The sequence below is a fragment of the Cydia strobilella genome, chromosome 8 (assembly GCF_947568885.1).
Source record: "Cydia strobilella chromosome 8, ilCydStro3.1, whole genome shotgun sequence".
Taxonomy (NCBI): Eukaryota; Metazoa; Arthropoda; class Insecta; order Lepidoptera; family Tortricidae; genus Cydia; species Cydia strobilella.
In genome coordinates, this window is record NC_086048.1 from 3,119,133 (window position 1) to 3,263,311 (window position 144,179).

General features: G+C 36.3%; 1 protein-coding gene across 1 annotated transcript; it reads left to right on the forward strand.

The window, feature by feature from the left end:
- The first annotated feature begins 26,819 nt into the window (after positions 1–26,819).
- Positions 26,820–116,070, forward strand: LOC134743467 (acid sphingomyelinase-like phosphodiesterase 3a). Its single transcript, XM_063676910.1, has 10 exons — positions 26,820–26,937; positions 81,764–81,882; positions 85,840–85,905; positions 91,641–91,791; positions 101,609–101,814; positions 104,823–104,989; positions 109,699–109,897; positions 110,520–110,629; positions 113,419–113,591; positions 115,763–116,070. Exons 2-10 carry the CDS (start codon positions 81,813–81,815, stop codon positions 115,968–115,970), a joined length of 1,350 nt encoding a protein of 449 aa, XP_063532980.1. The 5' UTR covers positions 26,820–26,937; positions 81,764–81,812; the 3' UTR covers positions 115,971–116,070.
- The last annotated feature ends 28,109 nt before the right edge of the window (positions 116,071–144,179 follow it).

A 144,179-nucleotide genomic window follows, 5' to 3' on the forward strand; every position in this document is an offset into this window, starting at 1 on the left:
TTATCAATTTAGAGAATTGCTTTTGCGGAAAATACTTTCATATCTATACAGTAATGTAGAGGAAAATTGTGCTTTTATAGTAATTTAAGTATATTTGTAACTAACAAAATATGGATTGTAATATCGTCCGAAATTTTTTTTTTTTATTGTTACAAAATTATCGTTCAAGGCCGCAATGTCTGTAAGTAAAAAAGTTGTATTTTACCTGTTTGAACGTCAATATGAATCCTGGCAAGGTCGCCATATGTCATGCGTCGTTAGGAGTAGTAATTGATACTCAGGAGTGTGGTACAAAACTAACTGATTTATTGAGGATGTGCAGGGTTTATATACTAGTCATCTACGTGCGTTGGCATTTAGATGACATTTAACAATTTAATAAATTGTTATTATTTAAGATCTATAATTGGGAAGTAACTTATTTTTTTTACGTAGCAAGTCTATATGTCATGCCTACACTACAAAGGGAGAAACGAATAGCATAGAAACTAGTCGGCGCAGTCGGTAGGACCCGGCTATTAAGTTCCTTTAATTCTCGTCAGTTTTTCGTAGAATTACCATCATGAACTTAACTGTTATACGTGTTTTAATAATACTAGATTAGCTCCATGAATTACGTGCAAACGTTAATAAAGTGCATTGGGGTAACTTCGGAAGCGGGATAATTTAGAAAATTCTATATTTCTCTTCAACTATCAGCACTTTCTTTTATAACCACAATAAGCAAGATGATTTGATAAGCGGTGCAGTAGCGTAAGTGTTACAAAAATGCATAGTGATTCTGCTTTAGTAGACATTAGCGATTTTCAAAAATATCCCGCTTTCAAAGTTATGCCAAATCACCTTAAAGTAAAATAAAATATACTTTTTTTGGGTGAAAGATGTTATTCTGAAATAAATATTTCACGACTTTTTTAAGAAACACTTTGAATGCAATGTTTTGAATTTGAAAATTCTTCCTCAGGTCAAAATTAAACTCGTCCTCCGCCCACACTTTTCATTCAACCGCAATCAAAGCCACAAAACTTGATAAAGGTGAAACTTATTCATATTTCTAACAAGCACTTTGTTCGAGCCATTTAATATCCATAAAAAGTTATATAAAAAGACTTCCAAGTTCTAACGCTTCACAAAGGGATTACTTTTCAAACGCACGGTAAGCGGCTTTACCTGCTCGGAGATTAGGCGAAATAAAAAAAAGCACGTGGAATTATCTGTTTTGAGACGTCTATAAACGTGTACATATTTTATTGTACACTGTCGTTTTTCTTGTTAGGTGTATTGGGACTTTTTCGAGATATTTTTCATGTTTTTTTTTTGGATATAATATATTATAATTTATTCAATTTACTCGTAGACATTCTTTGTTTTTCCAATTTCAAGAACGCTGGAATATTATGGATCGACTTGGCAACGACAAAGTGTGACAATGCCATTATCAAGTATTTGTTGTTTTGTAGGAATGGCACTCCCATATTCTGTCGCTTGTGAAGTAGGAAATTACAACATGGTAAATTGATATTTTACTGCACTCACTGCTGTTATTATTCCAGTTGAAGGTCGTCGAAACGGATCGAAATTTATGCAACAATTGGTAAAAACACGTAATCGCTCTGTTTCAAAAGTATTGGAATAATTTTGTGTCTCTCAGGAGTTTGACGTAATAACAATATATTGTTAAATAAATAAACAACCAGTTTATGGTATATCTGCATAAGTAAAGTAGGTAACTAGCTTACGGTAGTCACAGAACTGCAACTCATGGCACTTCATTAGCGATTCGCAGCACTCGAAACGTTATTGTTTCGGACACATACGTTACTGTTGAATTTTATTTCATAAATTCACTGGAAGAGCCTAAATTTAGGCTGATTTTAGTCTTATTCCCGACATTACGTCCCCGGATGTGTTCAATGCTTGACTTCAGCGCACACAATATCTAAACTAATGGTAATTCCGTTACTACAGGTCTATAATATACAAGATTGTCTGTCAAGTGTCAAAAGTGCGACGAAAATCGTAATGATGTCAAGTATTATAAACTCAATTATTATTTTGTACCCCTCGCTTTCTAGACAACGGGGTGTTAGGGGTCTGACGCCATAGCGTTTATTAGGGAGGTGGGATATAGAATTAGGGAGAGGACCTCTGATGCTCGCGCGGGTTCGTACCTGGTACAAAGGTTGGCCATCGCTATCCAACGTGGTAAAGCAGCAGGTGTGATGGGCACCTTTTCACCCGGTACAGCTCGCGGAGGTCTTTTTGAATAGAATATTTTAGTTTTGTAGTTTATTGATTAATTTAGATAAGTTCAGACAGACGCACGAGTGATCCTATAAGGGTTCCGTTTTTTCCTTTTGAGGTACCGAGCCCTAAGAATGAAATGGTCTTTTTAGTTACTTCAAACAAAAATAAAATTTAGAAAAATAATATTAAATTTTATCCAAAAAACAGCTGATAGAGCCCTAAAAAAAATTTTATTGTTTTCTGTAATCTACAAAAAATTACGTAACTTTTGAGTCTTATTGTGTTCCTGAATTCAAAATTTCGTGTTCCATGGGATACCCTACCGCGCAGCTCTTCCATTACGTTTATATCTTCAGTTGTGCTAAACTACAGCATAGACAAAACAAATGGTTCCAGTTTTTAGGTTATTTAGTTTAGCACACTCGGGAACATACGGGTTTTAGAGAAGTCCGTTAAAGTTTTAGACACAGTTTTAGAATGCTGTCGCAGTAAGAGCTTAATGTTGACAAATGTTATATAACATGAATATGAATTTCATACGTAATAAACGGTGACATGAGATATACATACAAATTCTCTTTATTGAACAACCTCAAAATAAATGTACAAAGGAAACACACATAATACAAAAAGACAGAGGTAAACAACAGGCGGCCTTATCGTTATCATTTAGAACTGGCACTTAATTTATTTATTCATACTCACAACCAGTGTTGGCCGAACGTTAATTGCAATTAACCATTAACCAGTACAAATTCAACCGTAAACCGTAACGGACGGTTACAGATTAGATAAAGATAAAGATAAAAGACATTTATTCGTGACGATCACAACACAAGTACGAACATGTACAGACAACAACAGCAAGAAAAGAAGAGATCATCAAGTGTGCATCACGAAATGGACCCAACTCAGCATAATGCTAGCTATAAAGCCAGCGCTGGTCTTCCGTAGGGCCCATTCGGTGATGCCACGACAGATAACACACAAAGATACATATTAAAACATTACAAAGATACACATAAAGAATACCTAATTATATACAAACATATTAACCAAACCAAAAAGAAATACATGAAGAGCACAAACAAAAATAAAAAAACAAGTATACAAGAAAAAAAAGAAAAACATTCAAGAAGATTACGGTCCAATTTGTACTGGTTAATGGTTAATTGCATTAACGTTTCGGCCAACACTGCTCACAACATATATGGCATTGACTTCTGGTAAAAATAAGTAAGAAAAGTACCAGATCAAACCAGGAAAAGTCTATAACAGTTGCTTTCAATTTATTGTTTTACTATTAACCCACTTAATAAAACCACTAAAAATAAAATACATATCTATTTTAACATGAAAATGTTTATCAGATTTATCGTGGGGGAGAGTAATTCGCCTATATTAAAAAAAACCGGACAAGCGCGAGTTGGACTCGCCCACCAAAGGTTCTGTACAATTTTTTTTTAATATTTGATGTTATAGCGGCAACAGAAATACATCACATGTGAAAATTTCAACTATGTAGCTATCACAATTCATGAGATACAGCCTGGTGACAGACAGACAGACAGGTGGAGTCTTAGTAATAGGTTCCCGTTTATATCGTCACTACTTTTAAAGCAATCTCGTGTCTCGCACTGCTACTCAAAGTTAAAATGCAGTAACTGTATGCATCCCATACATAGTTACCACATTTTCCTTTTGATTGACAGAACAAGATACGAGTTTTTTTCAAAGTAGTCACGATAGTCACGATATTCAAACCAGCTATAATAACTTTCATTTGACATTATTACGAGTATTTCCCCCGAAACTGTACATACGCAGTTACATACTATTAATATACATAAAATTCACTTGACATTCAGAATGTAACTTCAATTTTGTACCCTAAGGCCCTAAAACAACAGGAGAAAATTGAAAATTGCGAAATTTTCCAGATAGATACGCCTCGCGGAAGTTTTTCAAAACAGGATAGCGAATTAAGTTCTATTGTTTGTTTTTGTAAGACAGAGACAGCAATTTTGACGTAATTGTAGCCGCCGTGCAGGTCAAGATCACGAAGACTCAAATAAAAACCTTCGATTTGAAGTAAACTGATATTATTTAGTCTTCCAATAGGTACTGGTTTACAAGGGGGTTCTTGCACAAACGGTTATAAAGTGTAGAAGTGGTGTGTTGATTGTATGGAGGCTGATGAAAGAGTGATTTAGTGAGTGTTTTAGCGTCGGAGGTAATTAAAATAAAACTTATTTTACGCGATTAAGTCCCGTTGTTGTGAATAATAATGAGTAAAAATCGTGAAAGTTTATATCAGTGTGATCTAGCAAAATTGAACATTAAAAAATTGATCGAACTTAAACTATCGTGAGACATATTCCAAAATATTTAGATCAGTACGGTTTCACTCACTGTTATTTTTAGTCGCTTTTGGCACAACCGCCGCGGACACTCGTGCCTGAGGAAGGATTCCCAAATAATCCGAAACATGTCGCCAAAAACCACTAAAAATAACAGTGAGTGAAACCGTACTGATCTAAATATTCATTAAAAAAGTGGTTTAAATTTAGGTGCCTCTAATTGGCCGCGATACAAATTATGTGGAGCGCTCCTATTGGTGCTTTAGAAAAGCCTCGGAATACTAGCCGAGCCCGACGGCTGCGTTTAGCTACTGCAAGGAATATTTTTTATATAAATTTTTTATATAAATAAAAACATATTTGTAGAAAAATCTACGATCTTTACTAGTCTCTGTTTGATTGACTTAATTAACGACATATTAATTTAATTAATGAGATCTCTTTACATTATCACACCTGGAAAAAACAATCAACTTTTAAATCTCTATTTAGTCCGGTTTTATCCCATGCCTTACCGGGTATCGAACGATTTATTCAAACGTACACTAACATCAAAATGATATCTGAAGAATGTTATGTATTTACAGTGCGTCTCGCTCGCGCCGATACATGTGCGAAACGGTACGAGAGAAACAGCTTATGTTGTTTTGAAATTTAGGACAAATAAAGACAATAGCATTATGATATTTAGGTTTGAAACCAAAGCCCTTAGCTATCCTTTAAACGTATAACACCGACTGGCCCATTTAATACGCTCGCGTTCCCCTAGGATTATGATAAAACTTTAATCCCTTTTGGTCGAATGCTTTGCAAAGTTTGTAATAGGAAAGTTTTGTCTTTCAACCGATTGTACTATCCTCACAATGGACACCCGTATATCATTGTAAAATATAGTATCCAATGAATGATTGGATTTAATTTAGCCAACTCAGTCTGTCCTTGAAATTTTTAGACACGACGGAAAGGGCTCAAGTCACAAAATTTGAAAACACCGGCCTAGTACGAGTCGGTCTTGCGCACGAAGGGTTCGTACTATTACGCAAAAAATGGCAAAAAAATCACGTTTGTTAAGTGGGGCCACTTAAATATTTATTTTATTCTGTTTTTAGTATTTGATGTTATAGCGGCAACAGAAATACATCATCTGTGAAAATTTCAGCTGTGTAGCTGTCACGATTCATGAGATACAGCCTGGTGACAGACGGACAGACAGACAGACAGACGGACAGACAGACAGACAGACAGCGGAGTCTTAGTAATAGGGTCTCGTTTTTACCCTTTGGGTAACCCTAAAAAAGACTAAGGTGGCATTCCATGTCTAATTGTGCCGTTTTTAACCAAAAAGTTACTCATCGTCGGTTGTCAATAAGATGCAACTTCCATAAAGCTTCAATTTGAAATCGACCTTATCAGCAACCGACAATGTGATACCTTTCAGTTGAAAACGTCACTTTGCAATTATAATGCTTATTCTACTGACAAATCTGGCTTGATGACAGAGTATTTCTCTGAATTGTTCGAGCGCCTTCGGTTCGAGACTGCTCTGAGAAGTATTTAGGCACAGACATATGCGTTAGAAAAGAACAACACATTGCGTGACATTATGTCAGAATAGATATTGGTTTTGCCAAACGGTAGAATTTTTCTATATCACATTTATCACCATAAACATCTTTATACTTCTGCAAAAACACGCAATCATTAGTACGCCACACGGTAGTAAGAAATAAATAAGACCGCAATAATATCACCCAATATCTGGCAAAAACTGCGTATTTCTTTCCTTATTCCCTAGCCATGCATCAAATTACAGGTGAAAAGAATTGCAGCGCAATAACTGTGACCGGCTTATTTATAAAGGGGTGCGCGTGACACGCATGCTAACTTCTGTATATTATAATACTTCTGTGTCTCTAGACTTTAGTGGAATAAGAATGGTGTATAAATATGTGAAGTTGAGAGTACTTGTGACGGTATAGTTCTGAGGTGATAGACGCAAACGGTTATAGGAAAACCTATTTTACAACCTTGCGTCTTTACGGTGTAGCATTATTCTACAAGTTTGAAAACTTAAGAATTGCCTCAATAGAGCACAATTCTGATTTAAATTTCTTATTTCGAAACTATTTTGGATTTGACAACTAAGAGATCAAATCCATAACAGTTTCAGAACAAGATATTAAAATCGGAATCACGCTTCTGTTTAGTAGAAGTAACGTAAGTACAAGTTGACGTTTTATATTTAAATTTCGATGTAAAATGAATATCAGATCGATATTTAACTACACGTATGCTACACGGAAAGCAAATCATAAAAAAAAATATGGGCTTTAAAAGTAATTTAAAGCATTTCTTTTTTGATATGTGTTTTAAAACGGAAAACTAAATTTAAACTGAGAAAAACCTTATACTTTTAAATAAAACCTTAAATCGTTACATTTACTTTTTTACATCAACAGTAAAGTTTGCATAGCCTGCTCTATTCTGGATTTCATTCGACTAATTTACAGTCCTATTTTATCTCGTACCTCAACAAGCCTCTCCACGCACTAGCCGCCCGAAAACCGCCGTAAAACACCTGTAAATAATGATGACTCACGTTAGACCGGGCCGTGTCCGGGCCGGAGCTTCCGGCGCTTACTTTTCTATGACATGACAGGTGATCACGTGATCCTTTCCATAGAAAACGAAGCGCCGGAAGCTCCGGCCCGGACACGGCCCGGTCTAATGTGAGTCATCCTTAAACCGGCGCAGAAAAAAAATCTAGCACTTGTAGGTACAAGGAAGCAGCAATTCTTCTTCTTCTTCACGTGCCATCTCCGTCTAGGAGGTCGGCAAGCAGCAATTACAGAATTTAATTTTGTGCCGTGATACACGCCGCCGTAAAAGTTATATTACAGGCAGGTAATATAAAATTGCCGGCTGGAAAGGGAAGGTAAAGCATAAATTTTAAAAATAAGGAATGTGCAATGACCTAGAGAATTCAATTATGGGGTGGTCGTGATTCGAGCATTCTAATGTGAAGAGGCGGCGGGCTAATCAAAGTTTATGTTCCTTCGCCTGCCTCGGGGTAGGGCCGAGTCATCGGACCGCTGTTAGGGTTAACAAAGGCCTTTTTTGATATATGGAATTTAGGGAATAGGTTTTAGGTTTGTTTGTCGTTATTTTTGCGTTCAATTTGTCTAATACCAAATACCTAATACGTAAAAGTATCACATAAACAATTCCTATGATTATTAAGATATTAATTAAGCTCAATTTATCCAGTATTTCTTTCTTTTTGTCCAACATTTCATTGTTTAAATTAGTATTAGATACTTTCTTCCATTAATGTTCTAAAGCAGATCTTTATTAATAACTCTAGAAAAAAAAGAAATCAATCCACAGCGCAGGCTTCGTCAAAGTTGTTACACATAAAAATAGTATCCACAACACGTTTCGTCAAAAATTCCCATCGTCAATTATTTCATTTGAGAGTTCATTTGGATAATGTCCCTATCCTCCCTATCCTATAATTTGGCTATAGTCCCGCCAAGGGTTATTCCATAATATGTCTAAATATAGTGTATTAATTGCATATTATGCAATTAATACACTATATTTAGACAGATTTTCAGGTTTTCAAAACTACCATTTCTAAACAGATAAAACCCCATAATTAAGTATTGCTTACATTAAAATGAATCTAACGTTAAACAAAATCCGACATATATATTTTTAATAAAAAAATAGGTTAAAAAAATGGCTTTTAGGTCGTGTACAAAATAAAATGAAGCTAAACGTCAGTTACAGCAACTTACCCTATTTGATATTTCCGATTTAAACCTTCATTGTAAACCGATAAAGTCAAACCATTTCGGCATCAAGCCTGACTTCATGACGTGCATGCCTTTTCCGGCCTTGGCCATTATGTAACAGTCACTGCTACCCTATGAGGTATTACGTAAGGGCCGGTAATAATTTATAAGACTTCAGACGGCTGGCGTGAGTGTCAATCACAACTCAATCAATAATCATTACTGATTGTTGATAAACTTAGCTTTATACGTGTAGCCTCATCATCATCATTGGCCTTATCGTCGTCTGCAATCGATTTATGGTGTAACACCGGAGAGAAATCTTTTTTGATGGCTGAAAAGACCTATGTGAAACCGACATGGTCTACCGCAAGACTCACAAGAGAAATTTGCGGAAAACGGCGAAACGCCTTGTCGTCGTTTCTGCCTCGTCCATACCTGACGTGTATCCAATGTCCATAGTAGCAGCTATTAAATATGAGGACTGACAACCTAAGACAACACCGCGTGCTTTACCATTGTCATATGTGGCGCTATTTATCATTTTTAGAGTTTCGTACCTAAAATAGAAAAAACGGAACCCTTATATAGGTAGGATCACTTGCGCGCATGTCTGTCTTTCTGTCCATCTGTTACAGCCTATTTGCTCCGAATCTACTAGACCATTTAAGTTTAAATCTGGTACACATATATTATGGAAGCCTGTGATTAAGACTACACGTAGCGTAAATAAATTAATAGTTTACTTTTGGGTTAATTGGGGGTTAATAAAAAAAAAGTTTAGTAAAATTATATCGTGTAACAAAAATAGTGGGGATCCGTTTAAGGGTATATTCGGTAGCTTGTATGTATACTAAATGATCGGGAAACATACACAAAAGAGATCCCGACGATTTTTTTTTATGTAATAGGAAGCAAACGAGCAGACGAGCCGCCTGATGGGAAGCAGTCATCGCCGCCCATGGACATAAGCAACACCAGAGGAGCCACTTATGCGTTGCCCACCTTTGAGAACCCTAAATACCTGCTTCTTGAAGAACCCCATGTCATAGCGCAAGGGAAACACCTCAGAAGGTAGCTCATTCCACAACTTGCATTTAAAACCTCTTTCGAAATTTCCAAGTCGGTTAAACAATAATAGCCCATTTTTTCGCCAGCTCCCTCTTTAGTCTCCCCGAATTTTATGCCAAATCACCTCGTCCAATAGGTACACCGCAAATTACTTCTATTGTCCGACTTAAAATGTACAAGGTGTTCTTAAACGGATTTACATATTAATGCCAGGCCAATTCGAACGTATTCGAATTTGAACGTACATCTAACTGATGTCATTCAGTTGTCATGCTTTTCGCTCGTCCTCCGTATATGTATTGGCGCGGGCAAGTTGCGTAATAACTAAATAATATGATTCATATATATCATTCTGGTGTCATTGGCCTGTTTGTAATAAAACGATGGAACTCGGTTTGCTATAAGTACTTGATTATTTTCATTTAAGGCTTTTGTGGGCATTGTTTGTTAAGTGGTTTTCCAAAGTAGATGTTAAAGTTGCATTTTAGCAATAGACGATAATAGTTATTAGAGCAATAGAACAATTAGGTATAGTTCCGAGTGCTTATTTTGATTTCATTCATTCGAATTGGCCAGTTTGTAATAAAACGATGAAAATCGTTTTACATAAAGTTGATTAATCAAATTTAGTTTAATATGTACTCGATTATTTTCGTTTAAGGCTTTTGTGGGCATTGTTTTTTTTTTTTATACCACGTCGGTGGCAATCAAGCATACGGCCCGCCTGGTGGTAAGCAGTTACCGTAACCTATGGACGCCTGCAACACCGGAATTTTAGCAATAGACGATAATAGTTATTAGAGCAATATAACAATTAGGTATACTTCCGAGTGCTTATTTTGATTTCATTCATTCGAATTGGCCAGTTTGTAATAAAACGATGAAAATCGTTTTACATAAAGTTGATTAATCAAATTTAGTTTAAGATGTACTCGATTATTTTCGTTTAAGGCTTTTGTGGGCATTGTTTGTTAAGTGGTTTTCCAAAGTAGATGTTAAAGTTGCATTTTAGCAATAGACGATAATAGTTATTAGAGCAATGAAGCAATTAGGTATAGTTCCGAGTACTAATTTTGATTAGATACTAAACAAGAAAATGGTTATAATTATTAAAATTCGTAAGATGTGTATAAATAGAACATAGCAAGAAAAAAAAAAACGCTACTTAATACTACTAAGCGTTAAATTATTACCTCGGCAGCGAGAATAATATTTACGTACCTATTCAGTTTGAAAATACAACATGAATGAAAAACATTTACGAACCAAAAACAAACCACATCGTTATTACTAATTATATGCCAACAAAGAAAAACAGTGAGAAAATTTAACACCAGAAACCTAGCTTACCAGCACTGGTTCAGTAAATTTTATCAAACTTTCTTAAAACTAACTCAACTATAGAAGTTTCTTTCTCTACGACCTTTTGTGTTTTTATTGTTTAAAATAGCACAATGTGGTTATATTTAAACTTCGTAATTAACAAGATTTTTGCAGATTGTTCTGTACCAACACAAAGGCTCACAAAGGGAAAGTTTCCAACTACTTGTGAGAAAAGCATAGACTATACCTATCGTGGATTCCGCATTTTGATGTATGGCATTTTTTATTTAATACGAGGATCATTTAAATCTAAGATAATTTATTTTTTAATAACGATATTTTTTTAACACTTCTTTTAAACATTTAAAACTTTCGCGTTTTGAACACATATTAAATCACATTTACAATCGGGTCTATCGCGAATTTATTTTGTTACTTTTATTTAACGACGTTTCGACACAGGTTTCACTGGTCGTGGTCGCGGTTAACAACTGACGTCTCAGCAAAATGTCAAAACAGATTTGTGTAATTACCCGACGAAAAGTCGGTAAATAAAGGTAACAAAATAAATTCGCGTTAGACCCGATTGTAAGTGTGATTTAATACTTCTTTTAAGGCGGTTCCCTGAGCCAGAAGGCGAAAAATCTCCTTACATGATCATGTTTTTCTAAGAAGCGTTGATATAAGTAGACGTGGAAAAAATATATGTAGTTCTTGACTATATTATCTTTCATAACTTAGCTTCCGATACACGAATTATGACACTTCGCTCTATACAATTAATTCCCAAAGTAACCTCTAACTCGGACTTTTAATCCAACTTTAGTCGGTTATTTATTATGTGTTTATAAACAAGAAAAGAAGAAAAAACAATTTTAACTTAAATAGTAATTTCATAGCTTTCGAATTTCGATATTGTAAGGTAACGTTTTTAAAATAAATAAAAATCGACAAAATTCTATCAAAATTGACACTTGGCGTGCAATTTCTTTCCCGTTCTTTCTTGCGAAATGTGACAGTGACAGCGAGCTATAAACCGATGGAACGGCCTTAAAGTCTAGAAGCAGAGTTTTGGTATGATAACGTTTGATATCTTAGCTTAAAATTCAACGGTATATAATACTAGTACAAATTTCTGCAGGTTATTAATTAAGATAGCTGCTATACGCGTCACGTCGCCGACAAAGTAGACCTTAGAGTTTCAATGGACCATCTAGTGAATACAAGATCTGTAGAGAAAAGTCTAAATATACGGTTGTATTCAAAAGTTCCTTGGAGCAGGTTTTCCCGGCAGGTTTATGAATAAAGATTTGCAAGTTCAGAAAACTCTGTACTTTACACCTGAATTTAATTCTAAAGAGCATGAAATAAAACTATGAAAACGGATTATATCTAAAGAGCATATTATTTTAATGAACATTATCCTTGAGTATGCCGAAAAACAGAGAGTCAAATTTCACGCAGATTAAATGAAGAAAACAACAATAACCGGCTCAGTTATGTTTTTCTTAGTTTAGTTCAACAAATAAGATTTGTACTATTTATATGCAATACCTCTTATTTTAAGCTTTATAGCTTAGACAGTAGTATCTCATGTGATACTCTGTCAAAAGCTTTTGACATTAGACTTATATTGACCGGGATATAGACCGCGATTAACTTTTGTATTATTTGTGAGCTCCCGAATAATACAAAAGGTAATCACGGTCTATATCCCGGTCAATATAAGTCTAGTGAAACTAACCGTGAATCATTCAAAACGCTAGCTTTTGACATGTCCAAAAAACTGTCATCACTGGGATATTTTTATCTATACAGGCCATGATGATTTTTTATACCTCATATATTGCTAAAACAGTCGTTTTTCTTAATTGTGGGTCTCTATTGTTTCTCATAGTTTCAAGTCATAATGTATTGTTTGTCCGAATTTTCGTTAGACATTATTTGATATTTCTCAGAAACGCGTAACTTTTCCGGATTGCCATAAAACTAACCTAACCTAACCTGATCTATGACTATTAACATTATTATTATGACTTTCAATAATTATGTCAAACAACGGGATCCCCTAAATATTATTAATACTCTTCGATAATATGTCCCTAATTATTGAAAAAAGAAATTGGTCTATTATAGAAAACATTTTGAATGACTTTAGCCAGGATTGGTATCAATACCTATAATTATCATAATCATCAATCGCCCTTTTTGAAAGGAGTCGTAGCACGGTACGCTTATCACCATGCCTGTCACGTTCTAACAAGTATGTGAGTGCGAAAGTGACGGACTTAGTGATAGAGGAAACCATGCTGCGCGGGCAGGCTTAGTATTTATTTTTTCTATTTATTAAATAAGATACAGTTGTATTCTTAAGTATAATCGAAGCCCCACAAAACTCAACAATGAGTTTGACTGTGAGGTCAACAGTCTCTAGTTATATATCTAAAATAACTTATTATTATTATTATTTATCATTTATTGCAGACAACATTGGTCCATATACATAATAAGCATAACACAATAAGACAACAGTTGCAATTATAATAAGAATTAAAATAAAATTATAAAATTATCATTATTAAAATTAATCTATGTTAAAATTAATAATAAATAAATCTTGACATTTAAATTTAATAGACTGATCATATTAATGGATACTGGTACTAATAATAATAGATTGATTAAATTCTGATTAAAAATAATACTAAAATTAAGATTAAAAATTAATAGTAATTCATTATGCGCAGTCAAAAATAAATTCAAATGTCAACGCTAAAATTAAGTTTAAATATTAACATGCAGACTATGCCAGTGTCCAGCTATCGGACAATCTAGCATGTCTGCCACCAGACTCAGGATGCTGCTGGAGCTCCCACGCACTCGGCGCATAATGGAAGCTGTTCGTTTCCGGATTATGGCTTGGAAGCCATCTATTTGTGAAACCGCAAACATCCCAGAAGCGCTACAGTACCTGGGAAGACCCAGCAGCATCCTCAGTATGTTATTATACAGAACGCGCAAGGCGCTGATTGCCTTCTGAGTATGGTTGACCCACTTATACATAGTAGGTAATAATTACTACAGTGTGTGGTAATGTTTTTTTTACATAGATTTAATACTCATTATTTTCACGTGTTTCATTTGCACGGTGGAATTCGGTGGTTGCGAGCGGCACAGGATCGGTCGGAGTGGCGAGCCTTGGGGGAGGCCTATATCCAGCAGTGGACGTCTATCGGCTGACATGATGGTGATGATGATGATGATTTTCACGTGTTGGCTTTTTTACTACAATTATTATCTGGTTCTCAGACTGGTTCAAAGAAATTTCATAGCTCAGAATCATTTTCTAAAATATTTCTGGTAGGTAGTGCCGAAACCAATATTATAAATGCGAATGCTGTTGCCTCTTATAGTTTAGGGTCCGAGAAGGGACTTAATATAGGTAGTTTTTAGTACTCATCATTATCATCAACATTCCACGCAGACGAAGTCGAGGGCAGAAGCTAGTACGTCTTTATTTTGAGGTCGTTGATGTTTTAACACAATTAAACACTAACAAGAAAAACATAATAATAATGCACTCAAAAATAACGCAGTGTCCGTAAAAAATGCAAACAACTCTTTTCGAGTGAGCGGAACTGCACAAACTTTCTGAATAACGTCGGAAACCATTTTTCTGAATAACAACCCCGTTTTGTTTACCCAAGTCTTGCTGCGAAAAATATGATTAGTTGGTCAAAGATTTTTTGTTCCTAGTGACGTCACTGGGGCAGTAATAAGTTGGGAAACTAATTTTGTTCGAAGTCTTTAGTCCTTTTTATTGAAGCCTAACGTCTGCCACGTAAAAGTTGCTTTAGTCTAGGTTTGAAATGAAGCGAAACTTATTTATTTTATCTATTTTTAGATGTTAGAACTAATGCGAAAGATGATGTCGTACAAATGTTTGCGTAAGTTTATTAATTATATTTACGTAATGTAAGAAGAAACTTAATAAGAAACTCGGAATACATATAAAATACAGTTTTAAAAATAGTACTAGTCTAAGAAAGTTTACTTAAATATTGGCACAAGAATGTAAAATGAAATACTTAGGTGGTTTAGAATGATAGGGAAGTTAGTAATAAAATATTAAACAGGAAAGAGCCATAGAGACATATACATAATACAATTTTAACTTTCATATCCGCTCTTCTTGAATTACGTCGTAAAGGTTCAAAAGGCTGTGGCAGTATTCTACATTGATTTTGAGCTGTTTTAGATTAATTTAAACTATTATTCAACTGTGCGTTGCTACAGAAACTTCCTGCCTCAGATATACTGTGGAATAAACTTGCCCGCGGTATTTTCGATCCAATACGACCTTCATACCTTCAAGAAAAGAGCGTAAGGTAAACTTTCATTATTTGGTGACACGCCTAATTCGGTGATACAAGTTTTGAAGCTTGACACCCAGGAAAGCTAGTGAATTAGGGCCTTTTAAATGGGACCTCACGGCTTCACGGCTTCGGAGGCTTTGCCGTGAGGCCACGAAGCGAAGCGGCATTCGCGTTCGCAACGAGATCGCCCACGTAGGACACTTCTAAAGGTATGAAAGGATCGATTCACCCCGCGCCGCATCGCTTTGCTTCACATTCGCGTATTGTTCGCCTACGTAGTTAATTTTGTGGAGTTAAGAGGCATAAAACAAAAAGCACTTAAACAAAAAAGGTCTCTTAATCGCCTTACTGCTTACGCAGTAATCAGGTCGGTCACGCAACAGACACACGGAATTGTTTTCACGTCCTGTGTGCAAATTATAGTGTTGATTTAGATAAGGGCGACAGGCACCACGTTACTGTAAATCATTGTTATGTGGTTTCTGGTTATTTTTTAACTACCTTGTGCCCACAACTTCTGCGCGAAAAGATGATGATGATTAATAAAAACTATTCTACGTCCTTTTCCGGGACTCAAGATATCTCCTTACCAAATTTCATCTAAAGCGGTTTAGCTGTTTAAAGGGGCCCACTGATTACCGTCCAGTCCGCCGGACGATATCGGCCTGTCAGTTGTTCGGTACTGTCAAATTTTTGTTCTAGCTGACAGGCTGATATCGTCCGGCGGACTGATAATCAGTAGGTCCCTTAAACGTAAAGAGGCAACAGATAGACAGACGAGTAACTTTCGCATTTAACTATATAATATAGGGTCTCTATTATTTCCCATAAAGCTTTAAGTCGTAATGTATTGTTTGTCCACATTTTCGTTAGTCATAATTTGGTTTTTCTCAGAAACGCGTAAGTTTTCGGGATTGCCTTAAAACAAACCTAACCTATATATAGGATAACCTTACGAAAATCCTGAAAAGTTAACGGTTTCAGAATTATGACTAATGATAATCTGTCAATCATTACATTATGAATTTCAATAATAATGTCAAACAAAGGGACCCCTATAATATTACATACATAGTATGGATTATTAAACAAAAATCGTGATAAGACTATATATACTTTTAGACAGAAAATTTATATCTAACTGTATGCACACATAATCACCGACAGCATCCCGACATACGAAATATATTTATTTTATCCATACTAAAAGAAAAACTTTCTCTGACGCTCGGGCAATTTTTTAATTTTCGATAGGCGTTTTCTATCAACACAACAAATTTTATCGATCAGATTTATTTGGGTTCAAATGTCCTACCTATTGCATTAAAGCAAAACAAAAGTCAGAAATGATCTAATAAAAGTCCGACAGTCGTACTTCACTCGCGAAACGCTCCTAACAAAACGATAAGTGAACGTGACGTCAAGGTCACTGAGAGCCCATCTTGAATGTATGGAAAATAAGTAAAATTGCGATTTTGTCGGTGGTTTTTTTTTTTGGTTAATATTTCGGTGAAATATTGCGTTAATGCATATAAATATTTGCTGTACAAACTTTTTTTCGATTAAATGTAAGGAATCGAATGGTATCTTTACTTTATTTCTATTAGGAAGTTAAAAAAAACTTAAAATTTTGATACTTTTAAATCGTGCATTTTTTTATCATTTCCATATATTATTTTAATATCCACATTATTGTGATAAATTGCTCATTTGCTATCTATTTTACTAGATTTTGTTATAAAATTCAACACTTTAGTCATCATCATCCCTATTGTGTATACTCAGTTACGTCATAATTAATGTTAGGAACACGGAGATCCTTAGGCGTGCCGATGTCGCTGGAATGGAGGCCTACCTAATGCGACGACAGCTTCGATGGTGCGGTCATGTCTCCCGCATGTCCCAGGATCGAGTCGCGAAACGCATCTTCTACTGCGAACTGCAAGATGGAAAGCGCAAGCAAGGCGGCCAGTTCTTGCGGTTCAAAGATGTGTTGAAGCGGCATATGAAGAGTGCTCATATAGAGCCAACGACATGGGAGAGCCTAGCCAGTGACCGTCCACGTTGGAGGCATATTGTGCAGACGCAGGTACGTCATAAAATGTATTGTGTTGATCAAATATGGCGTCCGGTGTAATGAAGTGGCAACAATGGCATCTGTCGGTTGAATACCGGAAGTGCGTATGGTTGGCACACATGCCGTGTTGGCACACTGGCCAAAACTTTCCCGTGGAAAGTTTAATCCTATCAAAAACATTACATGTAAAAATATGCAAGTCTCGCAACGCAGTTCTTCTACTACAAAAAAGTTTTGAGATGTAATGTGAAACCAAGTCGGTTATTTTAGTCAGTGCCAGGGGGTGTTAAAACCGTAACAATATTAGATACCTTTATTTTTTTAATACTTATAATGACTTGGCAATGACTTGGCAAGTACCTTAGAATTATGATGACCGTGAGTGACTGTGTCAAGTATAAAGACAAAAAACTGTTAATTATAATACTAGAAACGTTATAACTCCCTAGGGAAAACGCTTTTTCTATAGTTCCCGTTAAGCCTGCGTGCAATTCCACATTTACTGAGCGAGTGTGATGAAAAAGTAATAAACCGTATATGGCAGACTTTCATGCTCACACAAATAACCTTGCTAACCTAAAATGACCTTGCTACCACTTGTAAACATAGCCGTAACCATTACAATACTGCTACAGCACAATAAATTCCCCATATAAGCCGAGCCTAAATGAGGGAGCGGGGGACACGCAGCCGGTTATGAAAAGAGAATTATGGAATAAAAGGCGGTGAGCTGATAGTAAAAGATGTAATGCCCCTTTTCCCCTTTACTACGTGTTTATTTATTATATGTGGCACGTTTGTGTGGTGTTAGATTATTGATAAAATAACGCTTGAGTTTGTGGCGACCACATACATTCGTGTCAAGCCGGTAAACAACAACGGCAATACTCGTGCTGTCATTTTGACGGATAGAGAAAAAAAGCGAGGGAATTATTACACGTGTGGCTTCCGGTTTCGAGCGCCATCTTGATAGTTAGCCTCGTGATTAATTCCTTTGTTTTTTGCTCATTAATATTGTTTAAACGATTAGCTTATTATACAGTAATCTAATGTGGTAGTGTGCAGTGAATGGAGAATTTATCTTGAGGCGCGTTTAACCACCATTTTGGAGTCAACGGCCGGTAGCCCACGTCCTTCTTGTAATGTCCAGCTATCGCTTTGCAAGAGCTAATAAAATTACTGTAGGTACGCTGTCTTGTACTAACCGTACAATTTTAGTAGTATTTAAAGCTTCTAAAACCTTGATACTGTCGAAATAGTTGGACTGAAACCATCATTATAAAAGAATGAATAAATTACGGGTTTATACGTTACATCAATATTGTTAAGAGATTTCCGTACTATGAGTCTAACATACCTCAACTACATAAATTGAAAGTGTATAAATACTCCAAATCAAATTAAAAATCTGAACCGCGGTAAAAGTTTAAAGTATTCAAAAAGAAATTCCTTGCGTTTTAAATACCGCACAAAGACTTTCAATCAAAAAATACAATTTGCCGTTTATTATTTGCCAACAAAAATGCGGAAAAGAGAGTAACAAATTCCTACAAAAGATTCGCCGATGGTATTCCACGGGCATTTTGTGGCATTGTTCATTTGAGCCTTTTCTTTGTAAGCTGACTGGTGCTGTGATCATTGTTATAACGATACTGATCATTGTTATAACGATACTGATCATTGTTATAACGATACTGATCATTGTTATAACGATACTGGACATTTTTATAACGATACTGGACACCGATATTTTTTTAAAGGATGAAACCAATGTCTTATCTTTAAATGACCCTTTTACCTATTTATTACTATTTGAAATCGTCGTACAGGAGCCGTAACCCCGGGTTTGTTTAAGATAATTTAAGGTTTTATTTCCTTATGTTTAGTCACTCGCGCGTCGTGACGCGTTAACATAGTTATGAGCAACCACAAAATGTATGAAATAGTGGTTACGCCAAACTATGTTTATGCGTTTATTTCAAAAACTGTGTACTTTTACAAAAAAAAAGTAAAGAAATATCACGTCTATTGAAACACAAAACATAATGAAAAATGACTCTACTCAATAAACTCACGAAATGTATGAGTTTATTAGTTTTCACGCTCACCAAAAACTTTAAAGTCGATTTACTCAAAACTGTGTTTTTTGAGATAGCATAGATACGTCTGACACGGCAGTGCATTAGTGTGGCGACATTAATGCGGTTAACTTGATAAAATGAGTGACGAATTGAACATATAATCAAATATGTGTTCAAAACGCGAGAGGTTGAAGTGTTAAATTGCCATCCGAACGTCATAATTTACTCCGCAACAGTAACATTACTGCAGGTTGTCAGCCGGATGTCACCTGAAATTGTGTGCAATTTGTATATTTTATTTATATTGTAACACCATTTGCCTCCGAATAGAATATTTTGTACAAAATTTCCTCTCGCCATCGCAAATCATTACACATTTACTAAAACACTTAAATATCAAATCGCCTTTTCTCGCCAGAACTCATCAAGCCCGCTTCCTTTTCGCAAACAAAAGAATGACCCCGAAATTTATATTCCTTCAAAATTGTATACCACAATCACAAATACTTTTGAAGACCCGCGATTTTGCAATGAAATTCGGGGGAAAGTAATTTGTTTCTATTTAATTCTACGTGAGCTGTTTTTTAATAACGGACGTGCCTGAAGAGCACACAAGTTACAAACAAATTTAAGTGGAGCTTAACTTCAGCTGAATGCTTAAGGTTTCGTTTGCGACCACAGCAACATTCCGCCGCATACTTCTGCCGTGAATACGCAGGCTTTACCACTGATAATTTCCTTAATAAAAAAAAAATACGAGTAAGTTAGTTGCCGCATTACTGCCGCGATTAGAACGTTCAATACATCACTAATTTTATCAAGGATATTAACTGGGACAGCGCCCGCGTCCACGTTGCCGCAGTGACATCGCAACAGTTAGTAACGCTGTCACCTTTACTTTTGCAACGTAATGATTCGGATATCAACTGCAGCTGCATTACTGCCGCTATTGTGACGTTCATTCCGTTTATCAAGGAAATTGACAGATACAGCGACAGAAACAACGACGCCGCAAAAGTAATGCACCTGCAGTTGACATTCGATGGCATCAACCCTTGATTGACGTATTTAATGTCTTAATCGCCGCAGTAATGCGGCGGTGAACGTCATCGATTTAATCAGATACAACGGGCTTCATCAACGCCGTACCGGTAATGATGCAACAGTAAGTGCAGCTACAGTTGCTATCGGAATACAACCTTTATAGCTGCAGCGTTGACGCGGGCGATGTCACTGCCAAATTCCTTGATAAACGTTGCTGATCTGATCGAGCGTTGAACAGATTCTGTTATTATGTACCTATATAAACTAATGTCGGGTAGTTTAGTGTTGTTTACCAATATCTCAATTGACATTTGCCGGGACGTCAGTCTTCCGTGACCACAGCTAGTGCAACCTAGTTGAAACGTCGGAAAAAAGGTAAAATAATGAAATTTAATCGCGTTAGACCCGGTCATGACATTAATTATGTGTACAAAACGCGAGAGTTTAAATTGTTACAAGTCAAGTCAAGTCAATATAATCTTTATTCAAATAGGCCTAGCAACAAGCACTTTTAAATTGTTAGATTTTGTTATGGTCTCTTAGTGATACAAGGTTGTATCTGAATTGACTGAAATTGTAGTAATTCAGGGACTGATCTGGAGTCCCCGATAGTTGATTTACCTAGCACTTGTGATCGGATTTTTGTTGAAGTTATAATTTGGGAGTTGTTTGGATTTGTTTTGCTCTTCAAGTAATAATTTTTTCACGTTTACCCTTAACAAGGCCCTAAAGTTAGATTCTGAATTATCTTTTTTACTTTAGTTTGTTTGTAGTTGTTAAGATCTTGAAATCAATGACACTAGTACATTCTGAAATTATAGATAGATAGAATAACTCTTTATTGGCACACCTGAAGCAAAGATACAGCTTAAAGAAAAACAATTGATTAAATATAGAAGCAGATAAAAGGTGTATCTCTAAAGAGCGATCTCTTCCAGACAACCATTGGGAGATGTAGGTAGGCTGTAATTTAAAAAAAAAGTTTGCTATGAGGCCATCTCTAAAATCGATAAAAAATAGTTTTTTCGAAAGAAAACATTGGCATATGATTTGGCGAAATGTATAATGCAGATGATCTTTTTTTAAGAAATTCAGCGTTAGTATCATATATTATTATCGGGTTACCCTCATCTGGCAGAATATTATTTGTCAGAAATACACTTCGCATAACACAGATCGCATAAATAATAATATATACTTGCCATAACAATCATTTCGCATAATATTGGCAGAAAACCCTAACCCAACCCGTTGGGGTTTTCTGCCAAATAACAATATACGAAAAGAAATTCTGCGAAGTAATATTATGCAAAAACCGGCCAAGTGCGAGTCGGACTCGCCCACCGAGGGTTCCGCACTTTTTAGTATTTGTTGTTATAGCGGCAACAGAGATACATCATCTGTGAAAATTTCAACTGTCTAGCTATCACGGTTCATGAGATACAGTCTGGTGACAGACAGACGGACAAACGGACAGCGGAGTCTTAGTAATAGGGTCTCGTTTTTACCCTTTGGGTACGGAACCGTAAAAAGCAGTATGCCAAAAGTATTTCTACCCAGTAATATTATACAATACAAAATTCTAATAAACACATTAGTAAACCATTATTATCTCTTCTCTGTAGATATCTTGTTTAGTATGACTTATATAACCAACTCCCAATGTAAGGTGTGGTATATTGGGGTAACTTCGAAAATGGGGTAATTTTTAAACAAAGAAATATTTTCTAATTAGATGCATTTTTTGTTGTAGCAACAGTAAGCATGATGCCTTGGCATAGATAAGTAATAAGCATAGAGTTTGACGACCAGTCTGGCCTAGTGGGTAGTGACCCTGCCTGTGAAGCTGATGGTCTTGGGTTCGAATCCCGGTAAGGGCATTTATTTGTGTGATGAACACAAAACCAAAACGACTATTATTTTCGTAGACGACATCTAGCGTCAAGTAGTCGAGTTATCAGTAATGCTTCAATTTACATCGTTATTAGGAGAATTGACACAGATCGGATTGATACGGAAAACTAATGTTTTTAAATAGTCCCAAGTATAATATGGTGTTACTTTTTTGGGTGGTAAATGGTTATTAAATTTGCTATCAGATGATACAGACTTAGTAAATCTAGCTTGATATACAACAGAGTTATGACCGAAGAAGTAAAATTTGTGTCAACTCTCCTTGGTCTTCCCTAATTCGAGATATATTTTTCTCATTTTTCTGTAAGGTGAAAACATAATAGTCTAAGTAAACAGGTACGAGAACGCCATAAAAAGTTCCAATCGTCGATAAATAAGATATAATGGCAACGATTCGGTCGCCGATGCCAATTGAATGGTTTCAATCAAACCCTTACATTTGTACGCGATTCGTAACCATTACAAATATAGGCCACGTGACAGACAGAGCCTGATTCACATTTAACAACTTGGTTTTGAACTGGTTTTGATATGACCTTGATGAAATGAAATGAAATGAAATATATTTATTTGCATTAAGTGTGGTAACATTCATGGTCATAATATGTAAAATTAGATCACACACTTAGCTAATAATAAGCATGCAAAAACTTTTTTTTTAATGCCTTAACTATACAGACTAACAACTATAGGTATTTAAAATATTTACAAACATGCCATGATTAAAAAATTAAGTTAATACAACATTATATTACAAATTTCAAACATATTGTTCATGTTAAAGAAATAAGGACAACACATTTTATTCATCGTTATAAGATTCTATAAATTCATTCATTGTATAAAAACATGGTGTGATGTCTTGGTGATTGACGCGCGTCTCACGGACGTTTAGTTTAGATCTCTATGAACAAATTAAATTACTTTATATGTAAATAATTATTTTAATTTGTGTTTTTCAAGTAGACACACTAATTAAACTATAAACCGAAATAAACATCATATACGAAGGAAAGTCCGAATAAATTTATTTATTTTCTATTTAATCCTTAATTTGACGGTAGTTGTGAAATAGGTACCCTTTCATATCATAAAATTCACATAGGGGTACTTAGGTTAACGTGGTGGCTGGTGTTTAAATAAACAATACGAGTATTATGCAATTAATAAACATTTTTAAACTATTACTAGTCGATGAGTATTCCAATCAACGTTTTATATTTACTAAATTCTTATTATTATGCATTGGTCTAACTTTACTTACCTACGTTTTCTGTTTTGATTTTTAATATGATAACATTGCATGTTAAATGTATTTTTTGTACTTCTTTTTTGACATTTGTTTAAACCAAAGATAGATATAACTCCGTAATAGATGGATACAGTCTTAGGAAAAAACGTGCCTCGAAAATCAAGAAAATTTGATTCTCGTTCAGAGGGCGCTACTAGCTTTGGCCTACTGGCGTATAGATGGCGTTGACGGTTTCGTTTGTTATTTAACAATTTTAACGCATATCAGTGAAAGAACATTGGTCAAAATCATGAAAATAATTAATGCAAATAAAAAAAATCATTTATCCATATTTAAATACATTATATCGTATTTTTATAAATATTTATTTTTAGTTTTAAAGTGTGTCGACAGATGGCAGTGAATTTAATGGGGTTACAAAATTTACTATGACAGTACCGCTCTAGTATAAGTTACTCTATGTTTAAACACATTCAGTGCCATAGTCTGGTGATCTATTCGTAGTCGCTGTTTTTCATATACATTACGAGCTTTAGCATGTTATCGGCTACGCTCGTAGCGCGTAGCACGCGCTGGCACTGAATGTGTTAATATAATTGACGCACACCTAGACTGAATTAATGTTTAATATTTAACTGCTCCTAGAATTAAGCGTAAATAATTCTGCATGCCATTACCGTAAAATGGGGTGAGTAGGAGCAAAACTGACATTCAAACCTCGATAACATTTTATTTTTACGTAGTCCCTCGTAATTGGGGTGAGATGGGTTTTCATACAAAGGTTTTGCAAGATTTTCGGATCGATTTTTTTTTATTATGAGTATTACTATAGATCCATTTTAAATTGGAATACATTATTTTTGTAGCAGTAGCCTTAAAAACCCATCTTCAAACCCCCTTTTCATCCTTCTCTCCCAATTTGGATAACCCAACTCTCCCCGCTAACCCTACTCACCCCATTTTACAGTATGTAGCAGAATGTATTCGGAATGATGTATTTACCCTTTTTGTACCTTTTGACCTGCATTCTAACAAATAAATGTATTTCAAATAAATGGAATAATTTATACTGTCATTTGTTATTATGAAATTAATAAATTAAATTAAACTAAAAGAACTCCCAGTAAAATATTTGAACAAAGCATAATTTTGTTATCTTCAGCCAGTAAATAGTAGATTGTTAACCAAGGGACGAAAGGCACTCATTTCTGCCGAGGTATTTTGGCGCTCGAATGCAGTGAGAGCGCCAATAGTCCGAGGCAGAAATGATGCCTTTCACCCGAGTTAAACACTCTACTTTTCATTTCGAATACGAGGAAAGTAAAATGCATGCATTTTTTTTAAAACATGACTAAGTATACATTTTTATAGTATTTCTTGAGGGTACTTTCAATTAACAATTCAGACAAAAGTATCGTTATTTATGGAATGGAGAGTCAAATATCAAAATGAAAAATTTATTACAAATCCATTTAAACTCAAATTTCAATTGCGTATCGTAAAAAAATTAAAAAAGTCGTACTTCGAACGTAAAATGCTCTAGTGCAGACACGTATCATTTTCTGCGCACCTTTTAGAACAACAATGACCCTCTTTCAGAGCATGAGAAATGAAAAGATTGTTACGCTACAAACATTGTTTTGATGCTACGACGGCTCGTAGCTACGAGTACCTAACGCTGTAGCACTTGCTAAGACGAGCGTAGCATATCTTTCTCGTATGATATTTTATTTCAATTAAGCTTCAATATCAAGTTTATTAAAAAAACACGTAATTATTACATACGTAATAAACTTTTACAAAATAAATTCAGATAATTTTTCAGCAGTAATACAGCTTTATGCTAATAACAATATTTTGATAATTTTTTTCTGACTATCAAATATTATCATTTGATATTACGAGTAGGTATGTATAACGGGACATAAATAAACTCTCCTAATCAATAAACATAACGTCAAGAGGTGTTTTGTACACACCGTGTTTTTTTCCGTTAATTTCAAAGATGCATTCCTGAACTTAAATTTAGTAACTTTCTCAATGACCTATTCTAAATAACTCCATTTGATTACCTGTCATGTCATAGAAAAGTAAGCGCCGGAAGCTCCGGCCCGGGCACGGCCCGGTCTAACGTGAGTCATCCTTTATTCACCGATGAGAATTTAAAAACGTGAGAACTAAATTAAGATTCTAAGAGAAACCTAAGAATCCCGCTATCATAAAACTGATCTTGAGTGCCGAAAATAGCTTTTCCTACGAGCGTGTACACTTGCCTTAGGGCCTATTTACATGTTGATTAGTGTTTAGTATGAGTTTATACATTTTCTACTGAGTCTCATCTGTCATTTTCATTCACCTACAAGCCTTTTGAACAGTGCGTATCAATTATCAAATAATATCAAATGGTATTTATCTTAAACCAGCCATAAGCCAGAATCAAGAGGTAATCAATCAAAACTTTATTTATATCTTCTCCCACAAGCATTCGAATATTCAATGGATATTTTAACCAGCCATAAACCATCTTAACCAAAAGGTGTTTTACAATAAGCATTATACGCATCACATCCATCACAATACCTAATTAATATTGTCTTCCTATAAACACCTGCCAACCTCTCCATCTCCATTCGCCCACATCTAGCATTCGCCTACAAGCCTATACAACAACGCTTAATCAATAATAAAAACCGGACAAGTTTTTATTATTTACCCCCGCCCACCGAGGGTTCCGTACTTTTTAGTATTTGTTGTTACAGCGGCAACAGAAATACATCATCTGTGAAAATTTCAACTGTCTAGCTATCACAGTTCATGAGATACAGCCTAGTGACAGACAGACGGACAGTAGAAGCTTAATAACAGGGTCCCGTTTTTACCCTACGGGTCATCATCATCATTAATTTAAGAGCCTTGTCGGTGGAGCAATTTCCATGTATCTCTTTCCTGAGCCTTTCGTTTGACCGCCTGATACGTCACGACGTTTATCTTTTCCTTTAGTTGGTCCATGTATGTTCTTCTTGGTCTCCCTCTCTTCCGCCTTCCTTCTACTTTCCCTTCCACAATATTTTTTATGAATTCCCCCCCCTACGGGTACGGAACCGTAATAATAGGGTCCTGTTTTTACTCTAAAAATAGATGTCTAATTATATTTGCGAACAGCCATATAAATCAAAAGGTATTTCACAATAAGCATTAAACACATCACTTCAACAATACCTAATTAATATCGTCCCTGTCCCTATAAACAACCTACCGCTCACACCTGCCAGCATTCGCCCGCAGGCCGCCTTGCGGTGTGGACGCGTCGCAGCGCGCGCGAGTGATACGATCGTGAACGGTGTTGGTTTTATGGTGTACAAGATTTGACTTTACGCAGATGGAATACGTAATTCGTGAGTTCCCTTTGCCTTTAATGTTGTTTTTTGATTAAGGTGATGATTGGAAGGAATACAAATGTGGTTGCGCGAAGTGGATTCTGTTTGAGGTTTTGATGTTTTAATAGGGTTTTGTATAAACCCATTAAATTCGTATGAAAAAGGTCTAAGGTAGTAAATTATCACATGCTTTGAAATGTAATAAAAATGTTGTTTATGCGGCAACCCTAATAATTTATCCTTAGCAATAAAGAATTATTATTTTCGCTGTGAATGTATTTCAAATAAAGCACATTATAAAGACAAAAAATACATATTGATAAGTAAATTAAATTGGTTTTATCAAAATTATCTTAATCCACGTCTTCAAACCTCTTGAAAAGTAAATTACTTAATTAATGAAATAGTCAAATCAATTCTTTTGTTAGAAGCTTTCATAAATTGAAGATTTTTCTCAGAAAGTGGTTCTAAATTGAACAATACTCTGAATAGAAGTGAAGCCTATTGAATGATAAAATTCATCTAAACGCTCAGGCAACAATACTCCTGAAATCTTTTACAAAATCCTAGATGCCTTTTAGCAAAATACACCTAGCTACCCACTTCATGTGCTGATTATGTATTTTAAGATATGTATATACTTCGCATAATATTTACTTACTGATTCTTTATTTTTATGAAAATGGAGTTTATAGTTATAGTGTTGTTAGGTGGGCTGGTAAGGACCAGCCCCAGAAATTGAAGCGTACCTTAATGGAATAATTATTGTTTACCTTTGTCATTTCGTTGACATTAGTTATCGGCGTTAGACAGAACTTTAAGCTTATGTTACCTTCACACATGAATGAAACGCCCACACTACAACCTACTAGTTTTCATGATTGTTAGTTAAAAACACTTATCCCGAAACAATTTTCCGCAAAATGATTTCAACAACAAAATACACCTAATATTAACCTAAATTCAAATTCTTCAAAAGCTCAAGCATTGTTGAGGTTTGTAACTTCAAAGAGGTAACCTCTATCCCTCGTAAGCGGGCGGAAAGTTCTTTTTGTTGCCAAGTGAAAAGTAAAGTGGACGTAACTTTGTCAGTTTGAAGGTTGGCCACTGAACTAATGGTGCGCGTCGTCCTTTATTGCGTTTTTCTCACGGGATTTTGAAATGTTTTATCAGGCGAATTGAAATGGGAAAAGTTCTGTTTTGCGGCTTATTTTTGTTTCATGTGTTTTAGTTACATAATATATCCTTTTTAAATCCCAAATACATGACAAAGTTATTTAGCAAAGTATAAATAGCACTGAAAATCGCTATGAACTATCACATATTAGAGTTTTGAAAGATTCACGGTTAGTTTCACTAGACTTATATTGACCGGGATATAGACCGTGATTACCTTTTGTATTATTTGTGAGCTTCCGATATTTCGACGCAGTTACATGCATCATGTTCACGGGTGTATCGGGAGCTCACAAATAATACAAAAGGTAATAATAGGTAGGTAGGTAGGTCTATATCCCAGTCAATATAAGTCTAGTATCACATATGAATTGATAAATCGACACAGTATTTTGCGTTCTGAAACTGTATCAAAATAACTTACCAAGTAGTATAGTTAGTACTACATACAACAAATTCTTAGAAAGAAAAAATGTTTTCCCATTATTCTGTCGAGGTCGAGTACAAATAAAACATGTATAACAATCTTATACATCAATTATTTCTACAGTTCGTGTTCAAGAGTATCTTTCAGACAATTCAGACTAATTGTTCTACATAGAGTGGCATATCTCTTTTTGTTAACTTATTAGATAATGGTAGGTACTTTTGACATTTATCCGTTACTTTTGATGCCGAATCATGATTACGACTTACGACTTGCTAATTTAAAGCTCGAAAATCATTTATTGGACGAGAAGTACATTTCTACAACAAAATTCCTATCGTATAATAAATTGGCCAGATTATAAATTTAAGAAAATTATCAAACGTAAATTAATAGATAAATCGTACTATAGTAAATAAATAAATAAATAAATAATAATAAATAAATATTATAGGACATTCTTACACAGATTGACTAAGTCCCAACGGCAAGCCCAAGGAGGCTTGAGTTATAGGTACTCAGACAACGATATATATAATATATAAATACTTAAATAGATATAAAACACCCATGACTCAGGAACAAATATCTGTGCTCATCACACAAATAAATGCGATGGATTCCAACCCTGGACCATCGGCTTTACAAGCTGGGTCACTACCCACTAGGCCAGACCGGTCGTCATAGTGTCAGATAGTGTCAGATTATTTGGAAGAAAAAGATGTATGGGATAATTGTATCATCATCATCATCCTGCCCTTTTCCCAACTTCATTTGAGGTCCGGCCTTCTTGTGCATCTGCGCCAGGACAATCTGTCCCGTGTTGTCAGTGGTGGGATGTTTTGCGTCTTCAGGTCTCTTTTGACAGTGGACCACCAGGAAGCCGGAGGTCTACCCGATGCTCTTAAAATAATAATTGGATAATTGTATTTTTATATATTTTATATTTATATTTTTTATTCATTAAATATATACAACAAACTTTTCACTATTTCTAATTATACATTTTAATTTAAGCCAGCATTTAAAGACATATTAGTGTGCAGTAACAGCCCAAAAAGACCGGGGCCTGTGCTAGGGCTAGTTACAATATATGTGACACAATTTTTAGAGAGCGATCGGATTTTGGATAAACAATTTTCTTATAATATAAAGTTTACTTAATTCAATTAAAAAAGCTTAATTAAATAAACATGCATTACTGGTATTTTTTATTTTGATGTACGTATTTAATATACGTATATTGGGTTTTTATAATTAAGGTTTTTATAATTAATTATCCGTCAAGTATTTAAAAATGTACGGACATAAGGGTATCTTTGTATACCTACATGGTGAAATAAAATTGAAATGTTCTGTAAAAAAACCTCCACCTCTGAACACTATTTTGCAACTATGCCAAAATATCAGGAACTCGCTAAAACAAATTGATGTGGTAAATGCTCCGCCTTCATAAGTATTTATAACGCAAACCAACCTATCTTAAAATCATATAGGTACTTAAATATCGTGCCCTTTATAAAGGCAATTTCCAAGGCACTTAGTACACAATATATGTTTATTTTCACTCACATTTCCCTCCAATTCTTCGTTAGGAGTGATTTTTCGCTAGACAACGAGCAAATAAGTATGTGTAAAATATGTCACGGGGCTTAGGCGGCACCTCTGGAAATGCGAGTGTTATTCCCATGGCTTACTAAGCACAAGGAATCTAAAAATCAGCGAGTGGAATAAATGAAACATTGAAAGTCGGAAGCCTCCGTCCGGTCCCGGACCGTTCTAGCGTTCGATCATCCTTTAGGATCTTCTTCTTCAGGTGCCTCTCCAACTCATCATCATCATAACTTTATTCATAACAATATTACATTGTGTTTGAAATCTTAAAACTAACATGCACACAAAAAATATTACAAAACACAGCCACCATAGCCACCAATTAAAAAATAATTAATAATACTTAATCAAATAAAAATAAAAAGTAGAAGTTTCCAAAATTATATAATCAATTGAAAATAATAAAGAAAAATGTCAACAAGTAAAAAGTAAAAAAATATATAAAATAATATCATTAAAAATGTCAGTATAAGACAAATTAATTAAGAAAATAATGTCAACGTGAAAAGTACCTAAATTAAAAATAACAGTAGTTTCGAAAGTTATTATTTAAAAAAACTAGTTAAATTTAGCAGTCAGCTCCGCATATTTTTGTTTGTCCTTGGCGAGGCGAGAGAGTTCAGCCATCCTTTTAATCCCGGTCCATTCTCGGATGTTACGCTCGGATCCTTTAGGATGAACAGACATATGTGACGTTTTCAATCAAAAGGTACCACATTGTCACTTACAATAAAGACCAAAATTGCTTTTATCTTTATACGAAAAGCCCGTCAGAGCCTCCTTATGGCAAGCGACAATGTGGTACCTTTTGCTTGAAAACGACACATATTAAATATATTAATAACGGGTCACTCACGTATCATCACTCACTCGTGTCGAGCATTTTTCGACTTAAAATACGCGAGTGACCCGTTATTAATATATTTAACTAGCTTTTGCCCGCGACTTCGTCTGCTTGGACTTAGTAACCGCAGCTAGAGTAAGAATAGCGCCTGGAAAAATTCTCATAGCAATCTAAATTTGTGCATATTATGCACACAAATTAGCAGGCACTTCGTTAATTATCTCAATTCTACCCCGCTTTTTACTTTCTTAAGGGATGATTTTCGGGATAAAAACTATTCTATGTCAACCTATCTCTATGCCAAATTTCATCTAAATCGGTTCAGCGGTTTAAGCGTGAAGAGGAAACACACAGACAGAAAGACAGACAGACAGACAGACTTTCGCATTTATAATATTAGTATGGATTAGTATGGATTAGTATGGATAGTATGGATATGAATTTCACTGGTTTGGTTGTTAGGTGTCTGGCTTACCTAAGCTACGTAAGTCATGGGAATAGGTACGCGGCATAGAATATGTCACACGCACCCGGGATTTTATACCTTCAGGAGTGTTGAGTGTCAACCTGGAAGATATTTTGTAAATAAGGCTGCAGAATAAATAATTGGGTTTGTTGAGCGACTTCAAATGTGAGAGAGAGAGTACATATCATCACTTCAACTTTACCAGCAAATATCCCAATGCTGGGCACAAGCTTTACCTCTTTACAATATGACCTCGGTCTCTTTAAAACAAGAGTGAATAGGCTGTTACTGAATCGGTGAGCTCCATCTTAGGCCCTGTCTTCACTTTCCATCAGGTGTGACTAGGGCCAATCGCTGATCAGTTTATATAAAAAAGTGACGATTTTTATTTTGGTGACGATTTTTTTTTTCGTCAGATATTGACAAAATTTAGTGGATAAAGTTCACCATTTTATACAATATAATGGCAATTTCACTATAATTAGGTACTAAGAAGTCTTCATCTGAGTTACGAACGAAAACGAATGGTAAAAACCAACGGTTTTTTTTATGTGTTTTGTGTTTGTAATTATTGCGCTCAGAATAAAAAGCTCTTTGAAACAGCTCAATTTTAACAAAAAAAAATAGCCGACAAAATTAAAATCAATCCATAAGGTTTTTAATTGGGATTGGGAATATTAAAATCACTAAAATTCGTTTACAAATGTTTTCTTTCACTGAAGTACAACTGATACACGAAACAAATCTTGTAAAGAAGGCTATTTTGTATGTATAACTAGTCTTAAAATGTGTATTTTTTGTTAAATATCTCTGTATGTAGGTAGTTTTGCACATTGTAATTTTTACAGAGGTGAATATATTTTTTTCAGTTACCCGTTGACCACACACAAAACGTCGGGATTTATTCTAAATTCATTATATGCGATAAAATTCGTTTACATAGTTTTATTTTCACGAACTAGTAGTCAAGGCCATTGCATTTAATTTATTTTTGAGCCCCTTTTACTTATTTTAAATTAGATAAAGACAATACTCTGAAGCAGAATATGTTCTTTCTAGGACGAACTTAGTTATTAAACTATGGCGTTATTCATAAACGCGTTACTGACCTGAATTAGCTATGAATCGTTTGTCTTTATCTGTCAGTTACTGACCTAAATTAGCTATGAATCGTTTGTCTTTATCTGTCATTTTAACTTATGTATTTGTAAGAAAGGGATAAAACATAATTTCACGAACTAGTAGTCAAGGTAATCCATTGCATTTAATTTACTTTTGAGCCCCTTTTAATTATTTTAAATTAGATAAAGACAATACTCTGAAGCAGAATATGTTCTTTCGAGGACGAACTTAGTTATTAAATTATGGCGTTATTCATAAACGCGTTACTGACCTGAATTAGCTATGAATCGTTTGTCTTTATCTGTCATTTTGACTTATGTATTTGTAAGAAAGGGATAAAACATAATTTCACGAACTAGTAGTCAAGGTAATCCATTGCATTTAATTTACTTTTGAGCCCCTTTTAATTATTTTAAATTAGATAAAGACAATACTCTGAAGCAGAATATGTTCTTTCGAGGACGAACTTAGTTATCAACTTATGGCGTTATTCATAAACGCGTTACTGACCTGAATTAGCTATGAATCGTTTGTCTTTATCTGTCATTTTAACTTATGTATTTGTAAGAAAGGGATAAAACATAATTTTACTAAATCAGGCCCGTAAAGTTTTATGAATAAAGGAGTTATTAGCTACATCATCTTAACTAAAATTTCACTTAGTTACAAACTTGAAATGATCTAACAGTACCTTAAACTTCACAATAATCTTAAGTGTTTTGGAAAGGGTTGTTTAATACCTACTAAATTACTTTTTGAGGAAATTGCTTGTCCCAAGTAGTCATTTGTTTAATTAAAATCAGCTCTGATAATTTGTAAGTTGGGAGAAAATGTTCTATCAAGCCTTTTTTAAAGGTGTTATTTTTATCGTATGACTTTATAGAAAAAAAAAACAATAAAAACCACAATATACACATAAGTAAGCACATTTAATAAACTTAAACTTAAGTGTTATTGCGATTTTTTCTTAAGACTAACTTTGACTTATGACTAAATTGTTATTAAAAGTAGTCTTTCCATTTTTAATGTCGCCTAGTTAAGCACACAACAACAACAACACAACACAACAACACACAACAACATTTTAACAACATTTTTATGGGCCCCAGGCCTGAAATAAACGAATATTTAATTTAATTTTAATTTAAGCATCCGTCTAAGTAAATACAGTTTTAACATTACAAATAAGAACATGAAGGCCGGTAAAAAAATCTGCTTACTTAATCCGTGAAGTTGGTTCAAGCGCTTTTGAAAAGTGCTTGGACCAACTTGCAAGTGAAAAGTAAGCTATTAACTATTAAGTAGTGAGGGCTAGCTAGACTTGCCTCGTCTATATTCTACAACTTTTTTCAAAACCTCTTTGGTACCTTCGGATTGGGTAAGTTATTTTCATATTTTTTTTCTACTAAAAAATATTATTAGCTTTACGGGAGATATCTGAAAACTTTGTTGTTGAGGTAGATTCAGAGCTGTTAAAAAACTTTTCTGGGTTGTAAGGAAAAAATACAATCTTTTAGCACTACAAATATACATATACGAATGGGCATATATTATATGCCCATTTGTAAAACATAAGTATTGTGAACCTTTTAATTATAATGTTTCTTTGTTAGGCCAGTATTTTAGCTTTAAGAATAAAGGGTTCTATAATAATGCACAGTTCACGAGTCTGTTGGCTCAACATCTTCCTTGAGACTTTATGAAGACGAACCAAGAATATTTACTATAATGTTTACGCTTATTAACATTCATAAACAATGTTTATGCAAGGGATTCTGTTTACGCGTATTTAAGCTGCTAGAGGGTAAATATAGCCAGGTGCGGTAGGTATGAAGTTTTCGAATTAAATTTTCGTCTTTATTGGTGTAAGGTATTTATGTGCACAGAAATGTAACTAAACTATAATTATGTAGCCTAAGGTGAGGTGAGCCACGGCCAATAACTCAAATTTTAGATTAAATCTTCTTATAAATAATCGATTTCTTGATCGTAAGCTAGTTACTGTCCAAAAATATTATTTTGATACCCGCTTTTGTAGGTAGGTACTGATGTAGTGCATAATCATTTTCCATCGTGTTTTCACAGAAACGTACCTACGTGTCTTGCTATTTCAGTCAGTCTCGGTACAATAAGTACTGAGATTGACTGAAGTAGCATGACAATTACGAACGTTTTCGATAAAATACGATGGAAAACAATTATACAGTACATATGGTGCTACTTTCTCGCACTAGTGCGTAAAGAGCACTTCGTGCATATGTTGAAAGTTTAAAGGACTATATGTACTGTAAAACGTTGTACGATACACGTGCGAATAGGTAATTCGCAACTCGTGTCGATTTAAAACACTCCCTGCGGTCGTGTTTTAATTTATCGCCACTCGTTTCGAATTTCCTCTTTTCCGCACTTGTATCGTAAATAACTAATGCTCTACATCTGTAAGTACTGTACCTACTTCCTATGCGGGACAAATGTCTATCAAGTTATTATTGAGGCTTTTCCAATTAGTCAAAATTCAATATGGTTAATATAGCTAAGTGTGGCTGTATTGATAAGTGCTTATTGTGAGTTTATATATTTGTCACTAAACGCAAGCAGCAAGTCGCAAATGTCTAAACTTGCAATAAACACTAAACAATGTGTTAGGCCCCAACGTGAAGGCCAGCCACACGTCATCCACAACCACGCTTCATAGTCCGACAAGAAATTGTAGAAAATTATTGAGAGCGCCACTTCCTACGTAACTGTCACATTTTTGACGTAAAATCCTTAAACATGGCAACAATTTAATATGGACTTATACTGACCGGAATATGGACCGTGATTACCTTTTGTATTGTTTTCTAGTGTGAATACGACCGGTGGTAACGTTGGAAGCGAACCCGACGCGCACTAATGAGGGTAGACTGAGCGCGGTCTACACAACTTTGACACCCGCTATCTTCAGTTACCCGTGAACAAGGTGCATGTAACTGTGTCGAAATATCGGGAGCTTGAATCGTTCAAAACTGTTAATTAATATGGTTTTGTTTTAGTTCCATTTTATTTAATTTTTACTATCTTATGTCGCTCTATATATAGAATAGAATAGAATATAATAGAAATAATTTATTCGTTAGCACACACAAATAGAAAGTTATACAGAACAGAGAAACATAAAGAAAAAGTGCCACGAAATGGTCTCACCTCAGCATGTTGCTGGCGACTTCCAGCGCTGACCTTCCGGTGAGACCATCCGGTGAAACAATCACGACAAGTAACAAGAAAAACAACAAATATTGATCTTATGTTTGTGTTTTCCCATTGAGGCTGGATTAATAATATAGTTGGATTACTTTCCGATTATCAATCCAGCTCTATGATGGCATTATTGTAGTCTTAGCCAAATTACGCAAGTAGGTAGGGGGATGTCCCGTAACCACGGACGGCATATAGTACCGGTCACACGTCCGGCAACTAACAACACCAGCAGCAATTCATGGATAAGTAAAAGTGGCGCGCGGGGACGTGCCAATGCCGAGAAACGGGATGCACATTGCTTATGACGCGCGCAACCGACTGTGGGGGCGTTTTTAGCATTTTTGTAGGGAAGGCGCTGCGAAGTTTCGGGTGAGTGATTCAGCCTAGTGTTTATTTTTAATTAACACTAATCACTCAAATTTTGTAGTCTATAAAAGTTTTTTTAGGTGATTGAAATATATAGTTGAGGTACACAATAAATAATTGTAATGATTTCCTATCCCTTAGTACCGGACACACTAGTAGTCCCGTAACGCCGGACAGTGAGTATGTTTTTTTCGGTTGTATTTTGTACCTACGATGTTCCAGATAGAAGAATGGGCAAGGAAATATAAAAGAGAAGAAAAAAATCTGAAAAGACGGTGTGAAAGAAGTGAATTTTGGATATATAAAAGAAAAGCAAGCTAACAAATAAAGAAAAAAACCGGACAAGAGCGAGTCGGACTCACCCACCGAGGGTTCCGTACTTTTTAGTATTTGTTGTTATAGCGGCAACAGAAATACATCATCTGTAAAAATTTCAACTGTCTAGCTATCACGGTTCGTGAGATACAGCCTGGTGACAGACAGACGGACAGACGGACAGCGGAGTCTTAGTAATAGGATCCCGTTTTTACCCTTTGGGTGCCGAACCCTAAAAAGGTAAAGCTGAGGGAAACCAAATAAACAAGTGAAGAGCGAAGTTAAAGAGGAGGAAAAACAGCAGCCATTGGTTGAAAAAACCCGTGGTATGTTTAGACTATGACCAACACTGGATACAGTCTCCAGGTGCAGGACTACTGGACATTCCAAAATGTTCAGAAGATTATTTTGTACGAAATGTAGTCCGTCCGGTACTAGGTGCCTTTTGCAAAGAATGAGTTTTTTTTTTACTAAAGTTTACTTTTCGTGTTTGAATTAGTTTATGTAGAAGTTGCATTTGTGTTATTTTATTTTGATTCGAAAATTTGTTGACTAAAGTAATTCTTAAATAAAGATATATTTTTTCAACTACGCAAAATCAGACACAGGATGTAACAAAAGCGTGTAAATATATTAAAATATACCACAAAGACTTAAGCCGCTAATTTATAAAAGTTCAAAAGCAACGGAATTTTCGCTAACTGCAATCAATTTAATATCAACAATCCACAACAGTTTAACCCACAATCTAGTAAAACAAATACCATTTCGCGTTCTATTTATGTTTGAGCTTCAATAAAAATCCTATCACAGTGGACAATTGCAAATAGTGGTGACCAAACCTAGTTAGCGTCCAATGAAGTACATACCAGCCCGGGAAATTTAATACTGCCCCGGGCATTGGACAAATTAAATCACGGGGACATGAGAAATGTACGAAATAAAATAAAAATGTGGGAAATATTATTTACGCGAGTTGTACAATCGCTGGCAAATATAAAGGACAAATAGACGTTATTACTAGATATTTTTTATGCTGGAATTTGTCTATATATAAGTAAACATTTTTTAGGGTTCCGTAACTCAAAAGGAAAAAAAAGGAACTTATAGGTTCACTCGTGCGTCTATAATATATTAATAACGGGTCACTCACGTATTTTAAGTCGAAAAACGCTCGACATGTTTCATTCCGTACCGAGGAGTGTCATCAGGAGCTAGCGTTGACGGTGACGGACCGGCGCAGACTGCGGGCCGCAGCCCTCCGCGCCCTGTGACGGCGCGGGCGCCGGTGGCGGCAGGGGGGGCGAGAAACTACCCTCGTTTACGGCATTATTGTCAAATGATGGGTTGCACACAACACTGACTACGTAATTCGCGGATGTATGGATGTCTGAGACTACATACTTTTATGATGTTGTGTTCTGCCGAAACCAAATTTATGCTACGAGGAATGATTGTTTCTACCGAAACTGAACCTTTGGTCGTGTGTAGTTTAATTACTAACGAAAATACAGTTTCGGTGCAAAAAAAACACCGGGTTTTGACCGACACCGAACCTTCGGCGGAATATGATTTTTATGCCATAACCTGCCAAATCCGAAACTGAAAGTAGGGCATTAATGATTACCTAGCGCGTGAATCTATCAATGATATATTGATATGTTATTTCTTTTAGCGCGTTTTGTTTACATCAATATAATTACGACCAGGATGCATGGGCAAGTGATTTTAAAATGAGATCAAATATAAGTAAATTTATTTAGAATTGACCTCCAAAAATAATTTTAGAATTAATTAGACAAATTAGATCGGCTGAAATTACCATATAATTAATTTGAGCAAACTCATAACGAGGGCGTATTTGAACAGTTAAGGTGAGAGTCATTGACCTTTCACAAACGGAATTATCTGCCATTTTCCTTCCTCAAGAGAAAAATAAAAACGGCCTACACACGACATGGCTAACTACATAAAATATTTTAGGGCTTCGTTCCTTAAGATAAACCAAAACCTTAAATAGGAACTTTTTGAGTATATTTTACTTCTACTGCCTAGCATATTGACAATTGCAAATCTTATTATTTATTTATTAAGGAGGTAAAACAGAAACAGTCACAGAAATACAGCGTATTGGTATGTTGGTAATATTACTTAGGTACTCCGTATTAGATAGATACAGCTTAAGGAAAAAACGTGCCTCGGAAATCAATTTTGATTCTCGAACCGATGGCGCCACCACTTTTTACCACTTTTGGCCTATTCTCGAATAGATGGCGTTGACGGCTTCGTTTGTTATTTAACAATTTTAACGCATATCAGTCAAAAAAAATAAAAAAAATGGGTCAAAGTCATATAAAAATAATAAATGGAAATAATTATCCATATGTAAATGCATTTTATGGATTTTTATACATCTTCATTTTTAGTTTAAATCGTGTGCCGATAGATGGCAGTGAATTTACTGTGGCTACAAAATTAACTATGACAGTTCCTCTGTCCTATATAATATATCCTCTTTGCTTAGGTATAGACGTTTCCTTAAGCATATCTCACTATGAACACAAAAAGTTAAACACGACTACTCTACTACCTGTATGAAGATGCATAGCTTTGATGCAAGAAACTTTGCGAAAACTCGTTTCGACTGAAAAATCACAGTTATTCACCCTATTCACTGTATTCATCCGCCTTACGGAAAACCTCCAAAGCCACATTCGGTCGCGAGATGCGCGAAATATTATTCAGCTGTCGTGTATTTCGTTCGTACTTGTCCTACCTCTCTCGTTGTCGTCGTCGTTGTCGTTGTGTTGTTGTTTGTGTGTCGTGTGTTGTGTTTGTTGTTTAGTTGTCAAAGCGGACCCCAGGCTCCCATGAGCCGTGGCAATAATGCCGGGATAACGCGAGGAAGAAGACTTGTCCTACGTATATTTGCGCGAGCGATAAGCATGCTATAGTATGCGGTCTATCTACTGAGCTCGTTCACTTACCTGTACTGACAATGGCATTCTGTTAAACAAAAGCCATTATTTATTTTGTGCCTGAGCGCGTGGCCTTTGTGCATGATCGCGTGGCTATTGTGTGGGAGCCTCAGGCACAAAGGCCACGCGCTCAGGCACAAAAGACATAACATTTTGTTTAACATAATGCCATTGTTAGTACGTAAGTGAACGAGCTCAGTAGAGATAGCGTTAACTATACCTAAATGACATCATTCACACATCATTCTGATGTCAGTGTACGTTCGAACTGGCCTCGGTTTGCTATCCCCTGCGCTAGTAGTTTCAGTAACCAAAATAAAGCAATAAATTACTTATTTCCTACTTAAAGCAAAGCTCGATCAGTATCGATGCATTAAGATACGATGTTTAAAAGAGTAATAATAGTTCTACTAATGCGTTTTAGCTGTCAGCTTACAATTTCGACCTTCGTAAAACATTATGATGATCACTTTTGTATCGATCGCCTCGATTTACAGGCCAATTCGAACGTACACTGATATCAGAATGACATCTAAAGGACGTCATTCAGATATTGTGCATTACACTCGTACTTGTATATTTATTGGCCCAAGCGAGACGCACGATAACTAAATGACATCGTTGAGCATCATTTTGATGGCAGTGTACAGTTCGAATTGGCCTGTTATATTTAAGGTGTGCCTTAAATATAGGACTTAGAGTAACTGAGGCCCAAATTTTCACATCATAAATAAATTTATGATGTGAAAATTTGTTTAACCCTCGTTCCTTGAAACGCTCGCAACGCTCAAGATTCCATTTTTCGAGCCATTCGCTACGCTCGTGGTTCAATTTTGGAATCTTTCGCTTGCTCGGGTATCAATATTAGCACGAGAGGTTAAACAACAACAACAGATAACTATTGTGAATAATTTAAGTTGGAACATTAGTGATTTAGTCATTACCTTAACAAAACAGATCTCAGTCGTTCCCAATACTTTTTTGTGCCGTTTCGATCGTGCTTTTACGATATTGGTAGCAGGAAAACCGGCGAAATCTTATATCAACATATTGCTACGCAGATTCCAAAACAACCCTCCCTTCGTTTTAATTAACTTTCATGCAACAACAAATAACAATCAATGATTTGTATTGTATTGTATGCTACAAATTACTAAATAAGCTCTTACGGACAAGATATTGCATCCTGCACCAAACTAACTGTCTGTTAGGCCCAATGGTTGACTGGTAGAGAATGCCTCAAGGCGTTAAGTGCGCCATTTGTACTCTTTTTGTGTAAATTTGTCCAATAAAGTTTAAATAAATAAATAAATAAATATTGGCAAAAAAATCTGAAAAAAGTTTCGCACCAAGGATTTTTTCCCAGTCCCTGTCACAAAGATAAAAAGCAAACTTATTTCAATGACTTCCTTAAGGATTCTATAAATGGTCAGTACACACGCTGATTGGTGTCTGTTTAATCGGATAATTTGGCAAAGTTAATAAAGGTATTTAGCCTGGCTCGGTAGGAGGCCGTGGGAAATGAGAGAAGAAGTTATATTGGGTCGTTCCTAATTCTATCTTTGTGATGTCGGTCTTTGTGATGAACTTTGTGGATAATAATTAATATATCTGGAGGTTTTCAAAAAAAAATGGTACCTTATTTTTGGGTTATTTAGACTCAGAATAACGAGTACTATTGAACGAGACAAAGAAAAAAATATCCCCAAATATATAATATATTCATACAGTTTTTGCGTGTCAGTTTTGAAACGGTCCATACAAGATGTATGTGAAAATGCGTTATAAAACTGTCATTTTTTGGGGATATATTTTTCGGTAGCAGCAATGCTGCGCTACTGCAGCAGTAACGCTGGCGCTGTCTCGATCCGAATGTTACCATTAACAATTCATTTTACCGTTTACTTATGACGACGTAATTTACAAAAGAGATACCTTTATTAATAGAAATTTCTTACAAGATTAAATTAGAACTTATAAAGCCGTATAATGAAGGTAGAAACCGGAGCAGCCCTCACAGCAGGTGGGTAAAGGCAATAAGTGTAATGAGCCGATTTATGTATGAAGGGGGGAGGGCAAATAATACAGCCTTTTAACATGTACCACCCCTTCGAAGACGGCATTAGACAGCTAATACAAAAAGTGGAAATTGAGGGGAAACTCGAATTTAATAATGTAATATCTCTGGTGTTACATGCGTCCATAGGCTATGGTGACTGCTTATATTAGGCGGGCCGTATGCTTGTTTTTACCACCGACGTGATAGATAAATACATTTGCGCAAAGCTGGGTAAAGTATGAGCGGACATGATAAAAAAGCAGCATGTTCCTAGGTGGCACACCTTTCTATTTTATGACCGTAGTTACTGCTATAATAAAACTTTTAAATGCCTGCCGCAGTAAGTAGAGATTTTTCAATTAGTGGAAAAACATTTGTATGGCATAGCACTGACGGAACCTTTTGCTGTAAAACTCAAACACGCTTTTAAATACGGTATACGAACAGGGAGGAATTTTGGGAACCACAATGCCATTTTTTGATAAAATTTTCTAAAAATAATTATGAAGTAAATAATAATAACCATTGACATATGTACGTTATAAACATCCAATGATAACTTATTGGATCAAAAATAATGTGTGTGTGAGTGTGTGTCTTGTTCTGTTATAATCTAACCAGCAACTATTTATTCTCGTGAATATTCTCTTCTTATTCTTTCAATTTCATAACAAATATGTATAGTGATTATGGTAACAAAATAATTTAGAAAAATAGACCAAACAACATAATTTTCAACACACAACAAACATACCTTATGTTATATGGGGTTTTTGGTGCATCAAATTGCTTCGCCACTCTCGTGGATAAAGACGAAGAAGGTCTTATGAGCTTGTGTGGTGTAAATAAAATTGTATTATAGTGTGTATAAAATTCACAGAGAGGTCGTTATTCATTAGGAATAATATGATGTTTTTCTAACCTACCTGACGTGAATATGATGTTTTCCTGACTTAACCTATCTGTTTATCTCTACTCAAATAATTCCCGCACCGAAAACCCCGATGTATGCTTATATGGTACCTATTGTTACTCAACTGTGATGTTAAAATGGTAATAACTTTTACGGAGGAAAAATATTTTCACTCGCCATTTCAGTATAACCCTGTAGTATGTTGTATATATAGTCCAAGAGCGCTGTAGCAAATTAACTTATAATTTCTCAACTTTTCCGCTCAAACGCCAAGTGATTTATTTACATCACAGAACATACAAATTTTATGTAAACATAACGCAATAAAAAACTTCTGACGAACCGACTTCTCCTTTATTGTGCACAGTAATTTGATTTGTGTAAAGAAACAAACTTGAATATTGAATTTGCGAGGAAACTTGGTACCTACAAGTTTTGTTGATACAAATGATATGTTACATGGCCTGATTACAGAGTGTTGAGACATCTAAGCATACAGGGTAATTTTGTTTTGTCTGTCCATTTTTTATAATCATACACCATGTAAAATAGTGATAAATTGATTGATTGAGTGATATTTTTAGTGATAAATGTAGGTCAAACTGAACAACTTTTACGTTAATTGTACGAAAACGGGACTTAATTGTGTATATAATTACGTTTTAAAATGATATCCGACGTTCCGTGGATGGCATGTCCCCGTAGTCTTGAAATAAGACTGGCTAAATCAACAATTGTAACTTTACTGTGCGAGCTTTTTTAACTACCCACACTTGGTATTGTTTTCCAAAGCCACGGGAGGAAATTCACCGAAAGTAGCACATGATATTTTGGCTACATTTCTCGGAAAATATAGCTTTGTACCAATAAAATATATTGCCGACGTATCGATTAAATTACCTATGTATTCAAGCGACTGTAGTCGTGAAGGAAACAATCAGAAGCTTATAAAGTACAACTTAATGAGCCCCGTCATAAAGACGCGATAATTAGTATAATTCCAATTAATGAGCATATGCAACTCGCATTCACGGCAATTGCCCTACTTACGAACATGCAATCACTCGTAATACCTCAAAGCGAGAAATAACTTGTCAAAGCGTCTAAGTATTTCACCTATAAATCCCCTTTTATATTCAACCTTATATACTTGAGAATAGAGTCAAGTTTGGCGTTAAAGGGTTCCTAAACGGGCCATATTTTCACTGCAATATGTGGCCGGCAACTATTGGTATCCCTCTCTTACTCACATGTTAGAGAAATACACCAATAATTGACGGCCACATATTGCAGTAAAAATAGGGACCGTCTACAGGCTTCTTGAGAACCGTAATTGAAATAAGTCCTATTTAATGGACTACTTACGTGTCACGACCTATGTCGGTAAGACTATATATACGCCACATTTGTAAGCATATTGCCATTGCATTTGATATAGTAAATTACGACGATGAGGAAAATTTTTTTTTCGCGATTTCGTGGTTGGTCCCATAATAAAAGTTGCTCAGTATAATCCCAAAACCTCCCTGTCAACGGGAATGCACTTATTTTTTAGCCACCCTGTATACTTGCAAATGCATTGGAAGCATTTTTGGTGGATGCACATCATTTCAAGCAGATTGAGCTAGCCAAAGCCACAGATAGTGGCACTCCTCAACTGTGCCTTTTCGATTTCAAATTATTTATTTAGCTAATATACACAGATACAATATTGGTAATGTCAGTTGGTGTGGTACAAATTCATGAGTGCATAGTACGCCACAATACGCATGCAAAATATTAATCTTACACTAAAATTATAAGTAGTCTTTCTCCAGAAACTTCCTGTCTCGCTAGCTAAACTGTGGAATGAACTGTCTGAACTGTCTCCCGCGATATTTCCGGACCGATGCGACCTTTAAGAAAAGAACGTACCCCCATCTCAAAAGCTGGCAACGCCGCACTTGCAACGCTTCGGGCTACAGGTAAGTAAGTAAGTAAATATACTTTATTGCACCAAAAAAGAAAAGTCAATAACATATTTACAAAGAACCACAGACAACCTTACTAGGTGACATAATAAATAATGTGATCCTGAAGGTATATTTCACATTAGGTACCGTTGGGCGCGATATCTAGGATAGTAGTTTATTTTTTTAACAACGTATTACCTACTATAAATCCAGGTATTAAGTAATAATTTTCATTTACTTATATCCAAACTTACAAAGGCAAGGCACTTACAAACACATTTTTAATCTACAGCTAAATCCATAAATCAAAATTGATGAAACCTTTGCAATATAGATAAAGAAAGTAGATTTTTTTTTCAATTACGTCTAGTTTATAATATTGTCTTCGGTTACCGCGATAGTTACTCACCCGTTGACCACGAACGCTGTAAAGAGTTCGAAACGTCGGGATGTATTATAAATTCAATATACGCGATATAATCCGTTTTCATAGTTTTATTTCATACGTCTAGTTTATTTTGAGTTAAACTAATGAAGAAATAAAAAGCTTTGATGATGGGTATTTTAGTGAAGCCCAATGCTTTTTTAATCGATAATAGATTACCTATTAAGCGCACAAAAAGTATTTTTTGTTTATTTGATGAAGCGCTTTTTTTTTATTTTTTTTATTTTATTTTATTTATTTGGGGCATCAACAGCAATACAAAAAGTAATACAAATCATAGTGAACAGAAAACATAGCCAATAACAGATGTCCACAAAAGTACAATTAACATGCAATAACTAAGTGGAAACACAAAAAAAGAAGGGAGTAAAAAAGCATTTTATACAAACTAGATATGGCTTGCATAACATGTGTACTTGTGTGTTTTGAGTGATTGTGTGTGCGTGTTCGTGTGTGTGCGTGTTCGTGTGTGTGTGTATGTGACTGTGACTGAGTGTGTAATGGAAGACGGCTATAAGCACAAAAGAAGTAAAAATAGTACCTGAAGTTATTTTTAACCCTTGGAGTTAATGGAAACTAAGAATAATTTTAAATTACCTACACGATATTTTAAAAAACGTGACAGTTACAATAAATAGTTGATTTTGTACCTATTTATACGGTTAAAAAAACAGGCCAAGTGCTAATCGGACTCGCCCACCGAGGGTTCCGTACTTTTTAGTATTTGTTGTTATAGCGGCAACAGAAATACATCATCTGTGAAAATTTCAACTGTCTAGCTATCACGGTTCATGAGATACAGCCTGGTGACAGACAGACGGACAGCGGAGTCTTAGTAATAGGGTCCCGTTTTTACCCTTTGTGTACGGAACCCTAAAAAAGATTGAGTAAGCAAAACAATAGCCAAACGCCTTACCGCCTTCATTTTGAAAGCCCTAAGCCAGTTGCTTTGCTGTATTGAAAAAAAAAACCCAAGTTAAACTTTCTTACATAAATACGTGCTCAAGCCAAAGCTACAAATGAAAAACACTGTTTTTCGAACCCGCGAATAAATAAACAAACCACTCAGTTTACATAACTGCACCGAAGTCTTTGATTAAACTCCGGTTTCATTTATGAGGCACTTTTTAGTTTCGTGTTTTTATTTATAAGCCACTTTGGAGTTTCGTATTTTTACCAACACGTCCAAGTCCTCCAATGACGAAGCTCTGGATTTAATTAACACTTTCTGGGAAGTGGGTCGCCGAAACATTTTAAGGTTTTTATTTTACAATGTTTTTTTACGTGCTGTGACAAATGGGTTTTATCGGTATGGCGTTTGACTTTATAATTACATTTTTCAAAAATGTAGTTAAAAATACTTACTATAGGTAACTAATATAGCTTTTAAGTTAATGTAACTAACCATATATGGACTTATGGGTCTAATAAAGATATATTTAGTGTAAATAATTTAATTTAAGCGTGAGTAGTAAATAAAGAGTTTAAAATAATAGTAGGGATAGTGATCTTACCTGTACAATTGTACATTTCCTATGTAAACTAGTTATAGTCACAAATGTTCGCGTATATCATCCAGTACCATTAATGTTCCATGCTTCAATTGAGACCAAAACGAGTCATAGGTCGTAGGGGTACCTACACCTCTCTGAGCAGAGCCATAAAATGATGGGGCATGTGAGGCATGGAAATTGACTTTTAAAATAATGCATGAAGCTATTTTTGATTCCTTGGGGCTTTGTAAGCGTTTTATAAGTTTATGCTTATGAAGGCAACACCAACGATTCCTTCAATACTTAATAATAAAACTAAAAAAGGTAACTTAGTTTTTTCTTTAGTACTTGTCTGCGAATAGGCTTCAGAAGGTGGGTGTAGAATCAGTGTTTTTTTCTAGTTTAAAAATAGTAGCCAGATAGTGGGAGTTTGATTCCTATTTTACCAAAGGCTGAGAAAAAATAACTAAAACCGTGTAAACGACGTAAATAAACTTCAAAAGTTTATTTGTGAAAAGCTATCTAAGGTAGACAATGTTCATTATTTTCATTGCCAGTAAAAAAATCGCACGTACACTTACTAACGACCATTGCTTATCTTCAGGTTTTGAATGCGCAATACACAACCTACTTTAGATAAGAAAAATAAACGTGACACCTAAGGAACCCACAGGTCATGGTATAAACACAGTAAGACGGGTTATTTTTGTAGGTGGCACACCTTTCTATTTTATGACCGTAGTTACTGCTATAATAAAACTTTTAAATGCCTGCCGCAGTAAGTAGAGATTTTTCAATTAGTGGAAAAACATTTGTATGGCATAGCACTGACGGAACCTTTTGCTGTAAAACTCAAACACGCTTTTAAATACGGTATACGAACAGGGAGGAATTTTGGGAACCACAATGCCATTTTTTGATAAAATTTTCTAAAAATAATTATGAAGTAAATAATAATAACCATTGACATATGTACGTTATAAACATCCAATGATAACTTATTGGATCAAAAATAATGTGTGTGTGAGTGTGTGTCTTGTTCTGTTATAATCTAACCAGCAACTATTTATTCTCGTGAATATTCTCTTCTTATTCTTTCAATTTCATAACAAATATGTATAGTGATTATATTAAAAATAGACCAAACAACATAATTTTCAACACACAACAAACATACCTTATGTTATATGGGGTTTTTGGTGCATCAAATTGCTTCGCCACTCTCGTGGATAAAGACGAAGAAGGTCTTATGAGCTTGTGTGGTGTAAATAAAATTGTATTATAGTGTGTATAAAATTCACAGAGAGGTCGTTATTCATTAGGAATAATATGATGTTTTTCTAACCTACCTGACGTGAATATGATGTTTTCCTGACTTAACCTATCTGTTTATCTCTACTCAAATAATTCCCGCACCGAAAACCCCGATGTATGCTTATGTGGTACCTATTGTTACTCAACTGTGGTGTTAAAATGGTAATAACTTTTACGGAGGAAAAATATTTTCACTCGCCATTTCAGTATAACCCTGTAGTATGTTGTATATATAGTCCAAGAGCGCTGTAGCAAATTAACTTATAATTTCTCAACTTTTCCGCTCAAACGCCAAGTGATTTATTTACATCACAGAACATACAAATTTTATGTAAACATAACGCAATAAAAAACTTCTGACGAACCGACTTCTCCTTTATTGTGCACAGTAATTTGATTTGTGTAAAGAAACAAACTTGAATATTGAATTTGCGAGGAAACTTGGTACCTACAAGTTTTGTTGATACAAATGATATGTTACATGGCCTGATTACAGAGTGTTGAGACATCTAAGCATACAGGGTAATTTTGTTTTGTCTGTCCATTTTTTATAAACATACACCATGTAAAATAGTGATAAATTGATTGATTGAGTGATATTTTTAGTGATAAATGTAGGTCAAACTGAACAACTTTTACGTTAATTGTACGAAAACGGGACTTAATTGTGTATATAATTACGTTTTAAAATGATATCCGACGTTCCGTGGATGGCATGTCCCCGTAGTCTTGAAATAAGACTGGCTAAATCAACAATTGTAACTTTACTGTGCGAGCTTTTTTAACTACCCACACTTGGTATTGTTTTCCAAAGCCACGGGAGGAAATTCACCGAAAGTAGCACATGATATTTTGGCTACATTTCTCGGAAAATATAGCTTTGTACCAATAAAATATATTGCCGACGTATCGATTAAATTACCTATGTATTCAAGCGACTGTAGTCGTGAAGGAAACAATCAGAAGCTTATAAAGTACAACTTAATGAGCCCCGTCATAAAGACGCGATAATTAGTATAATTCCAATTAATGAGCATATGCAACTCGCATTCACGGCAATTGCCCTACTTACGAACATGCAATCACTCGTAATACCTCAAAGCGAGAAATAACTTGTCAAAGCGTCTAAGTATTTCACCTATAAAACCCCTTTTATATTCAACCTTATATACTTGAGAATAGAGTCAAGTTTGGCGTTAAAGGGTTCCTAAACGGGCCATATTTTCACTGCAATATGTGGCCGGCAACTATTGGTATCCCTCTCTTACTCACATGTTAGAGAAATACACCAATAATTGACGGCCACATATTGCAGTAAAAATAGGGACCGTCTACAGGCTTCTTGAGAACCGTAATTGAAATAAGTCCTGTTTAATGGACTACTTACGTGTCACGACCTATGTCGGTAAGACTATATATACGCCACATTTGTAAGCATATTGCCATTGCATTTGATATAGTAAATTACGACGATGAGGAAAATTTTTTTTTCGCGATTTCGTGGTTGGTCCCATAATAAAAGTTGCTCAGTATAATCCCAAAACCTCCCTGTCAACGGGAATGCACTTATTTTTTAGCCACCCTGTATACTTGCAAATGCATTGGAAGCATTTTTGGTGGATGCACATCATTTCAAGCAGATTGAGCTAGCCAAAGCCACAGATAGTGGCACTCCTCAACTGTGCCTTTTCGATTTCAAATTATTTATTTAGCTAATATACACAGATACAATATTGGTAATGTCAGTTGGTGTGGTACAAATTCATGAGTGCATAGTACGCCACAATACGCATGCAAAATATTAATCTTACACTAAAATTATAATTAGTTTTTCTCCAGAATCTTCCTGTCTCGCTAGCTAAACTGTGGAACGAACTGTCTGAACTGTCTCCCGCTATATTTCCGGACCGATGCGACCTTTAAGAAAAGAACGTACCCCCATCTCAAAAGCTGGCAACGCCGCACTTGCAACGCCTCGGGCTACAGGTAAGTAAGTAAGTAAATATACTTTATTGCACCACAAAAGAAAAGTCAATAACATATTAACAAAGTAAATAAAGGTAGCAACAGGCGGTCTTATCGCTGTAAGCGATCTGTTCCAGACAACCTTACTAGGTGTCATAATAAATAATGTGATCCTGAAGGTATATTTCACATTAGGTACCGTTGGGCGTGATATCTAGGATAGTAGTTTATTTTTTTAACAACGTATTACCTACTATAAATCCAGGTATTAAGTAATAATTTTCAGTTACTTAGATCCAAACTTACAAAGGCAAGGCACTTACAAACACATTTTTAATCTACAGCTAAATCCATAAATCAAAATTGATGAAACCTTTGCAATATAGATAACGAAAGTCTAGATTTTTTTTTCAATTACGTCTAGTTTATTTTAAGCCTAAGTAGGTAAACTAATGAAGAAATAAAAAGCTTTAATGATGGGTATTTTAGTGAAGCTCAATGCTTTTTTAATCGATAATAGATTACCTATTAAGCGCACAAAAAGTATTTTTTGTTTATTTGATGAAGCGCTATTTTTTTTTTATTTTATTTGGGGCATCAACAGCAATACAAAAAGTAATACAAATCATAGTGAACATAAAACATAGCCAATAACAGATGTCCACAAAAGTGCAATTAACATGCAATAACTAAGTGGAAACACAAAAAAAGAAGGGAGTAAAAAAGCATTTTATACAAACTAGATATGGCTTGCATAACATGTGTACGTGTGTGTTTTGAGTGATCGTGTGTGTGTGTGTGTGACTGTGACTGAGTGTGTAATGGAAGACGACTATAAGCACAAAAGAAGTAAAAATAGTACCTGAAGTTATTTTTAACCCTTGGAGTTAATGGAAACTAAGAATAATTTTAAATTACCTACACGATATTTTAAAAAACGTGACAGTTACAATAAATAGTTGATTTTGTACCTATTTATATGGTTAAAAAAACAAGCCAAGTGCTAATCGGACTCGCGCACCGAGGGTTCCGTAGTTTTTAGTATTTGTTGTTAAAGCGGCAACAGAAATACATCATCTGTGAAAATTTCAACTGTCTAGCTATCACGGTTCATGAGATACAGCCTGGTGACAGACAGACGGACAGCGGAGTCTTAGTAATACTCCCGTTTTTACCCTTTGGGTACGGAACCCTAAAAAAGATTGAGTAAGCAAAACAATAGCCAAACGCCTTACCGCCTTCATTTTGAAAGCCCTAAGCCAGTTGCTTTGCTGTATTGAAAAAAAAAACCCAAGTTAAACTTTCTTACATAAATACGTGCTCAAGCCAAAGCTACAAATGAAAAACACTGTTTTCCGAACCCGCGAATAAATAAACAAACCACTCAGTTTACATAACTGCACCGAAGTCTTTGATTAAACTCCGGTTTCATTTATGAGGCACTTTTTAGTTTCGTGTTTTTATTTATAAGCCACTTTGGAGTTTCGTATTTTTACCAACACGTCCAAGTCCTCCAATGACGAAGCTCTGGATTTAATTAACACTTTCTGGGAAGTGGGTCGCCGAAACATTTTAAGGTTTTTATTTTACAATGTTTTTTTACGTGCTGTGACAAATGGGTTTTATCGGTATGGCGTTTGACTTTATAATTACATTTTTCAAAAATGTAGTTAAAAATACTTACTATAGGTAACTAATATAGCTTTTAAGTTAATGTAACTAACCATATATGGACTTATGGGTCTGATAAAGATATATTTAATGTAAATAATTTAATTTAAGCGTGAGTAGTGAATGAAGAGTTTAAAATAATAGTAGGGATAGTGATATTGCCTGTACAATTGTACATTTCCTATGTAAACTTGTTATAGTCACAAATGTTCGCGTATATCATCCAGCGCCATTAATGTTCCATGCTTCAATTGAGACCAAGACGAGGTCGTAGGGGTACCTACACCTCTCTGAGCAGAGCCATAAAATGATGGGGCATGTGAGGCATGGAAATTGACTTTTAAAATAATGCATGAAGCTATTTGTGATATTTGTGATTCCTTGGGGCTTTGTAAGCGTTTTATAAGGTTATGCATAAGCATAAGAAGGCAACACCAACGATTCCTTCAATACTTAATAATAAAACTAAAAAAGGTAACTTAGTTTTTTAATTAGTACTTGTCTGCGAATTGGCTTCAGAAGGTGGGTGTAGAATCAGTGTTTTTTTCTAGTTTAAAAATAGTAGCCAGATAGTGGGAGTTTGATTCCTATTTTACCAAAGGCTAAGAAAAAATAACTAAAACCGTGTAAACGACGTAAATAAACTTCAAAAGTTTATTTGTGAAAAGCTATCTAAGGTAGACAATGTTCATTATTTTCATTGCCAGTAAAAAAATCGCACGTACACTTACTAACGACCATTGCTTATCTTCAGGTGTTGAATGCGCAATACACAACCTACTTTAGATAAGAAAAATAAACGTGACACCTAAGGAACCATGGAGGAGGTCATGGTATAAACACAGTAAGACGGGTTATTTTTGTGCCTGCAAAGTTTTCTGATATGGTATTGCATGATGCGTTGTAACCCTTTGAATGTCTCATATTTCCTTTATGACGCAGGGGTTATTACACATCTCACCCCCGGGCTGGGGAAGCCCATTGGGGGTGGTATATGGGACTCGCTCCTCCCGTACATCCTCTGCTAGCCAGAGGAAGGGGAGGAGATTACCCACTAACATCCCATGCGGCGTCACCCTCTTTACCGTTAGGGGAGCGTCATTGGATCGCTCCTACACCTACATACCGATACCTCCCAAGTATACTGAGGGAAGTGACAATTTTGTGATTTTGCGTTTTTTACATATTTATTATGAAAACACCAATATTTACCTTCCACTGAAATTTCATGCTGAAATTCGTATTAGTTTTGGAAATAAAGGGACGTATAAAATGGCAACTAACTACATTTTATATACTAGAACATTTCTGAGGCAAGTCACTTGCACCACTGTACGCGGTACTACAACTGATACAACTCACTGGGTCGATGTGGTAAAAAACTGATAATAACAATTGAAATTATTTCAAATTTGAGTACATATAACATGTTTTGGTAACATCGACCACCTCAATGTAGGTGAGCGCTCATATTATTACATAAATTTAAACCTTAAAACCACCACGATACAGCCGCTATTTAAACAACATTGTTGCTTTGGCTCGCGCTCAGACACGGTAGCCTACAGCTCTCATAAAAGAAACAATGGCTTTTGTTTAACAGATTGGCGTAATAGGTCTTAGGCGCAAAAATCATTTGAGAAAATTCACATTATAAAAACGAGCCACACTTGTCGACCTTGTTTGGTGAATTTAGCGTAACAACTCTGATTTCTTTTCTTGTTGCTACAAAAAAACTGTCGATAAAAACGATTTTTTTCATCAGCGACGGATCATTACCCGAATCCATCTTAGCCGTAATTTATCTTACGAAACTTGAGACTGCGTTTTTTCTGTCTTTAATCTGTATAATGCGTCTTGATGTAAAAGATTAAAAGAGCGAACGACTATTACGAGCATTATCCCCATTTCGTGAAAACGGCGATTGCCGCGGGATTATTCTAGAGCCCACTGTTCCATCTCACCGAAACCGTTAAATCGCCTACTTATTTTAACCAGTATAAATGCGTTTTTTCTGTACGCATATTTGCTACGGTGCTAGGTCACTGATAAACTGAGTTGCTTGGTCTTTCGATTCGCCATTGCTTGACAAGTGGTAGGAATATTGAGACAGGACGTTACGCGAACGACCTCCATCATTGCGGAGGTGAGCCTAATTATTATTGAAGTCCTTATAGTTATTGCGGACCAAGTTTTTGGTGTTTAGTGAAATTCGTTTTGCGTAATGTTACTCTTTATGATGCTGTTGAGGCTTGTTTTTTAAGGCGGATAATAACTAGTGGCAGTTAGTTTCTATTTGAATTGCATAGACAAGTCCTTGCTTTAAAAATTAGAATAGACAGCTTTAAAAATTTAGTATTTAGTTTTATTTAGTAGTTTTTTTTTGTTTGTGTCGTTGGCGTATGTGTCGCCACCAACTCATAGTTTTAAATCAGGTCCCCACTGAAAACCAGCGCCGCGGATTACCGCGGCATTATGCTGAGTGGGGTCCTATTTTAGCGTCCAATGTTTTTTGTCTGTATGTTTCCTTTTATCATATATGTAATCTGTTGTGGCGTTAAATAAATGCATTTTCTTTCTTTCTTTCTTTCTTAATACAATCTACCCATAAGATAATGCGAAGAGTGATGACAGTATTTAAATGTATTATATGCTTTGTGTTGATAAAAAAACGCAAACTGAGAAGAACTTAACGATGCATCTCACGTTCTTAGCGCTGAAAGGGAAGGTAAATCTTCACTTCAATGCCAATTCAAACGTAAAGCCTGACCAGGAATATATGATCACGCGCCATGTTGAGGAATTTCACTGAAACTAATTTTTTCATACTATACTGAACTGTCACCCTATACATTGAGAATAACAGCGCCCTCTTGGCAATGATCATATATTTCTGGTCAGGCTTTACACTGGCATCAGAATGACATTTTAATGATATCATCTAGTTATCATGCGTCTAGCTCGCGCCAATACCCGTACCGACAACTACGAGCGAAATGCACGATAGCTGAATGACATAACTTAGATGCCAGTCTGATATCAGTGTACGTTCGAATTGGTCTGTTCGTCTTGTATTACATTTTAAGGACTTATAGTTAGTTAGTTAGTTTTGCTGGGCATTTTCCGCAAATCGACATCCAAATGTGCCTATTTTGCGTGAAACGAGGTAGCGCTACTCTAGCCACCCCAGCTCCTCCACGAAGCCTAGCAAAGTCTTCAGGTTGCTAGTTGCCTCTTTTAGTGTGCATGGATTACCTAGGTATTTGCTCCTATACACTTCTACCTGTTTACAGTCTAGGAGAATATGTTTTGTTGTTTCTTCTTCTTCCATGCACGCTCTGCACATGGGGCTATCAGTTTTACCCATATTATGTAGGTGTTTGTTTAGTGTGTTATGTCCTGTTATTAATCCTACTATTTTACGTTGGCTTCTTGGTGTTTTCAGTAATATTTTGGTAAGCTTGTGGTTCAGTTCCGGTAGAATTTCTTTGGTTTGCCTGCATGTCTTCAATTCACTCCAGTACTTGTTGTGCAGTTGTCTGTGATGTTGTTCTAGCTGGTTGTGTATGTAGGATATTGGTAGAGGCATAATTGGCTCGGGTCCATATGCCGGTGTTTCTGAACCTTTCCTGGCCAGTTCATCCGCTGCATCGTTTCCTCTTGATCCACTATGCCCCTTTATCCATTGTACTGTTACTTTGTTGCCTTCTTTGCTCACTTCAGTGAGGCTCCGATGGCATTCAAGTATAAGCTCTGAGGTAAGTTTGTCTTATAGTTTTTGAACTTATATTTAACTTATAGTTAAAGGACTTATAGTTTTTGAACGTAGTTTTTATTAGGGTTATGTACCCAAAGGGTACAAAAGGGGCCCCATTACTAAGACTCCGCTATATGTCTGTCTGTCCGTCTGTCACGAGGCTGTATCTCATAAACCGTGATAGCTAGTTGAAATTATCACAGATGCTGTATTTCTGTTGCCGTTATAACAACAAATACTAAAAACAGAACAAAATAAATGTTTAAGTGGGGCTCCCATACAACAGACGTGATTATTTTGCCGTTTTTTGCGTAATTGTACGGAACCCTTAGTGCGCTAGTCCGACTCGCACTTGGCCGGTTTTTTTTATTGGTTCACTTAATCTTTATTATCGGGCACCTAGTTAAATAGTGGTAGATTAGAACGTTGACGGGTTAAACCCTATACTTAAATAGGGATCGTTTAAATTTGCTTCGGGTATGTAATTAGTGAAGAGTCCTTCATCCATGTTAATTTCTAGTTCGTTATCCTGTTAGTTATTTGGGGATTATTTATAATTAAATTACAAGTTGTCCCTACAATTTAAGAGTTAGGTACTTTTGCTAGCCAGGTTTTTAAAATATACCCATATCACATGAAACTAATCTATAAGAATACGTCCATAAATTGTTTATAACATAACTTCCATTTTAATTTTTCATTCAAGGATGATTCACGCAAGAACGGCCCGGGTCCAGGCCGAGACAACTGACACATCGTTTTCTATGACAGGTACCGGTGATTACGTGATGCTTTTTATAAGTGTCGGATGCGTCGGGACCCAGGCCTTTCTGACGTGAGTCATCCTTAACGGCCCGGCCACGACATCGGCAGCGGCAGCGGCGAGCGGCGGCCATAGGTGAGAACGAAAGGTCCGATCGCTGTCTCGCTCCAACCTATGGCCGCCGCTCGCCGCTGCCGCCGCCGCGCGATGTCGTGACCGGGCGGTAATGCTGGGACGACACTAACGGGAAACGCCGGAAAAGCGTTAATTATCGCGGACACTGGGATTATCGCGATTGCGTATCGCATATCTGCGGCGGGAAACGTAGTTGCGTTTCCCGCCGTTTCCCGTTAGTGTGGCCCCCCAATTTGAAGTAAATTTAGGGACCAGAGATTTTCAATAGGTAACTAAATTTTTTAAGTTATGATCTGATATTGTATTGGGCCTCAAAATTAACTTGAACTATAAAGCATGAGGTCTAATTTGTTAGAATCCGTCTAAGCTAACTCTGCATGGCATTTGCAATGACAGTGTCAAATTTCTATGAAAATATGAAGCTTATTTATTTATTTAAACTTTATTGCTCAAAATATATACAACAATATACAAATGGCGGACTTAATGCCATATGGCATTCTCTACCAGTCAACCATAGGACCAAACACTTACAATTGATGCAAGGAAAGAAAAAAAAAACAATGAATTAGAAGAAAAGCAAACTATTATACTCACACACCACACGACACCACACACCACACGACTTAGTTCTCTTAAAGTCGGTGCAAAGTTAGCTTAAATATGTTAATACTAGCTTTTGCCCGCGACTTTGTCTGCGTGGAATCAGTAACAGCAGCTAGAGTAAGTTTAGCGCCTGGAGAAAGTCTAATATCAATCATTCAATTTGAGCATAATATGCACACAAATTATCAGGCAATCCATTAATTATCTCAATTCCACCATGATCTCACCTCGCTTTTCACCCTCTTAAGGGATGATATTCGGGATTAAAACTATCCTATGTAAGGACATAGGATAGATACTTTTACTACCTTTATTTTTAGGATTCCGTACCCAAAGGGTAAAAACGGGACCCTATTACTAAGATCCGCTGTCCGTCTGTCCGTCTGTCTGTCACCAGGCTGTATCTCATGAACCGTAATAGCTAGACAGTTGAAATATTCACAGATGATGTATTTCTATTGCCGCTATAACAACAAATACTAAAAACATAATAATATAAATATTTAAATGGGGCTCCCATACAACAAACGTGATTTATTTGCTGTTTTTTTTTTCGTAATGGTACGGAACCCTTCGTGCGCGAGTCCGATTCACACTTGGCCAGTTTTTTTTTAAATACTTATAATGACTTGGCAATCGCACAGCTACATATTTTACTACACACTTTACACCTTTACACCTTTGTTATTTTGCACTGCCCATTAACTTATTTCTAGCCACTGAATAGCTATCTGAAGGTTGTCTGGAAGAGATCGCTTTTTAGCGATAAGTCCGCCTGTTGTTACCTACTCACTTATGTCCTGTCTTTGTTTGTAACATGTATTTTTCTTTGTAGTGCACAATAAAGTATTTTATTATTTATTATTATTATTATTATGACATAAGGATAATTCGTCAAATATTTGAAATAATCCTAATTGAACATAGCGCTAGCCCTAATGACATACAGTTTGAGCAAAGTAAAGCATTGTGTGCGATTGCCAAGTCATTATATGTATTAAAAAAATAAAGGTAAGTATCTAATATTGTTACGGTTTTTCACCCCCTGGCACTGACTAAAATAACCGACTTGGTATCACATTACATCTCAAAACTTTTTTCTAGTACAAGAACTGGGTTGCGAGACTTGCATCTTTTTACATGTAATGTTTTTGATGAGATTGAGTTTACTACAAGGCTAGGTCGATTTGGGTAAGATTTTCCCATAATTATTTATTTAATAATAATAAATTGTTCAATCACAATCGGCCTCCAGGACCGCGTAATTTCTTCTTCTTAGAACTGACTGAATAATTTCCGCCAGTATCACTTGCACGAGTTTCGACTCTATTTCCAGTTAATAACCTAATTTTACGGCTTCCACAAAACTTCCTCGACATAAATTAATTCATATACTTAATTTATGGCAATTTTACAATTCTGTGGACCTAGCGAAAAAGGGGTACAAGTCTCGCGTAGCTTTGTAAAGAGCCCGAGACTTGTACGCTTATTGATTAGGGCCACACAATTGGTTCATTGAATAAGACACGTGTAACACAAAAACACGTGTTGTGGATTGAGCTCTTTATACGTATATTTATAAATATTAACTTTTAAACTTAGTAGCGGCTCACAAAATACATACACCTGAAAATGATCCTCCAAAACGATAACTAATGCAGGGCCGGGTATCTACAATAAACTACCTGATAGCATTAAAAATATTGAAAATGACCTGACATTCTATAATCAGTTAAAAAAATGGTTGACCACAAAAGCCTTTTATGACATGTCAGAATATAATAATAATGATTTAATCTTAATTTAATTTTATATTTTGTATTTTTATTAATTATTGGAAATTTTAAATGTGTTGATTATTTTTATATTGTATTATTTTACTTTAATTTAATTAATGATTATTTGAATGAATTGATTATATTATGTAAATCCAATTATGACGTGTAATATGAAATATTATTATAAATAAATGAGTATGAGTATGAGTATGAGTATGAGATGTCGATGTCAACTTTAGCCAGTCTTCTCCGAGATCACGAGGACAACGCCGTCCTCGAAACGTCGGAGGTAAATTTAAAACTTATTTTACGCGATTAATTCCCGTGGCTGTAAATAATAATACAAACACCTGTTCTAAAATTTCATTCAAATATACCTACCTAAAAAATAGTTTCTGAGATAAATGACAGGATAGACTGACGGACCAACAGAGGGACGAACTGATAGAACGGACATGACGAAACCACTGTAGGTATAATTCCGGCTTCTTCCATTTTGATTGCGGAACCCGAAAAATCAAGAAAATAAACTTAAATAAATACTTTCCACGAATATTATTCGTGCGATTGCGATTTCGTGGTTGGTCCCATAGTAAAAGTTGCTCAGTATAATCCCAAAACCTGTGGCAACGGGAATGCACTTATTTTTAGCCACCCTGTATATATTTATTGTAGATAATGTAGAGAATGATGATGTGTAAACAAAATGCTGAAAGCACGAACCGCCCATTGATATTCAACATTTAAAACGTCAACATTGACTTTGATTAAAACATACAATTCAGCAATGGCAACAATTAGTACAAATTGCACAAAATTGCGCGCTTTAAATACGTGGGCCGTACCATCGCCCACACTGTGACAGTTATTAAACCTTATTACGAAAGGCATACGGTCTACGGATAGACAGTAAAATGTTTCTGTTCGTACTAAATGTGCGGACAAAGTTGGCGTTTTATTGGGAACTGTAAAAAGTTTATTGCAGGTGCCATTTCGTTTAGCGAGGGCTACGTATTTTCTAATTTTGTACTTGTTTCAAGTAAGCCAAAACATTTATTGTTGGCAGATGAAATTAAGTTTTATTTAAACCCACCGAGGGTTCCGTACTTTTTAGTATTTGTTGATAGCGGCAACAGAAATACATTATCTGTCAAAATTTCAACTCTCTAGCTATCACGGTTCATGAAATACAGCCTGGTGACAGACAGACAGACGGACAGAGGAGTCTTAGTAATAGGGTCCCGTTTTTACCCTTTGGGTACGGAACCCTAAAAAAAAGCATTTAAAACTAGTTTTCATGACACGGATTTTAGTTAAAAAATATGAAAGGAATACAGCTTTTATAGAGTTAGACCAAGATAAGTCTGCAATAATTTTGATAGCACACGCATCATAATTTCATAAAGTTTGGCATTTAAAACTGCGTGTGCTATCAAAATCGTTGCAGACTTATCTTGGTCTAGCTCTATTTGTTTACTGAAATCCATGTCATTTCAAAAATATAAAAAACTAAATGAAAGGTAGGAAATGTCACTATTTTAAAATCCTTTAAATAATGATATAAAGGGGGTGTCATTGTGAAAAATCACTTGTTGCATTTTTTATATTGTTTTGATTACTTATAATTATTATCATATAATTCCTTTTCAGGAGTAGTAGCTGATAATACTGCTTAGAAAACTACCCAACTCCTACTACTGTTATCTTAGTAAGATCTTATCCCAACTTAGGTCTTCCGTATGCGCATGTACACATAGTTAAGACGAAAGTGGAGGACCCGCTCGAAACCGCCTTTGCATACAAACGTAGTCCTCATATTCCTCTCTGGATATTACTCTGGACATTATTGAAAATATTTTGACACAATTAGTTGTATATCAACCACAGCTATGCCCTTAAGTTTCAAATGACGCAGAAGACGCCCAATTTAACAAGCGCCGCAAATATGCATTTTTAAAAGAGAATTACATATTTGCGGCGCTTGCAGTCGAAACCTTTGGGCCATGGTCATCAGACACCAGACAAGTTGTGAAAGAAATTTCAAATAAACTTGTCTGGGTGTCTGGCGATTTTCGAGCGGGCGAATATTTCGCTCAGCGGCTAAGTCTGGCAATCCAGCGGGGAAACGCAGCAAGCGTCCTGGGGACGATGCCCCATGCAACTTTAGGTTTTTAATATCTGTATTATGAAATTTGTATTGTAAATGTTTGTTGTGAAATAAAGTTTCAAATCAAACGTAAGGGCATAGCTGTGGTTATATACATATTATATATATAGTTTTAATGTATATAAGATTGTATTTGATATTTGATATGTGATATATGGATTCCGATTTGTCCGAAATAATGAATTTTTTTTATAAAAAAAAAGCATTTTAAATTTGCTCCTAATTTTTAAAATAATAAAAAAATCGAAAAAACTTACCGTCAAACGTTGGGGCATAGCTATGGTAAACATACATCAAATTATGTAAAAATATTTTCCATAATGTCAATATCCAGAGAGGAAAATAGGGACTACGTTTGTATGGAGAAACTGCCGTCCCATTTCCTCTTAAGTGATCGGATTATCTCTAGAGCGAGCAAACATTCTAACTTCACGTCCTAAGCTGAGGCTTCAAAGGCCCCGTAATTCGCCCTTTATTCCTTTAATTAGTCCTTTATTCGCCCTGTCATTACGCCTCAAACTCGGCTAATAGTTAGTAGTAATCACTTTATTGTACACAACACAGGTTTACCTACGTAAAATTTACAGAAACACAAAGACAGGAAATGTACAAAGGCGAATTTATCCCTAAAAGAGAACTCTTCCAGCTAACCTTAGAGTAGACGAGGGGAAAATTCAAATTAGAAAAACTTGCGGAATGCACAATAACATTTTAAAAGTAAACTATCCAAAATATCCAAAAGTAAATAAAATACATAATTATAAAATAAAATACATACTAAGGTAAATAACTAAATACTAAACATATGTATGTAAATACATAAAAAAATTGCACGTGTCATCAAAAAATTATAGACATCGGTAATTAACCAAATCACGCTTGGTTGAAAAGCCAAAGCTTCTTCAGATTAGCCTTATTAACTTGATGTACTTTTCTTATTTTTTGATATATCCGGTTAATAATTATTTTAGACATTATAAAGAGGATATTCACCGCCGTCAGTCATGTGGTATAAGATTTGGAATAATCCATTCAGTCATTTTCAATTTAGAGCAGGTCAAAGTCAACTCTGGATTGCAAAATTTTTGAACGTTTTCTAATAATTTGTTCGACCAAGTAGTGAAAATGTTACAGTATGTTATATATTTATTATCTACTCACAAGTCCTTTCATGGTATGTTTTAAGGCGGTTCCCTGAGCCAGAAAGCGAAAAATCTCCTTATATGATAATGTTTTCTTAAGAGGTGTTGACATTCGTAGACGTGGAAAAAATATATGTAGTTCTTGACTATATTCTTTTTAACAACATAGCTTCCGATACACGAATTATGACACTTCGCTCGATACAATTAATTCCCAAAGTAACCGCTAACTCGGACTTTTAATCCTACTTTACTCGGTTATTTACTATGTGATACTATAAACAAAAAAAGAAGAAAAAACAACTTTAACTGCCTTTTGTCAGGGGGGTCACGGACAGGATCAGCCACATCTTGAAGCGTGCTTCTATAAAAACATATTTCAAGCCAATGAAGAAGATGTCACAATTCCTGAGGCCTGTAAAATGCAATACCCCTCTACAGATTGCAGGAGTGTACAGGCTGGACTGTGAGTGTGGCCTATCATATGTCGGGCAGACGAAACGGAGCATTTCCACTCGGGTGAAGGAACACATAGCTGATGTCAAGCACCGTCGACCTAGGTCTGCAGTCTGTGAGCATGTCATGGATAAAGCCAATCACTCAATCAAGTTTGATAAGCCTCTGGTTTTTGCCAAGGAGAAGCGTTACATACCCAGAATGCTGCGGGAGGCCATTGAGATTAAGAAATATCCAAACTTTAATAGGGAAGATGGCTTTTCTCTACCACGAGCTTGGGATCCTGTAGTCCATCTGATAAAGGAGCAAGCGAGACATAGACTGTGAGACCTTAGTGTTGGATGATGCTGGACATTCTGATGTTTTGAAAAGATGTGTCCCGCCGAGTTTGTTGCCGGTCCTATATTGGGATACCCTCCTACAATTTAGGAGGGAATTAAATGTAGGGTTGGAGCCGGCGTAGTTTTTATCGCGTATATATATATATATATATATATATATATATATTTACTTGAAAATAATTGTAGTGTATAACTAGCCTTGTGAACCGATTTGGCATGTACAACCAGCCTTAAAGTTTGTAGTCTATGATTGTTCATTGTTTTAGTATGTGGGTATTTTTGCACTTTGTAATTTTTCCTCAGTCACCCGTTGACCACGAACGCTGTAAAGGGTTCGAAACGTCGGGATGTATTATAAATTCAATATACGCGATATAATCCGTTTTCATCGTTTTATTTCAAGAAAAAACAATCTTAACATAAATAGTAATTTCATAGCTTTAGAATTTCGATATTGTAAGGTAACGTTTTTAAAATAAATAAAAACCGACAAAATTCGATAATAATTGACACTTGGCGCGTATGTTCTTTCCCGTTCTTTCTTGCGAAATGTGACAAAGACAGTGGCAAACCGATGGAACGGCCTTAAACAAAGAAAAAAAAGTTTCTACTGCCGACTTTATGACGTCACAGCAACTGCCCCTACCACTTTCGCGCTTGTCATCTCATATATTTGTATTCAGGACATCATACTGAAGGCACTGATACCAAATAAATATACCCATATCCAAGACGACATGAGCGAAAATCGATTTCGAGAAAATTAACGTTTATGTTTTTAACCGCAAAAGGGTCAAATATATGTCATATGTGAATTTGTTTGTCTGCAGCTTCATAGCTTTTAAACGGTGTGCCGATTGCAATTTTCTTCGAGATACTTTTTACCTAATCAGGTGTAAATAATAAATTTAAAAGTGGAAAAATTACTGCCTTGGGTGAGACTTGAACTCACGGCCTCTGGACAGATACTCCAGCGCTCTGCCAACTGAGCCACCAAGACCTCAATCCATAGTCAGCAAATCTTCCCACTATATGGGCCTAGGGGACCGATCGCAGACGTTTCTGCTTGTTAAAAATTAATATAGTAAATAATAGGTTCCAAAAATATTTTTCGTGTTTATGACAACGAAAATAAAGTAAATACCTAGTTTTGTAGGGTTCCGTACCTCAAAAGGAAAAAACGGAACCCTTATAGGATCACTCGTGCGCCTGTCTGTCTGTCTGTCCGTCTGTCCGTCTGTCACAGCCTATTTTCTCCGCAACTACTGGATCTGTTAAGTTGAAATTTGGTATACATATGTAAGTTTGTGACCCAAAAACGGACATGTAACGTAAACAAATTAATTTTAAACACGGGGGCCACTTTTGGGGGGTAAATGAGAAATATTTATCAGTACGGTTTTTTACTCACTATTATTTTTAGTCGCTTTTGGCGACATGTTTCGGATTCTTTGGGAATCCATCCTCAGGCACGAGTGTCCGCGGCGGTTGTACGTCGTGCACTGCCCGCGCCGCATATACGCAATAGTGAGTAAAAAACCGTACTGATAAATATTTTGAAATATGTCTCACGAAAATAAGAAAATTAAAAAATAAACTTTTTCAAACTATATCGTGTTACATATCAAATGAAAGAGCTCATTGTGAGAGTCTCAAATATATTTTTTTATAATTTTATGATAAACAGTTTAGAAGTTATTCAAGAAAATAGGCAAGACCATTCCCCCCCCCGCCCCTTTATCTCCGAAAGTACTGGGTCTAAAATTTTGAAATTATACACAAAATAGATCTTTACCTATAGATTACAGGAAAATGTATTAGAAATGTGCAGTCAAGCGTGAGTCGGATTTAATTACTTAGCTTTTAATCCGGCCCCTACGGGTTTTTTAAAGACATTTCACTCACGTTTCACATAAAAAATACATTGTTTAAATTATGTCATGTACGGAACCCTTGGAACGCGAGTCCGACTCGCACTTAGCCGGTTTTTTTTCTTTAGTTAGGAATTAGTAATGTGCAAATTGCAGAACTTAAATAACATTCTCAAAATAACACTGCTGACAACTGTTTCAGTTAATATTTACGTAACTCATTGATGTCTATTTGATATGTCATAGAAATCAATATGTGTAGAAAAAATATTGAGAACATTTCATAAGAACTTTGCAATTTTATGAATATTCTTTTTGGCACATTGCTATGAGGACTACGCCACACCAACTTTTATCGTTGCTTTATAAGTTACATTCGATCTCAGTTTAGTTTGATATTAGGGACATCTTACACAGATCAACCTAGCCGCAAACTAAGCAAAGCTTATACTATGGGTATATTGCTGTATTGTCAGTTTTATCTGCTAAATGTGCTACATAAATTAAACACTAATTCCAATTATTTATATTTTACCTTAGGCATAACATTTAATCCGAAATTTAATATGAATAGGTACTTAGTTAATTATCTTTTTTTTTTCAATTTCCGGAATTGAAAACCTCAAAGCTCAAATTTCTGTTTTATTTGGACTAGAATTAATAAACGGGACGAACGAAGTCAACTAAATTAATTTAGAGAATATTTCGATTAAACATAAAATTTGGGTGTAAATTTTAATTATTAGGTACGCTTTGTAATTGGGTAAAGTTATTTCTAAAGGCAATCATTATATTGTAATTAATATAAATTGACTTTAATAATACTTATTAATGAATCAGGTTTTTATAAATACACAAGAGTACTTATTATCCGGCTTGTTAAAAATCCATACTTAAATTGTTTTGATATGATTATAACCGCCGTAGAAGTAGTAACAAATAAAGCTTTGAATCAAAAACCTGAATATCGATTCAATACATCACATATCATCGGATTTTGTGGGTGATGTACAGTCGCGATCAGATATATCGGAGAGGCCGAGATGCTCACAAATATCTGTACACGCACTCTAACGCCTTGACAATAGAGGCGTGTTCAGATATTTGTGAGCACCTCGGCCGCTCCGATATATCTGCTAGCGACTGTACAAACCGCGTTATCAATGTTGCTGTTCATTGAAAGTAAGGGTTGGCAATAATACGCAGGCAATTCATATTTCCTCTATGATACGATACGATCATTTTATTGATAAAAAAAAATGTTTTCATGTCATTATGTCTTAATACTAGGTTTCTAAAAGTCTATCATAATATTCATTTTTTTTTAATGATGAATAGGCAGGCGTTTGACCACGATCCAACTCTTGCCTTGAAGAGCCCCAGATTGTACTCATGCGGAAACACAGACGCGGGCATTATTTAAAAATTATTTGGTTTACTAACCAGTTTCTAGTTCATTTTGTCATAAAGATCAATTTTTATTGCTTAATGCACTGGAAAATAAGCGTCCAATGAGTAGTAGACCTCAGCCACTATATTATAATTTATATTTGTATTTTTAATTTAGAATAGCATTGTAATAATTACTATGACGTGTAAAATTTTAATTTTATTAATAAATGATTGTATTGTATTGTATTGTATCATGGGATTCATGGCCGTACTTATAATTTAGAATAAGTTTTAATATAATTTTCATAATAAAAACAATTATAAGGCGAAGTCGTGTACGGGTGGCGAAGATAGGTTATATTCGATTTTTATTTTTACTTTCAGACATATTTACGCCGCTTTTTTATTGTGAATTCAATGGAATCTATTTCGTACTAAAATTATTATTTTTATATTTAAGTTTGGTACCAACGGCGTTATTAGGTTACCAGTCCCTATTTTCAATGAATGGCAACGTTGATAACGGAGTTGAGTGATTAATGTATGTATGTCAATAACGCTTTTGACATTATAGATTATGATTGTAGATAGAAAATACTCGTAATCCCGGTTTTAACTAGATAAATTACTTTTTTTTACCATTATCGTTTTACTTGCAAATCTAGATTTAAAATCTTCCGCACATCACGTGATCTTCGGAAAGCTAACAGAGCTGTCGAATAGTGCCATTTTATGACGTGCGTCGTTAGGGGAACATTGGCCTTCCCGGCCCGCAATCTTTACCAAGCAAGTGTGACATTTTCAACCAAAAGGTACCACATTGTCGCTTGTCAATAAGGTTGATTTCAAATTAAAGCTGTATGGAAATAGCGCCTTATTGACAACCGACAATACCCTTTTGATTGAAAATGGCACAAGTTTTCATTCCCAAATTTAAGTAATTCTATTTAGTTTTGATGAATAGAAGTTGATCTGCAGGCTGGTGTATCTTAAATTGCTTTCTTTGGGATGTTTATAACGAATCTACAAATCCACTATAATACATCATGATATTTTTGATGTAACTGTGAATAAAATTGTAGCTAGACGCAGACTTTTAGTACTTTGAAGCAATATTGCAATAAATTCAATTATTTGTGTTAACAAACCATAATTAAATACAAATGGCTGTTTTACTTGCAAATGTTGAATAATCTTCAGCACATCACGTCGTCTTCGCAAAGCTAACCGTGATGTCAGATGGCGCCATTATGACGTCGTTAGGGGAATATTGGCCTTCCCGGCCTCGATCTTTACTAAGGAAGTTTTTATTTTCACCTGAACCATTACGTTTAATTTTGAGGACTCAGTTATTCGATATATTTAGAATGTAATTAATGAAATTATTTTTTTGTCATTACTGTGGTATCACTATATATTTATTGTATTTTTATTAATTATTAATTAAATACTCGTAGTAAGTTTTACCAAAATTTACGGTTCAACTCACTTGTTTTGGAAAGCCTAGCTAGGGTCTCCTTTTTCAAGCACTAAACCATAATATGACTCACGAGAGACATCGATGTTTATTATATTAGAAATAAAATACACACACACACATACTTTATAAATATTTTTATACTTATGTTTACATTTTATTACATACACAGTTTATAGACACAAATACCAGTAAACTAGGAGTATTCCTACTGCGAACTAACGCCTACGAAGAAAATATTACCTATGTCATTTATTTAAAGAGGCATCCCACAACTATTGTGTGACATTTATAATATCATTCGAAATACGAAAATAGCATCTGAAAAATGTCTTACTTTGATCAAAACATATTCACAGATTCTTTAGATAACAATGAAACCTCATATACATAAAAACTATACATCACATCAAACACCTAAAACTAACTAACAATAATCCTCAAATTTCCAACTTTTCACTAACCCGTAAAAAACGGAATCGAGCGTCCCGTGATTTGAATTCCAAGCGAAGAAGAACATTCTGTTTTACTAATTTGATATAGTTTTCATAATGTTTTGATACGACTTTGAATCAGTCACCGATCAGAGTGAGCCGCTTTCGCTGATTGGCGCTTATAGAATGCAATCAGAATGCGTGTTGTGAAGCATCTCGCTCACACTTGCCTAATGACCAGGCATCGTAAACTCATCCATTGAAATGACATATGACAACCAGTTAGACGTATGAAAACCCTAGTACTTTAATGGATTTCGCTCGCAGTTTACGATGCCTGCTAATGACACAACTCAAGGTCGTATCAAAATTAGATGAAAACCATCATCGTATTTCTCGCGTTGTCCCGGCTTTTTGTCACTTCACGTCGTCACGGGTCCGCTTGGTAACTAACCCTAAAAATCAGCGTATGCGGTAGTTTTTACGCAAGCGACTGCTATCTGATCTTCCAATGCAGACGGGAAGGCCTCTTATTCGGGGTTTACTGATGTTTCGGCGAAAATTACTTGACAAACTTTCAGTTCCCAAACTATTTATCCCATATTTTTAGTTGGGCGAAATTTCGTTTCGCAAATTTACATAATCCAACCTAACCTAACTCAACCTAGTACGTCATTTTCATTTTTCAAGTATGGAGTTGGGAAATGAAATGGTTGCGAAGTAAGGTTATGCCAACGATTGGTTTGCCAAATGAAATTTTGGCGAAAAGTCGGTTGCCAAGTGAAATTTGGCGAAATAAATTTCGCTAAACAGGAAATACACCCTTATTGGGATTTGTCCGGTTTTCTTACAATGTTTTCTTTCTCTGGTAATTTTCAAATTATGCACATATAACAAGTTCTGAAAAACTCAAAAGTACGAGCCGGGGATTGAACCAGCAACCTCCGGATTAAAACTCACACGCGCTTACCGCTAGGCTATCAGACTAGATGAAAACCATATCATATAGTTAAACTAGAATCAGCCTCCAGATTTTATGAAAACTTCGATAGTGACACACTTAAAAAAAGGTTTATAGGGGCGTAAAAAACATATCCTGGTGGTCGTAAAAGTAGTGCGGCCTCTAAACTGGGTGAAATCTTCTCCCAAGTTAACCGTTAAAGTTAAGATTGGTATTTGGCGGTAACCCTGTTTGAGTTCAGGGAGAAAAGTATGAGTGAAAAGAGTGAAAAACAAAGTTTCATCTATTCCAATGTTGCCTTAGGTTACCGCAGATCGTTATTCATGGACTACAACAATTTGAATAGTTTAAGAGATGTACATCTCAACATTTCAAGCACAAACTGTCAAAATCAATGTTCATCCATTCGATCTGATCTTATCTTATCTTATCCCAGCACAGCTGTGACTTTTGACATGCCTCGTGCTCGCTAACGACTTCGCATTTTTACGATTATTTTAAGAGCCTCGAGAGCTTTCTTATTGAAGACAGCGTCACAAGTCAAGAACTTCTAGCGTAATTAATTTTGTATTCAAGAACCGTCTACAAACGATACCACAACCTCCCTAAGGCGCATATTATTATGAAAGAAATGGGTCGAGACAGAAGGTTTTTCAGTAATGTTATACGTATCTATTTTAGCAATTGCCATTCGCTTTTCGGCAAAGGAAAGCTTCATCAGGAAACCGGACTATCCCCAGTGAGACCTAGTATCGTCTCTGGGCTGAAAAGTCACATTGCAGTCGATTTCAAAAAAACTAGTGCCCGAGCCAAATTCTTGGGGGGAAGTGGACCCAAGATCACCAAAGTATTTAAAAATGCTACAAGATAATATACAGGCTGAAATTTTAAGGGCTAGCCATACTCTACGCAGTGACTTTATAGGTCATACTAAACAACTTTTATTATGGGACCAATGCCGAATTTGTCTGTTTCATACGTTCCGGCTGATGTGATGCCAGTGATATGTATGAGACAGGACCGCCAATTTTTTTTTTGCGATTTCGTTATTGGTTTCATAATAAAAATTGTTCAGTATGACCCATAAAGTCACTGCGCAGACTTTGGCTGGTCCGTAAAACTTCAACCTTATGAGTGTGACATTTTGTCGTTTTTTTTTCTGTGCCTAAAGTTAGTGACTTAAGACGCACAGAAGGGTAGATGTAAATTATAAATCAGGCGGACACTGACGCACCTGGGACGCCGGACTTGGCTTCTTTGCATAATGTCCATGTTTATTTTACGACTTTCTTATTATTTTTTATTATATTAGGTATTTGACTGGTTTAACTTTAAAAACTGTAATAGATATCATATATTAAAGAAAAAGTGACGAAGCCCTCCAGTGGTGAAGGCAGTGCAACGTGGCGCGGGGGAGTGGTGGTTTAACTTTTTTAGGAATTTGAAAGTCCGAAAACGAATAACGAAATTTAAAATAATCTTTGCAATAGTACCTAGCAGGAAAGTAGGAAAAAAATATTAACTTAAAATAGTTAAAGCCTAGAAACCTATTCCATAATATCGAGCTATTATGTAGTTCTTAAATATTTATTTATTTATGAAATAAAACTATGAAAACGGATTATAACGGGTGACCCGTTGACCACGAACGCTGTAAAGAGTTCGAAACGTCGGGATGTATTATAAATTCAATATACGCGATATAATCCGTCTTCATAGTTTTATTTCATGAGTAACTATCGCGGTAACCGAAGACAATATTATTTATTTATTTATTATTTATTGAAAACACATTTACATGACATTACAGTATAAAACTAATGCGCCATGAAAGTTAATTACATTTAAATTACAACTAGTACTATGGTATATTTACAACACTAAATTACTACAGTTGAGCACCTATCATCCATCCTCTGAATATGAATGTCTCCATCTCTTTAGCTATCACTACATAGTATAAAACAAAGTCGCTTCCTGCTGTCTGTCTGTCCCTATGTAGGCTTAGATCTTGAAAACTACGCAACGGATTTTGATGCGGTTTTTATTAATAGATAGTGTGATTCAAGACGAAGGTTTATGTGTATAATACATCAGCATTGCACCCGTGCGAAGCCGGGGCGGGGCGCTAGTATACAATAATAGAGTGCAAGAGCGATACTGCAATGTATGTATGTATAAATAACAAATTATGAATTTGATCTGACGTTTCTGGTTGTAGTAATATCACTTTTGACATAGACAGAACATAACAAATCCAGATCAAAATTCATAACCTGTTGTTATTATCTGTTTTGTATAATTTGTATGTGCTAACGAATAAATTATTTCTATTCTATTCTATTAATACGCCTTCTTATCAGACGTGTGTATTACAAAAGCCTTTTCTGCAGTTTCCAGTATTAAATTACTGATACTGGTACTTTTAACTTCAAATTATACATGGCATATGGATATACATGGCACAGCAAGAATAAGCGGGCATCTCGCTCGTTTCTTCCCAGAACGTGCAGAATGTGGAATGAGTTACCTCCTGAGGTATTTCCTTTGCTACGACATGGGATTCTTCAAGAAGCGGGTATTTAGAGTTCTCAAGGGTCGGCAACGCTTAAGTGGCTCCTGTGATGTTGCTTATGTCCGTGGGCGACGATGATTGCTTCCTATCAGGTGGCTCGTCTGCTGCTTTGCTATCACAAAAAAAATATCGGCAAAATCTTGAATTAAATTCTATGTATATTTTAAGGATCATGTGGTAAAATTAAACATTACATGAACCATCATTTTTTACACCATGACGGTGGCAAAACAACGTGAGAACCGCCCGATGTCAAGCAGCCAACGCAGCCGATGGGCGCCTGCAACTCATTATTATTTACATGATAACAAAAAAAAACATAAAAAATAACTTGCAAAAAAGCTTGGTAAACACCAATGACAATCCGAGTAGTCTGAAAAGGTGGCAAATACTGCGGCTAGACCAGAGGTACTAGAAGATAAATTCTATAAAAGTCAAGACAGTATTTAATGGAAAACCTCTCAAAATCCTCAAAAAGACAGAACATCTGATTATGACTAAAACAGCCGATTGCAGATAAAATGAGACTAAAAAATTTATAACGGATTAATTTTGAAAATAACCAATATTTAGTAAACTTGAAGACCTTTATACTTTGGCAATACTTACGATACAACAACGCTAACCCACCCCACTTGTTTATTATTGCTACAGCAGAAAATGACTAGTTTAGTAGATATTAGCGATTTCCGAAATTATACTGCTAGAGAAATTACCCCAAAGCACCTTCATAGGTACTTTTGATTAACTTTTAATATTCACGTGTAAGTGTTTAGAAAACCACTTAAATTATCAATGGAACACGTGGCGTGATAGGGCACGTTCAAGATACCCCTTTAAAGAAATGTGGAGCTTTTCAAATTTAGTCCCTATAACATTGTTCTAAGGTTGTTTTTCTGTGCCGGAAAAAAATTACATTACACGATGAAAAGTACACGCGCTAGGTAATCAAATTTAGTCGCTTTCACATTGCATTAAGGTTGTTAATGTATGTTATTTTATACGGTGAAACAAGCGTGCACACAGGCGGCTAACGATCGCGTTTTATTTGAGAAGCCTCATTGAAACTATTCGAAGAAAAAGAAGATAGAAGTTATTTTCTTAAGTTCTAGTTACTGGCCCACGAATGTTTTTTGGAATAAATGATCTTTGGAGAAATTAATAATAGGCCTTTGTCATCTGTGTCACATGTTTAAAGGATGGAGAAATTACCGTGCAAGAAATGTCAGGATATTAAATTTTTAGGGTTCCGTATTTCATGTGACAGTCATACACAACTCTCAATGAGGCCTATTTGGGATAAGTTACTATTAGATCTATTCGTATGCCATCGTGATAGTGCCCGATTGCTAGTGATCGGTAACAACGGTTTAATTTCATGGCAGTATCACAGAATAAGTTTAGTAATAGTATTATCATACAGAACGGCCACGCACCGCCCCGCCCCGACACGAATGACCTCGCCCCGCGACACCAGATTGACGGCCGTTTGCCGGCCGCTCAGTACTATTTTTAAGCAACTTACTCACACTATGACGCATGACGCGTGTAGAGACGTGCCGTTCACACATAGAAACGCAAGTGATTTTAGATATATAGCGTGTCCGCCCTGTGGCAGTATGGTAGAGTAATAGTAAAGGAAAGTAACTATTTTGAAGGAGACAGTCAATTAAGGTTCAAATAAAGGTTTAACCTTAATCAATAATTTTAGCTGAATTTTACTTTACAGATTCCTTTAAATCAATAACGCTGGCATGAAATTAAAACGTTGTCACTTATCACTACTGATTGCAAGGTAGTGCTTGAATGTGATTCACCATTTTTAATCCATCTACTCCAAATTGGTTGAACATTTTTAGCAGTGCCCGCTAATCGCTTCTCTTTAGCCATAGCCTTATTATTAAAATCGATTATGCCTGCGTTCCGCTTCAACGAATTCAAAAGAAAATGTTCCTCACAAAAATTACTTTCGACTTTGTAAACTCCTAATTAGAAATTATTTGGAAGAAAGTATTCTGTCTAACTAACTTAATTTATAATTTAATTTATGTCATTAACGGGTCTAACGCGATTAAATTTCATTATTTTAATATTGTCTTCGGTTACCGCGATAGTTACTCATGACATAAAACTATGAAAACGGATTAACCCGTTGACCACGAACGCCGTAAAAGGTTCGAAACGTCGGGATGTTATTATAAATTCAATATACGCTAAATAATCAGTTTTCATAGTTTTATTTCATTATTTTCCTTTTTTCCGACGTTTCAGCTAGGTTGCACTAGCTGAAACGTCGTACCAGCAATAATTAATTATTAGTTATAATTTAATTTTAAGGCGATTATGAGAAAGCCGTTAGTGTTATTTTTACAGTGTAGTACACAAAAAAAACGCTGTCTTACAATTTCCATGATATTAGTAGCTTAGTAACTTTTATCTTTGTAGTGAATTCAAAACTGTAAGACTATCACTTGTATGGAATCCTCATACTGTTAGCCTTACCCCGTGTAAAATAAACTATGTTAGTCTTACCCCATCTTACCTTAGTTTGACGACTGCGATTTGGTTGGACGTTTAAAAAGTGCGAAAACAAGTGAAAATGTACCTTTATGTACTTTTTTATATTATAATCGATTTACAATCAAATTAACTGAATTATTTTTCGATGTATCTTTAATTATCGGTATAATGACTACAATCAATTTCAGATGCCAGATTTTTACAATAATAATAAAATAAAAACGTTTGCAAATAGATAATAAAGAAACTAACACTATTCATTAAAATATTTTACTTCAAGGATGTCACATTTTTTTTTAATCAACCAATCATACATTAACATTAATAAGTAGATAAAGCAGCAGTAAATAGACCTATAGTTTTCTTAAATTACATATCAAAAATACATAGCTAATCACTAGCTAATGCACCTTTCAATACAATAAAAATCTCTGATAAATATCTATCTGTGAGCTTGTCTAAATGAAGTTCAAGTAATTAATACATCTAAAAAGAAAAGTAAATTACAAAGTCATCAAAAAATTTGATTATGATTTAAAAATTGCTCGCATGGGTAGCGAGCAATTTTTAAATCGAGCCAAGTATTTAATTTATTATTAGCACCGCACATGTACATTTTTACCCCCAAAAAACCGGGCTATGCCTATAATATTTCCAAAAATTACACCAATGTTTGACGTGTGACATTTTAGTGGCAGCCATAACACAAATATAAACGAAAGAGGGAGGGTAGTAAAACACAGGGTAGCTAGAGAATAATCGTAAAACAAAATGCTCGGTATATTATATTTGCACGTTTCATAAATGAATTTAGGTAAATAATAAGCTACTGTAATGAGGTATACTCGTACTTATTTAGGTAAGGTATTATGAGGTTATAAGGGGCCCACTGACTATCAGTCCGCCGGACGATATCGGCCTGTCAGTTAGAACAAAAATTTGACAGTTCCGAACAACTGACAGGCCGATATCGTCCGGCTGACTGATAGTCAGTGGGCCCCTTTAACTTATAGGTGTCTAGAATTTAGTAAGTAATAAATGGTAATAAATGTTTTTGTTTTTCAAATTACTTAAAAAATAACGTATCATTTGTGTAAACCCCTGTGTTATTTACAATTCTGTAAAAAACAAACTTGGTTAAAATAAGTAGTAATTTTATATTATCTATAACTCGAACGTATAACCGAGTCGCATTTTAATTACTTGGTTAAATACTAGCGATTTATATTCATCATTACTGAGGGCCTACCGCGAACTCGATGCTCGCAAATTGCGGGCATCTTTCTCTGTCACTCTAATTACGCCATAATTGGAGTAAAAAAGAAATATGCCCGTAATTTGCGAACTTCTCTGTTCGGAGTAGGCCCTGTGATTTGTATATATGGTTTTCTATGGACCTATAGAAAAAGTTGCTTGATCTTTGAATTAATCTTGCAAAATATGGCTAAGGTTTGAAATAATACCCCGTATATTCTTTGTTAATAAGTATAATCCTGGTAAAATAGGATAGCCCGAGGAACTAAGGCTGTCTAAACAAAAAAGCTCATTTGCACTCGGACGCACAACAAATGTCAATCTCTCCGCAGCTCGATCGTTAGTCAAGAGGGGCCCTGGAGCAAGTTGTACGAGGACGCGTTAAGGATGATTCACACTAGGACAGTGCTGGTCCAGGCCGAGGCATGACACGTCGTGTTCCATGACGGGTGCTCGATGATCACGTGTTGGTTTTTATAGAAAACGAAGTGTCGGACGCTTTGGTAAGGACCCGTTCTAACATGAGTCCTCAATTATTCGAACCAAACTATTTTTTCATCAGCTTCACGTATACGTTTTAGCCGTTTGTGCCTTGGTAGTCCTATGGATAGAGAAGTATGATATATTATATAAAATGTATGAATACGGGGCTTTGAAGCACAAGCATTGAAGACTTGGTTTGGTTACAGAAACGCAGCGAGGCCTAGAGGCCAGTCTATCTGTCAAAGGTTCTAAATACCATTATATAGGTACAGTAAGCTGCAGAGATAACTGACCTCCTGCATATAAGTTTATATCCAGGGGATCAGTTATATCTGCAGCTTACTGTACATAATAGATATAAAAGACCATATTTGATGGCAATATTTGACGGTTTCTCAGGACTCACATGTCATTACTTTAATTAGAAGAATTAATGTTTAAATATTCATATTGCATGACACAACCTTAACACCAATGTGCATATTGCATGACACAATCTTTACACCATTCATGATAATAATTACTTATTGAACTCAAATTCCCTATCAGTATTCCAGGCTCCTCTCTTAACTCGCCCAAGTACCCATTTGTCCGTCACACTGGCCGCTTTAAGTGGCGGTCGAGTGCTGTTCGGTAGCGCTTTTCTCCGCTTACATACTTTAGACAAACTTGATTAAGGATTATGTAATGTTGCTAGATTAACAAGAAAAAGGAGCAATTTAATGGATATGAGCATGTATCAGTTTAGTATTTTGGAAAGCTTTTTAGGGTATTATGCAAGTTTTTTATTTTATATTTAACATAGTCATAACGGACAAACAGACATACCGGTAAGAAGCAGAAAAACAGACATATAGAAAGAGACACAGAAAGGAAAATAGAACAGACGGGTAGAAAAATGGAAATACAGACATATAACAAAAAAATAGTTTATTTGCCAAAAAGTGTACAAGTTTCTCTTACCCTATGACTGCCACACTAGGCTATGCCTGTCTCATGGAGTCAGATTGAAAAAAAAATACTTATTTGAATTACATTCTTCGCTGAAGGTTTGGTTTTCTAATATGTATTTACTACTAAAAATATTTTAAGTAATATATATATATGGTTTTGGTTAGCAGCAATTCATGATGATATAGAAATTGCTAACCCTAGTTAACACTAGTTCTGAATTAAACACCATCATGACGTATTCATGACTAAACCGCCCGCTCTCTTAACTCGCGCCCGGTTGAGTCGAGTAACTCGCCCAAGTGCCCATTTGACCGTCACACTACCCGCTTCAAGTGGCGGTCGAGTGCTGTCCGGCAGCGCTTCATTCCGCTTACTTAGGCAAGCTCGAGGGCCTAAACATTTACATATAGTTATTCGATTAGGGTTTCCGCAGCGTAGTCAAATTTCAAAGGAAAATAGGCACTTTTAAGTCACACGAACCGAGCCGCCGCTATACAATCCCTAAAAGGGATAGGTTCGCCTTTGTACTGCTTATTCTGTGCCATATTTGTTTCTGTTTTGTACAAGAAGAGTTTATACGATATACATACATACAATCGCAGTCACGCTATCATTTTAAATCGATATTTTGAAATAAAATGAATTAACTTTCAATTCCGTGACACCAAGCTGAGTAAGGACTATTTAGCGCAACCTCATTCTGTGTATATTTCTAGTTTTAGTCTTATGTTATGTTGTGCTAATAAATGCTTTTTCTTTCTTTCTTTCTTTCTAGTATATATCTGTCGACGCGAAGGTGATGTAATTAGTGAATTCAAATTATGGTCGCTTATATGGCATACTTACGATTTATCATAAAAACTTCTAGCCGACTCATGCTAAGTGCAGTAAAGCTGTCGTTTAAGTAGGGTAGAAACGTATTAAATGGCGCCAGGCTGTTTTTATATAGTCCTAGGAGGATATAACCAAACGGAGCCGCGACGTCTGTAATCTGCTGTACAAAAGGTCTGCCAATTTTTGCGGGAGAGGGGAACGGCAAATGTATACGTAACGTCAAAATAACCATGTCAGATAAACGTCAGTCCATACATTGTGTATGACCATTGGCCGACTATTTTCGACAGAGGGGAATGCCTGTTAATGGCTACTCCGTTTGGTTATATCCTCCTAGATATAGTCTCGATGTGTTCCGGAATTTGCACTGTTTTGATATAATTGCCAACGCTGATTGATATCAGCTGATGTTTTTTTTTGTAAACTACAGTCAAGTGGATGGGAAGGCCAGACTCCAAGCTGGCGTCACTCTGTGATTGAAGCTCGTCATGTTCGGACAGTAGCAATAAAGGGACTGCATTACGCCTCGCGTACGTGTTTTCACGTCAAATATCTACGCCTTCGAAATGTACTATTTTTTATCAGACATATGTACGTAAGTTTGACATACGAAACTTCAACTCAGCAATGCAAAGTAACAGACATAATATGCCCCTTTTGCCTTCTCTTCTCCATACGGTTTTAGTTAGCTAGTTTGATAGAGGAATTGTAAGGTCAGTCAATATTAAAAGCTAGTATCAATAAAGGATGATTCACGTTAGACCGGGCCGTGTCCGGGCCGGAGCTTCCGGCGCTTACTTTTCTATGACATGACAGGTGATCACGTGATGCCTTCCATAGAAAACGAAGCGCCGGAAGCTGCGGCCCGGACGCGGCCCGGTCTAAGTCATCCTTAACGTGTAAAATTTAAATCCTGACAGGTTGTATTTTATACAGATAAAAAATATGAACAGTCATTAATATCAATCTATCAAAACTAATTTAATAATAGACCGTAGTATCGCACAACAAATTCCATATTCACACAGATTTTTTAAATGATTGCCACGCCTGTGAAGTTTACTCGTGTTGTCATTCATGATTCATTTATATATTGCTTTATGGATTTACAATAGCTCATATAACTAGAACAGTACGTTTACCAAAAACCCAGTCAGAGTAATGCATAAGTACATACCAACTATAAATTACAAAAAAACGACATGAAATATGTACAACAAACATAAATGTTAGTAAACTTTATTTTGCCGCAAAACGCTATTGTGTGTCATGAGTCCGACTCACACTTGCCCAATTCTATTTAACTTTATCAATACACTGGGAAATTGATCAAAAAGCCATTCCCCTTTTATTGATCTTATCTTTTCTATTTCAATGTTCGAGTTATTTGCGCTCTGATTTGTGTCGTCAATCGTTTCTATGCTTTGAAAATGGTTATGGCTGAATGGAAAGTCACAGCAAAATTATCAATCTATGGCCTCTATCAAAGTATCAACGATTGTCACACAGTCTATAAAACTAAGATCTTGTCAATTTTAAGTCATCAACAAAATATATTATCAGTTTATATCATCGGATCGGGAAACTGACTGAACGACAGTCACGCCAATCGCAATGCACTTACACTTTCTCACTGTTAATCGTAATATGTACACCAACACGCTTATCCGTTTACCTTATTTGATCAGCTTTCGAAATATATAAGATTTCCTACAAAATTACTCAAACCATATAGTAAGTAGATACATAAACCCTTAAATTAGATCCAAAATCTTCTGCTTTTACTTCTATTCTCATTGAATGCTCTCAAAATGTTATCACTGTGGGAAGATTCAACGTTTTCGCAATGTAAGCCATCTTGTGAGCATTTGCAAGGACTTTAAGATAAGAATCTCGGGCAAACAGTAGTGAAAGAAAGGAACAGTAAAGTTACGAAAGTATGAATACATTAAAGGAAAGGAAATCCTTTAGATATTTTTAAATAATATATTTTAGCTTCGTTTTACTTCTAGATGAGTTTTTAATTAATTCACCCATTAATTTTCTGGTCGTACTAATAATGATCTTTGTCATAACTTCAGTTATTAGATATTTCAATTATTAGGTATGTTTGCAGTATTGTCAATATTAGCTTTTCTAACTATATGTAATTTATATTAATAATTGGAATAATAGTTTTTCAAACAATTTACCTACGTACTTGTTTCTTTTGTAACTTGCATTGCAGGATGCACTAAAAGAAAGCATAGGTACAGCGAACTGCAAGAGTGCATATCCAATCAATGTATGAATTCCATTCATAAAGTAGGTATGCACTTTTGCAGCTATGTGTACATCTGATAATCACAAACCTACTGCGGCTTCCCCCTTTGTCAAAAAGGATTTCCCGGAAGAGACGTCCCGTGAAGGGTTCGCACGGGCTATTTATGTTTACTGACGGTAAATTACTTTGTGTTTGTGTCTTTAAGGCGGTTCCCTGAGGCAGAAGGCGAAAAATCTCCTTATATGATCATGTTTTTCCAAGAGGCGTTGATATTCGTAGACGTGGAAAAAATCTATGTAGTTCTAGACTATATTATCTTTAATAACATAGCTTCCGATACACGAATTCGATACAATTAATTCTCAAACTCAGACTTCTTCTTCAATCAAACTTACTCGGTTATTTATTATGTGATACTATAAACAAAAAAAGAAGAAAAAACAATCTTAACTTTAATAGTAATTTCATAGCTTTCGAATTTCGATATTGTAACGTTTTTAAAATCGAAATTCGATTCGATCAAAATAGACACTTGGCGCGCGTGATCTTTCCCGTTCTTTCTTGCGAAATGTGACAGTGATAGCGGCAAACCGATGCGGCCTTTAAGGCTCATGTAAATTATAAAAAACCGGCCAAGTGCGAGTCGGACTCGCGCACCGAGGGGAACCTTTTTAGTATTTGTTGTTATGCGGCAACAGAAATACAACATCTGTGAAAAAACTGTCTAGCTATCACGGTTCATGAGATACAGCCTGGTGACAGACAGACAGAGGGACAGACGGACAGCGGAGTCTTAGTAATAGGGTCCCGTTTTTACCCTTTGGGTACCGAACCCTAGAAACGGGAGCTTACCGATAAATTCTGCCCAAGTTAGGTTAGGTCTTGTAAATGTACCTATATACAAATGTTTGTAAGGTTTTGTACTGACTAGTTGGACCCATCGTGAAAAAAGTCATGCAAATCTGCTAGATACATCTACTAATTTCGATTCTACTAAGTACGAATTGAGTAAAGATATATTTCAAACCAAATGAGCAAGATGTTTCTTTAATTTATTTTCGTTGCATATGTGAGTAATGTTCATAATATACGTCTTATTTGTCAGGATCAGAAATCGAGAAAATTCTATCTTATACATTATTATCTCGTGCAATAGGTACTGTGCTTTTGGAAAGCACCATTCGGTGAAGTTAACTGACTAAAAAAAAACTGCATTTAAAAATTGTTTTGTAAATGTGGTTATTTGTTTACGATTATATTTGAAATATTTATCAGTACGGATTTTACTCACTATTATTTTTAGTCGCTTTTGGCGACATGTTTCGGATTCTTTGGGAATCCATCCTCAGCACGAGTGTCCGCGGCGGTTGTACGTCGTGCACTGCCCGCGCCGCCCGCCTCGTCAGTGCACGACGTACACCCGCCGCGGACACTCGTGCCTGAGGATGGATTCCCAAAGAATCCGAAACATGTCGCCAAAAGCGACTAAAAATAATAGTGAGTAAAAACCGTACTGATAAATATTTTGAAATATGTCTCACGATAGTTTAAGTGCGATTATATTTTCACCTCAGCAGCTCGAACAAGCCTACTTTCGTCACTCCCTGGAGTGAGGAAAGTGCGACTTTCCTCACTCCAGGGAGTGAAACAATGTAGCTTTTTAATTTAGTGAAGGCCATGAACTTCATACTTTTATTACATTTTTTTTGTATGGTATGGTACGGTACGGTACGGTACGCTACGCTACGGTACGGTACGGTATGGTACGGTACGGTACGGTCAGGTCCTGTCCGGTCCGGTCCGGTACGTTACGGTCCGGTCCGGTCAGGTCCGGTCCGTTCCGGTCCGGTCCGGTCCGGTCCGGTCTCGTATCGTATCGTACATATTATAATACTTTTTTATTCTGTGTAATTCGAAATACATTTTAACCTTTAATATGTTCTCACTCTGAGGTGAAAAATTATGTGTGCAACACGAGAGCAAAGTTATTTTACATCTCGTGTTTTTGAGTCCCTCGCTACGCTCAAGATTCTACCTTAGAAGCACTCGCTTCGCTCGTGATTCAATTATAGAATCTTTCGCTTTCTCGGGACTCAAAATAAACACTCGCAAGAAAAACCAACTTTCCTCTCTTGTTGCACAAATAACTATTGTTTACATTGATGCTTTTCAAAATACAGTTTCATCCCTTGTTTTAAACATTTTTGCATAGAGCCTCTTGAAGTAAACGCAATTAATTCCTGTTCAATCGCATATGGAAATGGTGACTTCTCTAGTCAATATACATAATAAAATGACCAATTTTTTTTATTTGTCCGCAGGCAAATGAAGGATGACTGCGTCAGCGTCAGCGTCATGTAACTCAGTAATATGAATCTAACTAACTACGTCGTGTACATCATCGGCCTGTTTTGGCTAACACTGACTGATGCGAAAATTGGTAAGCCTGGATTATATTTTGATGATCAAATCACGATTTTTACACATTATTATTTACGAAAATGGGTCTTAATGGACATTCTATACAATATGCCACTGTGGCTAACGAGCACAAATTTAATATGGAATGAATTATATTCTATACTTTTGGTTGCACTCTGTTCGATGCCTAGGTATTCTATAGAATATCGGATTATACGTCAGATTTCCGGTAGCATAAATATATCCATTATGTTCTAGTAGTAGCAAAGTATTATTTACCAAAACAAGACTTAATCGCGTACATAATAAATTTTAAAATTACCCCCCAAGATCAAGTGCGGGAAGATCGAAAAAGCTAGATGATGGTAATGTCAAATTCAGCAGTCTTCTAAGAGAACACAGGAACAATGCTGTCTTTGAAACGTCGAAGGTAATTTTGAAACTTAATTATACGCTATTAATGACCTTACTACGAGTAAGGCCCAGTACCGATCGACTAAGCTCCGCTTTGCAGGTCTTCTAAATACTTACCTATTTCCGCCCTAAAGGCGAAAATATTTTTTTTTTTTTGCGGGGCGTTTTATTTTATGAGTTCTTTGCCTGATTTATTTTTGTTATTTAGTACATATATATATATACTTACAATGATATGCATAATGCATTCCAAACACGCCTAGGAAGAGTGTATGAACAAAAAGGGATACGTAAAAGGTTGGCGCCTTTTACGTATTCCTGATATTTTACAATGACCACGTGTGAAAATGGCTGCACTGCACATGAGAACCAATATCATACCTAATGTTTCGAAGTGGTTTAGAAATAATTTATTTTTCAAACATGGTAAAATATTTATGAAATGTGGAGGCACTTATCATTTTCATAACCCTTCAAAGTATTGTTGGTGCAATTTAATCTCCGATATTAAGTTTATACTTGCCTATTCAGATATACAGTTACCCCTACCAAAAACCAATTACAAAGGCTCGCTGTACATTTTGACGAATACGAGTAACATTGCCACGTAATTGAATCCATTTGAGTCGTATTTCAGCAGACTTACTGTCTGTGTTGCAGTGCCTCAACAAGGTACTAAATTTACTAATGTAGACAGAAACTCGAATTACCTAAATACCAACTTTATAAACTGCCTTAAAACTTTACTACTTATGATACATTTTATTTCATATAAAAACTTACAAAAAACAAAATCGCATCAAATCATAATATTTCCATACAAAAATAACTGAATCCACAGTTTCAAATTGTAAAATTATTGAGTCGAGGTCGAATTTTTACGAGTAAGGTTATTTTTAAAGGCGGTAGAATAGTTATCTATAAATCTGGAATGTGGACTATTTCTATGCATTTGTAAGTGTGATTTTGGCAGTGCTAGTCTGTTTTAATGGTGCGGTTTAGAGCGTCCATTATCTGTCTGAAAAAGTGTGGATGACCTCTAACGAATATTGCTACCTCCAAGATATATATGGACGTTAATGTAAGCATTTTTAGGGTTCCGTACCTGAAAAGGAAAAAACGGAACCCTTATAAGATCACTCGTGAACGTCGATCGTCTGTCTGTCTGTCTGTCCGTCTGTCACAGCCTATTTTCTCCGAAACTACTGGACCAATTAAGTTGAAATTTGATACACATATGTAAGTTTGGGACCCAAAGATGGATAATAATATGTAACGTAAACAAATTAATTTTAAACACAGGGCCACTTTTGGGGGGTAAATGAGAAAATTAAAAAATAAAGTTTACCAAACTATATTGTGTTACATATCAAATGAAAGAGCTCATTATGAGATTCTCAAATATATTTTTTTTATAATTTTAAGATAAACAGTTTAGATGTTATTCAAGAAAATAGGCAAAAAATTACCATTCCCCCCTTTATCTCCGAAACTACTAGGTCAAAAATTTTGAAAAAAATACACAAAATAGATCTCTACCTATAGATCACCGGAAAACCTATTAGAAATGTGCAGTCAAGCGTGAGTCGGACTTAATTTCTTAGTTTTGATCCGACCCCTACGGGTTTTTTTAAAGACATTTCACATAAAATAGTTATTTGTTATACAAGGGTGCAAAGTTGTATTTTACCCGCGAGTGTGGAATTGAAACACGAGCTAGTGAAAGGATTCTATAGTTGAACCACGAGCGAAGCGAGTGGTTCTAAAATAGAATCCTGAGCGTAGCGAGTGTTTTAACACACGAGAAGTAAAATACATTTGCACCCGTGTGTAACACAAAACTTTTCCCCTCACTATAGCGAGGAAAGTGCAACATCCACAGGCGTTAGATCATCTTCATCACTGGAATCACTTATTTTTTTACGATATTATAACAGAAAACACTGGAAATTCTGATTTTTACGTGAGTCGATGAGAAGTGTTTTAAGTAAAAAAATTGTTGACAATGTTGACATTTCTGTTCTGACGTATGAAATGTCAACGATGCGTTTTGAAATTGCATCGACTCAACTTGTGCGTTCAGAATTATATTTATATAAATAAAAAATCTTACGTTTCTTATGGAAATTTAAGGTTTATGACTTAAAATTATTAAATAAAGCTAAATTTGGTCTTTTTTATTAGATTCTCAAACCATTTATTTAATGATAATTAATATCGAGCGAATAATGGTATTATGAGCGTTTTACGTTTTGTTATCTGTTAAGCTACTTAAACACGCTCCATCCAAGGTCAAATTACTTTCCCCACTAGTGGATAAAATGCGTTTTTCCCCGCTTGTTTTAAAGGATAAAAGACGGCTTTCCGAGCTAGTGAGGGGAAAAATACATTGTTTAAATTGTGTAATGTATGGAACCCTTGGAACGCGAGTCCGACTCGCACTTGGCTGGGGTTTTTTTTAAAGGGGTCTACAGCTTTCTAAACTTTTTCTGCATTATGAACAGATCGTTGGCGTCGGTACATGGCCCCAAAGAATCACTCCGTATCGTAACTACGCATAGGCATAAGCAAAATAAGCCGTGAGGGTAGCCTCATAGTATTAAAATATATAATTATTACATTTCTTTACAGTATTTATGAAAAGCACTTTGTAATGACTCGGCCAAAAGTACAAAAGATGGACTCGATCAACAATGTACATTGATGATTGATAATTATGGCTTATTAGTCATAATTATTGAAGCTTACTTTTAAGTAGTCGATGAATATGAAAATAAGATAGATTCAAGACGCTTAAATTAAAGGGCTTTAATAAGCTAGCAATTTTGTGCACGACACTATCCCAGTGTCAAATTAGTTTTTAGAGTTCCGTACCCAAAACGTAAAAACGGGACCCTATTACTAGGACTCCGCTGTCCGTCCGTCTGTCTGTCTGTCTGCTGTATCTCATGAACCGTGATAGCTAGACAGTTAAAATTTTCATAGATGATGTATTTCTGTTGCCGCTATAACAACAAATACTAAAAACAGAATAAAATAAATATTAAATTGGGGCTCCCATACAACAAACGTGATCTTTTTTGCCGTTTTTTGCTTAATGGTACGGAACCCTTCGTGCGCGAGCCCGACTCGCACTTGGCCGGTTTTTATTTATTCAGATTCACTAATTGGTAATATCTACCTCGTTTGATTATTATTTTTTGTTATTGTTTTTTTTTATAAAAAAAGTAAGAAGTAAAAATCATTATTGTACACAAAGATTTAGGAAGAAACAAAAATTATCTGGTCTTAAAACCAAGAGACAATAATGTACATTTATGCATTAGCAATTAAGGTTGTACCGGTTCCTACACTAGGCGTAGCCTGTCACGTAGGTTTTAATTATTTTATCCTTTTTTTACACGCTTTTGTCAGTAGTATTTTCCCATCTTCTGGCACTATAATTCCGACATATTCTTAGGTTCCGACATATTCGTGTTTCAAAATAAATAAACACACGCCGCTACAAATCCACCTGTGGCACATTATTTCCAATCCGCACTGACCTGAGTTTTGTTCGCAGGCTACTTCTGGCACATCACAGATCTCCATTATGACCCGTTCCACAACTCCCTGGAGCTGCACAGAGGTTTGTTTATATTATAATATGTATATTATTTTATTTATTATCGCCTTGTGGTCGCGCTATACGGAATATACCGGGTGTGTCCTGTAACACGAGCAATTAAAACATAGATTGTACTTAAACGGTGACACCTTTGTCACTTTTGCGTTTCTATGTGTGAACGGCACGCCTGTACACGTGTCATGCCGTCATGCGTCATTGTATAAATTGTTTAAAAATTGAACTGAGCGTTCGCTAAAAACTCGTCAATCTGCTGTCGCGGGGCGAGGTAATTTGAGTCGGGGCGGGGCGGTGCGTGGCCGTTTTGTATTATAATACTTACTTATTCTGTGCTTTTGTTCAATAACTTTAAAAAGTTATGAAGTAGCTACCAGTGTAACCTCAACCTATCCAGGCTTTTCATTTATAACTTGCTAAAAATGGAATATGTCCTTTAGGAATCACAATGGGCAGGAAGAGGATAAGTATAATAAAAGCCGACAATGATATTGGTTTCCCAAAGGTCATGTATGCTCGGTGAGTGCGTAGGATAACCTAATGTGGTAAGATGTTGCGTTACAAAATATCTCTAGGGAGAGCATATAAGGGCAAAGAGGCCGATTCTCACTTTACGATTTGTTGTGGTTTTTATCTTGTTATGACACGACCTCAGTTTGCACGAAGCGCTGATGTATATGACGAGTGCGGTGTTATTAGGCAACTCGTCCACGCTTATTGGTGCGCGTGAGTTTTAACTATAACAATATCAAAACCATAACAAGTTGTTTAATCAGAATCAGCCTCTGTCTGGAAAAGTACATAATAAAGAGAAGGTTAACAACTGTTACGGAATTATGGCCCCGTCCTTAAAGGTTTCATCCTAGACGGTAGTAACATTTGCTAAACGCGTACAAAAGTTGTTTCAACCGTAATTTCATAGTTTATTCTTTTTTTTTATTATAACTTGATCGGCGATTGGCCCTAGTCACACCTGATGGAAATTGAAGACAGGGCCTAAGATGGATCACACCGGTTCAGTAATAGCCTATTCACTCTTGCTTTAAAGAGACCGAGGTCATATTGATCAGGGAATACACAGACGGCGGGAGCGCATTTCATTATTTAGCCGTCCGTACCGTCATGTGTTTTACAACAAAGTTTGATGACACCCGTGATAAAAAGGTACCTTAGTGCGTTACAAAATAAGTAATTAAAAAACCTTACATGGACGCATCTTTGTAGTATACCTAGTCACACACTTTTCAAATAAAAACTAAATGTTTAGTCTATAGAGTTAATCCGCCTTACTCTGTGCCCATACTTAGTCTTAATCCGTCTAAACACACCCATACTTAGTCTTAATCCGTCTAAACAAAAGTATATTCGTCGTTAAAAGCAGAAAACGACGAATGTACTTTTGTGACAGATTAAGATTAAGACTATGTAGAAACTTAAAATAAAATTTCGTCAAAAACTTTACTAACAAACTAGCAACTCACCAACCATGTAATGTTGGTCATTTCACAGACATCATACCGCCATCCTAACTGCGCCCTCTTGAGACTGAGCATTGAATAAATAACCCTAGTTCCTGGAATATAGAACCTTGGAAACAGACTTATCAGTCAACAGAGTTATCACGCAACTTATCTGATGACGGGATAACCACAATACAACAATAGTATCTTTAAGAAATACAACGGTGAATTTCTACTTGTCCCTGTCCCATGAGACCGCCGCCATACATGAGGCGGGGACAAATTGGAATAATTTATATGAAACGCCTATTCCCATCTGGTCCCGGCGGGGAAAAATAAGAATACACCAATACTACAATTACCTATACAATAGCATTTAAAAAACGCGAAAATTATATTGAATTTTTAATAATGTACATGATGCAAATTAAAGATATAGTAAAGAGAGAATAGTGTTATCAGGCCAAAAAAATGCCGTATTTAACTTCTTAAAATAAACTTACAGATATTAACTTTTATTTTATACCTAAGTATTATTATTAAACAAGCCGGACTAAAGCCAGGTTATTCGGGCCCTCCCTATATTACACTGCAAGGGCCTAACACTCTTTGATAGAGAAAGAGTCTTATTGCGATTCCTATAAGAGGAAAGAGAAAATAGTGCCATGCTTTGTCCTTATCACCGACCGGGTGGCATCATAGGTAGGAGGCGATGGTGAAATACCGAAATTTATAAGAGTGAAAGTGAAAAAATCCTATGCTGCCCAAATTTTTTATATGAATAATCTTTCTCTTACCCCCGGTCGCTCTGTGGCGCGTCTATAACTACTTGTATATACTATGTCTATGTTATACTGTAATATTATGGTTTTATTTTCCTAAAGGTACCAAATCATCCCAGAAAACAAATATCTTGGCAATCAATTTTGTTACCCCATAAAATCTTATTTTTCGAGAGCTCTTGACTTGCTCAGTCAACGTGATGTATATAAATTTATTTGTCATTTCTGCGGCTTCATTGATACTCGTAGGTTTCGTGACATTTCTGGCATGTAAGGCATTTCGTCGAAATTGCGGGACAATAGGAAATTATATTTCAAGACGAAAATGGCTTCGTCGGCGGTATGATTGTTATTATGAGAAGTCTAAAATAAAATATATAAAATATTTCGATTTAGGCTTCGAGCTGTTGTTTTGTTTATAAAGTTTTATTACCCTTTAGTTTTTGTTTCTTGTTTTATTTGTTTTATTATGAGTCAATCTTACACAAGTCGACCCCGCCCCACAGTAAGCTCAATAAGGCTTGTATTGTGATTACTAGACGACGGTATAATATTATAATAGATCGATAAATACTTAAAAACATAGACAACATTCAGAATCAGAATTGTTTATTGCACTCATATTAGTATTCTTAAAACTACTTAATACAGTTCCACATGAACCCTGTAAGGGTATAGCAATAATTCATAACTCAGGAATAAAATATGATAGTAAGACATACCGAGTAAAGGGCTTTACCAGGACCTCCTTTTTAGGCAGAGTCACTACCGACTGAATAGGTGGCCGTTAAAGTTCGTTTGACTTAGATATACCTAACATACACAATTATTTAACTACAGAAATAATTACAATATGCACGTATTTTTTTAGTTATAAGTGCCTATGAGTTAGGTTTACGATCACAGCCAGAAAAAAAAACCACAAATTTGTCTCCTTGTCACAAATGCTCGAAAGAAAGTTTTCATAAAAGCTCTTGTTATTTGGGTTTGACATTTGCATTACATTTTAATTTATGCTGCTTTATTCTTAAAGAAAACTATTTCACTCTCAAGATTGAATAATCAGCATTAATTTTATGTTCTGGTTCTGTTATCTTCATTCACACTTTATGCTTTGAGAATTATGAGACTGTAAGAAGCTTTGTAATAATCCCGTCGTCAGGGAATCCAACATGTGCTAATGATTTGTTGGAAATGAACCAAACATAGCATTATTTGGTTGATACGGATACATAATATTATTTTTCATCACACTTGCTCGAATAAGATCTTATTCTAAAAAAAAGCAATAACTCACTTTTATTATGTCACTAATTCATATGAACCAAGTAGGTATAAATGAGTTTTACTTTGAAAATACTGATGTTTATAATTTTTTTTGTTTATGCTTTAAAATATTGAATTTCTTTAATTTAATAGCCGTTTCAAATATTTTTACACAATTTTCAATTGTGGTTGAATGCCGATGGGTATGTATTGTACCTTCGATGCCTAAACTGCCAAAAAATTTCAAAATGGCGGACGAATGTTTGGAATGTCAACGTATTTTAGAATGATTTCGCTTAAAATTTAGTTTTTTTCTTCGCGAGTGAGATGAAAAACATTGTGTGTAACTCCGGAGGTAAGAATATTGTTACTCTCGTACAATATTTACTTACCCCCCAAGTTGCACAATGTACTATTCGTTTCAATGTAAGTTTGTTTAGGTATGCTTACGGCAAATAGGTAATTAATAAATAGGAAAAAAAATTAGTGCCATTTTTTTATATTATAGGAGGCAAATGAGCAGACGAATAACCTGATAGCAAGCAAATTACTGTTGCCCATGGACACCTGCAACATCAGAAGGGTTGCAAATGCTTTGCTGGCCTTTAAGATGGAAGTACTCTTTTCTTGAAGGTCGTATCGGTAGTCGTACATATTTCAATCAGAATTGTAATTGTAATTTATCTTTCTGTCATTTTAGTACAAAACCGATAGCAAAACCGGATGATTTAATAGTAAATTGGCTGATGACACTATCATTTTAGTATCTCTAGTATAAAAAACCGGCCACGTGCGTGGCGGACTCGCGCTCGCAGGGTTCCGTACCATTACGCAAAAAAGCGGCAAAAAATCATGTTTGTCGTATGGAAGCCCCACTTAAATATTTATTTTATTCTGTTTTTAGTATTTGTTGCGGCAACAGAAATACATCGTCTGTGAGAATTTCAACTCTCTAGCTATCAAGGTTCATGAGATACAGGCTGGTGACAGACAGACAGACAGCGGAGTCTTAGTGATAGGGTCCCGTTTTTACCCTTTGGGTACGGAACCCTAAAAAGAGCATAAGCACTGTTCAACAGTATGTTCCCAATTATTTTTATTTTGACAAATACCAACCTCCTAGCTTTAACCAAATTAACTGCTATCAAAGTTTGAAACTGGAAAGTAAACTCGAGGAGAGTGTTGTTTGTGTGTTAAGTGTTGGTTAAACACAAATCTAAAGTTCTAATTTGTCTTTGTTCCTGGGCGGCCCGAATTAACGCCGATAGTGGTCTTATATATACAACGACTATAAATTAGGCTCCAGCATCCTTTGCTTTTGGAAACATATAAAATGTGGAAAGAATGAATGGGCCCTGGAGGGAAAATACCTCAAAACCTAGCTCATTTTGCTTATAGGAAACATTATTTTATTTTTGAAAATAAACAAAACTGCTTTCACAGATTTTTCTTTTTTTTTTTGCTGGATAATGGATATTTTGTAAGACAAACGAGTGTAAGGCCTAATGTTTCTTAGAGAAATATTATCTATAACATTAACTGTATCGAATAGAAGTGTTTTTTTTTTCTTTTTTAATTTTTAATCGTATCGATTCCCGGGTGAAACGAGCTAATTTCAAAACATATTTTAATGCAGTTTTGTTTCTTTTTAAAAATAAAAGAATGTTTCATTTGAGCAAAATGAGCTAACTCAAGATTGTAAGGCACTTTCATTCTTTCCACACTGTAGAATAACTTTTACATTCAATTTTATTGATTGTCAGGTTTATTTTGTGTTATGTGACTTCACTTCTAGACTCATATTCAGATTCAGACTGCACCAGCGTTACTGTGGCAGTATTCCGGCGTGACAATACTTCCGACTGCATTGCACTTCATTGCAGGCACTAATGTAAAATTAAAAAAACGAACAAGTGCGAGGCGGACTCGCCCACCGAGGGTTCCGTACTTTTTAGTATTTGTTGTTGTAGCAGCAACAGAAATACATCATCTGTGAAAATTTCAACATTCTAGCTATCACGGTTCATGAGATACAGCCTGGTGACAGACAGACGGACAGACAGACAGCAGAGTCTTAGTAATAGGATCCCGTTTTTACCCTTTGAGTACAGACTCTAAAAAATTGGCACAAACATTGAATTTGACATTTGCGGCGGCAATAACGCTGGTGGAGCTTAAATCCGAATGTTGCTTTTAGAAATTTACATTTTCTAACTGAATATCTTCTCCCCAGGATGTAGACACCGGGGCAGCGTGGAACACAACCACCGGAACGAGAGACACAGAGACCACTCCTGCGATAGCTCCTGGAACCTGATACAGAGCGCGGCCGCGCTGATGGCCGCGAGACATCCAGACACCTTGGAGTTTGTGCTGTGGACTGGGTAAGAATAAGTTTTTTGTCAAAAAATTTATATTTGATAGAAGCTTTTATCGCTGACTGTACTTTTTTAAATTAGGTTGCGTTGTTTTATCACAGAGTTCATGGTCACCTCCTGTAATTAGATCAGCTCTATTGTACCATAGTGTTGCATTGTCGCCCATCTTAGGTATGTAGGTACAGTCAAGGGAGAGGATAGCAGTAGCCTTGAGGTTAGGGGGTAAGGTGTGTGAGGCGCACCGTTGTATATGCGGTGTAATGGTGGAGGAAAACGGGCATCACGGCTTGAGTTGCCAAAGGTGTGCTGGACGTTTCCCGAGGCACCATTCCATAAATGACATAATACGTCGGCCCATGGTATCGGCGAATATTCCATGTGTTCTGGAGTTTGTCACGCACGGATGGCAAGAGGCCGGACGGGTTAACGTTGGTTCCCTGGCAGAAAGGGCGTTGTCTGTTATAAGATGCAACATGTGTATGTACATATGCTGCGTCTCATTTGAGGCACACTCTTAACGCTGCAGGATCGGCGGCGGAAACGGCTGCAAGGCTCAAACACGCCAAGTACTCCGCCTTGGAGGTGGTGTACGATTTCGTACCGGTTGCTGTGGAGACTGCTGGACCCTGGGGTAATGAGGCTCTGGAGCTTTTTAGGGAGTTGGGCAGGCGTTTAATTGAGAGGGGTAATGATCCCCGTTCTGGATCTTGGCTGGTCCAACAGGTTTCCATCGCCATACAGCGTGGGAATGCTGCAAGCATAATGGGAACTTTTGGGCCGGTCTTGGTGCAGGGTGGGGATGGGCATTAGTTTAGTAAAGGTTAACTGGAAGAGATCCCTCAAAGGGATAAGTTCGCCTTTGTACATCTTATTATTTGTACCATGTCATTTTTAATATGTATATTTGTACAATAAAGAGTTTACTACTACTACTACTACTACTACTAGTTTATGGTTGTTTTTGACGAAGCTTGTTGCAGAAATTATGTTTTGTATTAGTGTTAATGTAGAATAAGGTCAGGACGAGGCTTGTGCGGATTACGTTTGTGTTTTGACGAAGCATGTGGCGGATTACCTTTTTGTATGATTTAATTATTAAATAAATATTTATTTAACAGCCAAGGGTATAAATATATATACATTCCCAAAGTTTCAAAAATATGTGTACGCTCTTACATAACACCTTAGACAATAAAGTCGTGTTTACATATTTTTGAGCCATTTGTCTGGGTCGATATTTTGACTTCGACTGTACCTATGTGAAGTTTCAACTTCAACTGAATCGATTTATGAGAAGTGGGTCTAAAGCTTGCAAGATTTGTCAAGAACATACATACTTTGCAATTAGATAAAAAGTAACATACATATAAATTTAACTTGGTAATAAACTGAAATAGATGTCATATATTAAAGAAAAAGCATGAAGCAAATTAAAACAAATCTTTATTTTTTAATTACATATTTTCTACGAGTTGAAGTTATGTTTTGTTTTGAGCTTGAAACCGTCTATTCGCAACCTGCAAGAACAAACGGTCAAGAAAAAACGGCTCATACTCATACTCATACTCATTTAATCATTGCTTTTGGCTCCCATAGTATTGAATGTGCATTAATTATCAATTCTATTCTATCTCTCTAGAGCCAGACAATAGATTCCAGATGAACCAATCAGCGTAATTAGTGTAGGTACTCCGAGGTCTAGTATAGTGTGAATTTATTCAACTATGCAATTCTGCGGACTATGCCGGTTAATTTAGTTCTTTTACGGATATGCTCATTTCTATCACGTAGATACTCCGAGCATAGCAGAACTCTTTCCATACAATGTGGCAATGGGCAGGCCACATAGCCCGAAGAGTCAATGTTCACCTGCTTTTTGCTATCATAACTAAATAAACAGCTATTTTGCCACTGACGCGGACAAAAAACCAGAAAGGGAGTGGAGTCACGATCCTTAGGGCCACTTGCACCATCCCAGACCAGACCAGACTAACCAGAGGTTAAGCGGTTAAACTCAGTGTCAAATTGTACTGCTAACCATGGTAACACCCGGTTTAACCGGTAAACTCCGGCTTAGTGGAATGGTGCAAGTGTGGCCCTTAGTAAGCAGTAGGTATCGATACTTCTTGGTAATGAGTATTGATACTTCTTGTATATAGCTCAAGCTAATGGACATTGATAGATTACATATAATTGTCAGTTTTAGATACTCGTAGATAAAAGCATTGCTAGGTTTCAAACCTACGTAGGTACATACTAACAAGTTGTCATAAAGAACAGGTACCTACCTACTCTATTAAGATTTCGGGATGTACCTAAATGAGACGGCTATTGACTCACAAAAGTAGTTACAAACTCCTGATTGCTCTTGTCTCACTTCCCCAAGCAGACAAAGGCTAATTTGTAATACTAAAGCTTGTTTACTAAGCAAAGACACCGGCAATATTAGTTGTCTTAGTGTTCAAATGAAATATTTATTAACATCAGCCAAACTTTGGAGAATTAGACCAAACTCGAAACCTTATTAATCAAAGTTGTAGTGTCTTTGAAACTTGGTTCATTGTAAAGTGGTTATTATTTATAAAGGAGTAAGCCTCAATTTCGGAGTTGGGGAGCGGTTGAGCAAAATATTCAGTGAGGAAAAACTTTGAACGTGACCAGGTTGACGTTCCAGTCACTAGCCTTAGTCTCAAGCTTAAACTAACCAGTATAAAAACTCATGATCAGATGAAGTAAGTCTAGTAAGTGCTGCTCTCATCTAATGATTCCCCTGCCTAATGATTGTTAACCATTAGTAGCAGTTAGATGGGAGGACGATTTCCCACCAAAGTGGATAAGAACAGCTCGAAGCAGAGATGACTGGAAAGCTTTAGAGGAGGATTTTGTCGGAAACCTGACCTGACTATATAAAGAAACTAAACATAACTTTAAAAGAGTCAGTGATTAAAGGCTAATTGTATTGTATTGTATAGTAGCATAGAAAGCCATGGAGCGCGCCATGTTTGGCATTAGACTTAAAATCTAAAGAATGTCGAAACTAAGTTGCGAGACATAGGTGATGTCATTACCCAACTTAAATTTAGACGGGACATGTTTCCAGGCAGAGAGATGGTAGGAGGACCAAAATGTTGACGGATTGGTGGCCGCTTTCGGGCAAAAGAAGCGCTTGGCGTCAGATAGACGACATTTGGAAGATCGCATACTTCTGGACGAGATTAGCCCAGGACCGAGATACTTAAGTGGCGTACACGAAGAGAGGCCGCAATAGTTACAGCATACGCAGTGGGCGACAGGAAGCTATAATGATGAACTAGATAATGATGGTCGCACTTGTCTACGTGACAGGGTGATAATGCATCTCTTTTAATTGCGCGGTATTAAAAAGTAAGGGGAGCTTGACGACGTCGATAATTTCGTCCAACATACGCTAATCCATGACATGTATTGTTGGGAGGTTACTAACGGAGAAAAGTATTCGGCTGCTGCGATACAGATTCGGAATCGCCAGTCAAACTCTTGAACTTCTCTTTCAGAAAATTAAAGACTCCTCACTGACCTTAGTTACACATTTCAAGGTCATATGACACTGGTTCTAGCGAGAGCTGAATTCTCTCGCACTCGCTCAACAATAATACTTACATGGCCAGTTGGTTATTATGCATACGGTCCTTGCACAGTCCTCCGCGCTGTAAGGGAGAGAGTAATTTCCTTTTGTACTCCGACAGAGGATCCTTTAGTTAAGTACTTTAGCAGTAAACATGGAAATTCTAATGAGATTATGGTGAATATTACATGCAGATGCGATGTGAAACGTTTTGTGTTTTCATAGTTTTAGGTATGTGTAGGAACTAGGTAGCATTAGTCATTATTAATAATAATAGTTTAGGGCAGCTTATGGCGAGGTGTTGGGGAGTAACGACCACACGGACCCGAGTGCTCCCGAGAGTCGGTCAGGGCAGGGGGGTGTCACTGCGCAGTTTAGGTATATTTGGCCGGCGCACCGCCCGGGCAGGTGTATGGCAGTGGGCTGCCGCTCGGCTGGCACGATAGTCGTGTCACGTGGCGCTCGCGCAAAATAGAAAATACGCAATGGCTTCGAAACCTAAATCGCGATCTAATCTGTATAAAAGATAATGTTCTGTTTACGGATGTCTGAATAAACGGAAGAACAAGGAAGCAGAAAAAAATATTTTTTTAAAATTCCGGACTATATTGACCGACATATTTTCAAAGGAATAAGTACTTCTGTGGCATACCTACTTCCGTGAGAATCAGACATACTATCTCCGGCTAAAAATTTTATGTTTACAGAATCAACGTTTGTAATTCCTACATATTTATCTTAAAAATAATAAATCTGTAGGTATAGGTACAAAAATTTGTCAAGTGACAACCCCGTGCCGACACTCGCAGCTCGGTCATAAAACTGCGGCGCGCAAAGAAGATTCACGGTTCGTGCGCGGTTATAAGGTTCAATTTTGCTTGCAGGCGGCGAGTGTAGGTATAATTTTGTACCTAAATCTGGCTTTTGTGAAGGAGTGAATTTTCTGTACGGTAGTACTATTAGTTATTCTGTGGTCAGTGTCTCCGTCGGTCGGAGTGAATCCCAAGGGGACCCGCAGGACTCTCAGCTCGTTCTGAATCTCTGAGTCATTATGAGATATACAGTCCAGGACTGGAAGTGAAAGATGCATAAGTCGCGAGTTGGCCAGTGGCTGTTAACAGCCACTGGCCAACAGTAAAGAATATAGCGAAAAATAATTTATTATGTTATAATATTATATTGATTTTATATCTATTTTATTATTGTGACATTTAATTTAATTTGATATGAATTGACATTGCTATTAATAGGTATTTTTAGCTATCTGAAAGTTATTTTTATAACTAAGTTTTTTTTTTGTAAATATTTTTGTTTTTTCTTATTTTTGACATTCGACAATACCTAGGTTGGCCCTAGCAATGTATACATTTGTGACAATGTGACATTGTTTTATTTATTTATTTTATTTTAATAACCTACCTACCTACCTATACCTACCCCACACGCTACCTACCTACCTAGGTATAACTAGCCATATTTACATCTTTTTCGTAACCATGTATTGTATGTACATTGACATTTGTATATAATAAGTGACGATCATAATATAAATTCGTATAGATTAAGTTAAAATAATTTATAATGTAATTTAATATTATGAAATAAATAAATCTAAATCTATTCCTTTATTTTATTTCTGGTCTAATGTTGACAATCTTTTATTGTAAGCCTTTTATCCTTTTGTACACAAAACACCTTTTATCCTTTTGTATACATACTGTGTCTTTTTCTTTTAGAAATAAATAATATATACATCTAATGTAATCTAATGTAATACACGCGCGACTGACATTATTTATATGTCATTTTGATGTCTTAAATTAAGTTTGAATTGCCCTCTTTTCCCAACAAGTGTATAACAAAGGTAACCAAAATTAATTTTGGTTAATACTATTTTTATGCAATGTAATATTATGAAATAAATAAATATCATATCATATCATATACACTTTTTAGCGGGGGGATCTAACACCTTTCCTATAGTTTCCTACTTATTAATGAACTGCAAAAACCAGTGTACTTTGCCGTTGACTTTTTAGCTTTAATTTTTCATTAAATACCTAATACATGTATTGGCCCCCCATATGGAGTACCCCAGGCGTACGTACGCTATCCCAAAGATATAATCATCCCCTCCGTCACAGCAAGCTATCGGGATAGGAGAACGTGCCAGCGAGAGGTTCTATTAATGTTTCGCCCGTTAATTTATGAGCATACCTAATTTAGGGGCTGAGATAATATAAGCCAAGATAGGATACGTGTACAAGCATACAGTAATCTGGGCCATTATTTGATTCGGAGTGATGCGGGAATAGAAATCTCAATCAAAACGGTAATACAATTTTTGAAGATGGATTTTCAACGTGAGTCCTCACAGTGTAAACATGTCAGGTCTTTAAAATAATTAGATCGTCTGTTAGAGTTTTCTATACCAAAATCATTAGGGTTATTGGGCGTCGAGGAGGCTGTAACTAACAACTTCGACTTTTTTTGCGAAAGAAAGGGTTACAAAATGTAAATTGGTGTATTTTCTTATGTATTCGTATGGAAAAAATGATTTTCCTGTGTTTTTTTTGGAAAGTATGACAAGCCTTTATTATATTACGATTATTTACTTGTTATTATACACTGTCACTTAATATCATACCACGGCAGTGAAAGACATTTTTGTTACATAAAATGGTTATATCTGTATGGAACTAAATAAGGCGATTCCCAAAATATTTCGTTTCAAAAAGCATTATTTCAACCTTATTCATGTGTGAAAAAATCCCCACAATTTCCGCTATAAACAAAAATGCCGCTTCATTCCCATTCTCTCAAATCCAGGTAGAAACCTCATTTTCCCGCCGGACAAAGCCCGGGAAAAATCCGGTAGCCGTCTCAGCCGGACGGTTCACGTATGCAGCTTAATCTTGCCCGCGTCCGGTTGCCGGAAATCAGAAAGGCACGGAATTGAAAAATGTCAAGTCTTGAAACCCATTACACCGATGTAAATAGCTTTGTTTGGAATAAACACGATACCTCTAATTTCCTGGATTCAATGTTTGGGGATTGAAATAGCACTTAAAGGCTGAATAAGGGAAGGGTGAATAGAGGCGGTGAAGAACAGTTTACTGAAGTAATGTTTGAAGAGGTAAGTGTTTCCTAAGCCTAACTAGATTAACTCATACTGTCAGCATTGAATTATACACGAAAACAGTATGAAGGTATTTCTTAACCATAAAACCACCATAGATAGATAGATAGATTTATTTATTGGTAATGATTATACACATAATGATTTAATATTATTTAAAAGTAGGTGACTCAAGTTATTTAATAAGAGAGAGGCTTAATTGAAAATTTGAACGGCACGCGACGAACCTGCCACCAAAAAACCGCTCCCATCCAATCGAAATTATTCTCTTTTAAAGCCACATTTAAACTATATGAAACTTGGCAGGAACTTTTGTTACGTAACATATGTATATCTATGACAGGTGGTTTTCGTTACCTACTAAAAATTATAAAAAGCGAGTATTTATAAAATTTGTTTGCTTCTATGTTAGCATGTCGTTTTTAATTGAAAGCATAAATTTGATTTCATGGCGGCGGCTAGCCTTTTGTGTCTCATAACAGTCAAAACAAACTGTTCCAGATTGGCATGATATAGCAACATAACGCAATAATCTAAACAATCATTACTGAAAATTCATCAATCAATCTTTACTATTCACATATTTCTGCTAATTCTCAACCTAGGGCGTTTACGACCTTTCTTATTCTGATCAAATAAAAGCAGTGATTTCATTAGTCGGCTTAAGAGCCTAATGCCATAAGAGCTTTTATTGTGATGGTAATGACAACACGCGACAAGTGTATTAGTGGTTCAGTGGCCTCGTGTGAAAGATCAGGGTAACCTTTGAGGGTGGGGTAAGGGCATCCGCTAACTGGCGCAGGTGTACGGAGCGGGTGAGCGGGTTGTACGAAAAATAGTATGAGCAACGCTAACTGGCGCGGACGTGCGGTGGGTACAATGGAACCTGCGTGCGTGCGCCCGCTGCGTGCAGTATTGAAATAGTCCAGGCTTTGGCTTGCATTAAATGCATAGGAATGTCTCAGTAGACCTCATTATTAAAGGAGCTAATCATAGTTCACTGAACTCTTTATCAGCTATTAGGAAATATTTTTAGAAGAAATAACTTCACTACAATATCCTGTTTATTGCACAACCTCAAAAAAAAAACTATAGGTACATAAATACGGGGGATATGAAAGTATTTTCATGCTGCCACTGTTTAAATTTTATCAAAAAATAATACTGTCCAAAGCCTGCATAATCAAATTAATTACATTTGACTGGTGTTTTTACATAAAAAATACAATACAAATACAAAATAAAGACCCAGATCTAAACTTGGACCCGGACTCGGACCCGGACCCAGACCGATCTCGGACCCAAACTTGGACCCGGACAGCCGGATACGGACCCGGACTCGAACCCGAACCCAGAGCCGGACCCGGAAATGCTACTAGAAAAGTGGGTTAGCTTGGGTTTGAACTGCGATCCTCACAGAATGCGAACTGCTATCAGAAAAGTGGGTTAGGTTAGGGTAGAACTGTGACCCTTACAGAAACGAAATGCTACTAGAAAAGTGGGTGGTTTTACCTCCTTTTCTATATAATTAGGCAAAAGATGTTTTTTCATTGTCTGGAATCTAAGAGTCGCATCAACAATAATCTTTCAACGGCATCCCCCATTAAAGTCGGTTTTTATTACCGTTGTTAAATAAATCGAATACTGTTCACACAAATTCTGTACTAATTCTACTACACCCGTAGTTGGGTTGCCAAAATATCTCGAATTCTCAGCACAAAAAGCCAAGTAGAGACCGTCGAGTAAGAGGAAAAAGTGCAATTAGTATAAAAAGAAACTCAGAGACAACGCGCCGCCGGCTGAGTATCGGGTTCGTCACAATGGAATTATTTACTCCCTTCAAGATAGGGTTGCCAAAAATCCAACTAATTTAAATTGCAGTTTTTGGCAAAAATTTACTTTACTCGTATTTGTATCCTTAAACATTTGATCCATGAATTAACTTTGCTTTAGTCGTCTAACTTCTAACAAAACAAAACTCAATGCGACTATGTTTTTTTATCATAGTTCCTATTTCTTGCCCGATGTGACCTAAAAATATCAACATTCTAAGTTAGGTACATAAAAGCTACCTATCGACATAATTTGCCATTCATTTAGGTAATTTTGCTCGTCTCATACTCTAACAGAGTTCCTAAATAGTTCATCGTAGTTACGTTTTAAACTACTTATATGTTTTACAAATTCAATCCACACTTTTAAATTCATACTTTTTTCATAAAAAATTGATAAAAACAGTAAATTTTGTATAAAAACAGTCCGATGTTCGCTAAACTACACTAACAAGCAAGTTTTCCCCGCACGTTTCGCATAAAAAGTATCTAGTTTCGTTTGTGTTTACTTCTTAAAATATTAAAATCTGTTCTGTTTTTAACTTAATTAAGTAACAAAAATTATAACATATAAATAAACTTTGATTTTAACAATATATAACGTTATAGAGACATTTTCCGGAAGACTGTTTTTTTTTTCAGAAATGTCAACACATTGTTCTAATAAAATAATCTTTATCCCACACTCGTCAACCCTACCTTGGAGATAAAGTACGTAACCTTTCCTGAAAATAAACCAATTATATAACAAAAGGAACTCCAATCGAGGAGGCGTGCTGGTTGAGACGACAGTATGCATTAGTGCAATAGGTATTTTTTGTTCATCGTGGGTATTTTTTCTAGAGCAATCTCTCGTTTTAGCGTTTATTTCGGTAGGTATCCTTTGCCACAGCCGATTCGGAGTCTAGGTTATTTTTATGGGGCGATATTTAATTTTATTATCTACTTAGGTAAATACTTATTTTTTAATATTTACTTTGACTACTTTGAGATATCACAAAAATATGAACAAAAATACCATGTGCTATTGTTAAACAAAGTAGCAAAAATTTGAGAGTTATGTATGGACTAAAAAGGTTTATTTCAGTTCACATTATACCAAAATTTTGTTAGATAGTAAATCAGTCGATTTTAAAATTCAAAATCAAAAATCGATAGCAAGCCAGAACCATAAAATGAGTTCACTTTTTATCTAATGTTTCTTTAATCCAATTCAGTACGACATTTTCATCATCCTTTTCTTTCCAGTGATATCCTGTCATCATCCATGGAGCATCTAAAAGAGGAATATAAACTAGAAGCAGTCCGGAACGTGACAGATATCCTGAGCCGCACGTTCAGCAGCCAGTTCGTCTTCCCAGCGCTGGGTCACAACGACCCCCCACCGTCGAGGAAGCTAGTCGACATGTGGATGCAGTGGCTGCCTACTGAAGCGCTCCAGACCTTTGAGACTGGTAACTTACTTAAATACCTACTCCTTTAATGTGTCAAAGCGGACAATGCGAAATAAATATACCGCATCTTTCTAGGAGCCGAGAACTTAATCAATTTAATCATACGCACAACGCATATAACTCGAGTTTTAGTCATCTTTTAGATTTTTAATCTGTCACTATTTACTCGTTTAAAGCCCAGAAAATATCCAACAGTTCAAAGTTTCTTGACGATCAATAGCCCTAATGAACCATGTTTGGAAAAATGCAAAAATTTAGTAAAAAGTTATTTTGTTCCTAATCTACATTACGTATTAAAGGGTAATGGTCGCCATTTAACACGCTGTGATCTTTTAATACGTCAAATATGAATGGTGCAGTGTTGTTATGATGAATTTTGCTCTCTCTACCTGTCTCGTCCGTGAAATACATAAAAGAGGAATACAAACTAGAAGCGGGAGGAACGTAACAGATATCCTGAGTCGCACGTTCAGCAGCCAGTTCGTCTTCCCAGCGCTGGGTCACAACGATCCCCCACCGTCGAGGAAGCTAGTCGATATGTGGATGCAGTGGCTACCTACTGATGCGCTCCAGACCTTTGAGACTGGTAAATAACTAACTCCGCTGGCTCAGCGACCCGAAGTGAGCCTTGGCCTCCGATACGAGTTGGCGCCAACACGCCCTGTTTTGTGCGATCTCCTCCCAGTTTTCTGCTTGCAGGGCGCGTAGATCTTTCTCGACTTGGTCTCTACAGCGGTACTTAGGACGACCTGCTTGGCATCGTCCTATGTGGCGTCCAACGTAGGCCCTTTTGGCTGCCCTATCGCCTGTCATTCATTTTGAGACTGGTAACTTACTTAAATACCTACTCGTTTAATGTGTCGAAGCAGGCAGTACGAAAGAAATATACAATATACCGCATCTTTTTATTTTATATTACTAATATAGAGATCGGAAGTAGCAAGAAAAATATTAGTCCTTATTAGTTCAGAAGGGGAGTAAAGCCAGGAAATAAAAGGGAAACTAACGATAATGCGAAACGCGTGAAACATGCGACGGAAGATTTGTCCACCGCGCGGGTTTTTTTTTCTTCATTTAATTTAATTATTCGGAAAATATACATTTGTTTAAAAAAATTTAGTCAGACTCTCGGCTATACCAGGTTTATTTCTCAGGAATGCTCTAACGTTAATATTTTTTTAATTAGAACAATAGAAAAAAAACCAACAAACTTTATTTACAATAATCAACAACAAAAAGAAACATTAGGTAATTATTGGCAGTGTTTTTGACTATTTGTTCGAAAATGTTCGGCAATGATGACATTTGTCAAAAGTCAGAATTTTATTAGTGTCATAAATAAAAAAAATGTTCCATTTGTTCGGACGAAACGTTTTGCCTCCTCCTTTTTGGTACGGACGGCTAAGACATGAAATGGGCTCCCGCCATCTATATTCCCTGATCAATATGCCCTTGGTCTCTTTAAAACAAGAGTGAATAGGCTGTTACTGAACCAGTGAGCTCCATCTTAGGCCCTGTCTTCACTTTCCATCAGGTGTGACTAGGGCCAATCGCCGATCAGTTTATTAGTTTATATTAAAAAAAATAAAAACAAAGAAAAAGATAATCAAAAAGATCGAAGACGGTTTCATACTATTCTATGAGGAGAGGAGGATGTATTACCTCAGGAGCTACTAACACTTACAGGCTGCTCCAAAGTAAAAAAACGTAGACGAAGTTGAGGGCAGAAGCTAATATTCAATAAAATAACACCATTGTAGTTAATAAAATATGGACGTTATTGATATCTAGAAACGCGGTAGCGTGTCCAGCCAAGTTCAAAGAAAAAGCAACTGGCGACGCAGCAACCGTGTCTAATAACACGAATCATTTCGAGCTAATTTTGACTCCTTCAAAACTTAAACCTACACGGGTTTGTATTGTTTCCCAAAAAGTTTTGTCATAATGTTTAGTTTTGTCTGCATTTTTGTTAGTCATAATTTGTTTGGTTCAGAAACGCGTAACTTTTCAGGATTGCCATAAAACAAACCTAACCTAACCTATCTATACATTCTATACTTTACCTTACGAAAATCCTGAAAAGTTTAGTGTAAAATGAGAGTCAAGTTCAATATTAAGAATATGTAATTGTGTCGTTGTTGACTCGCCGACAAAAGAATTGAGATCTATCCATACAGATCTCAATCATTTTGTCGGCGCGTAAACAACGGCATAATACATATTATTAATATTAAACATGGCTCTCATTTCACATTTATGTTTTGTTGGGATTATTATTACACCCACCTACATGTTAAATCCCGAGCTATCAGGTAGCAATTATTTGATCCCAAAATAGGTCTCAACACAAACAAGCCTATATTGAATGGAAATCTACGCCTAAGGTCACCTACGCCACCTACTTGTAACTGTGTAATTAGGGTAACAATTGTTATTCCGTTCCAGTCGTAGTAGTTTTTAGGGTTCCGTACCCATAGGGTAAAAACGGGACCCTATTACTAAGACTCCGCTGTCTGTCCGTCTGTCTGTCACCAGGCTGTATCTCATGAACTGTGATAGATAGACAGTTGAAATTATCACAGATGATGTATTTCTGTTGCCGCTATAACAACAAATACTAAAAACAGAATAAAATAAATATTTAAGTGGGGCTCCCATACAAAACAAACTTGATTTTTTGCCGCACTCGCACTTGGCCGGTTTTTTTTGTTTTCAATATACTTAACGCCACTTGCACCATCCCACTAACCCGGTGTTAACCGTTAACTCAGTGTCAAATTGTACTGGTAACCATGGTAACTCCAGGTTTAATCGGTTAATTTCGGGTTAGTGAATGGTGGTCACTTGCATCTTGTAAGTTGGCTTTAAAAAAAAAATCTGACTGGGACTGTTTGTATGGAGAAGCGGTCATTCACCATCCTCTTAAAAAGGCTACTACTGATTACTACTCACTACTTTGATTTTGTGAAAGTTATATATTATGTTTAACAAAGTCATATTTGCTTCAGGTGGCTTCTACACAATAGAGCAGTCCCACAGTAAGCTGAGGATTGTGGTGTTAAACAGCGTGCTTTGGGCTGGCGGAGCCGCTCGAACTGACGGCCCACACCGGGGCAGAGCGCAGTGGGAATGGTTAGAGCAAGTGCTCAGCAAGGCTAGGAGGAAAAGTGAGATGGTAAGTCTATTCAGATTAATACCCTTCTTAACAGTGTTCTTTTGAGGCTAGATCAGATGCTTATTATGGTAAGTCGGTTTAATTCAATATGATTATTCAAAATAGCGTACGTTGTCAAAACAGCTCGAACTGATGGCCCACATCGAGGTAGAGTGCAGTGGGAATGGTTAGAATAAGTGCTAAGCAAGGTTAGGAGGAAAAGTGAGATGGTAAGTCTATTCAGGTTAACATCCTTCTGAACAGTGTTCTTTTGAGGATAGATCAGACGCTTATCATGGCTAAGAGAGATGGTAAGTCGGTTTAATTCAATATGATTATTCAAAATAGTATGCGTTGTCAAAACAGCTCGAACCGATGGCCCACATCGGGGTAGAGTGCAGTGGGAATGGTTAGAATAAGTGCTAAGCAAGGTTAGGAGGAAAAGTGAGATGGTAAGTCTATTCAGGTTAACATCCTTCTGAACAGTGTTCTTTTGAGGATAGATCAGACGCTTATCATGGCTAAGAGAGATGGTAAGTCGGTTTAATTCAATATGTATATTCAAAATAGCGTGCGTTGTCAAAACAGCTCAAACTGATGGCCCACATCAGGGTAGTGCAGTGGGAATGGTTAGAATAAAGAATAAGTGCTAAGCAAGGCTAGAAGGAAAAGTGAGATGGTAAGTTGCCATCATTATTTTAACAAGTTCACGGACAGTCCGTGTATAGGGTTGCCATATGGAAGAATTAAATGTCCTGATAAAAATCCTGACATTTCTTGTAACAGAGATTTGGCGTAGCTTGATCTACGCCCCGGCGGCGCGCTGTGCTCTGCGGTGGGTCATTCCTAAAAATCCTGACACTTGCCAAGTCCGACCGCATTTCGGACAAAGGGTCAAAAAACCTGACATGTGGATAGGGTTTCCATACGTCAGGATTCGTCCGGACTCCGGACGAATCCTGACGTATGGAAACCCTATCCGTGTAGAGACATAAATGGAGGGCCTCGTGATATGGCACCACATCTGTAGCCGATGATTTGTACTTTGACAAAACCGCAACCCCGTCCACAGACGCTGAGTTTTCATAGGATTTTAATGAAGTCAAGTATCTTGTGCCGTTTTAGGCACACCAAAAATCTCTATAGTGTCACAATTTACAGCAAAATCTTTAGAGCTACTTACCGACTTTGTGCATCACCAAAAATAGGTAATAACGCATGCTGTGGCACAACAAGGCAAATAACGTTACGGCTATAGACGGGGTAGCGTATCACAAGCCCCTTCAATATATGAAGACGTAATCCCGCCCAATTCCAAAAAAGAACACTTCATTTTCTCCAGGAAAAAAAGAAATTAAGTGTCCTAAATTGAAAACATTGGACAGGACAATAAATTTCCTTAAAAATGCTCGGTTGTACTCTGTCGGCCTAACTCAGATATTCGGGCGATTTACTTCTGTAAGCCTGCACAAATTATTTTAGTAGGTACATATTTATCTTTCGACCTTTCAGTTATCTTTATGTACACAAGTCGAGACGAGACATTTTAGACGTGCCACATTAGTCATGGCCCCAAGGGTCTTAAATAATGTGTGAGTTGCGTGAAAATATATCAAACGCTAGTTACAATGTAGCAGCAATGTAGAGACTTTGTCCTAGTATTTTATATCAAGTTCTCCTTGATGTACTCGTACATATAATATGACACCGTAAGATTGTGCAGTGTGCACCCGTTAGTTGACAATCTAACATGGTAGGTAACCCACGTTAGATTGTCGATGACATAAAGATATAATCAAAAAGAAGGTTTCATACTATTTATGACCTCAGGAGCTACTAACACATACAGGCTGCTCCAAAGTAAAAAATCGTAATTTGTTAATTTCTTCGTAACCGCTACACCGGTTGTTATGATACTTTGTATACTGGTTCTAAATACCCTAATGTATATGTACAATTCGGCTTTGTCCAATGGCTAGGGACATCCTGTATAACGGTAAATTAAAAGCAAAAAATAGCATGTTTGGATTTGTGTGATATATTAATACAATAGATGAAAATTCGTCTCTTTTGCTCCAAGATTTAAAAAAAATGCTAAGAAAATTCATACCAATATTAAACTATTAGTGAAACTATAGATACTCAGCTGACGAGACAAAATCAGTAAAGCGCATTCAATGAAATAAGAATAAATCCCGTTTTTTCTTCGCATTCGCCCCCATTTTAGTGTGCAGCGAGACACTGGAAGAGTTAATGGCTTCTACATTTTTTACAGCCAGTGTATTTTCTTTTAAAAATACTCCCCCATTTCTGTCGTTTACATTAACTTGAATGCTTTCTTTATAATAGTAAAAAGAGTGATTTTGCAAGTGTTTTTACGTATATCAATTTAATATCGTATGTATATCGTACGTAATATATCAATAAATCAAAATGTATTCAAACTAAATCTAACTTTATCCATTTCAATATTATAATAGCCTTAACAATATCGCAATTAATTGTTTTAATGAATTAAGTACTGACATGAAACAATGTAGTGATTAGTGATCTAAGAACCTTTGGAATTTAAGTAAGATAATATTATTTCATAAATATACCATTCTACACAACTGACGAATATTTTGCTAACGCACTTAATTAAAATGATTTTAGGAATGTATCGTAAAGTTGTCTTTTTTATTTATTTTATACATAACAACAATATTTGACGTTCATATAACACCCATTATTTTATACATTTTATAGATTGAGTAATTGAGTAATTGATGTAAATATTGTAAATTATGTACTTAACGGAAATAAATAATTATCTCGTCTTTCACACGCTATATATCAAAAATCACTCGCGTTTCTGTGTGTTAACGGCACGTCCGTACACGCGTCATGCGTCATAGTATGAGTAAGTTGCTTAAAAATAGTACTGAGAGCACGCCAGAAGTCCGCCAGATTTCTGTCGCGGGGCGAGGTAATTCGAGTCGGGGCGGGGCGGTTCGTGGCCGTTCTGTATGATAATTACTTATTCTGTGGTCTAGTGGTCAGGAAGTTAGCCGCGTAAGCTGAAGACGCGGGTTCGATTCCCGCCTCGGCCACCGGTGGACTTGGTCACTTTTTCTTTATTGTATGTTGTCTATTTCAGTTTATAACTATAATTTATATATAATCAAAAAATATTTCATAAAATAATTTGATTTCGTCTTTGACATGTAAAGTGGAAAATTGATGCCTATTTTGTTATAAAAAGACGATAAAGAAATGTTTCACATTTTATTTGCAATTTGTTTTACGATAGGTATAAAGGGCTATTGAATTATGTTTTATGATATTTTATTAGTTGTGAAAATAAAGATGAGCCTAGTGTCCCACTGCTGGGCAAAGGCCTCCCTCCCCCCTTTCCACGTATCGGGGTCTTGACCCGTCTCCCACCAGTTTCTTCGTTGAAAGTTATATTTACTTAATTATATGTTACATACGTAGTTATTAATTAATATCCATAAACGACAAAAAGTAGCCTAACTAAGATTTAATTTCGCTTATTCGGTCGTTGAAATTAGAATATATTAACGTAATGTTACATTTATATGTTCTTCTAAGAACTGGTATATTAAATTAAGTTCAGAGCTAGTAGTTACACCTCCGATTCTAAGTAAAACAATTTTGTGTTAAGTAGGTACCAACAACGTTCATTTAGTTTACTCAAATGTAAGATTAAATCTTCATCAGCTCAGAGTATCTCTGTGATTGTACAAACGCTTAAGCTGTATATAGTATGTATGTATGTATGTATGTATGTATGTATGTAAGCACTTTATTGTACATAAGACAGATTACAAACACAATAAAAAAACATAAATATATACAATGTACAAAGGCGGACTTATCCCCATAAGGGATCTCGTTTAAGGGATATAGTTTATTAATTTTAATGTTTTCAAACTCAATGCTGTATTTAATTTGATAGTTTGTACAATGATGTGACGATGTGGGAGAATCATCCTAGACACTGACAAAAATATGGGAGTTTCATTACATTGTTCAAGCGCCATCTAAATGAGTTTTTAATTATTTTAACCTAGTTATATGTAGTAAATAGTTATGAAATAAAACTATGAAAACGGATTATATCGCGTATATTGAATTTATATCATCCCGACGTTTCGAACCCTTAATAAATCCATAATCCGATATAATCATAGTTTTATTTCATGAGTAATTTAAATCGCGGTAACCGAAGACAATAGTTATATTTTGTTTTACAAGGGGGCAAATTCGTTGGTAATAAATAGGTACAGTAAGCTGCGAAATTGCATGGAGAAATTATGAATGAATTCATAAAGTCGTCATGCACTTTTACGGCTGATGGTACATCAAATCTCATAAATACTTAGTAGTAATAGTAGTAGTAAACTCTTTATTGTACAAATATACATATTAAAAAATTACATGCTACAAATAATAAGATGTACAAAGGCGAACTTATCCCTTTGAGGGATCTCTTCCAGTTAACCTTTGAGTAGATGAGAGGAGAAAGTGAAAAGAGGGTGACAAATGTAGCAAAATGTACAACAAGGTACCAGAAAGATAAAGGATATAAATACATACAAAATTAATAGGATAATAGGTGTATAGTAATTAGTTCTTCAAGACACTTAGAAACATAGACATTTCCTTCCTCTTTTACTATTAATAACTGCCAATAGTATTCAGACCTACGTGCGTTTTTGTCGTAGGTGTACATAGTAGCACACGCCGGCCCTGGCGTGGAAGAACGTCACGGCGCCGGCAGCGCCTCAGCGGCTGGAGGGGGCGAGTTGACTCCTCAAGCGAACGCCAGGCTTATACACCTCATCAGGGCATTCAGTGACGTCATTGTGGGGCAGTTCTATGGCCATAGACATACTGATACCTTCAGACTAGTGTATAGTGAAGGTAAGTTTATTTGTTGCTTGTTTTCAACAGTACCTAACTAAGAGATGGCGTATCCTCATCAAGACCACAATTATCATAACGCTTGGTGGTGAGTTGACTCCTCAAGCGAACGCCAGACTCATACACCTTATCAGGGCATTCAGTGACGTCATTGTGGGGCAGTTCTATGGCCCTAGACATACGGATACCTTCAGACTAGTGTATAGTGAAGGAGAGTTGTTAATTTGTCAGCTTAAAGGGGAAAATGTGTTTTTTCGTTTGTTTAGAAATAGGTACGCAAGGAAGAATGAGTCAGAGTAATTATCATTGTACATTCAGCTTCAGAAGTGTTTATTTTTGAATGGAATTTATTCATAAAGTGAGTATGTACTTTTGCAGCTCGCTGTTGTACCTCGCAGTACACGCACGCACGCAGTACAGAAAAAGACCGCAATCTGGCAATCTCGATTACAACATTGTAACATAAATGTCCTATTCTAACCACCACAACTTGAATAGTGTTTATCTTTACTATCCTTGAAATTCCCCAGTCCAGATAAACAATTCTCATTTTTATTGCTGAAGCTTTCCGCGTATAAAATTGAATAGCCAGGGGTAATAATGTTGTGTTTATTTTATTTAGGTCGACCAGTGTCTTGGGCATTCCTCGCGCCGTCGGTGACCCCGAGGGGCGCCGGCAGCATATCCAATCCCGGCTTGAGACTGTACAAATTTGACTCCAACAACGGAAAGGTAAAAAGGACGCTTGGCTATATTTGTACTAAACAATTAGTTTGGCAAAAAATAAGGCCTGTCGCAGATCGAAATACTATGTTATACCTACTCGTGTCGATTGATCGGCCCTAATTATGACAAATCCTTCAAATCTCTTGTGGTGGGCTTAATTTAAAAAAATATTGCAGAGATATGCTACTCTACATAAAAAATGGCTGTCATAAAAACCAACATTCGAATCGAGTAGTACCTATACTAAGTATTTTGAAATATTGTTTATATTAAAAGTTCAAATCATTCTAACAAAATAATAATGATAAATCGGTAGGTCAAATTTGCTAGACTTATATTGACCGGGATATAGACCGTGATTACCTTTTGTATTGATTATGAGCTCCCGATAAACAATACAAAAGCTAATCACGGTCTATATCCCTGTCAATATAAGTCTAGTGAAACTAACCGTGAATCATTCAAAACTCTTAATCAAATTTGCCATTATTCCACGTATATTTATGCCTTGCTTCATCATATTTGCTTGTCGTACCGACGCCGATACATAACAATATCTCCATAATTAAAATAAGCATGATTGTTCAATTTTAGTCTCAATAAATCAAAACTTCGTCTTTGGAAAATATTTACTATGAACTGAACTTCTACTTAATTGTTGAGCGACAAAGTTTGTCGTCTATTAAAGGGAGCTGTCCAAACTTCGATCCAAACATTATTATGATTATACTTTGAAATACAATACTTGCTTCTATCAAATACAGACTTAATTGTATAATAAATTTGCTCAAATTTAAACTGTTGTGAGACTTACTAACATTAAATAATTTCACGGTTTACACTCACTTGTTTTAGTTACTCGCGCGACATGCGATGCGCGTACGCGACACATGGCCATCGTGAACGCTGCTCGCACTATTAGTGCTTGAGAAAGGAGACCTAGGCTCTCTGAAACATGTCGCGCGAGTGACTAAAACAAGTGTCTAAACCGTGAAATTATTTAAAATAAATTTTGCTATAAATATAAGGCAGTCGCGGTGCTAGAAGTTCGACTCCGAATCCTAACTTCACAAATTGAATCTCTTTTCAGCGCATCTCAATCTGCGAGTTATACCTACCACGTGTGATATCAAAATTATATGAATTTGTGTAGTTTAAATGCCACTTATAACTCATGTCTCGTACTATTGACTGTTTTGAAAAGTCACTTGATCGGTAAAGGAAAACTTTATCATTCACCTGTGAAGAACAAAAAAGTGTTATCCCTAACTTTTTCGACGCCGTGTCACTCGGACGCCACGTCACCGAAGTGTCTAAACTGAAATTGAACTTTATGCATATGCATGTAGGTCTATGTTGCTCTGTGGTCTATGACCGCTTAATCGGTCTTTGGCGTTGAACCTACGGTGCGTATAAATCGGTCATTGGCGTCCAAAACGTTAATCCGTATAAGCTCAATGCAGACAATGAATCCAAACCGCCTCGTACATTTAAAGATGATTTACGTTAGAACGGTCCGGATACATGCCGAGGCGTCCGACACATCGTTTTCTATAGAAAGCATTTCGCGATCATCGGTGATCGGTTTTTTATGACAGGTGATCGGTCACCTCGCATCCGGACCGTTCGCGTTTTTTCGTGACACATCCTTTACCATGCCCAACAGTAGTAGAGGCGGTAGCATGAATAATAAATGTGGTATTTTCTATAAAAAGGGACCTTATTGTCGATGGCGCTTACGCCATTATTAACGATGCTCCGATATAAATACAATGCCGCGCGGAGCTGTGCGGCGTAAGCGCCATCGACAATAAGGTCCCTTTTCATAGAAAATGCCCCAAATAAATAAAAACAACTTGTACTTTATTGCACTAACAAAATGAAATATTGGAATGGTGCTAAAAAAATAAAATAACTAAAACTAAACCTAACTAATAATATCAAAACCTACCATCTAAACCATGGCGCCTCAGCAAGGTGCCCATTACGCAGGCAGCGTTTCCTCGCTGTATCGCGATTGCAATCCTTTGCGCGAGAAGGGTCCCCTGTTGCCTCAATTATCATGACCGGACTATATTTTAAAAGATCCCATCAAAAACAATTACATGTAAAAAGAGACGTAAGTCTCGCAACGCAATAATTCTTCTACTATAAAAAAGTTTTGAGATGTGATGTGATACCAAGTCGGTTTTTATTTTATTTTAAATATTTTATTTATTTTATGAGTGTGACTATGTCAGTGACAGAACTGAGAAACTTTGACATGCAATAATTCTTAAACTACAACTTCTTGGGAATATATGTAAGCCATATCATGCCCTATTTGTCACTGAAAATTCAGGGTTCTAGCTTTAGCCAGCACAAAATTACAGGACGTCGAAAATGACCTGAAAGGCTCCTAGAAAAGGATGGTACGCCCGTCAGGGCTCGGAACCGGTATTTTTTTAAAACCCCGAAATAGCCCAATATTTTGATTTTTTTATGCTCATTACGTAGGACTGAATCATGTATTTAGGAAACAATTTTGCATTATTAAAACGTCCCATTAAAAATGAAATTATAAACAAAAGAACGAAAAAGAACGTAATAATACCGGTATTTTTGTATGGAGCAAATACCGGTTTCCGACCCCTGACGGCCGTGCCTCTTTGTTTTGCTCGACTTGTCCGGGGCACTACCGTGCCCCCAGATTTATTTACTAACACAAGAACCATGAATTGCAAGTACAATCGAAAATCAGGTAGAATTTACAAATATTTGTACAGTAAAATGATTATACCTCTTTGGTTTAATAGGTGTTGGACTACACCCAGTATTACCTAGACGTGACGACAAACCGCGGCGAGCACCACTGGGCCATCGAGTACAACCTGACCCAGTATTACGGCCTGCGGGAAGTCAGCGCGACATCATTGGACGCGCTGGCGGATCGCATCAGGAATTATCATGATCGGACTATATTTAACAAGTAAGTTATAGTAGTTTATGTGACTGCTACATAATGAAAGGCACTAAAATACGAGCGTGGGTTTAAGAAACACCACACGAGTGTTTTCATGCCTAACTATGTACAGTTACATACACTATTTTATCTACACACATAGGTATTATAAACCTTCTATGATATATTCACTAACCTCATTTTACAGCCAACGTTGGGGCATCGTGTTGCTCTCTGGCTATGATACAAGCTAAGTACGAGTTTCATAAAAATAAAAACATCACACAAATGCAATCAGCAGCATTTATAGTCTGCATCTTTTCAAATGACTTTTTTGTTTAAGACGGTAATCTGTTAAACAAAAGCCATTATTCCTTTTGTTCGAGCGGTCGGCCATTGTGTGCCATTGTGTCTGACAATGGCACGCGCCGAACAGCGCGCTCAGACTCAAAGGTACACAATGGCCGACCGCTCACTTAAAAGGAACAATGGCTTTTGTTTAACAGATTACCGTCTTAGGCGTAAAAATCATTTGAGAAGATGCAGAGTGCAGACTATAGTTTATGTGACTGCTACATTATGAAAGGCATTAAAATACGAGCGTGGGTTTATGATACGAACTAAGTACGAGTTTCATAAAAATAAAAACATCACACAAATGCAATCAGCAGCATTACTGTAGCAGTAATTTTGCGCTGCAATAGTGCTGCTGTAATGCTGGTGCAGTGTGAATACTAATGGTAAGCTTTATAAACCAACAAATGGTTTATACGTCTCACTCCAATCGGTACGGTCACTAAATATTATATTAAGTAAACTCATGGTAGGGTACTGCATATTCCATGGCCTCCGTTCCATAATCAAAAGTTTTACGAAGGAAATAATGTCATTTCAACATTTCAGCTCATCAAGATTAGATTGAGATCAAATTAAGGCTTAATTTCGACGTCTATTGCGTGATTTGAAAATCCCAAAAATTGCCTTTTCTTTCGTTCACTCCAATCTTGATGCCGCGTCAATCAACAATCCAATTTATTATACGAGTTTCGGTTAAAAAACCATTCTTGGACAAAATAGGAAGTGTCTACGAAAAAATATAGGAAATGAGGGAGAGAAAAAACAATAGTATAAAATAATAAAATAAAATTGTACACTACTCTTTTTTTTGGAATTTTTTTATGTTAAGAATCACGATCTGTCGATCTGATGTATGAGAAAAAAAATATCCCAAGATTTTTATTTCCATTTCGTCAACATTTTACATAGATTTTGTATGACGGTAAGAGGAACTAAAAATGTATGGAAATTTTGGTAAATTTTTTTCTCATATTAGGATCGAAAGAGTTCTTGATTCTGAGTGGAAATAACACTAAAAATTCCCAGATCTAAATAAAAGTGTAGTGTAACTTTTAATTGAAATTGTCTAAATATCGTACCTAATTTAATTGGAAGACGCTGATAATTGTTTTGTGAAATAGACTTAATTGTGTCTACTTTATCCCTCATTCCAATAACACACATTTGACGTTCGAACAATGCCATTGCCTTTTCTGTCTCATTTTAACCTTTCCTCCAAAAAATAAGGAAAAAGAGATCCGTAAAGCCTTCCATATGCAGATGAGTTTTTTTTTTACCAAAGCGCTGGCTGTATTGCCTGTATTTGTTTATTTTCTTTGTTTCTTTATGCATTTATACATACAATCATTCACTCTCTGGCTGTTACTCTCTTCGGTTCGTGGGTTTGCTAACTGTTTCGAACTTGTATTGTATTGTATTTTCAATATAATCTTAATACTCAGCTTCTTAAGTTTCTGAGGTAGATAAACTGTTAATGGGCATAGCAGTACTCAGGCTAGTGAGTTCTCACCAGATAGTCAGAACAATAACTAATCACAGAGTAAATTTAAAATTGTTTAAGGGTTCCATAGCCAAAACTGCGAAAACGGCAGTTAAAAGACTTAAATTAATTAATAAGCAATAAAACAAAATTTACAGTCCTTCAGCAAAAGCGTTAGCTATTCGTGAAAATCAAACGCAGCAACGTTAACACGACGGAAAATGCGTGTTTCCATTAGTCTCCAAACCAGAGGGAGAGAGGTACAAAACCACTGTGATATGTGAACCATGATACGGTTGCTTTTTGCTCCAGTAAATACAAACCCCCATAACTTTCTAACAATCCGCTTTCTTTCCACCAGGTACATAAACGCACTAAGAGTCCGCCACGCTCCAGACTTCGATTGCGACTCGGCGTGCGTACACGTCCACTACTGCGCCATCACCCGCGCGGAATACCAGGAGTTTCGTGCATGTGTCCGCAACCCTGCCTCGGCGCTAGCGTCGCGCGCTCCTAGCAACTCCGCCGCCATCTTGCTGTACGCCATTTTGATTTTGATCTCGTCATAGAAACTGACAGTCATATCACCGTCATTTTGGTTAAGTTACCTACCTAAGTAAAGTTTTGTGCGTTTCTGTAGCGATCTTGATTGGCAGTTGTTCAGAAATAAAATAAAAAGTTGTGGTAATCTGTTAAGTACCTATTTGGTATATCGGCCCCTTCTATCTTGCTGCTAAGAGCGGCAGGGAAATAATATAATATTAAACTAACTAAACTGCCCCTTTCAGCAAAAAATGTTCAGCGACCGGATTGCAAAGTTTTGTCAGTACGTTAAGTCGTAAATAAAAATCTAAAAAATTATATTTTTTTATTTTATTTTGTACAACGTTGAAAAATTTCAGTGGTCGAGCACCCTCTTGTAGTTAAGGTAACAAAACTTGGCGTATTTTATCAACATAATAATTGAAATAAAATAAGGGGGTGCCGCTTCTTCTAGCTAGAGTTTGAATTTTTCCTATACAAACTTGAACCACCCATTAGGGGTAGGGTGGGGATTACCCCACTTACCTATCCATTCAAAAATGTATAAAATATTATTAGTACCTTTAATTTAAATATGAGAATTCGATATTTATGTACGAGTATTTCTCACAGAAATCTTAATAACTATGTAACTACCTACTTCCAATCGATCTGTGGCAGGTAAATTTGAAATCAAAATCACCAAGTACATTTTCGTATACCTGCTCAATATCAATTTATTAAGCTATGCATTAAGATTGAGTGTCAAATTCAATTGGTCTGCACAAACATCACAGGATATTTTAACAATGTCATTCATCTGGTCATAGCTAATGTTAAAATTATATAGGAATTTAATGTTACCTATTATTGTAGTTAGTATGCGTAAATAAATAAAACTACTTATTTTCCTAACTATGCTGATGAATGGGATGGTTTCAAAGATGTAAAAATTGTAAATATTTTTAAAAGCTTTAGTTTTGATAGTACATGCATACATTGTAAGAGCACGTTTACATTGGACTGATCCGACTGATCGATCGTTGGGGGCGTTGGGGCATCCGTCTTAACTTTAAAGTAAAGTACCTACTTACCTGTAACTAAGTCATACGGTGAACTAACATTAGGTTAATACGGATAAGTGTGGCTAGCCTTTACTTTGGGGCCTGTTTACGTATTAATACGTGTTTATTGCGAGTTCTTATTTCATTGCGTTGAGTGGCAAATATAGTGCCATTTAATGACAGTAGCATTATGTATAAACTCGCAATTAACAGGCCCCAATGTGAAATCTATCCTCACTTATCCGTATACCACACTGCTCTGCCGTATTATCCTTATTATTTAATACATACTTATTATATTGATATAGGTACTCCGATTACTGAATCGGACCGATGTAAACGTTGCATAACATTATATTCATTGATGTCACTAGTCATTGTTTAAAATAATGATTCTCGTCGCTATTTGATTGTGATATATAGAAAATTTTGTATAAAGGGATAAGCAAAAATCAGTGTAAGTAAATAAATCAATATAATTATGGATTCTCTTTTTTTGTATTATTCACGTAACCTTGTAGTAAAGCTGGAAATGAATCAACAAAAATATTTAGGATTGGATTCATTGATGTTCATAATATACCATAAATTAGACAGAATCAATGTTCGTGACTAATTGAAACCGTCAATCAACATACACTTGAGCAAAGGGGGCTTTAAAGGAGATCGTCGATTTTCTTGAATGTTTGGGCCCCCTCGTCAGATTGAACGTATAATGTATAAGTAATATTAGAAAATTAATCTTTATAATTGCTAGATTATGATCGTGAAAATAGAATCACGAAATATAACGGAAATTTTGAGAAATCCTGAAACAAAAATTTGAACATGACAAGAAAAACATTTATACACAGAAAGCGTATTCTACTCACACTATGTAAAATTACTATGGCTTTTTAAAAGAAAATAGACAAATTCTGACATGTAAATCAAACTTAAAATCGTAACCTCATACAATAAAATGTTATATTTTGATCTTGTTCGGAAGTTCATTATTAATTCTAAGAAAAGTGAACAGATTGATAACTGACCATTTTAACACTTCTTACAACGAAATAAGGTTTATTTAAGGTTGGCGTTGCTATAAATATTTGACAGATTGAAAAAAATGGTTGCATTTTAATAAAAGTAGCATGATATTGTCGTATTCTGAATTCGTTTAAACCCAAACTTTGAACCTAAATATATAAAGTCAAATAACAATATTTCTTAACTACTTATTTTAGACGTTTATAAAGTCGGTTTGTAATTTAAATATAGATATAAATAAATAAATAATGAATGACGCTATTGATATTTTGAATAGTATCGAAACGCACCTATGTCAGCTATTACTAACGGCTATGCAAGTATGCACCGTAAGTATATAGTTTAGACTTTAGTGCAAAGAGAATATAACTCCTTAGGTCCTTAGTGAAAAAACCTAACTGTTCAGGTGAAGTTAAACTTTATATCAATGCTATAAAGACGTTGACAACAACGTGTTTGTTGCCGTACTTGTACGAAAATGTCTTAACCTATATTACCTATATACCTTCCTTACGCACTCAATGAAATTTATTGAATTACGGAAAAGAACAATAAAATGTATTTACAATACAGTCATGTGCTCGAACAGTGCGTTTCCTACGGAGCCATATCATGCGGAAAGTACTACTTTTCCGCACTAGTGCTTTTTGTTTTCAATTTTTTTTTACAGTTCATAATTGGTGCTACTTTCTCGCAGAGCACTTTTCCGCACTAGTGCTTTTAGTTTTCAATTTTTTAATAATTAAACTTATTTGCCATTATATGTTTTTTTTTTATTTACTCGCACAATGCATATTAAAACATTGTATGATACACGTGCGTAAAGATGATTTCCGCACTTGTTGCATAAATAGCTATTTTATTATGTTTTTCTAATTCCCGTTTCAATTACCCCCAATATTGGGACTATTTTGCGTATTGAAATGCGTATTGAAGTATTGGTTAATAGAAATGTATGAACTTTTAAACGCGATAGTACCAAGTGGTCCGAAAATCGATGATTGGCTTTCCATTTAAAGTGCTCGATGTTATTGTACTTCACGGTATTTATTATTTATGGATCGTAAAATAACATTTTATCAGACGCCAAAATGTCGTAAAAAGTTTAATAATTATTTCACTCCTACCTAAACTATTCACTCCTTTGTTGTACTTCGAGCTGTGAAAATTTTGTTGATATTTCCAGGTTATATAGCACAAAAAAATACATATCGTTATTCTTTGATCATATTCTTCAAACCAGCCCCTCGATAGATTAAGGAATAATAGAACGCCTTTAAACACCTCTAAAAGAAAATGTCAAACAACAAAGACATGTGGTCCCACAAAAGCTCAATTCAATACTAACAATAAAGCATTAAAGTAACGCTCAGTACATCCTTCGTTTTATTGGACGACGGAATATTCCGGCAATATCCAAACGCAACATTCATATCCGCATTTTTATATGAATAGTTTTCTAAAGGGCGCCTAAAACTCTGAAGAAGTAGGTCGGACCAACTAAACCCTTTTTCTTGAAAGCGTGGAATGTACCACCAATTTATAAAGAGCTCCCTCATTTTGCCATTCGCACGGTTAAGGACAAAGTAAAACACGGTTAGAGGTCTTTTTACGATGGTTTAGTGGATATAACATGTATCGATATATGAGCGAGGGTTCGACCGTTGAAAAAGTAGTAAAATGCTAGTAAGCATTTGTGGGTTATGAAAGGATGCGTCACTTTAGGCTTGGTCGTTTTGTGGCATTATTCTGATAGGATGAGTTGTTCGAATAAATGCTTAGGTAGATCTGAAAGCCTGTGATACGCCAGATTTACTTTCTGTACACGCTGAGAGGTCAGGACCATTGTAAGATTTGTAAGTAGTCTCTTTTGATGAAAGAACTGCCTACATTATGTAAAAAAATTGTGGAACTTTATTATCTTGAATACTTATGCTTTTATTAAAAAAAATACGCTCTTTCGGTTGTCTAGATTTAAAAAGCTTTTACAAGATTCAAGTTGATTTTGATTTAACTTTGTTTGCCTTCAACTCTAAAAGCCTTTTTACGGCCTTATTATTAACTTAGGTAAATTACAATTTGTAAAAATAATTTTATGTATAACCTGTGAAATGATCTTTTTGTGGTGGATATTGAAAACATAAGTCAAATGGAATACCCCTTTTAATTATGCAAAATGGCCGGTCCCTAGGGATACCAATTATCCACGTTTTACTGTAAAATGAAAAGAATAAACTGGTACAATTAGAATTGACACTCCCAGTTGAGTTCCTGTGCTATTTAATTATGGCCGTAATTTTATGAGAACATAAATTTATAAGCGTACCTTAACGCTTCAAGGTTAAAAGTTAAGTAGAATATTAAATTTGTACATTATATGGCCTTTCAAAGTTGTACCTACCGTAACGAATAGGTAAAATCAGTTTATACAGGGTGGCTAAAAAATAAGTGCATTCCCGTTGCCAGGGAGGTTTTGGGATTATACTGAGCAACTTTTACTATGGGACCAACCACGAAATCGCAAAAAAAATTACCCTCCCAACCTCTCATAGAAAATGGACCAGCCAAAATGTATGAAACAGCCAAATTTTTTTTCGCGATTTCGGGGTAGGTTCCATTATCCCATAGTAAATGCACTTATTTTTAAGCCAGCCTGTATGTGTCTTACTTGGCATGTCTCATGTAGGTTGGGCCTATAGTTACCACGCTAAGATTCTGCGGATTGAATATTTCACACGCGCTTCTGACGAATGCAGGCCGTTCACTGACAACACAGTGCTTCTTCGAGAGCTCTGGCAACCTTACTCACCATCAGGAACACAACATTATATACCTAAGTACCTAGTCCCAGGTAGCAAAGTGACGTCAGCGACGTCATAATGACGTAATTATGGCCTCGCTGACGCATTATAAATGCTACCTAGTGTAGTAGTAGTGCCTTATAAAAACACGTAGCGTTTTTATGAAGTTCTCTGTAAGGTAGAGGCAGGTAAAGTCAATACGGGCATAAAGGTAAGTGGGGCTGGCCTTCACATTGGGGCCTGTTTGTACACATAGATACAGGGTGAAATTATTATCTCTGACCAAACTCGGAGGGGTGAATAAAATGTAGGTCATACTTCTTAGCTACTTTAACTATAGGTATGGGGCCAACACCGAAATCGAGAAAAAACTGCCGTCTCATACATTACGGTGAATCAATGTTTTCTATAGATTTTTTTTTCGCGATTTCAGGGTTGGCCCCATACTAAAAGTTGTTCAGTATGACCTACGAGTACATATCCACCCCACAGAGACCACAGATAATAATTTCACCCTGTATAGTATTGCGTGTTCATAAATTTGCTACCTGCGTTTAGTGCCAAATGTATGAACTCGCTATAAACACCAGTCATGTGTCAACAGGCCGAATGAAGGCCACCATCACACTTACCCGTATTTACCTTATTTACTATTCTAGCACGACTGCCCCAGATTCAAACGAGATGACAGAATATGTGAAGTATTTAAAAAGCTAAAGTGCTTGCTATTTCAAAGCTAAACTCGAGATACTTGAATTTGTGTAGAATGTTTCTGCGATTTTCGGGCAGTAATCTACACAGAAAACCATTTTTGCCTGTACAAAGTTTAATATACAAGAATATCAAAAAATAAACTTTTTATAAGCTTAATTTTGTCGTCCTTCATATTCATCAGTCATTTTAGACAAAATACCTAACAAAATTGACAAATTACGTTTTTTTACTCTCCTCAAAAATTTGTCAAAACCGAGATACTTGTTTTCTGCTTAGGGCAGCCGAGATTCCTACGCCCTCTCTTTTCAAACTAGATTCCACTAAAACATTAAAACTAGGTCGGGTTCACATTAATAATATCCAGGGTCCCTTTCAGATGTCATATTTTGTTTAAGAGTGTATATATGACCCATTTTGTTTTCATCCGTAACTGCACGGTCGACGACTTCAAAAAGGGTGCCCACATCCCATTACATCTAAATAACTGACTTTCAACGCGAATTTCTACCTTACAACTGGAATTTCAGGCAAAAAATATGAAAATATCCTTCAAAACCCCCCGTTTCATGTTTATTCCATTACGTCTTTCAGCTCGGTGTCCCTCAAGATGGAAATTTAATTCCTGCAGAATTAATGAGTCCGTGGGTTTGGACACAATTAAATTAGAAGCCTAATGATCTGGAGAAGGCTTTACTTTGTGCGGGAAATACTAATAGGGTAGGGGAGTAAACAAGGTAAGAGTGAGTAATGCAATCAAAACGAATACTGAAGATCTCAACGGACACTTAATCCTATTAAGTTATTTATTAATTTTAGAACCAAAATTCTAGGGATATAAAAAAATTAAACAGAATAACGTCATTTGGCCATTCGGCCAGCGAGTTTCATGTTATGCGTTACTGTAATAGGTACTATTCCCAATAGGTACAAGGTGTAACAAAAATAGTGGGGATCCGTTTAAGGACATATTCAGTATCGTTTTCTGATTGTATTAATATGGAGGGTTGGCCGACTTAGGGTCAGCTCTCCCCAGATATATCGACGCGGATTCGGCAAAATCCGATAGGAAAAAGCTTTATGTCCGCACAATAAGAGCGAAAAAGCCGTCGACGCGTCGGCAAGCGCCGGCCGATGCGAGCCGAGCCGAACGACGACTTTTTCGCTCTTATTGTGCAGACATATACACCTTTTTCCTATCGGATTTTGCCGATTCCGCGTCGACATATGTAGGGGAATACATAGACGAACTGGCTCAAAGAAATATTTTTTCTTTCAAGTCAATAAAACATTTCTCCTACTTTTTCTAATCAGAATACGATACCAAATATGCCCTTAAACGAATCTCCTCTATTTTTGTTACACACAGTATGTAAATGATAAATTAAGTTTGATATGAAACAGTAGTCACAAGTCACAACTAGTGGTTGAGACGAAAAATTAACGTGACGAACTCAAAACGCGACCAAAAACTAAAGTGTCCAGAATCAAATTTTGTCAAATATTGTTCAGCAAAAAAGCAAATGAGATAAAGAACGAAAGCGACGAATGACAAATGAGACTAAGGGCCAACATTAATAAAACAAAGTTACAAACTTACTAGTTCGTTCACTACATTTGCCACAGCTTACGCAGACGCAGCGGGATCATTCCACCTTTAATAAACGCTTATCTGAAAAGTCACACGTAATTAACCACAAGCACGTAGACACGGGACATATAAATTATTAAGCGCCTCCGACATTTTTAGAGGGCAAAAATGGTATGAAAAAAGTTTAGTCAACCCGTGTAAAAGGTGAAATTGGGGTCCGGTAAATTGCATGTGGGACATTAAAGTAAAATTATATGCTGACGTCACATAACTTCGTGGTCATTTCGCACGTCGAGTGATACGACATTAACTTTATCTTGCACTGCTTACTTTTAAATTAACAACCTATTCCTCGTCTGCCAACAAACCACTGTGTGGTTTGGCAGAAATATTATGTATTTAGTTGTAAGTAAGATTTTTGAATAAACGTTTTATTTATTTATTTTATTTTTTATTACGTGTTTAAGTAAACGTAATCGTATTACATTTTGAACATTGTCCTTTTTTGGCGGATTTTTTTGGACTGTGAAATTAAAATGTGGTCCGATGGTTACAGCAAAAAAGGGTCTTTATCTCCATAAAGTCGTCATTAATCTAGAACCAAGCTACTAATAGTTATTTGTTTTACATGGGGGCAAAGTTTTTGTTTAACCCCTCGTGCTAAAATTGATACGAACTATTCCAAAATTGAACCACAAGCGTAGCGAGTGGTTCGAAACGTGGAATTAAGCGTTGCGAGGGGTTCAAGGTACGAGAGTTAAACACATTTTGCCACCGAGTGAAAACAAAATGTTTCACCACACTAACACAAGGAAAATACTAACTGTAAAATATCAAACAAAATCAAAACATACTGAGTAGGTATAGGTACCTACTGGTACGTTTTGTGACGATTTAATGTTACCAGGCAGTTTCCTCGCACTTACTGGTGCGAGCAATATGCACTACGAGTGATGTCAAATCAAAAGAGTAAATGTTGAGATGAACTAGTAAATGTCAAATTGAACATCATTCTAGAATGGTGGCACAGAAGCACAGAATAAGTAATAGTATTATCATACAGAACGGCCACGCACCGCCCCGCCCCGATTCGAATGACCTCGCCCCGCGACAGCAGGTTGTCGGCCGGACAATCGTCGCGCATGACGCGTGTACATACGTGCCGTTCACACATAGAAACGCAAGTGATTTTTGATGTATAGCGTGTCCGCCCTGTGACAGAAGTCTTCAATTCTGCCTTATACGCAAACGCGCTGATATGATTAGAGGATGATGTAGCATCATTAGTACAAGTAATTACGCTTGACGATAATGAACGGTGATTAACATTGTCATTTGGCAGAACTAGATTGCTATGGCATAGCCAAGGTTTCAATCATTATTCGTAAAGCCCATCCAAAGGTAAATAAAGTGGATTTCAATAGAAAAGACCAATAATGTAAACATACCAAATTATCTACAGTTTATAATTATATACATAAACCTTCTATGTATGTCAATTACTAGTTAAAATATATGTTAATTATTAATATTTCAAAATTTATATTAATTTGAACCCGCAACCTCCGCAATCCGTGCGTTGCTCTTGACCAATTGACTTAGGCTTCCGTAGCTCAATTGGTTAAGAGCAACGCACGGATTGCGGAGGTTGCGGGTTCAAATCCTGCCGGAAGTGTAACTTTTTCCATTTTTTCCTTTAATATAACATTTAGAGTATCGCTCGCAGATGTATCTACATGTTAAAAAATTGATTTTATTAATATTTCAATCAGAAAAACCATAGTAAAACTTTCAGGTATTGCGTCAAATGCTAACAAAACACTGATTTAAACTTTCACGATTTTTACTCATTATTATTCACAACGACGGGACTTAATCGCGTAAAATAAGTTTTAAATTTACCTCCGACGTTTCGAGGACGGTGTTGTCCCCGTGGTCTCGGGGGTAAATTTAAAACTTATTTTACGCGATTAAGTCCCGTCGTTGTGAATAATAAATGCTAACAAAATTTGTCATAGGTATTTGTTTACATTAATTGTCTTTTTTTCGCTCAAACACCGGAGGCGATGTGTGAATCGTTTCCAGTGTGCTAATAATGTCAACATATTATGTAAAGGACATATAGTAGGAGATACGTTATATATGGTCGACCTTCACCGAGACTTATTTAAAAGTACTTGATCAGTTAAGCCGTTTTTGAGTTATCGCTTAAAGTCTTCCCTTCATATTTTATTTAAAAGCTGGCAACCCTTATTTGTGACTGGATTTTCGCAGTCAACCCTATACCACTATTAACACTGTATTCGCAATAAAATTACCATCATTTTCTTCTATAAAATATGTTTCATCCGTCGGACGTATCGGTGAAGGTCGACCACGACGAGTACGACGTACGAGAATCTTAGGCTAATACAAAGGACACTCGGGTCGCTAGGAACAAGTCTCGGGAGATCGGTAAAAGCGAGCGTAATTGCTTTGACCACTCATAAATTTTTATTGTCCAACTATACTGTTGTTTTATTAAGTCTAGACTTTCTCAGCCTCCCAAAGCTCTTACAGCCGTTTAATAGCCTTACAATATTCGCATCACATCGATACGTCGATTTTGTTTGCGTTTCAAGTCACGCTGGGCTCCACAAAATCGAATTAGTACGCTAATAAAGCAAAAGGCAATCCGCTTTTGCGGGTCAATTTAATATTGACGATAACCTATTCAAACTACGTTTAGCAACAAGGCTAATTCAATCTAATATAGACCTTGATAGAACTCACTAAAATTCAAATTGCATTGAGGATTTGCGGTGTGAAAAGAGCTTTGGAAAGTGAAATAATCTTGAACATGGCGCATCGTGAACCATTTTAGAGATTCATGGGAAATGGTGGATTGGTTGAGAATATTTAACACGTCGTGATTCAGCTTTTTCTGTAAAATGTTGTGGGTTTTTACGTCTGTTGAATTAAGCGATTTTTGTATCTTTATTTATAGTCTTTTTTTACATAAAGCATTCGGTGTGTTGCGTTGCAAAAATTTGTGAATACTAACGACGTAAACGGCGTGATGATTTTTCATAATAAATCACCATTATTGTTTTAACTACTGCTACATTTGATATTATCAAAGAATTAATATTTTTTATTAACTGACGACAATATTGAAAGAGAAGAAGAAGTAGACTTAGATGATTTAGGCCCGTGTATAATTAGAAGAGAATTTGATAACGCACTGAACAGTTTACAAACCGGGAAAGCAGCTGGAAATGATAAGATTTATATAGAGTTCATAAAATACGCCAATTGTGAACCACTTAAAGATGAAATTTATAAAATCACTGCCCAAATGTATGATATTGGAACAATTCCTACAGATTATGTTACTGCTAAAATAGTTACTTTGCCAAAGAAACCAAATACTCAAAAATGCGAAGAACATAGGACCTTAAGTCTAATATCACAGGCCAGTAAAATATTATTGAAAATTATACAAAACCGAATAAGATCATAAAAGTGTACATCTGGAGCATTGCACTGTACGGAAGCGAAACGTGGACAATGAGGCAACGTGATAGGAAGAGGCTGGAGGCTTTTGAGATGTGGTGCTGGCGTCGAATGGCTAAGATCAGTTGGACTGAAAAAAAAAACAACGAAGAGGTTTTACGTATAGTAGGAGAAAAGAGGACTTTGTTAAGAACTATAGATAATAGAAGAGGAAAGATGCTTGGGCACCTGATACGACACGACGAATTTATCAAAAACATCATAGAAGGGAAAGTTGAAGCAAAGAGGAAGGAGGGAAGACCAAGGAGAGCGTACATGCATCAAATAAAGGAAAAACTCAACGTCGTGTCGTATCAGGCTGTCAAAGAGAAGGCAGAGGACCGCGAAACATGGAAATTGCTCCACCGACAAGAGACTTACTCTTAAGTATATGATGATGAATATTTTTTATGTCGTAGGGATTTATTACTATACGAGGGGTGCCTTTTAAGTAGTGTCGTTTGTAAAATCTAAAAATTTCAATCTCAAGTACTATTTATTGTTATTCTAAGAACGCCGTGATATTTAAAAGACTTTTTCATTCGGACGATCCAGTTTTGAAAACACTCATTCCACTCCGAATTTGGGGCTCCGTTTCGTCTACGTCAACCGCCTCTTCTTGTGTTCGGTACCGTTAACCCTCGAAGACATTGCTTGATTTTAGGGAAAGGAAAGAAATCATTATTAGGGCTCAAGTCAGGGCTGTACGGTGTGGTCGATAATATTGACGTTTTGCTCTTGTAAAAACGTAATTGTTTGCCGGGAAGTGTGTGAGCTTGCAATGTCACGGCGCGTATAATAATACGATGCTTTCGGTTGATTTTTCGGAAATCACTTATAGATTCTAGTAAGCAAACTGTAATATACTAGTCAGGGTTAACTGTTTTATGATCTTCTAACACGATGGTGGCAACGCGTTCACTTTTGGCGACAAACGAGGCGACCATTTTTTTAAATACCTACTTCTTGAGCGTATGACTTATTTGGTCGGTTTCGGCTCGGTTTAGAACACAGACGGTGGATTGCTGATTGGAATCTGGATCGTATTATTATAATTAATTTGTATTTTTATCACAGCGAACGTTTGTATTGTATTTATGTTTATGTATCTGTTAACTCTTTATAACGATAAAGTATAATCAATTAGGTACAATAAAAAAAGACAGTTGGACATTCCAATTCTCCAAAAACTGTTGTTACTTAATTTTTTGACAAAAAACATACCATAGAAGAAAATAAAAATATTTGAAATATTGAAATATAAATATATTACGCATAAACAATAGCAAAATATATTATTGTTATCTAATTTTCCTTTTTTTTTGTATAATTCAGTCAAACCTTCAAATCAACCCTAATCAACCGCGTCTTGCAATACCCTCTGAGTATCCCTTTAAAACCAAATTAAATTATCAAAAAAAATCGCGGTTTCTAGAACTCAAGTCACGTACATTCCACGGCGGAAATGTTTAACTTTTATGTCCCGCTTAATTCGCAGGCTAAAGCTGGAAAAAGAAAAAAAACGCCTTTTTTGGACCGTCCGAGGCGGCGCGGTGCAGAAAATATTCCGTATGATTTTTTTACGGAGCGCTTTTTGATAGCGTTTTGTAGTGGTGTTCACTTACATGTTTTTAAAATGGTTTTGACAAGATTATTCCCAGCTTCACCTATTTTAGGTAAAACTACACTGAATTTCCCTTGAAGTAAGGTCGAATTTTTAACAACGGAATCGACAGATATCCGAGCTAAAGCAATTTATCGTTCCATTTATATTTGTAATCAAATTGATGTCCGTGTAGCTTTGAGTAGTTAGAGTGCAGGTGTGCTCCACTATAGTATCAGGTTGGCAACCTTTTGGGCATTGTTTTTAGAATACTCGTATACACCTTCGTTATGACGTATTAAAGGTTCTCTTAAAAATCTACGCATAGATCGTGTGCGCGTGAGAAGTTATTCAAGGTCAAATGTCATACAAATCGGTTTTTCGCGGATATTAAAGTTTCTATACCTCCGATGTTATTTACAAACATGTAGAAAAGAGTTGTAGAGCATAAAATTTGCGACAATTAGGTACCAACCAGCCAAACGCACTATGACGCAACGTTAGGTTGACCCCCTTTTTAGGCTTAAAATGACTGGCCCTTTGCCTCTTCGTTTTATTTTTCCGATTTTTCAATTGGGTCATTCGAATTTTTACTGCAGGTTTTTTTTTGTCCCCAGAAGAAAATATTTGATTTTTATATTTGTAAATTATGTAATTTGTTTAATTTTTCAATATAAAACACATTTTAAGGCTGCACTTACAATACTTTGTAACCAAAGTAAGAAAAATATCTATTTTTTATATATATTTTTAAAGTAACAAAGTTGTCATTATGAGTGAAAGAGCTGGGACGGGAACAAAGTTTTATATTTGCATACTCCAGGCTATAAATACTAAAAATTAAAAAAAGCCAAGAGTCAAATATTTAAGCCTATTCTGTGCACATATAATATTACCGTTTTTAGTAGCTAGTGTAAGTTAAAATGCATTACTAATATTAAAATTCCATGATTGTTAGAAATTGTAAAAACCTGCAGTAAAAAGTAGAATTACCCAATTATTATTAGTTATACGGTACGTGATATTCGAACATACACTGACATCAGAATGATATTTGAAACATGTTATTTAGTTATCGTGCGTCACGTCAGCGCCAACATGTTAGAGCATGTTGGACCCCATCCAATCTGTACCTATAATAGACCGCGGGCCAGGAACAGATTTCCATGACCAATCGCCTCCCGGGCGAAAACTCGTATAGTGGTTAACGGCTATGTATGATGAACCCTCGTGAACGTCAGCTGCCGCTCCGTTGGTGGGTTGAGGAATGGCAGCCACCAAAACGGGAGGCGATGACTGACGAAATTTGTGCCTGGCTCGCGGTCTTAGTTTATGCAATTTTTACAAAACAAATTTTGTTATTATCCCTGTTATCAGACCTCATGATAATACTTAAGTAGAGTCCTGATTTATGTATATTGCAGTTCTTTTAAAGTATAATTTAATTTTAAAAACCTATATAATCATTATCCAGTAGTAGATTTCGGGAAAATAATTAATAATGTTTCTCATACGTATAAGTTATACTCGTAGTTCTCGTTCATATTCAAGTAAGCATTATTATTTTCTATTCAAGTGTTATGATTACGAGGTTATGCACTTTAAATAAATGGACATAAACATTTTATAGGTCTTAAAATACGCAGTAAAAATGAAATAGCTTTTAAACCAACTATTCTAAGCACCGAGAAGAAAATAACTATTTTTCTACAAGACAAGATATTTTTAAAGGAATTCGAATATATATACGCGCACGAAGGGTACCGTACCATTACGCAAAAAACGGCAGAAAATCACGTTTGTTGTATGGGAGCCCCACTTAAATATATATATTAATCTGTTTTTTTGTTCATTATTATTTACAACGACGGGACTTAATCGCGTAAAATAATAATGAGTATAAATCGTGAAAGTTTAAATCAGTGTTTTTTTGTTGTTATAGCGGCAACAGAAATACATCATCTGTGAAAATTTCAACTGTCTAGGTCACGGTTCATGAGATACAGCCTGGTGACAGACAGACGGACAGACGGACAGCGGAGTCTTAGTAATAGGGTCTCGTTTTTACCCTTTTGGTACCCTAAAAATAATTTCTATGATATTAGTTAGTACTTACTCGTACTTAGGGTAGCTGGTTAGGTGGCATTGAGTTATTATAACTATAAAGACGACGTGACAAATAATAAAATTGTCGTAATCACAACCACCAAACCATGCGACCAAAACGTCGTAAGCGCAGTAAAATTCATGGCGCTTACGCGTTTGGGTCGCGATATTCACGCTCCGCTTTTACGGTTTGATGCCAAAACGCAACTCATGGCGCAAAATACTGGTTCTCTGTGCCGGATCTATAGTGTGTGGTGTGTGTAGGTTGTGTAGTGGGTGTAAAGTATGTCGATTAGGTAGTGTGTATTTTGGAAGTGAAAATTAATTTCCATAGCAAACATTGTTAGTTTGCCATATTTCTCGCCTGAAACACAGGGTACCCTAGTTCAGGCACCCGTAAACCATCACTATTTTGTAAGTCTTTGTTATGTATGACTGTAAGCATGCCACGGGTTTTTGAATAAATTATGTTTATTTTTTGTTTATACTCTAGCTAGTACTAATAGTTCAATGTTAGGTGGTGCTTTGTTAGTAGTTAGGACTTGAATATTATGTAATTAAAATAATAAAAAAACTAACCAAACAAAAGTTTATTTTTATACCAATGATTGACTGCTAAATAATTAAACGGACACGAACCTAGCCGCCACCATACAAAGTTACGCTACCTATCATTTTAAAACGGTATTCTGAAATTATATGGACATTTACATTCAAGTAACATATACTTATATCTGGTACTAGTTTCCGTTGCTACAAAACAAAACTACTAGGAACGTGCTCTATTTTCTTTATATATAACTAATTGGGACCACCTTTTGTTCACTTAAATTACATATAATTTGGATGGAACTATACCGGGTGGGCCCTGTAACGCAGCGTCTTACGTAAGCGAACAACTCGCGAACGCGAAGCGGCGCGACGCGGCGCGGCGGGCCCACGGCGTTCGCGTTCGCAACGAGATCGCCCACGTAGATCACTTCTATAGGTATCAAATGAATGATTCACCCCGCGCCACATCGTTTCGCTTCGCGTTCGCGTGTTGTTCGCCTACATAGTACGCTGCGTTACACGAGAGACATTACGATACAAGTGCGATAAATAGGAAGTTAGCAACGAGTGGCGATACATTAAAACACGACCGAAGGGAGTGTTTTAAGTCGACACGAGTTGCGAATTACCTATTCGCACATGTATTGTACAACGTTTTACAGTACATATGGCTCTTTAAATTTTCGACATAGTTACGTAATGTGCTAATTATCGCACTAGTGCGGTAAAGTAGCTCCAAATGCATTGTAAAATAATTAAAAGGTAGATTAATTGTACTCCTCCAACGATCACACTTGTTCAATAACTTTTTAAAGTTACGAGTCTTTAGATATCCTATTTTTTCATATAAGTAAAATAATATCTTCAATTGTACGCCATAATTTATTGTAATTGACGAAATCAAAATACAAGTTATTTTTAAAAGTCGCTGAACAAATGTTGGTCAGTTTGAGGAGTACAGCCTACAGTTTATTGCTATTATTTTTGCTCCTATTATAGGTCCCACCCGGTATACCTACACTAACAATCGTAATTTCAATTGCTTATCGTAAAAAAATAAAAAAGAAGGGATGAAGAGTAACCAGTTAAAAAGGCTTTAGCAATCCCGGAAAAGAGAAAAGGCGGAGGGCGCCCCCTAGCTACGTGGTGGACAACCGTATCCAAAGACCTGGAACGGGCTCAGCTTGAAACGCAAACAACCCAGGACAGGCGATCCTGGCACCTAAGGACGAGGAGAGCCGACCCCAAATGAAGGGATAAGGCTAGGAAGAAGAAGAAGTATTTATATGAATACAAACCATCAAAATATAAGTATTTCAGCGTTAATACTCAATGATTAATTGTTAATTTCACAGCCATCAATTTAATGACGTGAAATGTCATTCACAGCTGTAAATTATTAACATGCGTTCGATAACTACGTTAATCATATAACAATATTTACATAGAACATACCATACACCATTCCTGATGTCTGGTGTAACATCCTTGTAACGTTCACAACTCTTACAAACCTTACCAGTTTCATTGAAAATATAACTCTGTCGTAAGCACTTAAGGTTTAAATTGCTAGTGTATACGTGAACGTGTTAGGAGATTGTGGAAGTTAGGAGTGGGGACATTATAATTCGGAATATTAATAGTGTGGTTGAAATTTCATTAACGAATAGAATACGTAAGCGATCTATTACACGTGTTAACGCGCTGTCATTGCTGGAGATTATGTTTTCCGCATATTGCCTGAAATATAGGAAAACAGTAGTATGAATATGGAATATGTATTTATGAAATGGGTGAATCAACTTTTAGAACACTTAATTTCGTGTCCCTATAGACTCCCTAGCAAAGAAAAATCGATTTTCCAAAAACGATGTAAATTTTTTGACTATTTTTTTACACGGGCATTATTAGATCCATAAATATTAATTTAACACATTAAAATTTATAACTTGATCAGATAAAAGTTACATTTTGTACGGTAACGCAGCAGAAAAAAGTTTTCTCCCATACAAAAGTCAGGGACATATCATTTTTGTATTTTTCTGTTGCGTTACCGTACAAAATGCAACGTTTATCTGATCAAGTTATTAATTGTAATGTGTTTATTAAATACTTATGTATCTAAGTAATGCCCGTGTAAACAAAAAAGTAAAAAAATCAACATTGTTTTTGAAAAATCGATTTTTCATTGCTAGGGAGTCACGACAGCTAATATTTGTATGCTTTTGCGATGCGTTTTTGAAGTGGTCCCTTCAGACTACGACCCATTCAAAATTCCCGTTTCGGATAGGACGGGAAACATTCACACTATGTAACTAGTATTTAACGGGAAAAAATACATTAGGGCGTCCCCTAGCCGGCGCGTTTGCCCAGAGCGGGTACGAGCGGGTTAACGAAAAATAGTATGAGCAACGCTAAGGCCCTGGTCTGCAACAAACGCCGTAGGCCGTGCGCCGCGTCTGGCGTTTTCATAGTAAACATTCGTATGTCGCGTACAGCGTCACGCCGGACGCGCCCTACGGCGTTTGTTGCAGACCCGGGCCTAACTGGCGCGGACGCGTGCGACGGATTTTACCTACAATGGCACCCGCGTGCGTGCGCCCGCTCCGTGCACCCGCGCCAGCTATCAGACGCCTTTATACATCTAGTCTATTCAGCATCTTGCATAACTTAATGCTAATCGTTGTTAGCTAAGCTGCGAGCATTAATTGAGATGAATAATGTATGGGATAAAAGTTGAACGCCGGCTTATTTGTCCTCCATTAGCAGGCGTCGTTACCGAACTTGGCGCTCCCGGTACTGCCAACTCATACAACACCCAATAGTTCACTCTTTTAAGCTTAGAATAAATTTAAAAGTGGAAAAATTACTGTCTTGGGTGGATCCAGAGGCCGTGAGTTCAAGTCTCACCCAAGGCAGTAATTTTTTCACTTTTAAATTTATTCTAAGCTTAATAACATCGATCGCAGACGTTTCTGCTTGTTAAAAATTAATCTAGTTCACTCTTTTGTCTATGGCTACCGCGCATTTAAGCACAGTTCTCCCAAAATCGGGTATCGAGCTTCACACGGCTGACATGAGGGTAGATCATAAAAAACCGATAAAGAGATAACGCTAAACTGGGTTTAGGTTATATACCAATAGTTAAATGATGTTCGGATGTCAATTGCAGCTGCATTACTGTTATTCCATTGTTGCCGCCTATGTATGTCAATGAATCCACTCTATCTTCTTCAATTTCAATCCCCTCCTTCTTCGTCTGGTAGTCCTCTTAATTATGTTTTATGTTTGAAAAGTCGAGCATTTAAACCGCATTCCTTAACGAGAGCTCCTGTTTGGCCTGTTTGACGGTTTACGCTAAATTTGCCAATGAGATAGCACCCGATCCGCGGACGGCTCAATGAAACGAATTGGAACTTTCGGAGTGAATGGTACGAATGAACATTCTGTGTGAATGAAAAAATGAATAGAAACTTCTGGGTTGAATACGATGGTAGTAACGAGAGATCCCTATTGGTTGATAATTTTAAATCGCCTGATAAACGATATATTATTGGGTCATGAAAATTATATTAGTTAAATACACGTCTTGTTACTAAATTAGGAATGTATTAATAATAAACTACGTTTATTGTAGAATGTTATTAATATTGTATTTGTCATTAACCAGGTGTAGTATACGTACAGCGAGCTGCAAAAGTTATTAGTAATAAAAACAATATAGTAATACGATACGGAGCGTGCGGACGTTGTTGTATTTTTTCTGATAAATTATTTGGTTTTTAATGGGAAATAGTGACTTACGAAACCTGGATTGTTCATATTAGTGCTTAATAAGTGTTCTACTATGTGTGCTGATCAATTTTAGTGATTGAGGTGAATAATTACAGAAGAAATCACGAGTTGATTGGACTTATTGACACGAACGCGTAAGCGTATTCGAAATCGGCCGCGCTTACGACTTTCTTCGCGCGAGGGAGGCAATCGACAGTTTCGTGCATTGTTGTTTTAAAGTGCACCGGGTGTGCTGCTTACAGTGTTTACCCTCGAATTATATGCCAAAAAATCTGTTGTAATTTTATACTTGTATGCAATTTTCGTCATAAACGCTATGTCAGGCTCAAAGATAGTTTGTTGCGAGAATGTTAATGCAGATGAGGACGTCGCTAACTGCTCATCGTGCGACCAGGCCTATCACTTGGCCTGCTTGGCCGCGGCCTTGAATCAGGACCCGTCAAAGCTAAATCTTCCTGCAGACTGGTCGTGCACTACGTGTACCTGCAACAAAGGCAGGCAGGGCAGGAAAGAAAGCTCCCTAGTTCGTCAAAACTCGCTTACAAGACGAAACAAACGAGTCGCTCCGAACTCCCCCCCGGCATCGGCATCCCCAAAAGACCCGGTTTCCAAGGACGACGTCCGGGACGTCGTTGAAGACGTCCTACAAGCCCAAATGTCTAGTTTCCTCATGCAAGTTAGCAATCAATTGAAGGTGTTCATCTCTAACGAACTACGTCCCATTAGGGAAGAAATTCGAGATCAATTAAGTGAATTTAAGTCACTCTCAGAAAGCATTAAGGAGACACAATCGCATGTTAATGCCAGCTTGTCTGATTTTGAGAATAGAATTACTTCGGCCGAGAAAAAAATTGCCTCTGCAACTACAATGACAAAATCTCTTGATGAAGCTCAGGAAACTATTAATCGCTTAGTCATCGAAAATAACTCAAACAGACAATACTCAATGCTCAATAATTTGGAGATCTCTGGCATACCGTACTCCAAGGGAGAAAACTTAATGACCATCCTTCGTGACATATCTACCAAGGTCGGTTTTCAACTAGGAAACAGTGATGTTGACGTTATTCACCGGGTACGCCGCTTCCAATCTAACCAGGATGAAGCGCTAAAGAATAGCAGACCGCCGGCCATTATTGTTAGATTTACGCAGCGAAATCGTAAAAATGAATTACTCGTTGCCGTGCGAGCGCGCCGCGGCCTGACAACAGCTGACATCGGCCTGCCGGGGCCCGCCGCCGCTGTGTACGTCGGCGACCACCTGACCCCAGCTAATAAGTTATTACTGAAGCAGGCTAGACAACTGAGGCTGGAACACAATTATTCTTATCTATGGATTCGCGACTGTAAAATTTTTGTTCGAAAAACCGACCAAAGTAAGATTATAATAATAAGTAACGAATCTGATCTCAAAAAGATCAAGTGACTACCTATAACTATAATACTATCGGCTATATATCTATTGTTGTACCTATATCCCTCTGTCATGTTTCACATTTTGATATATACATTCACATTCTACACCGGTTTAAAATGCACTCAATATCATTATTGCATGTTCCATTATATGGCCGTTGAATACACACTATATAAACGTAACACTAGTAATATTGGAAACATTTTATTACGTCGATATATTTTTTATGTACTGCTACGTAAATTCTGTGCATGCACGTCTTTTAAATATATTATTCAACACTATAATATATTTTTCCTTACCTACAACAATGTGTCAAAATTAAACCCCTATTTATTATTTCTGACTGGCGCTATGTACTTAATAAATCTAATATCAAGTTTAGAAACTTTTTTCCTAAATGAAAATGGCTAATACTGTTTTTAATGGTTATTACCAAAATGTGAGGGGATTACGAACAAAAGCTAGTGAGTTTTTCTCTAAAGTGGCTCAGTCAGACTACGACTTCATCTGTTTGACGGAAACCTGGCTAACTGCTGATTTTTTTGATGGAGAATTTTTTGATTCAAGTTTTAATGTTTTTCGATGCGACCGGTCGGCGGAGGAAAGCGGCGCGATGCGCGGCGGTGGCTCAGCGGTGGCGGTGCGCGCGCGCTGCCAGCCGGTGCACCGCGATTGGCCAGTGCCGCCGCGCGCCTATTGTGATTGTGTATGGGTGTCTGTCCCGCTCGACCCGTGTGAACGAAGCGCTCACAATACACAACAACAATCCTTTTTCAATATAGCTTGTATTTATATCCCTCAAGGTACTGGGCATAGGGATACACTAACCTCATTTTTTGAAATAGCTAGTCAAATTATTGTTGAGAGGCCGAATGATTTGTTTTTGATTACCGGAGATTTTAATATACCGGAGGCCGAGTGGCTGGCTCATTCATCCCCGGGAATGCTTTTAATGACGGGACACACTTACACAACAAGAATAATGCACGATTTTTTATCATTTACTGAATTAAACCAATTTAATTGTGTACATAACGTTAACAAGCGCATTCTCGACCTTATTTTTTGCAGTACAGAGTGTACAGTCGCTGCTTGCGACCAGCCACTCACGCTTGAAGATAATCACCACAAAGCGTTAACCATAGATATAATTTTAAGATTTGAACCCACTCTTAAGCCGATTCCTAGTTTTATTTATAATTTTAACTGTGGTGACTATAGCAAGATTAACTTGGAATTATCTAAAATAAACTGGTACTCACTCTTTGAAAATAGTGATTTGACTGGCTGTGTTACAAAATTCTACGATATTTTAAATAAACTTATTAATAATCACATCCCTAGGCGTAGGATTAATGTGTCAGCTTCCGTCCCGGTGTGGTACACCAAACCATTAAAAAAGTTGCTAAGTGAAAAGCGTAAGTTCCATAGGTTATGGAAAAAATACCGTAATCCTTTAGACTACGAGACCTTTAAAATATTACGTAAACGCGCAGAAAAAATGGAATTACAATGCTACAACGGTTATATATACTACGCGGAAAACAAAATTAAATCATATCCAAATTATTTCTGGTCGTATATTAAGTCGATTAATACTAAAAATAAAATACCTAAGACTATGAAATATAAAGATCGCACAACCTCAGACGGTGCAGAAATTTGTAACTTATTTAATGATCACTTTCACTCCGTTTTTGAAACGTCAGATACTAATTTGCGAGTTGATACATTGGTGCCACCAACTGAACCCTTAATTGACGCAAGCAGTATATATATTGACCGTGCTATTGTCCACGGGATATTGAACACAATCAATACCAACAAAGGTGCAGGCCCGGATGGTATCCACCCAATTTTTATTAAAAATTGTTCAGCGAACTTATCGTCCCCACTCACTATTCTTTTCCAAAAATCCATTAAAACTGGTTTCGTTCCTGAAATTTGGAAAAAAGCTTTCGTAACTCCAATCCCCAAGGGTCAAGTTAGCCAAAATATTGAACAGTATAGGCCGATTTCAAAATTATGCCAATTTAACAAAATTTTCGAAAAGATAGTCACAAATCAACTCTCCCAAGTAGTCAAAAATCACATTAGCCTTAATCAACACGGTTTCTACAAAGGTCGTTCAGTAGATACTAACCTATTGACTTTCACTAATGATATATTAGTAGCGATGGATGGAGGCGCATGTGTAGAGGCCGTGTATACAGATTTTGCCAAGGCTTTTGACAAAATATGCCACAATACACTTTTACTCAAGCTTTGGCACCTTGGAATACACGGAGACTTATTCCGCTGGATAAAGTCATATATAGAGAATCGGAGCCAATGTGTTGTTCTAGCAGGTTACGCCTCTCAATGGAAGTCTATTAGTTCCGGAGTACCACAGGGATCTCATTTAGGCCCTTTACTGTTTACGCTTTTTATTAATGACATAGATAAATATATTAAAAACTCGAAAGTGCTGCTCTACGCAGATGATACAAAAATTTATAAGATTATCAATTCTGTTGAAGATTATTATTTGCTCCAAGATGATTTGAAAAATTTTGAGACATTTTGTACTAAAAATAATTTATTTTTAAACTTGAATAAATGTTGTGTCATCAGTTTTTCTAAGAAAAAACATAATGTTAACTATAATTTCACATTAGGCAACAATAATCTGAGTAGAGTAACACAAATCCGCGATCTTGGAGTTATTATGGACTCAAAACTAACGTTTATACCTCATTTAGAATCGGTTATAAAAAGGGCGTACAAACAACTAGGTTTCATTTTACGGGTGGGAAAGCCATTTAAAAATAGTGTCACTTACAAAATCCTTTTTAACAGTTTTGTTCGCAGCCACCTAGAATTTGCCTGCGCAGTATGGAAACCCTATCATAATGTTCATATTGAAAGAGTGGAGCGAATACAAAAAAAGTTTGTTAGAACCCTCGATTTTAGAACTGGTCATACTCACCTTAACTATAACGAGTCGCTGATACATCATAAGCTCCAAACTCTTGCTAGTCGACGAGACTGTGTAGATTCTGTCCTACTTTTCAAAATTATGAACAATGTATTAGATGTCCCCTCACTACTACATCAAATACGTTTGAGAGTTCCTCGTAGACGTCAGCGCCACTGTCAGAAGAAAAAAATGTTTTCCATTCCCTATAGTAGAACATGCTATGCACGAAATGTATTTATAAGACGTGTTTGTAAACTTTTTAACGAAAATGAAAAACTTAATAATTTGGATTTGTTTAACTGTTCCATTAATTCATTAAAATGTGTTTTTCGGTAGTTAATTAATTATGTAAATTTTTCTTATGTATACTTATGTCACTTTCCGGAAATCATGTCATTACTTATTAATTCCTACATTACTTATTAACTTTATTACCTGTACCTACTCATGGGTCGATTCACGAGAATCGGCGAGGATTTTCTTTTAGATATAATTTACAGTTTCAGTACAAATCTTCCGCCGGCTCTCGTGAGTTTTACCTATACCTACCTTCAAACTATTACTACCTAGTACCTACCTACTTTATGTTTTTGTTGTTTTATAGACTGCAATTTATATACAATAATGAAACTCCAGGTCTTAATTTAAGAAATATTTGTAAACTTGTTTGTAAACGACTGTTTGTTTCTTAAATAAAAAAAAAAAAAAAAAAAAAAAAAAAAAGTGCATACCGTAAGTACATACTCTATGAACGAATTCCATGTGTACAGCATCAAAAGTAGCAGATCAGACTGCCTACTAACAAATACCTACACCTCTCTCAAGTCTCTAGTCAAGTTGTGATTAGAATTATATCAGTTAGCTGATATGATTCCAATATTAATCCAATATTGTTTGAAGTCAGGTACACGTTCAAATTGGCCTGTGTATCTGAGCGACTTATAGTTCTTGCCCTATGTCTTCCCTGCAATTTTAAATGACGGATTTCACCAATTTAACCTTAATTAGCTTTTCTATAATATAGAAGCTTCCTTGATACCTTTGTCCTGAGGCTGCAGTGAACCACCGAGCAACCACTCCGAGCTGTAGTCGTCAAGGACCGTCGGCCGCACTCATTAAGCCCAGTGACCGACGTAAGACACGTAGCTTAGTGCAGTCTAACCACTTGCAATTTGGTTTTTTTTTTACTTAACATTTTTCAACGGTTGAAAACTACAATGTCAGCATCATCATCGTTAACTTAAGAGTTATTCTCTTGTCAGTGGAGTATCTTCCAGCTTTCCCTATCCTGCGCCAGCTCTTTGACTTTTTGATACGACACGACCGTTTTTCTTTCACTTGTTCTAAAAAGCTACAATGTGGTTTTAATAAATTGTGAAATAAGATTTTTCATAATGTTAGTATTCAGGGAGGAAAATGGGGACTACGTTTGTATGGAGAAGCGGTCGTCCACTATCCTCTTTAAATGGAGATGTAAATAGCATAGTATCATCATAATATACTATTGACTATAATTATGGGATAAAGTATCAAAAACAGGTGTGCCGAGTAAAATAACCAATCTGATGAGATACTGGTACGAGAACCAGATAAATAGCGTTAGATGGGGAAATACTAGTTCGGACCCGATAAGCTGCAATGCGGAGTTAGACAGAGTGGACCGACATCGCCATTGCTGTTTAATCTTTATCTGAACGACCTGATAGAGGAGCTCAGCAGCGCCGCCCTCGGGTGTCATGACGCGAAGTCACAGAAATAGTATTATCATACAGAACGGCCACGCACCGCCCCGCCCCGACTCGAATTACCCCGCGACAGCAGACTGACGGCCGTTTGCCGGCCGCTCAGTACTATTTTTATGCAACTTACACTATGACGCATGACGCGTATACCGCCACGCCGCCGCGCCACGGTGTGTGTGTGTGACGTGTGTTTCGTTCACACATAGAAACGCAAGTGATTTTTGATGTCCGCCCTGCGAAGTGGCCAAGTTTTTTAATTCGTTGCCTGGCTTCCACACGTCATAGCTTCCCTTTTGCACAATTCAACTATCTATACCTATCAAAAGCGTCATTCTAAATATCTATGTTTCATAGCCTAAATAAAGTGTACACTCTGTTGTCCTCTGCACACTGTCGTCAGACGCCACAGACGCCACAGTACTACGTAATCCACTTAGAGCGATCACTGATCGAGTCAGGACAGGACGGTACGAGTCGCGTGCGTGCTAAATGGTTTACAGTGCTGGGATTTAGTGATAGAATTAAAGTGCTTCGTGTGTTGGCTTTTGAACTTTGCTTGGACCTAAAACACAGAATATATAGACTAATAGTACTAGGTAAAGCCTAAAGTAATGGTTATGTACATATTATAGCATCTAAATTATTATATTTCCTATTAGTTTAGAGCGAAAGGATGCTTTACTTCAATAAAAAATATGATTACCTATTTTATTAGTTAAAATACTCGTACGTTCTAAAGGGGCCTACTGATTATCAGTCCGCCGGACGATATCAGCCTGTCAGTTGTTCGGAACTGTCAACTTTTTGTTCTAACTGACAGGCTGATATCGTCCGGCGGACTGATAATCAGTGGGCCTCTTAAGCCGAGCGACGTTCAGTTACGCAGATTCCGTAGGGTGTAAGAACATTACAAACTCGAGTCTTTAATTCCGTCCAGCCTGCGGCTATTGGGAATCCCCTTCCTCGTTTCCATAATTTCACTTACCCCCCCTCGTTGCACAATGTATATTAAGTTACTGTCTAATTGTTCTACCAATAGGGATATGTTAGAAAATGGAAGAGAGTCGGACCACGCTAACTCTGTCAAAGTTATCATTAATGTCAAATTTATGGCGCTGCAGTCAACGTAAACACTTCAGCTCCGAGTTATTTTCGTTGTTAAAAATGGAAAGCTGCTGCCTTAGCGCTAGAAAACGAGTTAAACTTAAAGAATAGTGCTTGATTTTTGGGCGACAATGTTATCTCGCAGTGAAAGTGTGCACATGAGTATTAAAAACTTAAATAAACCCGGAGTGGTACGGAGGCAGAAGAAGTGCAGAGGAACATAACACGGAGTTTTTATTTACGCAAATCAACACCAGGACTGCGGTGCTGGAACTTTAAGTAGTGTTGTGGTGTACAAAAAGGAATAAAGTTACAATTTATTGGTTGAAGTGATTTGTGCTATTTTTTTTTATCTTGTTATTTTTGAGGGTGAACTTAAACGTGGGTCGTGACGGCAAACGGGCAACGTCTTTGAGCTGTAGTAATAAGACTCTTAAATTCGCAGTTCTTATATCTGTCCGTTTGGTCTAGTGGCATACGCCACTCCTTTTGGCTGTGAAAGCATCAGCGTCCCGAGTTCGATCCCCAGCAACGATGAACTTTTTGGATTTATTTACTGTACGAATGTAGAAGTTAGTTGTCGTCGACGGAGCTATTGTTATGTATGCTGCATGACGAACGTGTTACGTTGGTAGTGTGTCGAGAGAGGGCGCCGGCAAGCTGTTTCCTAGTGGCATGCGCGTCAACTTCAAGCAGCCTGTTTATGAACTTTCATTGAGACATTTTGTATTTTTAAGTGCTGTTGCATGGGGATAGTTATCAAATTTTTTACAATAATGACATTTAATTTTGTTTTAAGGTAAATTTTTGTAGTAGTGCGTTAAAGTTTGACATTTCTTATTGTATTAATATTTTTTTATTATTAATTGTTTAGTGCTTTCACTACGAATTTGAATAGACTTAAAGTCGATTGAATTTGTTTGTCATCATCATCATCATCATCATGTCAGCCGATAGAACTGTTGAACTGTTGTAGGTTTTGACAAAATAGAATTTATTTTTTGTAATTTATTGGGTTGACGTCTGTTTCCTTCTCTCTCTTTTGTTGTGTTGGAATAATAACGATAAATTTTATAACTTTATGTATGAATGTAATTCGTTAATTGTAAGTTTTGGATGATAGTATAAGTTATATAGATTGTATATATTGATTGTAGTTGTATAGATTAGTTTAGTGTTTTTAAGGGTTGGCGTGTTATTTGGGTTTATTGTGGGATGACATTTACAGTTTTAATTTGATAGCGTATTTTGTTGTAATTATTTTCTGTTTTATTTTTGACATGTTTAGATCGGTTTTTGTTTTAATTTATTTATTATTTTAATTTTTAATCAGAATTAGGTATAAGCGCCTTTGTTAATTGTAATAGCCTTTTTTGAGCTTTATGCATTTTTATTTGGTAGTCTAGTATTTTTGTTGACAATGTCTCTGCTTGCAACTGATGCCGTCGATGGCGTCGCTCTTTCTGCGTCGTTGGACAGTAACGTGCGCTGCCCACAATGCCCCCAAACCCGGTTTTTCAGAGGTACCAGGGGTCTCAACGTGCATATTACGAAGGTGCATAGACCGCACATCCCATGTTCGGTTCCTGATGTTTCTGACCCCGGGCCTACTTGTAGTGTACAACTACAACCACAGGTTCCTGGCCCTCCTTTTTGGCAATTTATTAGTGGCCTTAAAGATACCCTTCCCGTTCTTAAGCGTATCCCGAGGGGCGCTCGTGTCGCAGTTTCAAAATGTTTGGCAGGGACCATTGGGGCAGTCGTGTCTGAGAATTCGGTTCATGCCTGGGAGCAACTTTTAACTTTCGCCTTCAGAGTGTTGCATGTTCATTCCAAGGATCAGGGACGAAGTTCGCTTACGAGTAAAGTTAAGGCAAACTGCCTTAATGGTTCTTTAGCTCGACCTCTTCCACATCGGGATCGTAGATTAAATACGGCCAAATTAGTGGAAAGTAAGGTGTGTGATGGTGACATTAAGGGAGCAGCTCGCTTGTTGTTTTCCAATGATGTCGTGGCTTCAGTTAGTCCTGAGACCCTTGCGGCACTGAGAGAGAAACATCCTCCTCCGGCGGTTGACTTTTCTCTCCCGGACCCCCCGCAAGCCAGTGATGAGGTGCTTCAAGTAACGGCACAAGACGTTTTAGGGGCTGTCATGTCCTTCCCAAATGGCTCTGCGGGGGGTTTGGACGGTCTTACCCCGCAGCACCTCAAGGACCTTTTGAGTAGTGATTGTAATGGTACTCGT

Coding starts and splice junctions, on each gene's coding strand:
- LOC134743467 (XM_063676910.1), top strand. CDS start 81,813: ATGAATCTAACTAACTACGTCGTGTACATCATCGGCCTGTTTTGGCTA. Junction 110,630..113,418: donor TTGACTCCAACAACGGAAAG/GTAAAAAGGACG, acceptor TTGGTTTAATAG/GTGTTGGACTACACCCAGTA. Junction 113,592..115,762: donor GATCGGACTATATTTAACAA/GTAAGTTATAGT, acceptor TCTTTCCACCAG/GTACATAAACGCACTAAGAG.